The sequence below is a fragment of the Melozone crissalis genome, unplaced genomic scaffold (genome assembly GCF_028551555.1).
Source record: "Melozone crissalis strain CALT ecotype California unplaced genomic scaffold, PUWL_Pcris_2 ptg000280l_1, whole genome shotgun sequence".
NCBI lineage: Eukaryota > Metazoa > Chordata > Aves > Passeriformes > Passerellidae > Melozone > Melozone crissalis.
Window position 1 is genome coordinate 71,028 of NW_026536034.1, and position 144,179 is coordinate 215,206.

The following is a 144,179-nucleotide window of genomic DNA, read 5'->3' on the forward strand; positions in this document are numbered from 1 at the left end:
TCCTCATTTCACTTACGTAATGGCAAAATTCAGACAGAAAAAAATTAAAATTGCATTGCAAAGGGCTTCCTTAAGGCTACTTCCCAGTTAATATTTTGTTTCAGCTGTCCTCCTAAATTATTTTTTTTTATAACACAGACATTGCTAGGATTCCATCAAAATACATAGCTTCACATAGACAAAAATCACACAACATGATTAAAAATTTTTGCTTTCTAATTGCTCCATAAAAGCCAAAGTATGAACATTAATCAGAATGCATTTTAAATTCCTCAGAAGACTTCAAAAAAAATACCCTGCCTGCTTAATGTCAGTCATAAACATGTATTATAAACAATAGATAATATAATGTCACTCATAGACATGTATTATAACAATATTACAATCATTTCTGGGGAAAAATACTTTAACATTCCTTTCCTTATGTTTTTAGTTATTTTAGGCTAGCTCTCTATTTAGTCACTACTCTGTGGCACAAAACCCCCATGGAAGTGTGTGATGCATTGTACAAATATTGAAAGCTAGAAGCCCTTATTTCAGGATTCCTCGAGACAGATCCTGATTAGATTTCTACAAATAATATCATCTCTAAGACAAGATTTGGCTTTAGATGCCAGATGTATTTTTGAATTTTCATCTTCTAGCCCTTAAGAACTGCCCTCCTCTAAAAGCAGATTATTTTATACCTTACAAAAGTTTTAAGACAGCAGTTATGGAACAGTTTTTGTGGAGCCACCATCAAAATCACTCTGCTTATGTTATCCCTCTGCAAGACAAAAAATGTAGTTTGCTCATAAAAATTAAGTAGTGCACTGAAATGCACAGTGAGCTAGAAGATAATGTGCAAGACCCCAGGGATGATTTAACTCCTCTGTCAGACACTCAAACAACCCACAGGGCTGGGAGCAGCTGCTACAAAGAGTAAATGTACTCCATGTAACACAACCATCAACCTGCAGCAAGCCCCTCTTTGTTTCTCCATAAAAGGCAAACCAGAAAACCCCAAAATTTTGAATCCATGGCCAGCTGACGGCACAGCCTTTGCCCACAGGGACCACAGTAGCCCCAGCAGGCACTGACCAAACAACAAAATCTTTGGGCCTGTTTTGCTACTGAAGCAACGAGGTTTTTCCAGGACACTTGGAGCGCTTGTGCAGGTTTTACAAAGCTCTCCAGACCTACAACAAGATGTTCCAATCCAAATATCAGTGAGAAAAATTTCAGCACTATTTAGCACAGAGCTCAGGCAACTCTTCTGTAATGGCCCAAGCACGAGGCTTCACAGCAGCTGACTGATGTATTTGTGGTTTTGTCTAATTATCTTTAGCAAATAAGGGATTTATTTAATTTCACAAGAACATACTGTGAATGGTTGCTAAAACAAAAAGGATAGCAATCCAGTGCCATTTTTTCTTTCTCCTCATCAAATCCATGGCTTCAGCGTGAAAAACAATTTCAACGCAAAAATAACATGGTAGTGATAACAGCAATTTAGAGCCTGGGCAGGGCTAAAATGCTGAGGCACAATCTTGAAATACTATTTTCCTGGCAAGAAAATCTAGAATAATTTCATATTTTAATGTGACAGAATGCCAATGGGACTCAGATAAAGAAGTCTAGGTACCTATAGCACCCAGCAAAGAGCACCATCTCCACTGAGATTTTTACAGACAGTTTCAGAATTACTGTGCAATGGTTGGCATTCTCTACTGCATGCCTGGAGGTTATTTCAGAGACCCATAAGGAATTTATCACTATCTCTAAACTGCATATGTAGGGGTTCTTTAAGCTAATAATAAACATGTATATAGTGAGGGTTAGTGCAGCAGCCTGACACAAGAAAAATTACTTTTCTAGGAAAGATTATGTTCCATAAATTCAGAAGAAAGTTTCACACAGATCAGCTACATTATATTAATAGACAAACACTAATTTATGCACATATCCAGCCACCCAATGAGTATTGTCCCCTTCTACTGGTACATGACAAGAAGAAATCAAGGCATTATGTTCTCATGAGTCTGAGCTTATCTGTGATGCATTGTCAACTCTTCTAACATATACTGAATACATTCCAAGAAAAAGGAAGCAATTAATGACAGCATATTATATAATAGAAATAAAAAACTAATGCACCAAAACACTACTTACATTATCTACTTTTCTTGGAAAAAATAGTTCCAATTAGCTAATGTATTGTATAGGTGAATTTCTGGCTCCACTGAAGTCAATGAGTATTAGAACAAGAATCTCTTTCTGATGTTTTCCTACAAACTCCAAAGCCTGATCTTGCAAATACACAAGATGGATTTAATTTTAGGCAAATGATAGATCAGTTCCATGGATCACCCAAATAGAATTTGCAGAATCAGGCTCTTAAATTCTATTATAGTTACAGATTTATACCCAGTAATGAATATTAATGGATTAAAAAGAACTAATTAAAAGTCACGGTGTATAGAGATTTCTTTGACTTCCATAGGAGTAAGCAAACGTCTACTTCTTTATCCATGGCAATTACAATTTCCTACAGATGCTCAAATTCCCAGGGTAGTTTCATTAGGCTACATTTCTCATACTTCTGCTCTAGATATAAAAAGAAGGCATTGCATAAAGGTCAGTAACCAGTGAATACTTGGGAATTTTAAATTGTATTCCTCTCTGGGAGGCAGAAGAAGGTAAATAGAAGTAAATAGAGACAATTAGAAAACACAAATGTTCTTTGCAAGACAAATTTCAGGATTAACACCAGCTGGCAGAACATTAACATTCATTTTTAAAGCTGATAGCTCTTCATCCTAGAGTGTCTACCTGCAGCATTACAAATTTGATATAAATCAGCTGCTGTGGCTAACTAGTCCTAGTACAGCAGTTTACTCATAACATTTATTTTAGGCTTTCTAATAACATACAAGTTTTCAGAGTCTAAAGATACATTAACTCCTGTATATACAACTTATTTTCCCTAGCACTAAAGAAAATTTGCTTTTAAGGGTTTACACTAAAGAGGAGGTGAAATTCAAGTCACATGACTTGTGGAATTAATCGCCCTGATTTCAGTGTGATCTATGTGAAAGTGAAATAAGTGGTATTTGGCTGAGGTGCAGAAAACCAAGAGTGATACATCCAAATGAACCGCAGGGAATCAAAATGGAATTACTGAAATTACAGTCTGCAATTACTAAAAACACATTATGAAGTTACCACGCTTATGTAAAGAAGCTAATTGTAATTACCAAAATTATATTTAGCCCAGGTATTATCATTAGCATCTTTCATAAACATTTCTGTGAAGGGTTTAATCCTTAGTGATCAAGACCTCAGTGCTCTGCTGGTTACAGAAAACACCTTTTCCAGCAGTAAGATACCCCTTAAATCAAATCTCAGGGTTTGGTTTGGAGTCAGAATGCCACCTTCCAGATTACTAATCTCTGTTCCTACAGCAAATGCCATTTCCCTTTTTAATCTTCAATCAAATGACCCCAGAAACTAATTCCAGCTGGCTTATGAGTCATACTAAGCTTCAATTTCACAAAGATAAGTTGAGTATATTTGATTTTCAGAATATCCAGTCCATTGCTTTTTCATGGTTTTATTTCATAATGACTAATCAGATTCATTTCAGTGTAAAGTGATAAAACCTGCTAAAAATAACACCTCCACTGGTCATACATTCCCAATTCATATGTCATAAACAGCAGTTGTTATATTCACTAATTAGCATGATACATGCTCCTGATTACACTTTTGTTAAACTTAGGTGTCAGCTTTTCCATATGTCCCCTCTGGAGGTCTGTAGTACTTTGGGAAAGCCATCAGCTGCATCATGTTGAATGCATACTTTCTGCATTTGACATTCTTCAGAACATTCTCTATGCGGCATCCTTCTCTAGTGAAAGGGGGAAAAAGTACAACTTCAGGAAACATAGAATAAATAAATATGCTTTATTTGTTCATTGCAGAGTTTCAGCAACAGTTGAAGTAAAAATAACAAGGATTCAACTCTACATTTTTGTTTTCCATGAGTGATGATACATCTTACAGAATTAAATCCAAGGCCAGGCCCAGTACACTTATTGCCCTCAGAAATAGGTGATAAGATTTTCCATCCCCCTAATATATCTGCCCTTGAGGTTTAAAGTTCAGTAAAAAAATTTAATACCTTTAATGATACATTTTGTTCTAATTCCAGAAATATATTTGCCTTTTAAACCTTTTCATACCTTTCTTTTTCAAGTGATTTGCTATATATGTGTGAGTATACATTGCCCTAAAATGCGCATTCTAGGAATAAGGAATTTTATTAAGTCTGGCCCTAGAGATTCGTGAAGGAAAGTTTCATCTCTGCTTCATTTGCTGTATGTTCAGCTTTGCAATGAAAAAAAGAGAGAATGGCTTTTCAAACAGCCCAATCCACCTCTCTGCTTTATAAAGGAAGGATGTTCGTTCACATACAGTACAAAAGTCACAAGTGCCAAAGTGGTGCATCAAGACATAAACAGGACTTTGTTAAAAAGAATATAAAAGTGTACTGAAAGCAAAAGCAACTAAAGCAACAATTACAAACAGGCTAATTTCATTACAAAACAGAACTTAGTATATTCTATTTACTCTACAGAAAAGGGTTAGTTGTAGCAAAGTAATAATAATTTATTAAACGAAAACAATCCCGTCAGCTAGTTACAATGAAAAAACACAACGGAAGGTAAGTCTCACAAACCATTGCCCTGCCATATTTGTCTAGGGGTTAGTTTGTGTTGTGCAAATTTTTATTTTATTTTTTTTTTTTTTGGTCAGACTAATTACTCTGGAAAGAGGGATTCAAGCATTCAGGATTCCACAACTTCTATACAGTGACAGCATTGTAAGTGGGCTTTCTTTGCGCTAATTACAGTGGGAAAGTTTTACCATGAACAGAAAGAGCAAATCAATTCACTCAATGCATAGTATACTTCTCGGAGTTCAGAAAAAAAGAATGAAAACACAGTACATTTCAGACATGGGAATCTTAAAGATGAATCCTTGGGGTCTGAGACTGTAGAAATATTACAACATGATTCTTTTTTCTAGAGTTAGTTCGTTGCTGTTTGTAGAAAAGAAAGGAACACAAGTAAAGTTTATTGATATTTGGCTAATAGCAAAGCAAGACTTAAAATAAGCCACACAACCAGCAGGTGTGAGCTGACAAGCAGCAAGGCGACAGGATAGAAGTGTCGAGCAGTTGGCTTGTTATCAGTTAGACAGCCTGTTTCGGGATCATCCGAGTCAGTCAGTGCTCCCTGGGTCTGTCTGCTGTTAAACAGGGAAGTTAGGAACAGATAGAACAGCATTTCAGCAGCAAAGAAAGCCAACACGCAGGCATTTTGACAAAATGAAAGTACAGAGCCATTTTGAGGAAATAGATTTATCTAAGTACTTCCAGTATAACTTTTGTGTTCTACAGCTGACACAGGAAGCACCATCACTGGGCGGCTACTAGCATACTAATGCTACTAGGTGCCTTGGAGTAGTATTCACAAGTGAACATTAAATCACTTCCACAATGAACTACACCATCACTAAAATCAACACACACACTGAACAGAAATGAAATAAGGAGGTTGAAAAAAAAAGTTAAGGAAGCAAAGAAAAAAAGATCATGAGTACGTCATAATGCAACACTGAACAAATGATGTCTCCATGGTGCTCACAGGCTTTTCAGTCCTGCTTCAGTATCTATTAGGAAGTTTATTGGCAGAAATGAAAAGGCCACACACTAACAGCTATTCTAAAATAGTATTAAATGATGGTAAACTGACTTCAAAAATTCATCACTGCTGGTGACTCAAAGTCCATAGCAGTTCTTTTTATTCAAAGGCTCGCACCTGCATTCCTGTAAGTAAATCACCTTGTATCTTTATCAGTCAACACAGGGAGGAGCTAATCTACTTAGAAGGAAGTTCTACTGAATCACGCTGGATTGTGTGGTCCTTGTCCTACCAGAGCAACAGGGACACTTCCACTGCCAGGCTTGCCTTTTGTATTCTTGACAGATTCTCTGTAAGTACAATTACTCACACTGCAACCACACTTCTTCAATTCCTCTGAAGCTTACTTGCATACACTCAGGAGTCCTGTTTATAGACTTCCTTTGGGCAGCAAGGACTGGCAAGATTTTTTTTTTTTTCTATTTACTATGAATATCCTGTGATGAAAAGATAACTTGCCATTTTTTAATGTGGACTTGAGAATATCCAAATATATCAGATGACAATGCAGTGCCCTTTCAGAAGGACAGGTCACAAGTATGCTCTTGCTTTCAAGAGAGAAAAAGCTGGCAGACATTATCTTTACTGTCCCACAGCTGCAAGTAAGATGAAGAGGATACTCTGAAAACAGCAGCAGCCACATCACCTTACAGAAAGCCTGCCTTCTGACTCGTGTGTTAAAGGGCAGTGCTACATTTCCTAAGCTTGGATAGCAAGAGAGGTGCAAGAGCTGCGTTTGCAGGTGGAACCCTAGGCAAGGGGGGGTTGATCAAAACCTTTCCTTGCCCAATTTCTCTTTTGAACAAGCCTTCCATAATAAGTTCTTAGTCTTAGTCTTTGCTTTGAACTTCAGTCTGTATGTTACACTAATAAAGGGATCAATACATACTATTTTGAATAGCAAAATAAGAGATAAAAAAATAAAACCCCTGCTATTTTCATCTAGGTCAAAGTAATTGCTGGTGGCAGGGTGTTTGCTGCTTTTGTTCTACAGATCTCAAGTGTCCATGGATGGAACTTGGGCAGAACTGAGACTTTGCTGTAGACATTATCTCAGAAACTATCAAGAAATTAAGCTGATTGCATGGTTTATTGGCCTTGTCAGCACTGAAATAAGTAATTCTGTGTTTCTCTATCAGACTGCTCCAGCTATGCCTCTGTCCTAGGGCCCACCTACAGAACTGCCTTCCTCTTCTGCTCACAGTGACATTACTATTTGTGATCAGCTGGGAGGACTAACTTTATTGTTCCCAGTTAAGGTTGTCCTCCATTATGTATTTCTATATACTTTTTTAAGAACCTGCTGCTTGCTGGTTTTCCTTTTCTTTTTTTAATCTCCACAGCATCCCACAGGTTTGTCCCTTTGACCCTGTCCCCTTACTCCCTTCCAACTCCTCAAGGTGAGCCTGCAGGTTTCAGCTTACTCCCCTTATGCCCACAACTCATGAGAAGTCCAGCTCAACCCTCCCAGTCCCATCTCTTCCTTCCCAGTCACAGAGTCCGGGTGATTTTTGTTTGCCCTGCATCCCTTCCATCACAGACATCACGTGTGCTCCTATGCACACACCAAACTTTTTTCTTCTGGAGAAATCCATCTGGGCAGCAGTGAAGTTGAGCATTCAGTAGGGTGCACAGCCACTGCATTAATCAGATTGATTGTTTACACCAATCTGGAGAGCCCTGGCTTTGCACACCAATGGTTCATTCCAAGCAGGCTGAGTCACACACTTGCAGGTTGTTCCTACAGGGATGAACCCTCCTGCTTCTGTGGTGTGCCTTGCTCTGTTGGACTCCACATCTCAACAGTGTCTGGCTTTCATCTGCACTGCTACAAGTCACATTAGCTTCAGTGAGATTTATGCGGGAGTAATGATGGAAATACAGATAAAAGCCATTTGTTCTCTTTTTTTTTTTTTTTTTTCAACAGAAAAGCCTACAGTACATTTGTTCTTTGATATGCTGAAAAGAATGATCGGTGTCTTTTAACATAAAAAGTTTATCTTCCCCCCAGGAAAGCAACCGTGAACAGCTGATGCACAGGCACTCTCTTCCACAAATTAGTCACATCATTCAATGCATGATTCAATAAGATGTCCCCAAAATAGAGCAAGAGGATCCAAGTCCATTATTAGCTTCCTAAGAACAAGCTGAGCAGAATAGCTACGCATGCTTTTAATTGAGGAGGAATATTTGATCAGGGTCAGATGCCTTGCTATAGCGTGTGCCAACATTTCTCAGTGCAGTGCAGTGACAGTGCCTTCCAACACACCCCAAAGTGTCCTCTGCAGTGACTATTGAACAAAGCAAAGACCTACACCCAGCTGTCAGCACCATAACATTGCTTCCCCTGGCTCACCCCACCCTGGAGGAGTTTCACTGCAAACAGCAGAAATCCCACTAGTGCCCTGTCAGCTGGATTCATGTGGCTTCTGACTGACAGCACAACCAGAACAGAGCGCTAAGGGTGCTACATGCTCAGGTGTGAAGGTACAGCCATAGTTTCAGACGTTATCTCCATCACAAATTGAACTTTAAATGCAAAAGGAAGGAAGAAAACTTGAAAAATAACCAGCAAGTTTCTATTTTACAAATAATTTAAACAGAAGTAGTGAAACCACCTAAGTTCGCAACATCTGGAGTCATGAACACCCCACTAACCTATCATACAATTTTTATTCATTTACTCTCAAATTGTTCATTTGAGACCTCCGGCACAGCACAAACACATTGTAGCAGCCAAGGGTTCTGTAAGTTAATGACAATATAACCATTTCAGCCTGCCTTCTATCTCATTTGATGTTTTATCATCCTAAACTCCTGTTAGGAGTTGCTACATGCTTATCAAATGAGGCAAAGGCAAAACAGCAGGTATTTTTTGTTCTTTTCAAATTCAGCTGATAAATTATTTGGACCTCAAAGTAGTGAAGCAGAGATGATGAAAATGGTGTGAGGAAAAAGCCTCTCAAGTCCTTAAGAGAGTCAAGCACACACATGAGGGCACATTCTGGCTTTCGATTCTCAGTCACACTGATGTCCCTGAGCAACGTTTTTGGAGGAGATGATTTTCACATTTTGGGATGTATGCTTCTTTTTTGGAACTTTTCCAGCTACAGTTATTAGAAACGTTGAACTCTTCTACACGATTTCTTCAGGTGGAATAAACAGGCAGCTTTCTATTAACAGGTGTCCCACGTGCTAGTGGTGACTACCGTTTGAATTCATGTCCTACTGCACTTGTACTTTATGGGAATTTCCCTTTTTTTTTTTGTAGACAGATTCAAGCAAGGTTTTTCTGGTCCTGATGTGTTTTTCTTCTTAAACTTCGGTGCTGACACAGAAAATAGCAAAAGTAAGTTGCTTCTCTAGAGTGCCATCTGGTAATAGTAGAGACATTTCTTCAAATAGAAAGGATGGCTAACAGTTCTCAGTCTTACACAATTTTGATAACTTACCTATTCCTTTTATTTCAAGACAGTCAAGTTCATAAGCAGCTTTCAAGAAGCAGCTTCTCTTAAGAAGTTTTTGGAACGAAAGCATCCTAATTTCTACATGATACATGTTACTGGGATTGACTGAAACACTTCAGAGAATAATCACCTGTATCAATGTACAGCACTACAGTTCAAGAAGGCAGCCTTAACTTTTTCAAAGAGAAAATGTGGGATCCTTGTGAACATCTCCTAGCCATTACCAAGCTGCTGCACTAGCACATCTAGAAGAATAAAACATCATGCAGAAGGAAATAAACAGGTATCAGCCTAGTCCTGAAGGATTTCAGTATCAGAGCAGAACTCAGATAAAACATATAAAGGAATATCGGGAAACAAAATTTTATTTTGAAATATGAAGTTGATGCAATAAACCTCCAACAATTTTTAAGAACAAAAAATGGTTCTGCACTGTTTCAAAATGGAAGCTAAGGGAGGGGAATCAGCAGAGACATCTTTTGTATCAATGATCTTTAAAATTATTCTTTTTCTGATACGCATTTAATAACTTAAATTTTTTCCCTCAAATCCACATGGCACTAAATAAAGTAGAAGATGCTAGAAATCAATTTTTGCTGCTTACATGATCCTATAATCTCAGCTCAAAACAACGAGAATTGCTGAAACTGATAAGCAGTCTTAGATCCAAGAATACTGAGAAATTCAGTCAGTGATTTAGGAAGCTGCTATTTAAACATACACAAAAACCCCAGACTGTTTATCAAATCTGTTTTATCAAATTGTCACACTAAACTCCCTCCTCCTGTTTTAACCTTTTGTAATGCAAGTTTTTCCCTACTCTTGTTGCTAGAATAGAAATCCTCTATTTCCCCACTCCTTTCTTCTCTCCTTGCTTGGTTATAACACACAACTTTTCTAATGCAATATTTAGGAAATAGAAAGGAAAGTAGATCATACAATATGAGGCTTGACCACTGAGTTGGACCATGCAGCAGATTCATGGTGCAGTCATGATGATAGGACACCTAGATCTTGAAAATCAGCTATTGTGAAGTAACTGTGGGGTTTGGGCTCAAAACCATTACGGAGTTTCAGTCTGTACAGAGCTAAAAATTCAATTTTGAGGAGGTGGTCAGAGACAGCAAGCTACTGGAGGCTCAGTGCTGGACAGGGTACAGGTTTTCAGCACTATTATGAACAGGCCTTAACAGTTCAGTACAGAGCAAGAGATTAATAAAGAAACCCTCTTGCAGCAATATTTAATAACAGGCAAGGAGACACTTGGTCCCACAGCCACACAACCACATCCGGGAAAACCCTGTTGTCTTATGTGCTGACATGGACAGGGATCCTTTGGAAGGAATGCTGAAGTCAAAACTCAATTTACACAGTTGCTCTTTTGCTCTGCTGTGTATGTGTTCTCCTTGAAGTCAAAATAATTATAAATGTGCAAATTTATGACCTATTTTATCAGCTTAGCTGTGTTTGGATTTCCCAGAGCAAGTGAAAGAGGCACACACCCTGCACTGCAGGCAACAAAACAGCACAACTCACTCCAGCTTTGGGCCATGGAAACATCTCCCGAATTGCTGGTTCACACAGAGCAACACCCCTATATTTGTCTATGTTTACTTTTTAACATACAATTAACTCCAAAGAATAGACGGGAAAAGGGCAGTTTCAAGCTTGATATCTAATATGCATAAAACATGCTACTGGGTAATATACATCTCTACCAGTGTTCATCTTAGCACTTTAGAAATCTCTGCTGATTGCAGAAGAATTAATATTTTCCTTTTTGACTGATACAGAATGCCTTCAAGAATGGTTTTCCCTCAATGTTAAAGAGTATCTATGTGGTAAAAAAGTAACATTGACAAACTTATTATAGTGAAAATACAAGAAACATTAAGAAAAAATTCCAGTTAGAATCACAATTTTTGTCACTGGTGCATTTAGGACACCTCCATTAGCAGGCTAAATTCACCCTCAGCATCTGAACAGCAAAGCCAAGTTGACTTTCTGTGCCTGTGTCCCTTAATCTGCCAAAATGGACAGCAGATGCTGCCCCATGGGCACAGTATCCTGGTCATGCCAACTCCCAAAGTGCCCTGGAATCACTTGAGAGCACACTTAATCTGCCAAAACTGCATCCGGAAACATTTAATAATTTCACTGTATAAAATGACTGAGATCATGTTCTAGCATCTGTCCCCAGAGGTTTTCAATTTACAGCTGTGGCCAGAAGCTTCAAGTCCTGCAAAGTCATTGTGGTGACTGTGTGAGAGATTAGCTTCAGAACTGGAAAGTGATGGGTTTGCAGAGGAGATTCTTCTTTACCTGTCGAGACAGCAGAGCAGTTTCTGAAACATGATTTTCACCTCTACTGTACTCCAAGGAAAGGATTTGCTATTTCATTCTGCTTTTTACTGATAGTCCTCTGTAGTATTACACATCAATTTTACAAAGGTTTCTCTGTCTATCAAAAAGTATGGTTCTAATAATCTTCCTAGACACTCTTCTATAAAGTATTAGGATTACATGTGTATGGGAATTTCTCAGGTCAAAGTTGCGAAATCTTTCCTGACAAATTTCTCTTACAAGGTGTCAAATTCAGTCTAATGTACGACCAACACTAAAGCCAATGTGGTCTGCATCTCTGTGCAGGAAAACAACCAAGCAAAACCCCACGGGTTTGACATTCACTTGAGCTCTGAACAGATCCAACATTTCCCTTCCGTAAGGGTAGGGCACTGGCATAATTGGTTAGCAAGTCACACTTGTTTCCAGACTGTTTCTGTCACAGCAAGAGAGTTTTACTGAAGATGTAGTTATACATTTAGCTCACATAGCACAGTGAAACATAAATCCATGATAAATTCTTTCATATGTCTAATCAGGTTTAAATACTTTCTGTTGGCCATGAAAATAAATCTTTGTGAGTCATCCCTTTTCTTTTGGCAAAAATTTTTTAGTCTTTTTCCCCATGCTGAGGACAAAGTAGCAAAGCTGATTTAAGAGGCAGAAAGGGCTTCCTACACTAGTTAACAGACACGTGTGAAAGATGAAGCTTAAAATCTGTTATTCATTTCGAGATGTCCAAATCTATGGGTAGGATGACAGAATTAAGGTCAGAGAACTGCTGGTGTAAACAGAACATCATTTAATCTATGTTGCATCCCTAATTTAGGTATTTTAAGGGAGGAGGGTGCTGAACAGAAGGAATTCTAAATTTGAATGTTGTGACTTGCTGGGTTTTCACTTTGAGATATATGAAAGGAGGAATGCAACTGCTTTTCATTAATGACACCAAGAGACATAGTCTCTTCATGGGATTAACCAAAGTGTGAGTCATAAACTGCAGACAACTGCTAGTCTCTAAATAATTCAGCTAAATAATGTCAGTTCATTAAAAAAACTTTCACCTAACACACTGATACATTTTTTAAAAACCACAAAGCCAGTTTGAGATTTTATCTGTTCTGATCCCAGCTGTTCTTTCAGCAGCACACAGTCTGGGGGTATATTTATACAAGGTGAATTTGTGCACATATAGATTCCCCAGCCACAAAGAAAAATGCATCTAAATCTGATTTTAGCTGCCACCAGGAAAAAAAATGCAGCCCTGTTTTGGTTAGGTAGGGAGCTAACCAAAACAACCTATCCAAAAAATGCATAGGCTGGGATGCACACTGCAGCAACCTGAAAATTGTGTCCCAACATTACTACCAATAAACCATCTTCTCCTCTCTTCAGCAGGTAGATTGTTAGAGAACTTTGGAAAATGCAAGGAAAACTCCATTTGAATCAGAAACACACAATTTTTCCATGTACTTCCTTCAGGGCAAATGACAAGGCTGGATAAAATTCTAATTTAAATGCCTTGAATGCATTTGTCATCTTTTCTGTTAATAGGTACAATGTGGAGACTTAGAGAAATAAACCTTTCTATGAGAAATTAGGAGTGAATGTAATTCTTTCATCTTACTTGTTTTGTTTCAGTATCTTTTTAGAAGATGGCTGAAATTTTGGAGTCTGTTCTTCACTCAAGTACCAAGGAGGAGAACTGAAACTGAAATCTTTTAAACAATATTGAATACAAGCATTTTCTCTTTGGTTGTTAAGCTGCATTTGTAAGGAAATCTTTATTTGAATGCTACTGCAGATTTGTTAAGAAGTTCATTGTATCTCACAAAGACAATATTAGCACAGATTCACTTTTAAGCAAAAATAACACTGCACTGAAAGGGAGAATAAAGAGATGAAAGCCCATACTATTTTTCCCCCAGTATCAAGAAAAAAAAAAAGACTTTCAGAAGATTTGAGATCACTAAAGACTAAAAATTCAATAAGCCATTTATTTACCTTCTGCATTCCTAAATCTTTGCTGGCAGAAAGGAGTAAATAATTTATAACACAGGTGCAAATACCTTCCTCTCTGCAATAACACTACATTTTTCTCACTGTTACAAAGAGCTGAAGGACGTGGTTTTGCTCAGTGCAGTAACAGTAATTGTCAGTTTGCCAAAGATCAAAGACGCAGTTCTCAGGATAAGCTCTATGAACTATGCTCAAGACTCCCTGAGCTCAAGAGGAGTTCACTGCACTGTCAGCAGCACTTAACCATGAGCTAAGTCTCTGACAGATGAAAAAAATGGCCATTTATTTCCTGACCTGGACTGAACTATCAGATACATATGAAGTTTCTTATAAAGTCAGTCTTTCCTGCGTTGCAGACTGTGTTCCCTCAAGCGCATGACCAGTGGTGCTGAAACATTATCACCAGAGTTTAAACTACAATGCCTTGGGACCTTCTACAGAACCTGCCAATTCCTGAAACTTTGGAGTCTCTGGGTTTGAGATATTTTAAGTATGAATGTTCCCAAGCACATGTTTAGCAAGCCACATATGCAACTGCCAAGCAGAACAGCAATGGGGCTTTCCACATTTGGTGGCAATTGCAATCACGGGGAAAAGAGGGTGTTTTCCTGTGAGAAATCCAAAACATTAAAAAAAAAAAAAAAGGAACCATCCAAGATTTTGTGGGAAACATTCATCCATTATTATTTTCTTCTGAAGAAGCAGCATGCCAATAGCAATGTTGGAGTATTCCTTCCTTCCTTCCTTCCCCAGGATGGGACACAGAAGGTAGCAAGTGGGTACAAATGTCTCACTGGGATGGTGGAGAGTGACCTTTGTCTGCAGTGCATTTTCCTACTCTATTATATGCACTGCTTATTATGTGCACTGGAAGGAAAACAGCTCAAGGTACATTTCAGAGTTTCATCATCTCACGGTGCTCCGACTTTAGCTAAACACTGCTCCAATTTTCCAGAAAAACCCTGTATTTTGAAATAACTACAAAATATTAGACTACACAGATTGAGGTTGTGCTGGAGGCAATGCCAGTGCCTCTGATTTTACACTCTCTTTATAAGAATACAGTTCTCAACTATATTCTTATACGTATATAAGATTACATTCTTATTACATTTGTATTACATTCATATATTCTGGTATGCTTATGTTTCTGGCCATGCCTTCTTCAGTCACTAGGAAAACCAATAACACTTATTCATATGCTTCAGGTGTTTGGATCAAATAAATATGAGCCAGAGGCCAGGTGTTCATACAGAAAAACCTACAGTGCAGCCAAAAAGCACACAGGTTGTTAATGAGAAACATTTCATCCTCTCCAAATGCCTGTAATGTCAGGCCTTAAGGAATTCCGCTTTCTTTTCAATTTCTAATAAATGCTAATGTCCTTCAATTATATTGCAACTCACTCCACATTAACCTCATTAGGAATAATGCTGCCTTTCCAGGTGAGTGAGGGATGTCAGCACTCACAGTCCTCTCTAGCACTTGCTCGTGGCCAGGGGACTACGAAAAAGGGCAGCCACCCTCCAAAAACATCTGAGCAGGCTGATTCTGTCCCTGGTTTTTAGATAATCCTGAGCTTCTATGTCTGTTGGACAGCACTTACAGGCTTCTGGTAACTAAACAATTTCGGTTTGGTTATTTTTTAAAGATCTCAACAATTCTTATAGCTTTATTCTCAATTACCCTTTATTAAAAACTTATTATCAGTTAACATCATCTTGTCAGAGCCTGGTTTACACATGGAAATTAGTCCACTTGTCCCTTTTTATTAATATTCAATTCTGTGTTAAATGCACTATTAATGTACAGCTACTGATAGCTTAAATAAAATCTATAAAACACAAAAGCTGCAATTAAACAGCAAAAGCAATTTTAAAAAAATTATCTTTGCAGAGCTACAGGCATCTCTTGTTATCTCATTAATGTACACATGGGACAGGGCTTGTGCTCTCTTTGTTGTTCATAATATCCTTGCTACTCTCTTAGAACACTGGAGTTGGTTAAAGCAAGCACTCTGGATTCCTTGAACTATTTCCTTTGCTTTTCCTGCTTGCATGAATAGCTAATGATGGCAGATATGAGATTCAAATAAAGCTAAAGATATGTGAGTGCAGGCCAGCAGCTGCACTTGTCAGACAAGAAGGCTCATCAATGCAGACAGAGTATTTTGATGTATGAAATAATAAATGACATTTTCCCATGTATGGTGCACAGTAATGAAGCACATGCAGAACACTACAGAATATGAGAAATATTATAATCCTCCCCAAGATGGAATTGCTCACAGATAATGGAAATTTCAATGGAAAAGTAATGGGTTTAGATTTGACCAATAATGTTCTCTCGAGTGCAGAGGAATTCAACAACCGAAGAAGCAACAGACAACCTGAGGGCAAGGAAAGAGCTCTCTACCAAACACTTGCTTCCATAAACAGGACATACTTTATTTAGAAAGCTTCCTCACCCTCCCATTCATTCAAATTATTAGCTGCATATTTTTATTAAGGAACACTGATTATAAGTTCTTTTTCAAAAATAAACACATCAAATCACAATGGTAGAAAAACTAGAGCAACATCTAACGAAATACTGAAAAAGTGTTCTTCAGTATAGAAGTATAACTTCTGCACATGTATCTACTCAAAATGGCTAAATATCTGCAGAATTTGTAATGTTGCTGAAGTTATGCAAGCTAAAGTAACTTTGTCTGGAAGAGTTATCAAATAAAGTTTTTCTATGAAAATAAACAAGAATTTAGCATAAGGGCACTATAACTACATCACTTGATGGCTACTGCTCTCTATGTAAACAAGGAAAGTACCAAAGTGGACTTCTACCCTTATTGCAAAGCATGCAGTAGTTATCATATGAATTGAGCAAACAAGCAGCCTCTATCTTGTAGCAGCTAAAGTTTAAAGAGTAACTTAACAGTACACATTTCGTTTCTTACCCATTTCTTCTTTCTAATAACTCCTGGCTTCCTTGACCTCATGATAATAAATAAATTAGTGTCTAGTGACAAGCATATGTTTAAAAGCCCATCAGGTTCTGATGTCAGCAAAATTTTCCTCAAGCTAAGTTTTGCCCTCATACCTTTATTTCACCTTCAGGTATTTACCATGACAACTACAGAATACACTTCTGAGACCTGATCCAACTCCTTTAAAAGGCAACATTCCCTAACCATGAGTGGCAAGTCTTTGGGTGCCAAATTTAACAGCCCAGGCTTCCTCTAGTTCTACAGAGCATCCCCAGGATGATTCAGGGCCCCTAAATCAGGCTACTAACCATCCTCCCCAGGACAGTATTGGGAACCTGAGTCCTTAGCTGGGATACAATAGCTATCTAAAGTTTTATGATAGAAATAGCTTGATTATAAGTGTTGCACTGAATTCAGTGGTCTTTGGAAATAACTTCTCCAATGCCAATCGCCCAAATGTTTTTTCCCTCTTATCTTCAAAGAGCTTCATAATCTCCAGTCCATACTTGCACTGCCACTGTATCCCCTAAAATATGAAGCTCACAAGCCTAGATTTTATCTCCAGCACCATAAACATAGTCAAACATGATGGATAACAACATAAACTTTCAAGCTCACTTGACGACAGAGTACTTTTGAAGGACAGACTTGATTTTTGTCTGTAGTGTAAATAAAAGAAAAACCAAGAGATTTATGAGCCAGGAATTGTCAGGTTTGGGCTACATTATGATGTGGTACAGAACATTAGGCTTTGCAACAAGATGAAATGTATTATTTCTCTTTTGGCATTCCATACCCAATGGAGTATGGATAGCGAGCTTCAAGTTTTTATTTTTGCCATATAAGATCATTTGACTTTTTCCACTCCATTGTAGTATATTTTTAATTTAATAAAACTTATAATTAAAAAACCCCTTCTAGTTTATTCAAGGATTACAATTCAGAGGGGGTTCATTTAATTCCAATAGTTTTAACATCTGTGGTTTAAGTTGCAGAAAGCTTCAAAAGTAGCTATTGAAGTAATGTATTGCTTCATTTACAAAGGAAATTGGATGCCTAATGCATTTTGTGGTGCAATAATAACGAAGCTGCAGTATTTGCATAAAGCAGCCCACAGTAGTACCAGGTGTAGGTCCTGTCTGAAGAAAGGCTTTTAGACTTTTCCTAGCCCAGTGTGGACACATTATTCCATCGGGTTACACATTAGCATAGAGTTTTGCTTTCCAAATGGCTTTGATTGGTCTGATCAGAGGATCAGCCTCTTCATCTCAACAACCTATTATTTGCTACAAGGATCTCATCCTGATAATCATGAGCCATACTTCTTCTGGGTATGAATTTATGTAGACCTAATTCAAACCTAGGAGGTGAACTCCAAACGGTGTTACCGTATTCGCTGCAACAACAAGCAAAGCAGAAAATGTCAGGGTTTAATCTGCTCAAGAGAGAAACACTCTCAGAAGAGAACTATGTCTCAAAAATATCTGTCTTGTGTTTGAACATCTGTGTAAGCATGCAGGAGGTAATCTGTACTAAGTTCAAGTTCATTACCACCTCATTGCAAGTTTTTCAGATTGGAATTAAGTTAAGACTGAAATGAGGTTTTTTTAATCCCTATTGTGCTGCACCAAAGAAGATGCTTTGTGATAGCAGGAAGAACGATTGCCTTTAGGATAGAAAATATAAAATTTGAGATACATCTGTCACAAAAAGATTTTTAAATAGTCTGCTAAGCCTACAAATACTTTTCTACACTACTGTACCCAGCATTGTCTTGCCAGTGAATACCCTTGGTGTAAAAGTAAGAAAATGTGTCTGATTTGAAAAATGTTACTGCACTCAAGTTTCTCTGAAAACCAAGAACAAGAGCTTGATCACATTGTATGAAATGCCTACATTTTCCTAGAGCTTCTATCCCACCAAAATTTTCATTTACAAACAAAGATCATCACATGAAGACAATAAATCTGGCAGCACATCTTGGGCTCCTTGCACGGCACAGGAGAGAAAATAAACAGCATCATAGTCGTCTGATATGTGCCAAATTACTTGAAAAATAAATTCAAAAAGCGTCTTCACATGGCAAATGAACGTCAAACTAACTTTAATGTGGTTATCTACAAATTTGCTGATAATATCACTGTGATAGCAAATTTTTACAGAGAAAGGTGACATAGGGAGCAGCCTTCTCCCTGAGGCTACCACACAGCAGGAAAGCCAGAGAGGATTTTATTCAGGATGATATTGAGGGAAGATTATCCATCAGCACTCAAAAGCTTAAACACCAGTTCAGCAGTGTCCAGAAGGCAGAGAGCCTTGAATTGTGCAGCCAGCATTGCTGCATTTGCTATGTCAGCATGAACCCAAGTAGCAAGGAGGAGTGTGAAAACAGAATTAGTACTATGCAGAAAAGTGAATGTCAGTAAGGTAATGAACATTATTTACAAGCTTTGCTATTGCACACTCAAGTACAGCAACAGGACTCTTATTTAAAGCAAAACAGTCTATGAGAAGAGGCCCTTTTAAAGAAAAAGTAGATTCAAATGAAATTTCAAACAAAGGAAGGACTATGATGTCATAAAGGACTTGGCACCTCTGTACTAGTTTTCTCCCACTTTAAAATTGAAAGAGATCCAAGAGCATTTCTTTCTCTTGCCCTTTGGTTGTCAATTATAAGCTTTTTAAATCAAAAAACATTTGACTTTAAAAAGTGCAAGTGGAATAAATACTCAAACCAGTTATAGCCAATATTATCAAAGCAGTCTCTTGTGGATTTTAAGAATAATTTAATGGATCTTTGAGAATGAGATATTGTTGTAGCTGCTTGCCTCTGCCTGATGCTACTTTGATCACTTCAAAACCAGCCAATAATGCCTCTGCCACAGTGCCAGTTTACCCATTTTCATTTGCTTTCCTGAGGCTTTCAATGTAACAACCATTTAGGAGAAATAAACTTAGAACAGAGACCATGCCAGTCTTGGTTAAACACCATGAGCTAAAACCCTAAAGAAACCAAACCAAAACCATATGAAAAACACTCCACAACAAACTACTCTGGACCCTCACATATTTTACTTACTACACACCACAAGGCAGTTTGTTGGAAGCTGCAAACCTTTCTGAGCTGATTACTTTGTATTCTGTAGATGCTCTGCTATCAACAGTTATGAAAGAATTATAAAGGAATTTAAATTAAAAAACCACCAACTTTGGAACGATGGTTGCAAATCAAATATAAAAGCCAACACTATTTTGACAGGAATTATGTATTTTCATCAGATTTTCAGTTCACCCAGGACACAAACTATTAACCAGATGATCCTACAACGGGGTTTTATAAAATACATGACTGTGTGATCAGATTGCACCTCAGTCTTTTCAATGTTTCAGTAATCTAAACAAGTTCCTCAAATCGGAAAAATGCTGAGTGGAGAGGGGCTGAAGAGTAAATATATATATTTTTTAAAGTCAGGTGTATCTCAGTGATCTATTGCAGATAATATGATGCCTTTTTAGCCTGTCTTTCTCTAGAAGCAAAGGGCACATGCTAGCTCTCGGTGTGAGGGGAAGGAACAGCAATGTGTACATATCCTCTTTGGGCACAAGGACTGAGTTCAGCTAAACTGAAATGTGGGATAAGAAGGCTCACACATTACAGTGTTCCCACAAGGGTAAGGAGACGTGCAGCCAAGGGGAGGCTGTAGCATGAAATTAAAGCTGATGATACATCAGAAAACCCATAGGATGAATGAGAGGGACAGAAAGGAAGGTTTCTTATCTATGTACTACACAACAATTTCACGGAGCAGTAAGTGAAGTTCCTGAGCAGCACACACAGAGGCATTGTCTCCCTCAGCAAGAGGCAACCTAACAAAAGAGGCTGGTTCACATACCAAAGGATGTCATCCCTTAACAGAAGAGAGAGGGAGCAGTGATTCCCTTCCCACGCGCTGATCTCCGTGGTCTAAGGGACTGTAGATCTTGGCTAAGCCTTGTCTGGAATCACAAGACTCTGCAGAGGCAGAAACGCGCTCTGGCACCTTCCTGGGGCATTAGGAGCATCTCCAACAGAGCAGAAAAGCCAAGGGCTTTTCCCACTGCTGGAAGACAACACACACATGGCAACTTGCAGGCTGGGGAGAGGAGACAGGCTGGCAGGGAAGTAAACCCAGACCAGGGCACGGGAACAGCACTGCAGATGCACAGCCAAACCAGTGCCCAGGGATTGTGGCATTAGGGGTTTGGTTAGACCCACAGGACAACTGCAGCACCACTAAGTCCCAGGGCTGCAGAAACTACTTTAACTGTTCTATCATTAGGAGTCAGCTGTGGAGCGGGCTGTGCACTTTGGCAGGACTCCAACATTTCCTTTGCATTAACTTCCTTACAAACATGTGCTTTCTATTCATACAAATTATAGCAGAGACCTCCACTACTAAGAATGCAAATTCCCCAAACTATCTCCCAGCTTTATCTCTGGATGATCTAGAGAATAGGATAGCAATATAATACTGCTGTCTCCATTCCTGGGTTTAGTTCCAGCTGACTGCAGACAACATCATGAAAGTAGGAAATACATAATAGGTACATAATGATCCAAATGGAAACTCCTCTGGTCACTGCACTGCAAACAGCTACCAGGACTTGTATTGCAGGTTAATACTGAGAAACAACTTGTTGCTGCCAGGGATTCCAGTGAAAGGTCACCAGTGGCTGCTGTAATGGTAAGGACACGCTTACAAAATGTCACTCACCAAACCAGAGCTGCCACAGAAAGCAACAAGTAGAAACTACTGCTAAAACTAAGCTGAGAAAAGCCACTGTCAGAAGAGTTTCTATAAAAATACCACACACTAAGATGTTACTGCAAGAGAGTAAGAAACAGGGAAATGCTCATTGGAAAAAGAAAAAGCAGCAGGCTGAAGGGAGAAAACCCCCATACATCAAAGACAGTTCCTCAAATTATGGTTATAAAATACGGGGGCTGATGATGACACACAATTACATCTCTCCTTTTATTTTGGTATCCAATATGATTTTAGCTTCCTTCCCTAAAGAACCTGAGATAGAAAAATTCAGATCCAGTGTCTGAAGCTGAATAGGACCCTAATTATTTGAAAGCACAATTGTATAACAGAATGTGCCTGGTCACCTTATGAATGCATCATAATAAAAAATGGAAAAAGATAATGTGGAGATTGAATGCTGAATTCTCTCATGTCATGTACATCTTAAGCACTAAGCTAGCCCCCAGAGATGGTGGCTGGCCCTGAGCCAGTGTTCCATCCCAAAGGATGGGACTCAGGGAAAAAAAACCTGAAACCAGGCTGCTGGACAAGAAAAGATGATTATCTGAGCCAGAGAGCATTCCTACAATAGGAAACTAAGTTTATGAAGGGATCAAGGGAGTCTAAAATGAGAGGAAAGATAAACCTAGAAATGTATTTAGCTGCTTCCTTTACAAGGCAGCCAGAGCTATAGCCTGACACTCCGTCACCTTTCTCCTGAAGGAATGCAGGATCTGCTATCACAAAACCACCTTGTCTGGAAGAGCAGCTGGTTGCTTCATCCTTGTGTGCCCCCTCCCACCTTTGGACAGTCTGTAGGTTGCTGGGACTGCAGACAGGAAGTTATGAGCCCTCCCTGTCCAAGTTATATCACTCTGAGAAGAACACTGGTTTAGAGGCCAGTAACTTCTAGAAGAAATTTCATGTTTGATAGCTTTAACTCGCTGTTGTATGCTACTACTGCCCTCTTACTCTCATTTCCTGCTTCTTTCTTATCTACATTTTAGACTTGGCAGTGTTGTTCTTCCTGAGATTTAGCTGAACATGGCCAAAGCCATGGTAATTCAGCTGTAGGAACTGGATTTTCAATAGATAATGAACATGCATACAGGACTTTTCCCACACACTCTTCCAGGAAATCTTAATCAAAGTGAAATATAACAGGAAGAAACCTGGTATTACTCAGTCTGGTGATTATAAACATCTGGTTGTTGATTTCTGCTAAGACCGAGTTTTTCATGGAAGCTCTTAATAAGCAATAAAGCACTAGATGAATGAGAAAATTAATGAAGTTTTCCATAAGCAACTAGAAAAACCTCAAAAGTGAACACCAAACAATATTTTACAATAATCTAACTACTTGCATGCTAGCTTTGTCTAATCACAACAGGTGAATTAACTTTTAGAAAACAAGATGGATGGCAGTTCAAAGCACCAAAACTGGACCTTACTGTTACTTAATGCCCAGGCTCCTATCAGCACATCAGGTGATGCAAATCATCTACAGCTTCCACCTCCAAATAGAGATGTTAAGTTTCTAAAGAGCCATAGAATGATGTAAAAATCTATACTGGAAGTCAGGCTTGCCTTTCGAAAGTTTTGTTTGCACTGTGCTTATACTTCTAAAAGAAAAAAGAAAAGGTGGTGGAGGTCAGATATTCCTCCTCCTCAACTCACTCATTTTTAATGTCCTCAAACAGCTCTTTAAAAAAGGAGATATTTTCTTTATAATTGGCTCATCAAAAGCCCAATACTTGTTGTCCAGATCATTCATTCTTTGAACTCGTGCTTCAGGGAGATTTTTGATAGGCACTTTATCTAAGACACCCTGAAATATCCTTAACCGTTTCAAGTGGAAACAGTGTGTGCCACACTGAGTCAAATTTTGTATTCAATGTCAGAAACACGTGACAGGTGTTGTGCCCAGCTCAGAACGATGATAAGGCTGACAGCATGGAGGATTCACCATAGACAGTGGATTTGTCATGGCCTTTGTTACTGCTTTGAGGCTTTATTGGAAACATGCCCAATGACAGGAGATCCTGAGGTTATTCATGACCCACAGCCTCCAAAAGGGATCCTGTCACTGAAACAATAAAGCTAAATAGAGTCAGAAAAGAAATAAATTTTAAAAAGGGAAAAAAATCTATTTTTTTTTACAGAGCTACTTCATTATGCATTGCCCACCAGTCCATCCTCCCTTAACAGCAGTCAGCTCTAAAGACCAAAAAAATAGAACCATGTGACAGATACTGCAATGAACTCAGGTAAACCAGTTTTGTGCCTCTCTGTCTCTTGGAATAGACTTAACACTGAATGATAGGAAACATTCAGGTATGGGTGAAGGGAAAAATAAGAATATTGATGCCTGCAAAAAGAGACTTGGAAGTGGCAGAGACATTATAAACAGGGTTTTAATACGATGTGAATTACAAGCACTTGATACAGAGGGGATGATATATTGATTTTCCTCATTCTGAACTATGCCTGTCACTAAGATCAATGGAAGTCACAAACCTATATCAAGGAAATTATAATATGTGGAATTATTTATAGAATGGCTGCTCCAGGTACACATCAATTGCAGCATCATAATGGCCCGACTTATGACTGAGGACAAAGCCATCTATTACATATTGTAAATGAGAAAGTGTGCATTGCCATCATTGCTTCATTTTCCACATTTTTCATAAGTGAAAGGAAGAACTAATAGAAGCATTCTTGTACAGCCTTTTTTTATAAAGAAGCAACAAACATTGTAGAGTTTATCACTAAACGACAACAATTCCACTTACAAACTAAGTCATTAAAAGAACAGCTACAGGCAGTATTTTCCAAAACAGAGTTATGCAATGTACACCAAGGCAAATACGCTGAAACTTTGGGAATCACTTCTGGATTGCTCAAAATTCTGGGCACCCTGAAGAAGCTGAAAAGCAGCAGCACACAGGAGGGCAGCATCTCCAAGCTGCTGGTGGCAAGGAAGCATGAACCTGTAAACGCATGCTTCCTTTTTCCACTGCAAAAGCTCTGTCACCACTGGCAGACAAAGAAAAAGTCTAATGGCTACACAGGCACCTTTATAATTTTCATATCTCAAAATTATGGCATTTCCAATAAAGTCTGCTTTTGAATCACCATTTACTTCTACAGTTCACTTAGTTTCACAGCAGTCTCTACCTCCCACTGTTAACTCTTAAAAGAAGCCTTTCAAAGGTCAACCCAAACTGTTAGGATTCTAGATGGTAAAACTGAATTTTTCATGTCTACTTGTTCTTCTGAAAGGCATAAAAGCAATTTGTGGCAATCAGCACAAAGGGATTTGATTGACAAACTTTAACAAAGTGATCTAGAGAAGATTCATTGGGAAAAAAACTGCTAAAATTGCAAATTAAATGGCAAATAGTTTTTCTCTGTCTGCCCTTGAAGGAAAATAGGTTCTCTTCTTAGACGTGAAAATTTTGAATTCGGGAGGGAAAAAGAGGAATTTGGCTGGGTTTTTTTTGTATTTTATTTTTAAACCTCTAGTATTGTGTTAGACTGATAGCAACCAGCATAGTTAGAAGATTTATTTCTTTACTATCCTGATGGTGCAAATTATTTTGTATGCTACTGCCACTACTGCAAAGCCTTTGCTTTAGTCCTCAGACAATCCTATTACCCAAGTCAAAGTAACTCATTTTTCACCTACTTTAATTCAGTTCTGAAATTCATATACAGGGCAAGAGCAGGATAAAGCTTTTGTCTGTTTGAAAGTACAGCATAACTGATAGATTTTACATTTTTGTAATGGTGCTTCAACCTCATATACCCATTTGCTTGTTTAATTTTTAAGTATTATTCTGATTTTTTTGCCTTTACAACATTCTTCTGTGACTTCAAATTACTGTTGCCTGCAAATATAACTAATGTGTTAATCTTCTCAACTTTCAAATCACTCACATGACATAAACCCACTCAAAACCATTTATATTTTGATCTACAAAAACCTACTACATTTTTTTACTAACAAGTTCAGGTTTTTTAAAATTATATTTATGTCTGTGAAAATTTTCCAATCTCCTACTCTACTCAAAGCTATTCTAACATTATGGCGATTTTATGTAATTAAATTATTTTCCTGTCTGGTAACTTACTGTAGTTTACATACTTTTGTATTTATTGGAGACATACCAGAAAAAAAAAAAAAAGCATTTGAAATGCCAAAAAACAAAATTTAACACAGAAAACTCAGAATTCATTAATGATAAAATATGTAGTTATGAAAGACTGCACAAAACTCATTCACTCACTGAATCACTACAGAGACTGAGGGATTTATGCAAGGTGCAATACATCCAAAACAATACAGCTCAGTTCAACACACCACATCTCACTGCATTAGTAGCACTTGTCAACTAAACCTACAGCTAAGCCATCTCAGCTCATTTACTCTTTATAAAATTACCTTTTCTCTTCAGAGCAGCTATCTTTGCCAAAGGACAAAGGGTTTATGTGGGCAAACCTACAGTATTAGTCTACACATTAAGCACCTATTCTGGCAATAATAAATATGAAGGTCCAGAATTACCCATTACAGACCGTAAACATGCTTGTTTACTTATTAGGATCTTTATAAAGCCACCATACAAACAATTTGTGTTTAAGAAAAGTCCAAGATATGATTCAGTTACTTCTTTGCAGGCTGACCAAAATATTTTCTATTAGTTTTGCAGTGACCTTTGTTATATGTTATTCTAGTGTCGGGGATACACATTTTAAAACTCCTCTTGACAATGTGATTAGAACTGTTACTATATGATTAAAACTATATGATTAAGCTCATTAAAACCAATGATGAAAGTTTCTTTAGATAATCTAGCATGTGGATTAATTTTATGATTGACATTTGTTTGCTCAAGAAGGTTTTTTTATTCATCAAAGACTCAGGTAATGAAAAATCTTTACATCTTTTAATTACACATTCCTGATAATATCAGCCTCAATTTCTGCATAGTTGCAATTTAGAATAAAACATGTTTTAATTCACTTCTTCTAAAGCGCAGTAAAGATTTCATCAGGTATTAGTGGCAAACACCACCAGTCCAAACCTACTTGGATGTTTCTTTTCAATAACGTGACTAGTAAGAATTGCCATGCGTAACAAATTTTTCTTTTGCTTTCTCTGTGTTTGTGTAGATGTCGAACAAAAAATTTAATGACTGCGCAAATGGTTTTTAAAATACCCTCAAAATTGAAAGATAACTTTTTTTAAAAGCAACTGCTGCTCAGACTACTGCTCATATTCTACACTCGGTGAGCTGACCCTTGCAAGATTTCACATATCTGTCTCACAAACTGTTAATGACAGATAAAACACACCGCTGCAAAGAGCCTGCCCTGAGGTGACCCAGCAGCAGTCAGGCTGCTGCTCAGGCAGGCCTGGGCTCTGCTGGGCACTCAGAACCAGCCTCAGACCCTGTGCAGGCAGGCCTGGGCTCTGCTGGGCACTCAGAACCAGCCTCAGACCCTGTGCAGGCAGGCCTGGGCTCTGCTGGGCACTCAGAACCAGCCTGGGCTCTGCTGGGCACTCAGAACCAGCCTCAGACCCTGTGCAGGCAGGCCTGGGCTCTGCTGGGCCCTCAGAACCAGTCTCAGACCCTGTGTGCCCGTGGCCCTGGGCTCTGCTGGGCACTCAGCACCAGTCTGGGCTCTGCTGGGCACTCAGAACCAGCCTCAGACCCTGTGTGCCCGTGGCCCTGGGCACTCAGAACCAGCCTGGGCTCTGCTGGGCACTCAGCACCAGCCTGGGCTCTGCTGGGCACTCAGAACCAGCCTCAGACCCTGTGTGCCCGTGGCCCTGGGCTCTGCTGGGCACTCAGCACCAGTCTGGGCTCTGCTGGGCACTCAGAACCAGCCTCAGACCCTGTGTGCCCGTGGCCCTGGGCACTCAGAACCAGCCTGGGCTCTGCTGGGCACTCAGCACCAGCCTGGGCTCTGCTGGGCCCTCAGAACCAGCCTCAGACCCTGTGTGCCCGTGGCCCTGGGCTCTGCTGGGCACTCGGCACCAGTCTGGGCTCTGCTGGGCACTCAGAACCAGCCTCAGACCCTGTGTGCCCGTGGCCCTGGGCACTCAGAACCAGCCTGGGCTCTGCTGGGCACTCAGCACCAGCCTGGGCTCTGCTGGGCACTCAGAACCAGCCTCAGACCCTGTGTGCCCGTGGCCCTGGGCTCTGCTGGGCACTCAGCACCAGTCTGGGCTCTGCTGGGCACTCAGAACCAGCCTCAGACCCTGTGTGCCCATGGCCCTGGGCACTCAGAACCAGCCTGGGCTCTGCTGGGCACTCAGCACCAGCCTGGGCTCTGCTGGGCACTCAGAACCAGCCTCAGACCCTGTGTGCCCGTGGCCCTGGGCTCTGCTGGGCACTCAGCACCAGCCTGGGCTCTGCTAGGCACTCAGAACCAGCCTCAGACCCTGTGCAGGCAGGCCTGGGCTCTACTGGGCCCTCAGAACCAGCCTCAGACCCTGTGTGCCCGTGGCCCTGGGCTCTGCTGGGCACTCAGCACCAGCCTGGGCTCTGCTGGGCACTCAAAACCAGCCTGGGCTCTGCTGGGCACTCAGAACCACCCTCAGACCCTGTGTGCCCGTGGCCCTGGGCTCTGCTGGGCACTCAGAACCAGCCTCAGGCTCTGCTGGGCACTCAGAACCACCCTCAGACCCTGTGTGCCCGTGGCCCTGGGCTCTGCTGGGCACTCAGAACCTGCCTCAGGCTCTGCTGGGCCCTCAGAACCAGCCTCAGGCCCTGTTCGCTGGCAGCCCTGGCCTGGCTCAGAGTTCCATGGAGCCCCACGTACCTCCTCATGCAATCCAGCGCCCGGATGAAGAAGTCTTTGTGCAGCTGGTGCTCGTCCCTCAGGATGGAGCACTGCTCCAGCGTCACTGACATGGATGTCCTGTCTTTGGCACTCTTGCAGCAGGTGAAGCGCACTCCGTTCAGCTTGCGGCAAATCTGAAACACGGGCAGGCCCCACAGGTCAGCCCTTCCTTCCTACCAGGCTGCGCAGCCCTACAGCTCTGCAAGCCCAGCGAGGGCTTCCAGACAGCTACAGCACTTCTCAAGAAGAAAACATCTTCTGGAAGTTAGTACCAGTACACTGAATTCCTGAATTTGACATGGGACTTTCATAACTATAAAAGAAACAGTTCCTTCACCGTTTCCTCACTGAATGCAGCAGCTGCCCTGTTCAATGAAAGCTAAATTGTCTGAATATCTGATGAATGAAGATATGGTGAGTCTTAACTCACAAACATGAATGTAGCAGACTAACTTCTTGTGAAGGTATGGAGTCAGACACATCTAACTTACATAGTTTTTATTTTCAACAGGTGAACTGTTCAATGTATGGCTCACAATTAATAAAGTTTAACAAATTGCTGCCATGGATTGTCTACTTTCACTTATACTTTGAAAAAGTTATAACACATAAAGGAAACATGACATTTTGGAGGATGATTCCTCCTCTTAGGAATCAATCTGTGGTTGTATCATTCCATTAGTTTATACTATGGTTTCAAATGATATTTTACTAGAAAAAGAAAAATTGAAGGAGAGCTTCTGTGCCCAAATCTACCATTTCCCAGATATAACCTGTCCTGAGAAAAGGTAATACTTTGCTTACACCTATCCCTGGGGAATCACAGGTGTAATGGTACAAAACCTCAAAATGTTTGTGAGAATGCAGCAAGGCAATAAACTACAGCAGGAATCACAAAAAGAAACTTCCCGCATTGGCTATCATGGGAGAGCTCGCAGGATGAACTGGAACATGAACTGAAACATGACCAGTGTCAGTCCAGCAAATAAGTGTTTCTTCATCTAATGCTAATTGCATTCTTAGAAATTCTATTAAACAATAAATACTATTAAATTCTATAAAAATCAGAAAATACTTAGAGCCTTTAAGTTCTTTGTGATACCATGGTGAGGACAATCTCAAAAGTTTAATTTAGGGAACCAATTAAGGGAATCTTACTTAGAATCCAAAGAGGTACAGGATAGTGAAGGAGAACCTATGAGTGTTTCTTCCATCATATAATTGAAAATTTTAAAAGTTAAATCTGTTTAAAAATTTGAACAGTTGCACTGGGATTTAAAACAAGTACTATATGATAATCTGCTTAAATAATTATGTGAAAGAACTGTTTCATTGAAGAGATTAATTCTCTTTGCACTAGTATCTTTGGAAGCCCCCGATTCATTGGGGCTATTCGATGTGAATGAGTCCTAAAAAAATTTTAAAATATTAAAAAATCATTTATAAAATAAAGTAAAAAAATCCCAGGTAATTATTCTGGATGAGTGATGGGCTCATATGTGGAATCTTGTACTTCCACTGCAATAAAAAAGTGATATTGCACAGCTACTGCACTGACAAAGTTTTCTTCTTACATCTTTTTCAATAAATAAATGGAATATAGAATAACAGTGTGTAGATCACTAGGACCAGAAATACACATTTCAGAAAGTTAAAGTAAGGGAACCAAGCAATCATGTCCCACATCATACCTCAAGGACACTAAAAAATTATTTTGAGTAATTTTATATTATCAAAGAATGGATATCAAACAAATCACTCAAATTCTAGCAGGTTCTACCAGTTTAAAAAGTGAGAAAAAGAAATTGTCTGCAAAAAACTATTACAGCACATCTGCCTCCTTTAACCAGTGAGTTTTCCAGTCATTTCCTTAAAATCCATTGCAGTTACAAAGTCAGCAAGCTTATGAAAATGAGTTTATGGTTAGTTCATCAATTTCTTTGAAACAAGAGAGCTCACCGTTGCAGCCAGCCACATGATTTCTACATTCTTTCTCTTTTTGGCCTGGATATTTTGATGAAGACTTTCTAGCAATCCCTTTAAATCATTTTGTTCTTGAAAATGTGGTAAACCTGGGAAAAAAGGACGAAAAAAGTTGCTCATTTTGATAAGGTTGGTGATATGATTGTCCCGACTAAAGAATGCTCATGGTAAAGAACAGGTCTATTATTTACAGCCTTGTTTTGGAACACAGGATAGAAATTACCAGCTAAATATTTAAGGAATAAGCAAACCTTATGTCTTTTGAGTATTGCCTTGTCCTCCCTAAGATCTTCACGTGGAAATTTGAAGTATCTTCAACCTTTATCTTATAAATGGATGGTGAAAAACAAAACCAAATCTCTGCTGTAGTTCTGTTCATCAGCTATTACAGACATTCAAAAGAAATCAGAAAAATAAAAAAAAAACTGAGTGTATTACAACCTGCTTTGATGGGATGATTATTTTTTAAAATTAAAGTAAAAAATTAGGGTTTTGTTTTCAAATTGAAACATCTAGTTTTTGTTTTAAAATATGCCTTAGATTTTTCTATAATGTAAGATAAGGGTTAAACAGCACTTAGTATCCCCTCTAAAAAGTAACAAAGTATCTTTCTCCTGAAATTAAGTGGGGCTTTATTTTGAAGTAGAAAATAATTTCAAGTTTGCTTAAAATCCAAAAATTTACCTGCTTGTTCTGGGTATGGAATTTAAGTTGAAGTTTAATTTATCCTACATCTCCAGCAAAAATTCAAGAGTAGGCAATTTAATTTCCCCCTCTGTTTCATATGTATATAGAGGAGGGATTTTTCTAATGTTGCATTTATCCTTGCTAGTTCTGAAAATCAATAAAAACATGCAGAATCTGTTTTTTGAAATTATTTCTTCTCATGGTGGCAAAGTAAAAAGAATTTAAATCATAGTTATCACCAAATAAAGGGGCCAGAATCAAGTGGAACAAAGTGAAACTAAATTGATCAATGGATTTCTTCAAGCAGAGAAAGTAAATTATCCATCCAGTGAGGGGAAAAAACCCCACAACCCAAGCCCCAAACCCAAGCCCAAAAACTTATACTCAATTGGAAGAAAAAAAATGAGGGAAGTATTAATGAAGGTCAATATCCATTCTCCTAACGTGATCCAAGTTGGAATGATCCCTCTCATCAACAGGCTTTTACCTTTTACATCTAATAAATTCTGTAGTTTCCCTTATCCATGATTCATAGGAAGAAGTACTTTAAATCTATTCAAAAAGAACTAAGTTGCTCCAGTCATACTGTGCTGTCTAAAAAAACTCACAAACAAACAAGAAAAAAAGAAAAAGGGAGGAAAACGTACATCCAGAATCTGTTTTGCAATAATTTTAATGTGGATTGTTTTACCTCTGTATCACAAGCTCTGATTGTACATTAGATAATGTAGAGCACATAAAACCACATCACACTCTGCTAGACTATTACACTTATGGGTGCATCTGTTTCTTTAAAACAGAGAGCACAAAATGGCAAAGATGCTTTGAGATGATGCAAATGTATCACTAAACATTCTATTGCTCCCAGTAGCTTTCCTTTGGGTCACAGCAGAAAACGTGACATCTCAGAGGGATGACTTCAGCACAGGTACAGCAAGAGTCTCCTAATTCACAGTACTGCCAAAGGGGTTGCACCTTGACTGGAAATGATCAATGGCCTAAACTCCTTGGGTCCCCCACAGTACCAAACCACCAAATCAGGCTGATAAGGGGGAGAAGCCTGGAAATACCAAACAGCCTTTTTGTTTTCAGGTACTTACGTACTACTAAACAACTATCTTACGTTTTTGGACCCTTACTGTCTTAGTATTTCTATAAAAGCAGTACCATTTTGAGCTATATTTGGTCAGCATTTTTGGTAGGAACCTTGCTGGAAACATGCTCTTATTTTCAGTTTCTGCTAAAAGAATTTAAGAAGTTAACAAATGGGTAAATGACGAAGTGTATGTTCATCCTAAAGACAGAAAGTCAGTGGATGCTTAGTTACAAGCAAGACTATTATTGCCAAGGAGAAATACAGACACAAGAGGAAAACTAACAGCGAAGGTGGCAATACCTTTCAGGGAGTGGGAAATTGAATTCTTTGAAAGGGAATATATGAATGAGGCAGCAGGCCAGGGAGGCTACCAAGGGTGGATCCAACAGCCTGGCAAATAGGGCTGCAAATGCTCAAATTCTGTTGGGCTTTTTGAGCACTGTTTGGAACTGACAGCTTTGGGAACACAGTCCTGCATTGATTTTGTAGCACAGATTTGGCATTATAGGAAATTATCTGGATAGGTGGGACAAAACCATCAAAAAGCCATCAATATTGAATGCCTCTCACGTGGCCCCAGCACCAGGGTTGCTGCCAGCCTTGTATGGAGGTTTGTCTTCCAGACGAGGGGGAACAGGAGTGGGATTAAGTCCTGCCACAAATGAACAAGTTTGAGAGCTTCCCTTTTTTCCCAGGGGGCTGGTTTAAAAGGCACATTTCTCCAAGGCAAAAGACTGACTCTGTATACTGGCAGGGAGCTACTGGGAAGGGCAGTGGAACCAAAAGATGCTTTATGTTCCACAAAAAATTGTATAAAGAAGAGACTGAGTTCTTAAAGGTAAAGAAAAAAAGCAAGAAAGTTATAATAACCAGAAAATACACGATGAACTAGACACAATTAGTTCTCAAAAGCCTTCACAGTCTGAAAGAAGTCCAGGAACTGTGTGGCTCACTAATAATCCTTCAGGAAGGCAGTACAAGTTTAAATTGTGTTAATGAAAAGTAGCCAATACTGTCTGCATGCAGTATTTTATAAAATAAAATCCATTTATGAGGTAGCAGATCTACCTTAGTCCTAACCTGCATGAGGTTAGTTTTTCGAGGATGTTTTCTTAGCAACATTCCCCTCAATTAATCACCCAACTTATTGTATGAGTTTCTCTGTAGACATCCTGGAAATAAATACTAGGTCTGTGGGGGGATGGATGGGCATCCTGCCCATCATTTAGGAAGGGCTTTTGTTTCTGTCAAAATGATTAACAAATTAAAATCATCCTGATATAAGAGATAAACATGTATACATACGCATGTGATGTATTAAAGTTTTACATAGCATTTAAACATCAGGCAGTTAAATCTCCCACATTTGGGACTATAGTTTGGGCATTAAAACTAACAGGATTCGATTGATGCAGATGTTTTCTTCAGTCCTTGCTTCTGGCAATCAGAGTAACAGCATAGTAATGCTTATGTTTATAATACAGAAGTTCTACAGAAGTGGAATACAGGGCCTATTCCAATGAAACCTTGTCGTTCATATAATGATGATGTGGCTCATTGCTTGTATTTGATCTGCAGATTTCTCCATGGTTCACCAAACCTCAACATATTTTCAGAATAAGAACAGAGGGTATGACTGAAGCTGATGAAATTGCCCACCAAGTATTTATGTAAAAATACAGTAGGTACAGACTGTCCTCTACATGAAATATTAACAAACTTATTATTTTAATAACTTAAAATAGCTGTTCAGTTCATCATTCCTCTGTTTCATTTTCTCTGTAGTTTCTGCTGTGGCACAAGGCCTGAAATCACTCCTGAGACCAGCAGGGTCATGTACAGGTACAAAATGTTTAAATTTATGGAACAAGTTATGGGATTCTGCTAATATTACTGTCTTATAACCTTCTACCTACTCAAAGCTTTTCAAACCGATTTGGACATTGCATTATTTTGTACTCACAATCAGGAGGCATTTTTTCTGTAAATAACTTGTAATATTCTTTGAGAAGCTCTAAGTTTTCCTGGTTAATGTTTTCCTGCAAAGTGGTATCTCCAAACCTATGAAAATACACAATAAATTATGAAAAAAAACCCAAAACCCACAAACAACAACAAAAGATAAATTATCCTTCATAGTTATTTCTTTGCATAAAGAAATAACTTTGGTGCTAAATGCATTAGATTTTGTCAAACATGCAGTAGTTAAGTTCTTGTATGCTTTGGAATTAATTTTTGGAAACGAGATCATCGCTGATGCATACTTCTTCCAAAAGTTTATTAACAAAGCAATCTATTTACAAACATGCAATAAGGCACTTATTCTTTTCCCCTCACAAATCGTGAATAAATGGAAAGGCACTTTGGGGGAATTCCAATTCCAAAAATTGGGTACCACAGGCAGAGAACACCAACTCTCCATCTCTTAGTGCTGCTACTGCTTAAGCATACCAATTTCTGTAAGAGCTGGATAATATGGAAGTGACACAAGATGGAAGAGAAGCTTATCTACAAAATAACTGTAGCTATAAAAACAAATATCTTTCTCTCTGAGACCAAGATTTCTACAACAGCCACATTTCACATGCCAAGAAACTAAATCTCACGGTACTACAAGAGATATGATTGTAAAGACACGAATGTCCCCATGACAATTAGGGCCAAAGTTTTGAAATTCATCTTCAGAATAGATTTGAAACGGGAATGGAGGAGTACAGGAAGAGAGGCATGGGCAGATAAGTGAGAAACTCAGAGAGAAGGGGACACAGATCAGAAGATACCAAATATGCTGCTAAATTGGGAACAAGGGAAGCAAATATTTCAACAGGCCACAGGGAGAAGATGTAACTACTTCCTTAGTAGCCATTGCTGCACTGTCACATGAGAACATTTCTTTTAAATCGGAAACATTCTCAAGTGTATTCTATCAAAAAACAAATTAAAAGATTTTTTTTCTAATACAGTAACATTTCCTAGAAATTTGCCACGAAAGTGTTTTTATATTCTCAGGTTCTTTATCCCACAAACCCCTCCATGTTTTTAGCCATAAATTGTGTGTGGTGTTTTCAGTCTCAAAAACAAATGTACAACTTTAGGAGTTAAGCAGCATTTTGAATTAAGACAAAAGCAGACTGTAACTGCATGCATTAAAGCTGCTTCTGCATTGAACTTATTTTCTTGGCAGATATTAGTACATATCCATATTTATAAATATGCAGTTATTTTGTTTTCTCCTATGGCTTTCTTTGCACACAATGTAAAATGACCACTGGGAACAACACTTCCTGCCACTTCACTTGCAAGCCAGGCATCTTTTCATACCAACTCCTCTACAAGCCCCCAGGTAATCAGGCTATTTCTAAATGTTGTCAAATTTTTCCTCAGACTATTCATAACTCAGTCCTTCCTGCCTATCTCACTCGTGTAAGCTCCCACCAGCCTGCTTCTTGCTTACCACATCATGTCTTACCTCTTATTTTTTGAGTGTCCCACTCAGAACTGTCATGACTGATTTTGTTGGTTTTGCACATTATGAGTTTGGCCACGTCACTCCTCTCAGCACTTTTCTCTTTATGTCATCAGAATAACCTATTTTCATTTTCAAGAAGTTTCCAAGTTCTCTAACCAGCTATCCAGCTCTTTCACAGTAAAATGCCAGATTTTACTGTCTTTAGATTCAGTCTATGTCTCCCATTTCAACTTTCTGCCTAAATTTTCTCACATACCACCACTCAACTTGGAGAAGTGTCCCATAAACATTCACAAAGCTACCTGATGACATTCTTTAGTAGACTTCTTTAAAAGACTGGGTTTACTTGGCTGTCTACAGTGAACAGGAGATAAAATCCTGTGGTGTTTAACTTCTTGCCTATTACCCAGGTTAAGGATTTTCACTGTCTCCCTCCATTACTCCAGCTACAGCTTTGCTATAAGCTTTTGGCTTAGAGCAAATGCAACCTCAAGATAAGCATTAGGTATTTTGGACGCTCTGTTAATAAAAGCAGCTAAAAGAAAAGAAGTTTTAACAAAGTAGCTGTCTGTATTGACATCTTGACTTCTACTTTGCAGTTTTAGCCCTGCACAAATGTGGTAATTTAACATGACTGACAGATACCCTTCTCTTGGAAGAGAAAATTAATACGTTGGTGAATCCATGACTATTTTTATACTAATTAATTAGTTTCCAGCAATCTGTTGCAGAGGAGTACTAATTTCTCTAGCTTATCACTTGTTTGGTCTCTTCAAACCCATCTTCAAGATGTAAGAATTTTGAATTTTCAAACTTGTGTGAGAATTTCAGAGTACTGCATACAACCAAAATTCTGCATCTGAAATAGAAATCCATTTTGCACCTGTATCCAAGAGAAACATGGCACCAACTCTGTGAAACGGAGCCCTGCTTATGATCTTATCTTCATCTGGACTTTTTCACTGTTCTACATTGCTTCATAGCTTGTGTTTATTTCCTTTAATACCTTTGAAAATACACACTGAGTCAATGTGAGATTGTCTAAGAGCAAATAACAAAGAAGATTTGTTTCTAATCCTGAGAGATAGCCTGTACCAGCATGGAGTACTTGGACAGAAAATGCAACGTGACTTTTCCTTACCTCTCTGCCAGTGTTTGCTGCTCATTGATTCCAACATTAAAGAGCACTGGATACATGCGAAGCAGCTTTCCCTCGTTAATCTCTTGTGGCAGCAGCTCAAACATCTTTGCTGGGAGCTGGACCTCTATAATGTAATGTTCACTAGCAACAATGAAAACAAGAGTGAGGATGGGGTTCTTGAATGTCAGGAAAAGTTTCTTCAGCCAGAGAATGGTTGAGCAGGTTGAACTGGCTCCCCTGGGAAGTGTCACAGCACCAAGCCTCACAGAGTTCAAGAAGCATCTGAACTCTCAGGCACGGGGTGTGATTCTTGGGAAGCCCTGTGCAAGGCCAGGAGTTGCACTTGATGATGCATATGGGTCCCTTCTAACTCAAAATATTCTGTGATTCTGTAAAGAATGTTCCAAAAGCGCCTCTAATAAAAGAATGGCCTCTAATAAAAGCATGTGAGCTCCTGAACAGAATTTCACCTCCCCTGGGTGGCTGGTATCTACCACCCACACCAGATGATCAGTGCACTGCTAGACAGTGCCACACACTTTGGATTGATTTGTTTGTGCACACAGAATGTCAGGTTTAAGCACTTTCCTAGAAAAAACAATTACAAGTAAATATGCTGACTCTTCAAGATAAGAATTTGTAGTTTGATTTTTCTGTCTTGCATTTCTACAGTCTTTCACTCTCATTTATTGAGCCATACCATATAACAACCAAAATAAAAATGGAGGGTTTCTAAAAAAATTATTAGAAAATAACTAGATTTTCACCTTTTCATCTTTTCTTTTTACGGTTCACTTCCAATGCTGTTTGATAGGAGCAGTCTTATCACAGCTCTAAGAGGAATGGCACTCCTCCACATAAACCTTGTAGATTTTATTTTTAAAATTTTTTTAATTTTAATTATTCCCATTGTATTGCCTATCATATTCCAGCCTTCCTGTTATTTATTCAATCCCTTCTCAGAAAGCCCATATGATGAGAGTGAATCATCCAGATTAATTAAGTAAATCAGTGGTGAAAGCCCCCTTCAGAGGAAACATATATTTTCTAAAAGTTCCTGCTTTTAGCTGAATTTAATTTACAGTCATCTTAAGAGCAATGATACTATTAAGGAAGTGATTTTTGCAAAATAAAACTATTTGGAGCTTCAGACTAGAATAATAATAAAGATGAAAAATCCATTCCAATCTTGTTAACCCTCAAATAGCCAAAATAAACGGACTATTGCAGTATATGTCCTGACATTCAGCAGTACTCACGTGAGATTCATAAAGGATAAGTGATTTTGTGCAAGGATTTCTGAGACTGCCTATGTCCTGTGTGATTTTCAGCAGCTAAAAAAGGCTTCCATTTTTAAAAGTGACTACTAAGTTTTTAATACTAAGTGGCATCGGAGTTTTTTGGTTTCCATCTTAAAAACAATCAAGGCCTAACTCTTGGAACTGCAGTTTCATTTCTCATGCTGAAATACAAATTCAGGACATTCAAAAGCAAAGTTTCTCAGTTAGAGACCACATTTGTAAACAATGGCCTTGTCACTTGTCCAGGGTTCAGTATCCATGTGTGAATAATGCACCAGCAGCTCTGCACAACACAGACGCTGCTCAGATTAATCTGTATTAGTAACTGGAACTTCAGCTTTTTATCAGGAGAGTAACCCAGAGCCTACTGGCTTTTAGAATCCCTACTAACTCACCTTCTAAAAAGTAAAACAATGCACTTTCAATAAAACAGAACTCAGCAACAAGAAAACCATTAGACGGGTTTCATGGGCTACAGATTAAAACTGCAGCTCAGTTTCCTGGGCTCCAAGAAACAAAGTTCTTACCGCCTTCCACTTATAATAGGCAAAAAATCTTCTGACTTGGCTTCAATTACTCTAAACATTACTTTCTGCAAATCTGAAATGCCCACAGCCATGTCTTCGAGCATCCCTGCTTCTTCACCTACATGAAAAGATTAAAGAGACTATTAACAGAGTTGGCAGATCAGTCACTGTATAGGTCAGGGCAAAGCAATATATTTTCCAGTCTGTGCATCTAAAAATCACAGTTCTAAATCCACATTACAGTAACCTACATAAAACCAGACTCATTTCTTGAACTGCTGACAATTCTGTGCCCTAAATGGTAACCATGAGTATTAAGCAATTCTGAAAATCAGCCTGCTCTATATAGACATAAAATAACCTCAGAAAAGCCATTTTTGTCTATTCTGAAAGTTTTCAAAAGGCTTTCCTGCTGATGGAGGACAAAGGTTTTGAGAATAAAAACAAGCATCATGTAAAATGAAGAAGACAGCTATCTCCAAATGAGCAACTGCATAATAAAGCTGCACAAATGCTAAATTCCTCTACTTTAGTCAAAATCTCTGATTCAGGGAATGATTCCAATAGATCTAGTTCAAAGTTTGAAACATAAGGCAATTTCTCCCTCCAAATTTCCTTTTTAATACATATCAAATAATGGCATGTGTAACAAACTATGAAACTGTTTTCAGGCTATCTTCACATTATCAGCACTGGGGATCAGGGCCGAGGCTGATAAAAGCAGTAAGTGTTTAAATCTTCCGTTTGCATTAGTTTTATAAACCTGCTATTTTGGGTCAGGTCTGCATGGAACAATAAGCAGGCCGTGTTCTCTGAGGAACTCAGAATGAAACAGATTAATAACTTTTGCTGCAGAATTAACAACACAGTGTCAATGACTTCAGCTGTGCTATTATGTGCAAGTCTACTGTCTTGTAAGGACAAGATTTGATTCAGCAAGCCAAATAAGAGGCTTGCTAAGGTTAAAATAAGAACTTCCTGGGTAACTTCTGGGCAGGGAACATAAGGAACTTTGTCCAAGAGCAATACTTACTGTATGTGCTAAGGAGTCCTTCATACTGCACCAGCAATCCAACAGTGTGAAGCTGTTGTAAAAATCCTTGATCATGTAAACCTGTGTGCAATTTGATTGCAAAACCACAGACCAATCCAGCGAGTTGTAAAGATAATTAAAACATGTGCAAGAGTGTTACAAGACAAACAGATACAAGACATTTCAACTGTTACAAGACAAACAGTTAAAATGAGGCTTGCCATCATTATACACAACAGAGGTAGCACCTACATATTTGAGAAATCAGCATAGGTATTTCTGTTTAGTGACTAAGTACATGATTTCATAATAATGTATTTTGATGGGTTTTTTGGGGGTGTATAAAGTAGTGAAATATTCTGTTAAGGTATATTAGATAAGCTTAATTTGTTTTGTATCATTGTGTGTTATTTACACTGACATAAATAAGACCAGAACCTCACTTGTCAGGCTTCAAACATGCAAGACTGTGAATTAAACATGTGAATTCTGATGGATTTGAAAGTGGTTCAACATCTAATGTAACTGAATCTCCTAGGCAGCTGCCAACTTAAGAGAGAAATTAAGTGAAATGTTTAGAAAAAAATCTATCTGAAAAAAACATGATATACAGGAGAAGACATAAAGAGCTTCAGTTATTTGCCAAGAAAAGACAGTTCTAAGGAAAGACATGCTAATAGTATTTAAACACTTAAAACACTGCCACAAACTGAAAACAAATTGTCTTCTCCCTATTTCCAAGGTGACCAGGAGAAAAAAATCTCCCTGGCTTGGATGCTGCCTAGCCAGTACCATGGATTTCTACTTCCTATTTAATTTCTTACCACATTATAAATTATTTAGGTGAATATAATGGAAAATAAATGAAAAAGCTGTATCAAATTGTAAGGGAAAAAAAAAAAACCAATGAGAAAGAAACCCACAAACACTGGCATGAAGAGTATGCTTATAATTAGAGCAAGAGAAGGAAGTGAGCGACACAAGACAACCTACTGCTTGGCTGAAGACGATGTCTCTCCTCAGGGTCAGCATCAGGCACTGGGGCAAGCCACAGGCAAGTTCCTGGAGCAGGACAAAGGCCATGGACTGCTTGGCCCTGGTCACCACCTCTGCCATGCAGTCCTTCAGCGTGACTACCAGCGGGTACAGCTGCTCGTACCAGTCACCTACAACACGACAGGTCATCTGCTCCAGACTGGAAAACTCGCAGTGAAAAACCCTTCTTCACTAGGAAGGATGGCAGGAGCAGCTGTGCACATCACCCTTCCCTTTAAAACAACCCCTGCAGCTCTCCCCAGACCACTGTGGGACCACAAATGCCACTGGAGAACATACTTATAAGCAGGATTCCATCTTACCACTGGGAATGGGGTTAAATCCCTGGCCTGAATCCAACTGCACTCTGAAACAATGGCCTTTTCCAACAGTCCCAGCATCCCTGTAAAACTGGTATTCAAGTGTCACAAACAGAGTACACAGGGAAACACATAAAACCTCATTTAGCACACAGAGATTAATACAGTGGCGATGGAGTCTCCTTTCAGGACTCAGAACTGGCTATGTAAGAAATGAAATAGCATCAAAAATGCAAAACCAGAGAGAATAACCAAATATTTAAGAAAAGGTGGGTGCTGGAGGGTAAAACACAATAACAAATAGGTATCTGGAAGGGTATCACCTACTTAATCTACAGGCTGGAAATATAAAAAGCTTCAGACCATATTCCTTTTTTTTTAGATTCTATGTTGTTCTCTTTAAACATTTAGACATTTTGAACTCATTTTAGCTATTTCTATCAGAGAGATGCAGAGTATTTTGAAACATGTTTTTCTCTATGAAAATACACGCTAGGCATATTAAAAAAAACACTCATGAAATGATTGAAAAATGTGATTCCTTAATACATTACAAATGAAACAGTGATAACTAGGAATGGAGGAGAATTGGAACACCTTACACAAACTTGCCCAATAATCCCAGCTACTCCTGAATTTTATATGATTTAATAAAATCAGACCTGCCTGGTAGTTGCATATGGCTTTGCCTACCCCTAAGTTGAGCAAATAATAAAAACAAATAAATAAATCCCCCTCCTTCAGAATCTACATCTCAGTTTGATTGTACAGTTTGAAATGAGGGAAATCAACACTCTAGAAGAATCTATATAAAAGTTGGGAATGCAACTGACAATGCAACAGTCTATAATTGGCTCATATTTTCTGTAGGTCAGTGTAATTAAGAATCAATGATAATTAAAATCTGTTGTAATTAGGTGCAAGACAGCAGCGTGTTGTTTCAGGTAACATTCTGAGTCAGGCCAGTAAAACCTCATTAGAACTGAGGAAGTTCTTGAGGCAGAAGACAGCTGCCTGTTGCCAGTCAATTTGGCTGAGCTCCAGAAAAACACACAAATTAATAAAACTGCAGCCAAGAAGACTGCAGAGAGCTTTGAAAGCTGGGAGAAATTAGAGAAAGCAAGGAGCAGGAAAGGGGAACAAGGACAGAGCATGCACAGAGAATCGGATGAGCTCTTTGTTAACTTTGTGGTCAGACAACATGAGTTTTACCACAGTCATACATATTTAACCATGAGTAAGTAACACAGACTGAGGAAGCATTCCCTGGAAAAAAGCAGTTCTGAAGCGAGTGTCATCCTGACAAAACAGACCATGAGCCACCCCCAGGCACAAGCTCCAGGTGATTTTATACATGTCATTGGCTAACAGAGTGATGACACGCTGTGTGCCAAACGCTGGTGTACACGTTTTAGAGAGGCTGCTGGAAAAATGGAGAGCTTGCAGCGCAGAGCTACCAAGATTTAATCTCCTTAAGCTGATGAAAAAGACTGAGCAGCAACTTGATTTCCCCTCTTCCTGAGGAGAAAATAACAAGAACTAACTGTGGTGTTTATTCCAGGGAATAAAAGCAAAAGAACAACCAGAGGCTGCTGCAAAACACAGACGAGTTTAGAAATAAGGTAGACAAAAAAGTGTAATGTACTGGAAGCCAGTGTAGACAGATCAGGCAATCTAAAGTCTCAGTCAAATTACAATCCTTTATTAATTTAAGCAATATACATATGCCAATAAAAGCATCAGCAGCAAAGTAAGCTCAAAGTCTAAAGTCTAAGAGTTCTCTTAGAGTGACTCAGTAAATCATATTGTATACATTTTAGAATAAGATATTTTTCAGAATACCTTTGTAGAATCACTTCAGGAAAGGAATAATACAAATTATTGCTTTTAACACATTCATGGACTCACACACATTGAGCCTTCGGATCTCAACTTTCTTTTAAATTAAAATCACAGCAGAAAATTGTTTGAAGAAGGGGTGAAGAATTAACTGAATGAGTGACCATCTAAAAAAAGGAGATTAGAAGCAAGAACAGAAGCGACAAGGAGACTCCGGGATGACTGGCAGGTTGCTAAAATGACATGGGCAGCCTGTCAGTTTGGAACACTTAGCATCCAGAAGAACTGTCAGAGTCTCCGGATAAAGCAAAGAAACTCAGCACAAAAATAGAGCTAGTCAGCCACGGGAAACTAAAACAAGGCATGAAAACCAAACATATTAAATTAAAAAATTAAAGGATGAAACTAAAAGGACAGTACCACCGCTATGCAGTTAGAATGAGATTAAAACAAAAGTGCATGTTCCACAAAGCACTGAGTAAATATTCCATGTTCATTGCCAAGAGAGTGATGGCAGCTCAGTCTGTGACAGGATTTGCCCTTTGGTTACTGGAAAACGCCCTTCAGCCCCATGTTCCTGTAATCAACAGGCTGTGCAGGCAAATGACCTGCTTAGCACCCAGCTAGTCAGTTCTGCGTGCTCATATCCAAGTTGCAATATGTCAAACCACATGTTAAATTTTATAAACTTTGGCAGAAAAGCAAGCTTCTGGTCTTTTCAAAGTCAGGCCCACTGAAATGCTCATTAAAATATGCTGGTAACCAAAAAGGATGCTTCAGCATAGTACTCCTATCTCCTTTAGCCCTAGCAACAGATTAAAAAAGCCAATTTTGTCACTGCTATTTGTGCCACCTAAAATCCATAAATTGCTTTAAGTCACTTCAAAACTTGAATGGTATGAAGTTAAAAAACCAAACCTTAAAGAAAAAGCAGAAGAATGCATAATGTTGTGCCCTTAAAGCAAAGGGGGGCACTACAGCCACACAAATGTAAGAAATACAAATATAAATGTGACGTATAAATGTAACAGCAGATACCCACGAGGTAACGTTTCACTTAAATTAATCACTCGCTACCTGATCATAAAAATATTCCATGACAGAATTGAAATAATTAGAGGTAAAAAAACATAAATGAGTTGTCTTTATATCACAAAGTGATCATTAGACAAACTCTGTTTTAATGAAAAAGGCAGGCAAATCAAACCAACCAACCAACACAGCAGCAGTAAATCCCTAAAATCAGCATGAAATAATTAACCCAGAATTTGATTTTACTGACTTAGGAAAGGAACAGTCTTTGAATTAATGTTTTTTTTTTTTTTAAAGGGAGGTTTAAAAAGACAGAAGATTGCACATATTCAACTTTGCACCATAAAAAGGTCAGTGCCTTATTTCTTTATTTTGCCACGCAGCTCTTGGAGCTCAGCTGAACTGTAGCTGAGGGCTAAGCTCTTTGAAAAAGGAGGAGGCTTTGTACTCATAATGCTGCAGCAGTTCTTGCAGGAACAATAAAAACCTGAATAAGATTTCCTGGTGTTCCTGCACTTGAAGGTAGCAGTTTGCTTTGCACAGTTTGGGTGTCCAGAAATTTGGAATTCTTGGGATTTATTATTCCACTGCAACCATCCAAGATTTTCTCCACTGTCACATGGATTAATAGCTAAACCCAAAACCATCCAATAATACCTACATGAGCATCTCAGCATGCTTAGTCAGAGTGAAAACAGAAAGAGAGGACAAAGGTAATAAAAGACAAAGCTAAGAAAATCTAATACACTTTAAGCATAGGAAGGTTCTGTGAATGCTGTGCAACTAAATATTCTTATATCTTGTTTTAGTTTGTTGATTCAGTTAAACAGTCTTTCCCTTACATATTTTTCAGCTTCTGTTTTTAGCCAAAGTACTTAGAGAAAGTACTGCTGAAGGGGATTGTCTTGTATTCCTGGGCTACATTCAGCCCAGATAAGGATCCTATCAAAAAGAAAAGGATGACACAGAAGAGAGGGGAAAAGGGGAAAAAAAAGCATAAGTAAAACTTTTGTAAATACAAGCTTCAAAGAAAAGGAAGGAAAAATGTGAGGAAGAGGAAGGAAAGAGAAAGCTTTTCACATGTGACTGCTCTAAATAAATTATGTCTGCTGCTCAAGGACACAGACCACAGAAAAATTTTTCATCTTCATGACTAAACAATATTTTATAATAAAAGCTTTTCTGAAGATTCCAATAAAACTAGAGCACGGCTTTATTTCCCACAGAACATAGCTTTATTTCCCACTTCTACCAGCCTGCATTGGAAGGGATGCAACGAAAGATGTAGTCCCCATCCCCAGGGCAATGAAAGTCCGAAATTTTGAATCTAAACTTATATAGTCCCCAACAGGTATGAGATAATACAAGAAAAATAAACCCACATGTGTCTGTAGCAATGTGAGTATGAACAGAGGTCTCCTGTAATTCCAGCTAGGAAATGTGGCAATGTTCCCCAGGTGCTCTTTGCAAACCTATGCTGAAGGTTATCAAGGGCCAGTTCACGGAGCTCATGATTCCATAATTCACTTAAAGGCAAAATCCAGGTGCAATCACACTGGCAACTCAAATTGTTTGTGATGCTAGGTGGATCCTGTGTGTATCAAATGGGGGAGTCCTCACGCAGAGGCAGCGAGGGAACGGCTGGGTGGGAGCTCTGACAGGAGGCACGAGCAGCAGACAGAAACAGCAGCCACATGCAGCAGCCAAGCACAGACATCTGTCGGGGCTGTGCCAGCACCAGAGCCAACGCTGTGTTCTACTGGCACCTCTAATGCTGCAGGACAGGCTTTCACATCACAACTCTCACGGAAAACGAAAAGGCAAAAGTGAAAAGAATTTAATGTTGTCACATATTTCTCCAAGGCAAACCAGACTAGAGTCAGAAGAACAACAAAAAAGCCCTCTCCTTAAAAATCCTTCTACTCTTCCTGATTTATCCTGCAGAGGATTCATAATCCTGCGACTGATGAAACCATAGCATGTTACCTTGGTAACTGTAACTCAAATTCAGTCTTTAGAATACACTCAAAGGTCAGACTGCATGAAAAGTTAAGGCTAAGGAAGGTATAATTCACATTGAAAGGCAGAGTACAGCAAAAAAAAGTGCTCCAGTATCTCCAATTACAAAGATTCCAAACAACAAATATAAACATGTTTGAAAAAAGAGAGTAAGATCACACAATGCCATAGTCACTGAGACTGCAAATATCAACCTACTTTAGGAAACTCTGAATATATGTTACAACAATATCTAAATTTATATGAAAATGCTATTGCATCAAAATATTGTCATAATATTTTCTATCATCTAAAATGAACAGATGTGCATTTTTTGAAAGGTCTTTCATTGCTATATGCTACAAAAAACCAGTCAGGTTCACTAAATAAGCAAAAATTTAATCTCATACTTCAAGGCTTATTTGTTATTATTTTGTTCAAAACTCTGCATTCTTTTTCTTACAAAAGCAGCCCAATTTCTCTGAGTATCAACTAAAGCAGTTTCAGACTTAAAGATCAACCTGTGCCATATATTTGCAGTATTAATGAAATACATTATGCTCAAATATGCTCAAATTATGTATAATATATAAGCAAGATGTGGCAAGCTTTTCATTTATGTCACGTTTGTGAATTTTAAGTAGTGCAAAAGTCTGTTATTTTAGAAATGTATCTATGGGCGTACACAGTGTGATTTTGCATCTAGGAAAATGCTGTGAACTCATAATCAGGCTTCAAGTTTAAAATGAAGCAGAATTAAAGCCAAATTTGTAACTGTAAACTTGGAATCTCAACCTCTGTGTAGTTGCTTCACAGTGCAGCCTTAGGGTTTCACGTTAAATTTCAGAGAGGGAGATGCAGAGAAAAACAAACATCTACACCCACACTCTCATAGAGAAGTCAAGCATGAAAAATTCTGGCCCCAAAGTTTTGAAAATCATTAGGGAACCAACTTTGGCACACACCTGGAAAGCTCTTCGGAAAGCTCCATCTTTCAAGTTAGTCCTATAAAAGAAAGCAATTTTAAAACGTCTCCATCTCTATGTGACCTTGAAAGTCCTATAAACTGTCCAAGGCATTCCTAAAACGATGTCTTACTCAAAAAGGACATGAAAACACAGCAGTTTGCCCCACAGATCTCTGCAGCTCTCATGTGAGGGAGTGTTAGAGAACTTTCAGGACAGCTCAACAAAAGCACTGCTCTCACTGAAGGACACCTGTACTTATTCAAGAGAAATAGGGATGGCTCTGAAATGAAGAAAAAAGCAAGGATTTATTCCAGCATCATAGCAGTTGGATATTTTTTGTGTCTTTGGCCCACCAGCTCCAGAAGACAACCTCTCAGCTGGATGAAGCTCATCTAAAATTTTCTAACCATCACTATTATCATTATTGCTAAGCAAGAGCTACCTTTCATTCTACTTGATGACTTGATGGCTGCCTTATTACAGTACTTTAAATGATGCAACTTTGCTTTTTCCTTTTTTGTTTTTGGCTTGTGACCTAAAAGTTGTAACCAATATTTCATTTGCCTGTGCTGGTTAAATCCATAACACGGCGTATAGCAGAGGAGATACTCAGGGGGTTGAAGAGAGTGAAGGAAATTAGGGAAAAGTCTGTAAAAGTCTGTAAAAGGCCCACCATCTAAGGATTCTCCCAAGTTCAAAACTACACCTACCTAGCTGTTGAATATTTGTACTTTCTCTGAGGAAGGCGGGAAAGGTGTAGAAAGCTGTGTTGATATTTTTCACCTGCAAGCCTTCACTAGAGAGCAGAGATTATATCACCCTCCTGTCTAACATTACATGCCTGGTAGACAGAAACTTAGAGAACCAAACAGATAAGGAATAAGCTGCTCTCTGAACAAATCACACAAAATCAAGTCCAACACATCTTGCACTGAAAACAAGGATGCCAGGACTCCAGCATAAACCTCTCACACTGGTAAAATGCAGATGTTACAGCTGCATTAAAAATCAATACTACAACCAGAATTCACAGATCTCACCAGTACTACACAAATGACATAAAACTTTAAAAGTGATTTTAATTCTTGTTGTGTAAGAAATAAATTACAAGTGAGTACTGATAACTTTAAAAGTCTTTATATAAAATGATGTCATTAAATTCCGTGGAGAACATGTAAGGGAAGACACAGGATAAAATGCACAATGAAAAAAAAGAAAATTGAAACTATACAAAACTGTACAAAATAAAGCAGTTGTGTTGGTTTGTTGTTTTGTATGGGGAGTTGATTTATTTAGCCAAAGAGTGGCACAAAGGTTGGCTCTGATGTCCTTCCATTAGGACTACTACCACCATCACTAAGGATCTGTTTCATTTATTGCAACACACTTTCAGACTAGAAAATCCCATTAGACTTATTAAGCAGATATAATCTATGCATCAAGAATGCAAACATGAATCATAGGAGAAGATCAGAAGAAGATCAGAAGATGAGAAGGAGAAGATCAGAAGGTGACAAGGACCCTTGTCACAAAATTTTCTTTACATCATCCCACTGAATTATTCCATTTGACCTTTTGACACAGGCTGACAGGTATATCCAGGTAAACATGAATTTTATCAAATCAGAAAATAAAAATCAGTATATCACCTCAGAAAAGCAGAAGCATTTGCAGGAGAATGACACTGATTCAGAATGTTCACCTTTCCTTACAAATTTTCTATGGGGTAAGACACAGTCCAATTTTTTTTTTCCTCAAAATACTACACGCAAGTAAAATCTAGAGTAAATTAAATTACATCAGCCTACAAAAAGAAAAGACTCTAGTTTCAAAAGGTTTACACTCTAGCACAAACAACTGCACATGGCAAGCAGTCTGAGCACACATTAAAGCTGTACTTTGATAAATAACCTCCCACAAATGTGTAAACCTTGCCATTAGCACTCTCATCAAAGATACTATGGAGTCTTCTCTAGATGACTTTTCTGTAGCTGTGCAAATTTTTCTTTACTCTTGTCAATGACTAAAAAAAAAAAAATTAGGGGAGGTTGCTTACCGCCTGTATGCAACACCTTGCAATCTTCTGCTGAAGGCTCATTTTCACCCTCTTTGATGTTGCTGATGTTGTCCTTTTCAAGCAGCCTGTCCACCATGGCAATAAGGCAGTTCAAACTCTTTGCCACGTTGGCCCAGACCCTGTCCTGAAAAGACCAGAATTATCACTGCATGTTACTGCAGAAAAAAAACCAAAAAGGGACAATAGTAAGTTATTCATGATGTTAGCATACGACTGCTCCTCTCATCCTTCAGCCTATTACCAACCTGAGCCTTTTTCATGGAGATTCTCTTGCAGCGTAAATGAACCCAAACTTTTATGGTTTTAGACACTGTGCACAAGCGCTTCAAACTCGACATAATGCAGACAAAGTTTCAGGTCTAATAGCAAGGAACTGAGCAGCTTGTCTATTTAAATGATACCTTAAGAGTACAGACACACTCAAAGCTTGACAAATGAAACCTTGTGTGGGCCAGTTTTGTCACAGTGTTTAATAACCTCTTTTTGATAATTTAACATATCCTGTATTTTATCACATCAGTTACTCTGCTGAAGAAAATGTTAATTCAAGGACTAAAATGAGAAACTTGCTGTCATGGCATATTTATTAGCTAACACAATTTCAGTTTTGTTCCTCACCTCTCACACAAACTGCAACCGTCACACTTAACTGAGTTTACAATAGGAGAATTAGGGAAGTAATAGAGAGGTACAAAAAGTTCTGTACAAGCAGAGAGGAAAAGAAATCATGTGGAGCATAAGAAAGAGCTGTTATGGATAATCAAAGCTTTTGCACCCACTTTTGCAGCACTGAATAAGAAGGAAGAAACCAAGCCATACAAGTAATGAGGCTGTTCACAAGACAAGCAATCAGACTAAAACCAAACCATAACAAACCCACAGAAACCACCCTTCCCTCTCCAAGTATATGTTTCAATGCTGAGTCATTCTGAAAGTATTGCAGAGCAACCAGAGTTTGCTTGAGGGTTAAAAATGGGAATTTAACATCACTGCTTTGTTTTGTATTTTACAGAGCCAGAAGCATTATGTATTTGTCAGGTCTTCAGGCAGAAAAATGAAGTTGCAAAAATACCAAGAGAGAAGGTTAAAGAAAACTGAGAACTCAGAGAAATAGCATAGTTCCGTTTAAATGGCAACCCTTGGATTTTGAGTGGAGGCAAATCTAGAGCCACTGCTAAGGCAAACATTTAAATCTAATGTCACTTTTCAACTATATGCCTCGCTTCAGCCTGACTAGAGGGATCTTATCTTATGCCCTGCTCCCTCCTCCTGAGGACACAAAAGACTGAGGGCAGGTATAGATTCCTTCAAAAGTTTCCTCCTCTATGCACTTCAAGCAATCCTGAAAAAACATTTACAATATGTGTGAAACTACTGATTTTTACCGCCCACAAGCATAATTCTGGGGAGAAGGATTCTATGAAGAATCCTCCAGAGTATAAGAGAGCTTTCAGTCACTGAAGTTGCTGAGGAATATGCAAGTGAGGTTGCTCAGAGAAGTTGGAGCAATCTAATTTCCCTTTTCTTTTGTGTGATGGGGGAACTTAATTCCTGCACAAAAAAAGCATTAAGCTCTTAAAGAGCATCTGGAGTTATTGCACAAGCAACACAAATATGAGCCCTTGTTTCACATCGGAAAGAGCACTTTTTTCAAACCAACTATTAACCCAGCATTGAGATGATTTCTATACAATATTCCCACAAACGTTCCCTGAGGGTTTAGAAGCGAAATTCATAAACATCTGTTGACAGAAAGCTCACTCTTATTATCATGTATCTGGCTTTTTTATATACAAGCAACTGAGAGGGAGCAAGGGCCTGTTTCACAGCCCCTTTTCTCCACACAGGAGGCTCCTGGGATTGTGGGCAGATAGAAAATGTAGAGGCATCTATTTATCATTCATTGAGATGTTATTCTGTCTGCACCAAAGGCAGTCACGTTTATCTAAGAAGGCTGTTGAAATTCTGCAGTTTGGCAGGAACAATTTTCAAGTAAAACTGCAGTTTCCCATCACTGAAAATCAAGTGGCTTCTATGATTCTCCATGAGAAGAAATTAATCCGTTTCTTTGTTGGAGAATTTTGCTCAGACATGGCTTGAAGGAAAAAAGGCCATGAAAATATACAGCTGATTGAAAAGTAAAAGGCAGCTGTAAACAGCAAAGTTCTCAGGCTTGTTTTTAATAACAAGTAAATACCTTGTCCTTGGGTAGTGATGGGAAAGCAGTGACAAACATGGAGGCCTTGAGAACAGTTAATAACAGGATGAGAAACACAAGTTTTGGTCTCAATAACAAACCACAGGTATTGAAAACAAGAGGAGGGGTTGCTCTGTAATCTGTAGCCAATGATGAGCTCGGGTTTTGCAATATGTATGAACTTAATTAACACGGTTATAAAAATGTGCATGTTGGATCAATAAATTGGAGTTCGATGCTGATCAATTAAGATGGGCCGTCTCCCTTCACTTCGTCACTTCTTATTGTCATCTTTTACTACTTCCAGAATATTTTCCTGTAGCCTAGCACTGACCTTTCATCTTCTTAAGCAGATGAAAAGATGGAAAGGCAGGCCTTGGCATCAGTGAAAGCTGGGCACCTCTCCTAGGACAATTAAAAATGAGCCTGTAAAATAATTCTCTTTCATTCATCCAACTGAAAAAATTGTAATTAAGTTCCATCTGATCAGAAAGTATCATTAAAAACTAAGACACCTTCCTCATTTCAGAGAGCAGGAATGGACACTCCTTTCTGTCACTGCACCTGACTGGATGTCTTCCTTCTAAACACTGCCAGCCAGTGGAGTCCCAGAGGCTGTTTCTGTTTTTAAAGGATTCTCAGCCTTTCCGAATTCACCACAGAGCTCCTCAGTCACTTCTTGTCCCTCCATACACACCACTTCAGCTGTGTGCTTTGCTTGTGCCATGTATGGCACAGCATCTGCACGTCCAAGCACTCTGAAGATGCTGTGTCGCCTTCATTTCAGTGGATATTCAGATAATTCCTTAAGGCCTTTTTGAGCTCTGCTCAGAGATTAACACCCTCGTGGGCTGCTTCAAGGGTCAGCTTAAAGAGTTGTTTAAGGATGTAGATTTCAGGCAAAACTAAAGTTCCAACTGCAAAATGTAACACTAGTACTTATAATAGTACTTATAACACTTAGTACTGATAATAGTGAGGAAAAAACCTACAACAGCAAAGGAGGATAGAGCATTGTGCATACAAAGCAACATATATTAAAGTTTTTCCCTTTATAGTTGTGTTTCACAGTGGATTAAGTGTTTTTTCAAATTTTACATGCCTTTATTCTTTCTCTTTCCATCGTGCTAATCACAATTTGATTATTAAAACTCATATCACCTCTACTGACAGAAATAACTGAAAAGTTTAACCATTCAAATCCAGAAAAAATCACAAAATTTCTCCAAAATTTATACTGTCTCAAGTTTGACAATGACTCTGACTCAGCTCAATTCAGAAAACAGTGAAAGATACATTTAATTTGAATCAAGATTACTAATTCAGCAGAAAAAAATGAATGCTGTTTAAAATGACCCACTTATGCAGTTTAATAGGTGAGGACCAAGCACCTGGCAGCTTTTAGTTATGAATTACAGCAAAGCTATCTTCTCTTCAGAGATGCTGAACTGCAGTACTAAATTAAAATGCAGCTTTCACAAATGCCACTTTTTCCAGTGCAAAATTTATCTCTTTTACAAAAACTATTGTGTTATTTATATCTCTAAATGTTTCAACAGCTAAAAACAAACATTTTGGCTTTAGTTCAAGCAAAGAGCACCATTCCAGCCCCTCAGGTTGTTGAGAAAACAAGAAAAAGTGAATTAAAGGCTCTAAAACTGGAGGACAAATGAAATAATGAGTTATTTATTGTTTAAATCTCACGAATACTTAATGCATGGGGCTGGAAATAATTGCCTTTCTTCTAGAAGAAATATATTCTTCTTCCTTTATTTTTGGTGTGGAAAAAATTACAGGTTAGGTGGAATACCATAGCTCACACAAGTTATTAATTATTTACAATAGAGATGAATATGCTGACATCCTTTACGTCTATGAGAATACAGTGATGAACTCAAAGCATGAGCCTGGACTGAATAAAAATAGCTTGAGTACGTATGAAATAAAGTAACAGACCTATTAAAGAAGACATCCACCAAAATAATTGATTTATAACATTTCAGCCATATAAATAATACATATCTTTGAAAGATATGCTAAGAATGTTAAAATCCAAACACTGTATTTAATTCTTTTACAGAACCTCAGACAGTTTCTAAGAACAGAGTCTAGGGGCAATGGGCTGAGGGTTAATTCAGTGTATTTAAAATGATTACAGCCTGAGGGCTGGAGAGGGGTGTTGCAGGGGGTGGGGAAGAAAAAAACCATTTCCCTGTGAACAGCATATACTGTTCCAGTCCTTAAATCTGCCCAACTAGCAAAACCAACCCAAGTAAGAACAAAGACTATTCTTGTGTCTGGGCAAGAATACACTCAACACCTTCACTGTTCTATGCACAACTAGGCAGTCTCAGAGCAGCACACTGTACTTAGGCAAAGCCTTGCAATTTAGCTTCAAAATCTGCATATCTGCGATGCATCTGAGAAGCACAATTTTACAGTTTTGCACCCCTTTGCCCCCTGCAACGGCATGTGACAAGGACACTGAGGGCTTGAGGTGGCTTATGCTAATTTGTAGGGTTTCACTGGCCAAGGGTTTCTGTCCACTTACCCACTCCTCCTCATCATACTCAGAATGATGGGGTATGGAGTCCTGCCTTTTGACGTGAGCAGGATGGTCCTGGTGCTGTGCATCAGCCCCTTCCTCTGCACTGCTCCTGGGCACAGCTGGTTTCTTGAGCACACAGCCAGGCCGGGCCGTGTACAGCGCTAGAAGGGCACTTCTCACCAGCTGGTCCTTGAACGTGTGCACAAATAACTCCGTCTAGGGAAAAAACCAAACCAATGGAAAGGTTAGAGCAAAGAATGTGGTATGGCAGCAAAGCTGTGTAACACTGAATTATCCTTAGGCAGAGCGGCTATTTGTTTCAGGCCTGCCTGGGAGGCAGAAAACAAAGTAGGCCAACAAATAATGAGGAAAATTTCAAGAGTTTTAGAGATCACATTCTACAATCCCAGTGTTCTAAGCACTAACACAGGAGCACATTATCTGTCAGAGATCACAATCTTTTCACATTTTATTTGAATTCCAAATTTCACCTCAGAGGCAAGCCTCAACAAGAACCACTTCCAAGAGTAACCAACCACAGCACGATGATTTCTGAATAAGTGTAAGATAAAACACAATTAACCAGTTCAATAATCTCTCTAAATAAAACCCACCACTCTACAATGCTGAAATAGCAGTATCTGCAAAAGCAGTATTTCCACAGATAAATTTTACTACTGGTAGGTGTCAACCCAGATATCATGGTAGGTGACACCTGATTTCAAGCTTGATTTTTTTGTATATTTTAAAGAAAGGAAACTCTGAAGTTGTCTTCTCGGGTCTTCTGAAGATGCTATTCAATCTCTGCATCATTTTTCTATGTTGACTGTTACAGCTGGCATTTTACCGTATTTTTTAAATCCTTCAACCTCCCTGCATTATTCATCTCCCTTCCACCTCAACAAGGAAAGTATGCCTTTGTGCAGACAATCTTAATTAAACAGGGATGTGGGAAGGTATGTAGATAAGAGTCAGAGGATCCAGCCTCAACCAGCAGGAAATGCCAAAAATGAGGGCTGCCCAGCCAAGCTCTCTTCAGCCCTTATGTGCTGCTTATGCAAAAACTGGAGGGAAAAGTAGCCAAAAAAACCCCAAAACAAACAAGTGCCAAGTGCCAGCACCTCCCTGGAACTCCTGAGAATATTCCTGGAAGTCTTTTCTCCCAGTTTCTGCATTTCTTATCCTATCCCTTTCTTCATACTACCTGGTCATCTTTTGCACCCACTCCTACTCAACTTCTTTTTCTTGCCTTCCTGTCTCAAGACCCTCTCAAAAGTTTACAGATATTTAAGACAGAAAGGCTCTAAAAAATTAATGGTTTTCTTAAGGCTCCAGCTGCTAGGTGAGGTACTTAAATGAGAAGTTTCTGCCTTTCCCATTTTCATTATGTTTACCAAAAAAATGCTTTCTGAATTGTTTCACATGGACGGGCTGAAAATTTTACTCCAAATAAATCTCTACAGTTCTAAAAATAAGAACTGCAGGCACATCTAAGAAAAATTATTGATTTTTTAAAACCAAAATCAGACCTGACTTGGGATTCTTTAGACTTGGCAACGCTACTCATCTCCCTGGCGATATTACCAGACCCATTCCTTCTCCTCATTACCAACTTGGTGCCTGAGGGAAAGGCCATTTTTTAACAGTTTTCTCAGGACTGTCTCCTCGTTGTCCTGAATTGCTCTGCAGGACAATTGCAGTTTTCTACATTTCCAACCCAGATGGTGCATGCCTGGAGAATGACTTAGTCTCTGGGGAATAGTGCTATCACACCCCACCATTCTTTGCCTTACCATGGCACAATGAGATTTGAGGGGTTGTGTGGTAACAGCAAAGCTCCTCTTCAACACTTCTACAGTTCCATAGCAAGAGAGTTGAAACTCCATTACTTGTCTACCCTTAAAAACAGCAATATCATGGTTTTGCTGAGGTTTAATATCTACCTTCCCCACAATGTCTGTTTGAGAAAATTTCACGTTTCTGGTTCAGAATAACTCTCAAAAAAACTTTACATTTCAAAAAATTAGGAGAATTGGATAGCTTGATGTAAATAATGCCCACTAGGACTGCAAAGTTTAAGTAATATAATTGAATAGAAATATTTTATAGGGAAATTTAGTTTTTAAAAGAAAATCAGTACAGAAGTGCGACTCCATTTTTCATGCAGCAACTCAAATAATTCTGTAATTAAATTCCATTCAGAGATCCCATTGGTTTTACAGCAGTCTATGTTTTAACTTCACTTTCTAACAGCTCAGTACAGCTAAATTTGCAGAACATCACTATTTATGAAACTGCACTGAAATCACAAAACCAGTCTATACAAAGAAATAAAAACTCTGCAAATTCTTTCAGATACTCTACTAAAGAGTATTCCTGCAAACAAAGATAGGCATAGCTGGAAAATTAATTTATCAAGCCTGCTGCAAGCTGCAAATGCTGATACACTTGTCGATAGCTAAAGGCTTCCTTAATCAACTAACAAAAAGGAATGATAAAAGGTTAGTCTCAGGAAAACACTACAGGAAACTGTAAATTATATATGGAGATGCTTAACAGGAGAAAATAAGCTCCTTTTAAGAAGCAGCAGTGGAATTATTTGATTTCATTTTCCACTTTCAATCCATGCAGCCAGTCCTTCCATTTCCAACATGAACACTTTAATGTAATTCACATTATTGATAATTCAGATTTACTCACTGCTACCTAATAATTATAGAAAGAATTCTTATATATACCAAGTGATATGTTTTTTAATAAACTTGCAGAATTTAATCACCAGGCAAATAATTTTTATGGCTTCAAACAGATGTTTACTTTCTAAATATCTATCCAGTTAAAACATCAGAGCATTTATTTTTTACATACAAAAAGTGCAGGAAAGATGGAATAGCAAAGCACTACATATGCCTCAGGAGCACAAGCAGATATCATGTCATTATACTCAGCAGAGCATGTGCTACTCTGTGTTAAATGCAAGCAGGAACACTCTGGTAGTCTTGGTTCTCCAGTACTGTACCAGACTATACAGACAGAATATTTCAAGACAGCAATATAAGGCTTTGAATTAACCATGAGGGATCTAATTTCAGTATTGTGTGGGTTCACTGAGTTTAGGGCTTTGAAATTGTATTTCTCTTTCCTGAAGCTGTTTCTTGGTCTCTCTTCCCCATCTCTCCTCCCCTCTTTACAAGCAGCTGTCCCAGCACACTTGCTTCCTCAGCAATCCACCCTATTTCTCTATTGTCCACCTTTTCCTAGGAGTGCATTTGGTAATAGACAGGGAAGCAGGTATTGAACCACTCCTGCTGCAGTTGTTCAGACAACTGGATTTGTCTCTTCCAAGCAAAAGGTGGAGGCTAGACAGACATCCAAGGAGTACATGGGGTGAGACTCCTTCTTCTGGGAACCTGAGCTCATGCACTAACAGCAATTTAATCCTGGTCCTGAAAAGCTGATATGAACACACTCAACTAAGCCACCAGCTATAAATGTAAAATACCTAAGGCTTTAGCAAACTGAATGAATTGTCTTTTTTGTCCCCTTTTTATAGCCAGAGTCTCTAGCGAGCCATGGTTCAAGCAGTACTTTAGTACCATGGCTCCTGCCTCTGAAATCATCCCCTCCTCCTGTCCAGAGGCCAATGGCAGAGAAAATGCACATTGCTCAGCAACCACCCCTTGGATCTTCAGAACAAACCCTTCTTTGCCTGATTGGCTTTGCCTGTGCATACAGATTTCTTTGAACTAACCTCTAACAGAGCAGCTTCACTCTTCTATGCACAGCTAAAAATGCCCTCCTGCATCCAGAGGTACACCATAATCACTACAGTCCCCCTCCTTAAATTCCTCTGTTTCATTTCCAGGCTGAATTCTGCCTTCTTCCATCACCCCTGACGCTCAGAGCGACTCCACATTCTCAGAGCGAGTGTGGATTCACACATCTGCCGCTGAGAGCGATGTTCCTCTCCCTAGTGCTCTTCTGGAATGCCTTCCCAGCAAGTGGCCAAGCTCAATATCAATATTTGAAACCCTCCTATGGCACGAGGAGCTGCTGGGGTAATGGTGCTCAACAGACCAACAGGGCTGTCACTTCCCAATAGCTGAAGATGCATGGAAATGGTTACTGATCGTGTTATTGAGCCATACTGGGATCATACTGCTGAAGGGATGGCCCGTGGAGAAATGGGAAACTCTTCACAAGCTCTCGGGTCACAGGGTTCATATTGTTATTCATATAAGGGCTCATATTTTTATAGGGTAACATATGCTGGGAAGCACTACAGGCTTCAGCTAATCTCCATTATCAGTCTGTGAGACCAGCGGCGAACATTATCTTCTCTAATTTAGAACTAAAGGAACTAAAATGAGGAAGAGGTTACAGCTACAGACAGATATAATAGGAAAAAGAGAAATAAACTTTGAGATCTCCTAGAGCAAATTTCCCAGCTTCTCCTTCCAGGCTGCATCACCATTTCTGATCATGCTGTTATTCTAAACCTTATACACCAACCTGGCTTGAACTACCTCCCATAACCAGCAGCTTGAAATATCATAGAAAGAGAATGAAAAAAAAAGACTTCTCATACTACAAAATTATTTATAATTGTTGATATTTTCATAAACTCCAGTATGTAGCCACTAGAGGATGAAGAAGCTACATGAAATTAAATTAATTACACTTTTTAATAAAGCAATCTTTATAGATTTCATTAATTTTCTATACGGAAGGCCTACAGAAATGCTAAATAACATTATTTTTCTAATAACAACATTTTGATGCTTATTTTAGCTGAGTTTATTTAACATTTCCTGATGCTGTGAAAGTCAAATGATGCAGAAACCCCCCCCCCCCCCCCCTTCCTCCCCAGCAGTTAGAGAGACTTGGTTACTCCATTTTCCATTGCAGTGAGGATTTGAATCTTACTTTTTCTGAAAGCATCTTTAAAGAGTTCTTCAAGCTGTCTGGAGAACGCTGGCTTGCAGAACTGAGCAGCAGGTCTGCATGGCTTGATATGAGAGGCTGCAGATGACTGATGTTGCTGCAAACTTCTTTTGCCTTGGCTGTGTTTTCAGGTGAATAGTAAATACACTGGTATCCAGTGCTGTGATAACAGAGAGTCACATCATGTCAAATTCATTTCTGCCATTAACGGCAATGCTTATGGTGCTAAAAATCTTACCACTACTTTTGCAAAAAAAAAAAAAGCCAGATGCCTGAACTTCACAGACACCACTGATCCTGCATTTAAGGGTAAAAACAAACCTTTCCTTGAACAGTAAAAGCATAAACGGCATGAAACAGCCCACCACCACATGCTCCAAGTAATACAGTGCAAAATTCCTTTGAGTGGGTGATCTGAACATAAACCCCCATGTTTTTATGTGTTTCTTTTAAACACTGTAATTCTAGAGACAGAAAATATTTGACAAAGTCAGGTAATAATATCAAAGAGTAAGGCTCCTTATTCTTCCAACTGAGCTCCCCAAAAGAGAATTGACTGCCTCACCGAGTCTTTCCAAGTGGGCCATTAATGTTGAATTGATCAGTGGCCCACACTGTGTTTTGATTGGCCTCAGTGATGTCCAGGAAGAGACGATAAACAGAGTTATCTCCAATAAAGAACAGGCATCTGATTTGCAAGAAGAGACCCAGCAATGGGTGCGGAAGTGAATTACTTCAAAACCACACAAATGCACACTGCAAACTTCCTACTGTCCACTGTTCAAACTACTGCAATTATTTTGCAGGACTTCTCCTATCCCTCTTTCTTCTTTTCCTCCCTACAAATTATGCAATATCCTCTTACACCACTGTTCTCAAACACCACTTCAGACAGCATGCACACACCCACTGGCTCTTGCCTGCAGCCCACAGCTCCTCACCTGAACCTCTGGTACGTAACCCTTCCTTTTATAAAGCCCTGGTTTAGTCTTTCAGAGAAACTAACCAAAATCTTCTGCAGCTTCAGATTAAAACAGGAAAAAAAGAACCCAAGCCCCTCCTGGCACATCACCAATGCCAGAGGAATGTACATGCTACTCCCAGCTGGTACTGTTTGTATCTCCCTTCTCTCCTTTTTGTCTGAAGTATTTCAGTCCCTTCAGCCATTTCACCACTTTCTTTCTTTCTTAATTTGGCATACCAAGACCAAATACTGACACTTGTTCAATCCTCTGAACTTTATGCATTCGCTTTCATTTCAGTCTTTGTCCAGATCTCTTCCCTACCCCCAGTTCCCCTTTGTGCCTTTTATTGAGTGAATTCTAGTTCCTTCTCTTTAGTTTTCTACAAATTAGAAACTAAATCTTGATCAGTCCCTTCCAATTCAGCATTTTCTATGATTCTGGCAAATAAGGATAGCTTCAAGCAGTTTTAAAATGAAGGCTCTTGCTTACATATTTTGCTGAAGTATACTCTCAATACCCAATTCTAATTTTCTATTCCCCAATATCCATTCTATTTTTCTGTCTTTCACCAGTGTCTTCATTCCTAGATACAATTCTTTGTAGAAGCAATCAGGATTAATGGCATATAGCTGCCATTACTACCAGCCACATCTAAATTACGACGCATCTCCAACTTACATGAGCTACTCATGTCTACTAGACCCATGTCTAGTAGAAGTCATAATTCTGAGTATTTCAGCAAAGTGAATAATATAAACTGTCCCTCCTAATGAATTAGGAAAAACAAGCAAACCTCTGTCCCTCTGAGTAATCAAGAAACTGCCACAGTTCTGCCTTTGAGGTGGAGAGCCTGTTAGTGAGATGACTTCCAGAGTCAGATCTGGCACTACATCCACTGGAACCCTCAAGCAGCAGGCTCAGTGGATAGGGCAGGGACAAAGAGCAACAGTCTATGTTAATTGCAGTGAAGACATAGTCTTAAAAGTCTTGACACTTCTCTAATTCCCCATCAGGCTTTTCCCTCCCTTTATCAAAAAGTCCTTTTTGCAGGCTGAATCTGGCTAATGCTGTTATCAAGTTCACTCCTTTCTGGGATTTCCCTCAGTCTTTAAATCCTAGATAGTTTTCACTGATCTCCCACAGCTCTAGGCTTCACTGAATATTGCAGCAGAAAAGCTACAGACACCACTTGTAAGAAAGAGGGCAGTGACACCAAAGGTGTGGGCAGTTCTCATTGCAATTAAGTAAATCATAGCTTTTAAGTAAAGGAATTAGTGAAGAGAGAATGACTCTTCAGAATGAAGTGCACTACCAGACTGGTAATTATTTGGACAATTTAAACATTTTCAGAACCCTAGAAAGCACGACACAACTTCAAATATTTAGTTCCTCTCATAATTTGAGAGCAACTTTCTCAATCCCCCTAGAAGAATGTGTAATTATTTTTCAGAAACAACACGTTTGAAGTTTCTAACTGTTGTGTTCACACTGCTGCATGTATGACTAGCTGAGGTTTTCTGTGGCCTTAGCCTTCACAAACAGATATTCCCACTCACAAGTAAGCGACATTCCCTCCTCTGCAGCTACTTTTAAAGCTTACTGCTGCATGCAGCTCTGGTATGTAAGCACTGTTAGGCAGAAGAGAAACTTTTCACAGGTGTCCTAAGGCACAAACTGCACGAAACTTCTGCATTAGGGTAAAGGCCGCATGGGTAGGTCCAGTGCAGAATAGCAGCAGCATAATGAAAACATACCTCTCATATGTAAATTATGACTCGGGTACCTTTTGAAAACTGTATTATAATGCTTTCTGGGAAAAGTTTGAAAGCTTTCACTAAGCATATAAAACCACACTTGACCATTTCCATATATTGTCGCCATCATTAACCATAACCACATGACTGTCAGCGGTCATTTCAGTCCTAAACTTGCTTTATGGACATTCTTCAGATCACATAGCAGAAACTTTTCACTTAAAAGAAAAGCCTTTCTTGCTCTCATTTCAGGTCCTATTTTTTTTTTATAATGTGCCTTTTATAAAAATTGGATATGACATTCCTGATGGTAATAAATGAGAGAAGAATTGCAAAGCCACTGCATTTTTGTAAATATTATTATACAGGACTTTCCCTTTGTGTCTGCACAAAGATTGATATTCTGTGTAATAGAAAAGACGCCAGAACTATCTTCGCATACACATTTTCCACATTCTTCTGCTTGATAAACTTTCACAAAACATATGTCTCAGTCTTGTTTTTGTTTTGCAACTGCAAATGCTACCAGATAACTGTTTCTCTTTGTCTGCAAATTCCACAAGTCTAAGACTGCGCAAGAAATATATTGCAATATGCTGACACTGTTGAATATTTTGATAAACTGCTCTAATAATCAGACTGAAGGTCAAAAACACGCAAGGCAATTCTGTCACATCTAGACAGCTGCTAGGATTGGCTGAGAACTAGTCTCTTCCCACGTCCTGCATTAGGTCTTCAGCTCAGTTAGCCTAGAGAAAACGGCTGCTGAATCTGCATTTTTCCTGTTCGTTCTGTATTCTGACTGATATCGCAAGGTGTCACTTCTTCCTTCAACAAAATCTTCAGAAAATCTAGCCCCATCATAAAACAGGAAATTCAAATTGCAGAAGGTGCCCCGGGGGACACAAGGTGTCCTCAAAACACCTTTATCCAGCAAAATAAACAGGTGCATGCAAAGTAGCACTGTTGTCGCCAGAGTGAAATAAATTTGTCCATTATAAGATTGAGAATGTAGTAAGAAATGGTTCATTTTCTGAAAGGTGAGCACTGTGAGAACTGTAATGCTACTTTATATCATATAACTTTAAAGGATTATGTCTATTATATTATTTATATCTAGCGGCTTCAGTTATAAATTTTTATGATAAAAACCCACAAATCACTATTGCAACTGCATTAATCAGATAGTAAAGGAGAAAATACTTTAAGAAGTGTCTTCAGACATTTTCTTCAACAGAAAACATGTACTTTCTAGGCCCTCATATGATGGGGATGAGGCTGCCCATACCAGTTTGCTGACAGCAGAATATTAACACCGAGTTTCTCGATGCGTCTTATGTGATCAACATGATGTATGTCGGGGGATGGGTAGATATAAGTCCAATTGTGTCAGGAACCCACGTCTTAAAAAAGGAACCCACTAGGCCGCGGCAAAATATCCAAATATGGATAACATTGTAAACAGACCAGTGAAGAGATTTTTTGATTTTATTTCCAGCACATCAGTCTCATAATACAAGAAGGAGACATGACAGCTCACTGATCCACCCCAAAAAAATCTCCCCCAAGAGGGCTCATACAGCAATACATAAAATCATCTCAATCTAGAATTCAGCCAATCACACACAGAAAACACATATTGACAAGCATTCTATCCAATCCCACAAAGTATACGTAATCGTAGCTAAAACAAAGACTGGTTCATAAGAGACAATGAACAGAGCTCTATTCATGCTAACCTTCTAAAGATATACATTAAATAACCTTGTTGCCATCCTAAAACCAATTCTACAGAGATCTATTGTTATTTGTCACGTCTACTGCTTGGGAAACTTTTCTGCTTGTATGGGAAACTTTTCTGCTTACATTTGCAATGCTAACAAAACTTCAGTCTGAGGCCTATACCTTTTTTAACCATTTCCTAAAAACCCTCTAACCTTATGGATTCCAACATTTCCCCCTCTCTGTTAAACACAGAAACTTTCATTTTCTTGTCGCTTACTACTTGCGTTTCATAGCTCTATTGCAAAATTTCTGCTTATTATCTGTTGAAGACCTATTTTGACTAAACTGAAGTATTGCTATATTACGGCACAGCAACTTAATGCTGTGAAAACCTAATTCTTGAAAGAGGTATGATTCACGTTCGGCAACAGTCACAAGTTATCGTTCAAAAAACTCTGGTCAATTCCAAGGCCTTAATTCAAAACCTTCGTTCATGTCAATACCTTCATCTACTGCTTTCGTAAGATTTCGTACACTCTCCGTGCTTCTACTTCCTAATTCTCCTGCTTGAATGACAAAAACTTCTCGGACTGTTTTGTTCATCATTCGCCGAACACAACAGAGTAAACAAGGCACCACTATCAATATCAGTATTAAAACACCTAATACGTAAAGACCTATCTTGCAAAGTTGCCTTAGCCAAGGTGCAAAATTCCAATTTTGAAACAAATCATCCAACCAAGAACCTCCATCTTCTTTAATTTGGGCTGTCAGATCCTTTAATTTTTGAATGCTTTTGTGAATGGATTCAGAATGATCAGACAAATTCATACAACACAATCCTTCAAATTCCTCACAACCATGTCCTTGCGCCAGTAAAAGAAAATCAATGGCTGCTCTGTTTTGAAGAGTAGCATGTCTAATACTATCAACATCGGTCAACATATCACTGATTGCGGAGGATGTGGCATTAGCTTGTTTGCTCAGCCAACATCCAACTCGATCTAATTGTCTCAATGCCACTGCTGAAGCCAATTGTGGTAAAAATATACCTGCTGAAACCCTTCTGGCGGCATTCCAAGGCATAAAATCACTCTGACAGTTCTCATCATAATGAGGAACAGCTCTCGTTCTCCTTTGTTTCTTTTTCATCACTGCTTTGGCAGTGGGAGCAATTATGGTGAGCATACCAATGCTACAAGGGCCACCTTCAAGGTGAGCTGGAATGCCTTGCCAAGCTCTGTCTCCACAGATGAACCAATACCCTTTCGGCAATTGCCGTGGATATTGATCCGTCTCCGGAAACACATCCCAACTGTTTGAAACATTACACCAAAAACTCAAATTTTTATATGCAAAATAATGAGGGGTAACACTGAACTTTGGGGGATCACCTTTTCGCCAGGCACGAGTCATGAAAGTAAAACAAAAATCCATGGTCAAAGAACCAAGGATTTCCAATTCTTGAGATTCAGATGCTGCCCTAAGGAGTTTTTTGGACCAAATGTTCCAATTGAAGGAAGGACTGTTTCCATTGTCAATTCCACCTGGTTTACCATTAGATTGTTTTTTGATCAAAGGCAACTCTTTCACTGGCACACCAACCAGACAGGTTGAAAAAGGCTTTTCTGGTTCCGAATTAGACAGACATATAGTATCCGATCTAGCAGCCTTGGCTAAGGTCACCCAAACATTCGTTTTCGGTTGATCCACAGGCAGATCTGCACGACAAAAAACAATTAAAATCAAGCAAAACAAGTATACCATTTGATTTTTCCCCATCTCTTTCAAGAACTAAGTTTTGGCAAAATTCTTTCTATGCAAAAACAACAACCTAAGTTTTCAGCCAAATATTAATTTTGTAAAGCAAACATTCAGCATTCAATTAGTATACTCATGAATAACATTGGCACAAAATCAGAGTTCATGGGTTCCACCGATGCACAAAGAACGTCAGGCACAAGAGGCGTCAGGCGAGACCCAGGATCCTTCGATTCGGTTCACGTCTGCGTACTTGCTTCCTCGGTTCTGGATTCGACAACAGGTTCTGAAGTGCGATATGGTTTGACGTTTTTGGCAGGAACCCACTTAATTCCAGCACCTGTGGAGATAGAAGCATACCCTTTCCCCAAATTATTAATCAAAATGGACCTTCACTTGAAAAACGTACAGAGCCTTACTCAGTCTCATCTGTGGGGTGCTCTCCGTTCCCCCTCTCTGTTGATCTAATATGTGTTTTAGGGTTTGATGTGTTCTTTCAATGATTGCTTGGCTTGTGGGAGAGTGGGGAATACCAGAAATGTGTCGAACACACCACTCATTTAAAAATGTGGCCAATTTTTGAGATATGTATGCAGGACCGTTGTCAGTTTTTACTTCTTGGGGTACGCCCAATGAAGCAAAAGCTTGCAGGAAATGATGACAGGCATGGCTGCCAGTTTCACCTGTGTGAAGGGAAGCGAAAACTGCACCAGAGAATGTGTCTATGGAAACATGAATACCCTAATGTGAGAAACAAAATATGGATTAGTTCAGGGAATTTTGCAAAGTTGTAAAAAGACATGAAAGCCAACGATGTAAAGTTTCATTACTAACATCTTTTAAAATTGAACATTAACATTAGCAACATAAGCAAAATCTGTGACCAAATTAAGAGGTTGAGGGAAAAGCTGAAAACTCAAACCACAGTCAAAGTCCAGTGATGAGGCTATCTTCTTTGAAGAGTTGATGGTCTTTTTTTGAAGAATTGATGTCTCAGTCTTGAATCTTTGTTGTATCCTTGGAGTTTAGTTGTAGAAATGTCAAGTCCAGCCTTTTGAATTTCAGCAACAACACAGTCTCGAGTTTCTTCCAACTCTTCCTGTGTAGAAGCTGTGATGAGAAGGTCATCCATATAGTGTAGAATCATGGATCTTGGAAACTTCTGACGAGCAGGATGCAAAGCTTGGGCAACGAAATGTTGACAAATCACAGGCGAATTTTTCATTCCTTGTGGAAGCGATTTCCAGTGGTATCTTCGAACGGGTTCACTTCGGTTGATGACGGGGACTGAAAAAGCAAATCTTGGAGCGTCATCAGGGTGAAGTGGAATGTGGAAAAAACAGTCCTTTAAATCAATTACAACGAGAGGCCAATGCCTTGGGATCATGGGCAAAGAAGGAAGTCCAGGTTGAAGAGGGCCCATGTCTTCAATTACTTCATTGATTTTCCTCAGGTCATGTAGCAACCTCCAGGAATTAGATGTCTTCTTGTGGATGATGAAAACTGGAGAGTTCCAGGGACTGTTCGTGGGAGTGATGTGATCTTGCTGTAATTGTTCTTTTACCAGTTTGTTAAGAATGTTCAACTTTGTTTCCGTCAAAGGCCATTGATCGACCCACACAGGATGATCAGTTTTCCAGGTGAGCTTCAGAGTAGCAGGTTTCGATGAAGCTTTCATTACAGGCCCACTTCCAATCTTGCTCCCCATTGGGACAGGACGTCTCTCCCCCAAACGGTGAGAGGCTTCTGAACAACAAAAGGACGCACCGTAGCAGTCTTTCCTTCAGGACCTGTAATGTCAATCATGGATGCACTTTGCATACACACAGTAGCACCTCCAATCCCTGAAAGAGAACCTGAAGGAGCTACTAATCCCCAGTCATTGGGCCAAAACATGTGAGAAATCACAGTGACATCTGCACCAGTATCAGGCATTCCTGTAACATGAATTGTTCTACCACAGTGAGTCAGACTACAAGTTAATTGTGGACGGTCACGATTCAAACATTGCACCCAGAAAACCTCTGGATCTGAGATGTTGGGAGACCCATTTTCAGATGTCAGAAATGCAATAGCAATAGGTGTTTTTGGTGGAATTAACACAGGAACATCAAATGCAAGAGCTAAAATCATCAGCTCCTCATTATGATTTACTGAAACAATAGTAGGAAAGATTGACAGTCCCAGTAATTTGTTATTTGCTTTGCCCAAAATTAAAAAATCTTGTCCTTGTTGACAAGAATTGATCAGCCCAGTGGGAATATTCACCCAGCAAAAATTATTTAAAAGATGAATTAGTTTTGAGGAACACAATTCCACCCTTGTGTTTGGAATTGCTGAGCTGGGATCATTCGAGGTTGTGCTGGTTGAGAGACAAATGGCTGACGTGTCATCATCACTTGGTCTGAGATCTGATTGCCAGTGGGTGCCACCATTTGTGTCTGAGCGCGGTGGAACGCGCTGTTTCTGAAGTTTAAAGACAGGGGGTTGCCATTGATATCAAATAGTGAGTGACAGAATTTAGCAAGATGCCTTCCTTTTCGGCATCGAGGGCAAATAGAAATTTGATTTGATGTCCCACGACAATCCTTTTTAAGGTGTCCTAATTTACCACAACCAAAGCAGACAGGCTTTTTATTAGAATCTACTTTTACAGCATTAACAGAATTTTCCCAATGTTTTTCTAAAAGCTTTTCAATTTTATCCATTCGTTGTGTCAAATTGTGTTCCAGTGTTTTTTCCAAAGCATTGACCTGTGAATTTACAGCATTTTGTGAACCCACAAGTCTACTGCAAGCTGTTAGCATCTGTGTAATTGTTGGAGGCTGATCAGGCAAAGCTAAAATAATTTTTCTACATTCATTATTAGCATTTACAGAAGCAAGATTTTGAATGATATAAGAGCGGGCTTGTTCATCTGGACATTGCCTTTCAACTGCTTGAGTTAATCTATCCAAAAAGGAACCATAAGATTCAGTTTCACCTTGTCTGATCAGTGGATAAGAATTCAAGTGTGAGCCAGCAGGCTCAAGTGAAAGCAAGGCCTTTCTAGCAGCATCCTTAATGTCTGTTAACACAGGCCGAGGCAGTTCAGCTGCTTGATTTTCAGGCCTATTGTAAGGTGAATCACCAGCTAATTGAGCAACATCTAGATTAGCATAATCAGTATTTGCATATCCTTCAACCAACTTGTTAAGTAGTTTTTTCCATTGTATTTCCCATAGTAGGTACTGTGAATTGGTTAAGATCAGAGAAGCCACATTCCTGCAATCAGCAGGAACTAAATCATAAGAGTTAAAAGTATTTTTCAACACACTGTTAAAATAGGAAGAAGAGAATCCACTCTCTTTCAAAGCCTGTCGCAACTCCTTTATATCATGATGATCAAGTCTTTCATATTTTGGATTTCTATCATTTCTTCCATATTTTACTGGTAAAGCAAGATATTGTTCCCTTAAATCCGAATCTTTTTCTAGTTTCCGATTAATGTATGACCAATCAGGTAAATTCAATGGAAAATCAAAATTGTCACTTCGATCAATGACAGATTGACCTTTACTTCTAACCAATACATTTTCTGATTCTGAAAAATCACTAAATCCAAACCTTTCAGGCACTCTGGTCACTTCCAAATTCCTGACAGGGACACTGTACTCTTGTCCAGGAATTCTGTCAACTCCGGGAACTCGGCCAGTTCTGGGAACTCGGCCAGTTCTGGGAACTCGGCCATAAAAGGCAGGGGTGGACTCCCGCAAACAACACGCCTCCTCCGAAGCCCGGCCCAAAGGGGCCGGGAGGGTGGACTCCCACAAACAACACGCCTCCTCTGAAGCCCGACCCAAAGGGGCCAGGACAGAGGCGTGTTCCTTTCTTCTGGGAACAGTGCCATTTAACCTTGAGTTCGATACTTTACTACAAGTTTCACATTGTCTCCCTGCCAAGAAAAACTCAGCTTGGGAGTCCCCAAATCCAGGTTTTAAACTTACATGGTTTTGTTTTAAAGTACAAGAATTAGGATCATGGCATCTTAAAAACTCAACCCGTGTTTTTTCAGGTTTTTGAGAGTTATCCATCCTTTCAAAGGACTCCACCCTTTGAATTAAAACCAGTTTCTCTTTCTCTGTATCTTTAGATTGACAACCACCAGAACAACCATATTTTTGCTTAACTGAAAAAGAGTTCCCCGGAACCGCAATTTCCCGAGTGGAAGCAGTCACTTCAGCCTCCACCCCAGGCCCAACAGAATCCCATTCAGGTTTCAGTGTCCCTGTGCAAACAATTTTAGGAAGTACAATCACTTTTTCATTCTCATCTTTTACACACTTTGTCCCATTCCCCTTACAAGAGTCACATATTTTTACATTAACAGAACAACGCGAAGAAAAGTCCGAAAGAGTCTCATTTTTTCCCAGCGAAAGAGAAGAAAGATTTTGTTCAACAGAGTTCAAAGCATTAGTGTCAACATTTGAAACAACACTTGTTACATTCTCCGATACACACGCAATCTCCGGTTTACTGGAATTTAAAGAGGCAGAGCCAGAAGCTTTGTTTTCTGAGTCCAAGTTGATCTTATTATTATCAGTTTGTTTAAAACACTCCAACAGAGCTCTACAAATTGGCAAAAGTTCTCTTAAGCTTTCATCTTTTTTGAGAGAAACTAGATTATAGATTCTCCAGTTTATCTGATCCCAAAAATGAAAAGTAAAAGCAGACTGCAAATTCAAATCTTGCGTATTCGCCTTAACCCAGATAAGTAAGTTTTTAAGCTCAGTTTTTGAAATTTCAGAGTGACCGTTTTCTTGTAACATTGTCTCTAATTGATGAAAAACATCCCATTCAACTTTTGATAAATTCGTTCCCATTTTTGTGTTCTTTTAATAATTTTTCTTTTTCTCTATATTTGCTCCCAACGTCACCCAAGCGCTCTCCCGAAATAGTTACTTACAATTTTCTTGGCTTCGGTGGGAGAGATGATACAGTGTCCTCCTTGTTAACACTTGGGTCTCCGCGGCTGGTACATCCACGATTTTTCTTTTTTCTTCTATTCTACGTCCTCGGACGGGGCACCATTTGTCGGGGGATGGGTAGATATAAGTCCAATTGTGTCAGGAACCCACGTCTTAAAAAAGGAACCCACTAGGCCGCGGCAAAATATCCAAATATGGATAACATTGTAAACAGACCAGTGAAGAGATTTTTTGATTTTATTTCCAGCACATCAGTCTCATAATACAAGAAGGAGACATGACAGCTCACTGATCCACCCCAAAAAAAATCTCCCCCAAGAGGGCTCATACAGCAATACATAAAATCATCTCAATCTAGAATTCAGCCAATCACACACAGAAAACACATATTGACAAGCATTCTATCCAATCCCACAAAGTATACGTAATCGTAGCTAAAACAAAGACTGGTTCATAAGAGACAATGAACAGAGCTCTATTCATGCTAACCTTCTAAAGATATACATTAAATAACCTTGTTGCCATCCTAAAACCAATTCTACAGAGATCTATTGTTATTTGTCACGTCTACTGCTTGGGAAACTTTTCTGCTTGTATGGGAAACTTTTCTGCTTACATTTGCAATGCTAACAAAACTTCAGTCTGAGGCCTATACCTTTTTTAACCATTTCCTAAAAACCCTCTAACCTTATGGATTCCAACAGATGTACGTGTTTCATTGGCAGGTTTCAGCATCAGAGGTGGTCAGGGAAATGAAAGCTTTTTGAAGATTTAACAGGGTTTTTATACTGTGTAGGGCAAGCAAGACCCCCTCAATAATACAGCTTTCAAAGCAACTAGATCTGCTGGGTTTTGTTTGATGTTAATATTAATGCCAGCTCCTATTCAACCTAGAAGTCAACAGAAGAATTGAATAATTTCCCTTTTATTCTCTATGATATTTTATCCATGAAACTTTTTTGAGCATTGACTATAATGGAATTAATTTGCTGTGGACTGTCATGGTAATTTAGATCAGAGCACTCCCTCCCTGCTTTCCCTTTGGAATGCTGTAACACTGCAGTTGGCACCATCAGCTGGAGCACTGAGCAGTCACAACTACTGAAAAAATCTGAACAGCCACAGCAACAAACACAAATACATCCAATTCTTAGGAAAAGATGTGACTAACACTTTGGCGCATGTTCAACAGTGAACAAAGCATTTGAGCTCCACAATAAACTGAAACCTTTATTTTTGATTAGTCTTATTTTGGCTTTCTGAAGAATAAGAGTAGTTTGTTTTTTCACAGCGTACTAAAAATACTTCTACCTTAGCATACACCCAGGCCTGTCAGAAATAAAGCTGCTACCTTAAGTTACAATTTCTGTATTTAAAAATTGTCTACAGATACATTCCTCTTAGCACAAGAATTGCCAAAGAGATCGCTCATTCTGAACAGCAGGTTTTCAAGTACTGATATACCTCCAGCTTCCTAAAATACAAGGAAAAAAAATCATAATTTTGAACCATTAAGGTTGCAGAGGACCTCCAAGATCATCGAGTCCAACCTTTGACAGAACAACCCCCATATCAACTAAACCGCAGCACCGAGTGCCGAGTCCTGCCTTTTCTTGAGCACTTCCAGGGATGATGACTCCACCACAAGTCCCAATGCACAAAAACCCTTTACATGAAGAAATCCTCCCAACCTGAACACCCTGCAGCACAGCTTGAGGTAATTTCCTGTGTTTACTCAAAATTGGTCTTAACACAAGAACTAGAGCGTGTTTCAATTTTCATCAAAGCAGGGGAAAAAAGGGGAATATTTTATGAATGCAGTGTTCAATCCTACCAGATTTTAATCTTCCATTCATTCAGCAGGATAAACTGTTTTGTTATTCAGTGAGCTTATAGCATTTTAATGCAACCTTAATGGTATTTTCCCAGCTGCTGGAAAGAATACTTACTTTCGTCTTTCAGCCTCAAATTTACTCAGCAGTTTCCGGAGACCACCATTCTTAAATCCTTGGAAATGTGCTGCTGGGGCTCCCACAGTGATAACATCATACAGAGCATCTGGAATGGGAACAGAGGAACACAGACATCTGAATGCTTCTATCCCTAAATCATGGAAACACTATGACATCTATTCCACAAAAAGTAAGGACAAGTCTATATAATTTCCAGGGAATAATTGATAATCCATGTCCCAAGAAGGCCCAAGAGCTAATCAATCTTTCTATACAGCCACTGCACACTTTAAAAAGTTCATTTGATTTATGGCTATATGTAAATTATGTGCCACTGAGTAGAAGAATATTCCAGCTCTGCAGTTTACAAAGCTGACAAGTAAATTGGCCCATTGCGTATTCCACTCTATTGCCCCTTTCATTATTTAACTTGTAGTCATGTTCAAGCATTTTAGAGTCAAAAGAGACCATTTTGATGGAATAGTCTGACTGAATAATAGAGACTACTGAATCACAGCTAATAATTCCTGCATCAAGCTTGTCTCTTGGTTGAGTGAAGGCATCTCTTTGTTTAGGCATCTAATCTTGATTAAAAGATTTCAAATGACAACAAACTCACTGCATTCCCAGAGAAGTCAATTAGGCTAGTAAAAATCCCTATTCCTTTTCTAGCTTGAATTTGTTCGGATGTAATGCTACTGTACTTTCAGATATAATGGTGTTTAATGCTGAATTGGTGAGCCCTGCTCTAGGATATACACTTCTTATATATGTTTATAAACACAAAGTCAGTTGAGAAGCTACCAGAATAGGAAATAAATCATACTAATGAAATGCTTGCTGAGAAAACAATCTGTTGTCTCTTTCTGTATATACCTGGTGCCTTATGACATAGGGGATGAATTCTTTTTGTGGATATATGCTTACAGAACTGGAGGTGAAACATCATTTTTCAAAGAGCTCGTGATTGATTCTCAGGGTGGAGATGAAGATTTAATTACATCCCACACCACATAACTATTTTTTTCTAAGTTTAAAAATTTACATTTACAGTAAGTACCTGTTTTGTACCTGAACTTACTGGAGGTACAAAAGTGCAGTTCCGAATGCCTCATCTTTAAAATGCATTTCTAAAGGAAACGTTACAGGATGTTTTTTGAGAACTGTTTTATTCCTCAAAGAAGTTTCCCATGTAAATTAAAATCTAGACCTCTCCTAAAATAGAACTTGCATTGTGATGATAAATATGCCCAGAAGCATGAGCACTGTACAAATGATTCACAGTTAATGAACTATGCCTTACTTCCTGAGCTGAATCTCAGAACACATTTGCTCAAATTGATTTGAGCTCTAATGAGTTGGTGACTCTTCAATATCCACTTAAAAGGAGAAGTGACATAATTTCATTTGCCTAAGGTGAGCCTCAAGGTTCTTAAATAGCCCATTCTTTTAGGTCTTTATACAGATTATCACTAATACATATTCTTCAGCTATTAGGACTCCACTGATACTTGACAATAAGGAGGAGGAGGAGGCAGTCAGTGTCTTAAACTGGCCAGATGCAAAACAAAAACCACTTCAGTTCACCAAATCTATTTAAAACAAGCACATATTGCAAACAGAAACAAAAGCAAAGCTATGTCAATATACAGATTTAAGTTCTCTAGTATGATGAACAGAGCACAATGTGGGGTTTATCAAATGGATAAGGATACCATTGACCCATAGGAAAACAGTATTTTTCCTCAAAGCTACTCCTACTGAAAGCTTAAGCACACTTTCTCTTCCATTTCAGTACTCAATGACAACCCAAACAAAAGTTCAGGAAAAGCAAACCTATTATTATACATGTCAAACACAAAAAAACCCACATACCAATGTGTATATACAATAGATGGGATAAAAACCTATCTTGCATTCCCAAAATTAAGATATCTGATAGTGTAAGGGCTAATGACACCTCCATGGATCATTAGCTTGTTTAAATGCCACCTCCATGAATTTTTATTCTTCCCCTTCCAGTATCATTCTCCTGGTTATATTCCAGGTGTCCTTTGATATATGCCAAGCAAAGCATGAGCTGAGAAAGACCAACTTCATATCGAAGTGCTGCCTATTCCAGATCAATTAGCAATTGCTGCAAACTGCTTAGCCTGCATATATCTAATACAAGACACAGGGAAGAACATCAGTTAACTAACAGAGGCAGAGTTTTATAATTTGAAGATCCAAATTTGGAAGACAACTAGAACAATTCTAACATTTATCTCTTCCTGTACTCTTTTTGATTATCAATTAATGATGTGTGCAAAGCAAAATGGTTTTGGAGAAGAAGGGAGAAAATTCATTAAAAAGCAAAACAAAACTCCAGTACTGTAAAAGTTGTGGGTGCTTAAGTAAGTCACAGATTTCACTCAAATTCTCTTTTTATTTAGCAAATAGAACAGTGTCCTGTTCACAAAGAGGTTTTGTTGAAAAGACAACGGTAAGCTTCTGGCCCCCATTACAAACCTAAAAATCCTTTTCAGTTAATTAATTAACTTGAAAACATTAAATTAAAATCTGTGTTATCACATTATGTCACTATAAATCCCCATCTTGTTGAAATATTTGGAGGCACAGTTTTTTAGTAAAACAAATAACAAAATATTGAACCAACAAGTATCTAACAGATAATTGGAAGCCCCTGTGTCCCAATTTAGAAGTGGATGTATACTCACACAGTACAAAACAGGAAATTTACCACTGTTTTTATTTCCTGTTTTACAATCTTAGATGCAGAGTGTATTAATAAGGCAAAAACCGTATCAGAATGTAATTTCTGTGTTTGTAGTTACAGCAAATTTATCAGATCTCAATTGATCAACAAATTATTCACTGTGCCATTTGGTCATATATATGTATCAATATGATCTTTGATCTGTAAAGGAAGCTGCTAAAATCATATGCAAGTGGCAACAACAGAATTCTGTGTTAAAAAGAACCACAGACCATGTTAGAGAAAGTTATCCCCCTTTCCAGGAGATGTTGGAAGCTTGCAGTATTTTCACTCAACACTGAGCCAAAATAGCACATATTCTCCATTTACTTATTTGCTTGAAGTGTCATAGGAACAACATGAGCACATTCTTGGAATCTGTTTTTAGAAAAGAACTTGGAAGAAATTTAGTTAACCAGCCCCTAGTTTTCCAAGATGTGCAGTAATTGTCCACAACTTGTGGCATCAGAAGACGAGGCAGGGAAATTCCTTGCAGAGCTTTGACTTTGGATGTGATTTCTAGATTTCAGTGAAACTGTGTTTCAAAGCACACTTAGTCATACTTGGGGAATTTCTTTACCTTTCAATCGAGGACTATGCACATGCATTCTTTGCAGATGAAGATTTATTGGGATGAATTCTAGTGTTTTTTCTCCTTTGCTACAGCTTGATTTAAAGGAAGAACCTGAAAAACAAAAGTTTAAAGAATCATTGTCTTAACCACCCAGATGTTTTTGTATTCCTTTTAAAGGGAGACAATACTTGTATGTGAGGAGTTGTCTTTAATTTACCTTCAATGGATAATTATATATTAGGAGATGAAATGTTCACTGAGTCTCAGCATGTATCCATACTGGAAGCAGCAAAGCAGCATTTAATTCACAGAGCAATCTAACTGTTTTATTCTGGGAGACAGATACTCTTCCCTGCTGTCTGAAATCAGTCTGTAGTCTGCTGGAGACAACGCAGCAGTTAATGTGCATTGTGTATATTCTGTGCTAAAACTGCGAGGTTACAGAGCTATGATGGCACTGCATTTTTCCAAGTAAGATTATTTTCTTTGAAGAAAAGTATTGTATTGAATAGGCTATGCGTTCTTCCTAGAAAGGTCAAATAAAGAAACACAAACTATCTTAAGAAAAGCTATATATTTGTTCAGAGGAGGCATGATGCCTTGGAAAAACAAAACAAAACAAATTAATATGGCTGTATATTTCCAAAACATTAGAATTTGAGTCGTTTTTTGGTAGCGTAAAGAAAAATAATTAAAGTCCGACAGCATGAAAATATAATTTACCTGAACACATTTAATACAGAATCTGTATAAAATAAAAGGGTGTAGATTAGGAAAGAGAGGTGGCCTTGTCTTCTAACTCAGGCAGCCCAACGTTCACCTAGGCCACTTTTCCAACATTCTATCATTTCGCCAACTATTAATTACTAGAACTAAAATTCCTCTCACTCAGATGGAATTTTTAAATAAGTTTTGCCAAGGTTCAGCCTTTTTTTGAAGCAAACACATAAAAAGATAAAGAAAATATTTTAAATTGTTTTTTGCTTGCCCAATCAAGACTTGCTAGTGTTTATCTGTTGAAACTGCCACAGGACTGAGCACTGAGCCTCCCAATATAAACCACTCTGCCAGAGGGCACCAACGATGCTCCAGACCAGCCAAGCATGCTCAGGCTGCTCCCTAAGTTAGGAACTTAAAATTATAATTTAATACAGATGAAGAGCACAGCCAGGAGTCAAAATTTTAGATTAGACAGGAAATCCCATGATGCAGATTGAAACAAACAAATAATTTTCAAAGTTCCACTCCCTCCCAATATCACCAAATCTGTGCTTTAGAGTTACCTGAAATTACTGGGCTTTTTGTTTCCTAACACTTATATCTTCCTGGTATATTTCCTTACAATAAAATGCTTTACATTCTCTCAAATTCTCCCATAACTGAGGATAAAAGTGTTTGCCAAAACAACTCAAATCTGAAATAGTTTTAACTTTCTTAAACATCCATTTTCAATAAATATGCTGGTAAACCAAAATTGCTGTCTAACACTAATGTGGCTTCCTCATACTTCCACAGCAATCTCTCAACTTCAAAAAGAAATTAGGTGGTCTACTAACAGCCTTCTCCACTAAATTCCCAAATAGTTTGGTTGAGTTCAAGTGGGTATCACTCAAAAAGCCCAACGTGAGATTATTGTGCTGGGGAAGCATGAGCATATTTTGGAGAAATTTTATTTGCAGGTGCCATCTGCCCTTCTGAACAATTCAACACAAACTCAGGCGATGTTTTAGGATGAAGAAAGACACCTGCACTGGCTACACTGAACAGCAAAATGGTTTTTGGCATGCCTTGAAATATGTTGACCTGAAAAGTCTGAATTAAAATTGTACTCACATCCCTAATCTTAGCAATTTCTACTTCAGAAGTACTTGAATTTCAACGTGCTCCCAACGTAACTATTTGTTCAACTACAGTATTAAATCAAATCTATGTCTGGCTCGCTTTTCTGATCTTGTATACAATCTTGTATTAGACTGCTTTGTTTTCTGATTAATGTCCCTTTCTCTTTTACATGTGCTGATTTGCTCCTCCCGGATGACCTCAGTTTCCCAGGACCACATTATTTCTCTCAAGACCCAATTAAGATGGGTCCTTTAACATTATAAACCCTTTAGAAAGCCACTTTGCACAACACAGGTCTTGCAGGGTTTATGTTTAAGAGATTATATTGTCTGTTTTTTAAAATCTCAAAATGTCCCCTCAATATCTTCCTGAATGTTATAATTATTACATTGGATCTGTCATTATCTGTATTTATTGGCTTGTTTATGACACTTTATGGAGCGCTTTCAAGATTAATTAGGCAAAGATTGAAAATACATATAGATACTATTTAAAACAGAATCAGGAAGTGCCATACTGGGCTAGACAGTAGATGCCAAAATTGGAACTGGGATATTCTGATGATGACAAACAATCATAAATACAAGAAACCTCACTTCTGCCAACAAAATGGAAATAATTATACAACATTTAGTGCAACACAAGAGCTTTTTCCCCCACCAAATATTTAAGCAGCTGACCGACTGCTTTCAAAAAGGTGACTTTCAGTTAGAGACTGGTTTTTTTTAATACACTCAAATCGGATTTCTCCTTTTCTGTGACCAAGATCTCTGCATCCAGCTCTGGGCTCCCAGCGCAGGAGGGACACAGACCTGCTGGAGTGAGTCCAGAGGAGGCCACAGAGATGCTGATTGGAACAGTTCAGCTTGGGAAAGAGATTTCAGGCTGATGCAATTGCAACCTTACTGCCTCAGTACCTGGAGGGAGCTTACAATAAAAGCTGGAGCGGGACTTTCTACAAGATCATGTGATGACAGGACAAGGAGATTCAAACTTAAATGAGGAGATCTGGATTAGACATAAGGAAGAAATTCTTTAATGTGGAGGGAGGTGAGACACTGGAACAGGCTGCCCAGAGGAGCTGGGGATGCCCCATTGCTGGAAGTATTCAAGGCCAGGCTGGATGGGAGTTTGAGTAACCTGGTCCAGGTGGGCTAGAACTTGATAATCTTTAAGGTCCCTTCCAATCCAAACCATCCTTTGATTCTAAGATTTTTATGTATTTTATTCCCACTGAATATGCCAGTATTTTATAGCTAACAATCTAGTAAGCTCTGAAAGGTTCCAGATAAAATCACAGATTCCCACCTGTATGCTTCCCAAGCTCTGCCAGAGTGTCCTGGTACATGCTCAGCAACTGATCACAGTGAGCAATTACACTTTTGCGCATGTTGTCCCAGTGAGGAGCAAGCTCTCCCAGGTCTTTAAGCTCCTGATTCCTGTACCAAAAAGCAAAAAGGGAAGGCGCTAATTAACTCATTAATCTATCAAGGTTCATCCAAATTAATCTAAAACAAGTTTGCTACAAAACATCAGAAAGATTTCTAATTGCAATAAAATCCGTTTTCGGACTGCTTGTGAGATCTGCTTTTCATCTCTCTTTTACAAGTAAACAATAAATTATGTCAGTAGATAATGCAGTAACTTTTGTGCTCAAAACTCATCTGGTATAAATGCAGTAACCTTCAAAATGAAATACCACTTCTTTCATGAAGGAAAGAAGGCTTCCAGGCTCCAGAGAGTTGTGCTCAGAGCAAGTAACTTTATCTCAAGAGATATTAAACAACATTGGAAAGAATATAAAGTTTCTTTTTCCTGCAAAACTTTCAGTATGGTTGTTTTGATGCACTACTCTTTGTATACTTTCATAAACATTTCATAAACACATATTTCTAGCAGTGTTTCTACAAATTCAGTTTAATCAACACATCAGCTCTCACCACATTTCTTCAGGATTCAAAACAAAATATACACAAAAAATCCCAACACCTGCTCCCTAAAATGTCATGTCCAGTGTTCATCAGGTCAAAAAAGTACTGCTGTGGTAACCAAACAGGTCACTGGAAATCCAAAAGGAAATCCTTTAGTAAATTATCAGTTTTCCTGTACACTCCTGAGAGCTGACCTGAGTGAAATAGAGATCATCTGAATTTCCTGCACAAACAAGCTTAGTATTTTGGGCTTTCTGTTTGGTTTTTCCTCTTGCAGAGGAAGTTTCTCCTGTATCTCTCCCAAAGCCATTTTGTGGGACCTGCTTTTAAGGAAAATAAAAGATCTTCAGTCAGTCTTCAAACATCTGGAATTTGGCAGGAGAAAATGTTTGCAACACAACCAGCTTTCATTATTTTCCTTGGAGCATCAAGAAGAGTGTTCCACTGTAATTCTTGGAAGTCTCCAAAAAGTCTTCCAGAAGACAGTTCTTGCATACAGAAAAATTATGTAAGAAAAAGCAAAAATGGGGTAGATGAGGTGGAAAGAGGGAGGAAAGGACCAGTGAGCTTGCAGCGCAGGAACACAGAGCTCACTTATGTGAGCAGCAGATCTGACCATTAGTCAAAAAAGCCTTAAAATGACTTCTTAAATGGAACAGCAACACACTGGTGGTGCTTTCCCCATCATTATTAGCTTTGCATTAGTGTGAGCAGTGCAGTCAGAACAAGCTCCATAGGCAGACCTCTGCTCCTGGTGTAGGTGACAATCAAAACCAGAGAGACTGCACTGGAAGCGGAATTAAACCATTGCATTTGTACATGTTCTTGAAAATATCAACATGGAAACAAAGACACAACACGTGGACTTGCTGACAGTCTATGTTAACGATATTATTACTTTCTGCCATTTAATTGCTCCTGAAGCTGAACCAATTAAACTTTCCTCCAGCAATACAAACTGGTAATGCTGTAGCATAAGAACAATCTGTCACGAAGGGATTTGAGAGGATAAACCAAACATTCTCAGGGACCATTTTCTTTGCCAGTTTTTAGCAGCATAACATGAGGTTCCCTTTCAATTAAAATCTTAGGGCTTCCTTCTCAGCAAAGTGTGTAAAATTTGTCAGGGTATGCAATTTTGTTTATGTGCAGCGATAATGTTTTCGCCCTTAATATTTATGGTGTCTGATTTAATAGTTTTAGCAACAATGTTTGGACCTGGCTGGCTTCCAAAACTTTACTACTCCTTCTGTATAGGAATAGAGTATTCTATCCAAGAACTACATCTCTGCCTCCATCTAAGCTCATGCCTGGAGCTGCTGGTCTCAAACTGAAGTTTTGAGAGTTAACTCCACTGACATCAATAGCAATGGGAATATTAATTTTAATAGGTCTTCAAGAAATATCAAATCCTGCCCCCATTACTGGTGACAAAGTTGGTATTTGTTTCTCCTCAGAAACATGTACAAATCAATGAAGTAAAAATTCAGTCTTCAATATGTGGCAAAAAAAGACACATCAACAATGCTTAAAGTGAGAGTACAGCGCTATAGCAATCTAGAGCATACACAGCGTGGAAATTTTAAAGACTACGATTTCTGAATTTATTTGCATTTTAAACTCCAGCAAAATCAAAACCATTAGAAAACAGGATTATATGGCAGACACTTCCATAGAAAACAGTCTCATCACCTCACTTTATATCTATTTCTTTTTCTAATGAAATTATAGAAGACAGAGCATTTAAATTGGATTTATGTCTCGTGGTCTTTTTACAGTTTATCACTGCTGTTGTTGACTCCATAAAATTCTGAGTTATGAATGAAAAAAGAGTTGTCTTTTCTATATCTAAACTCCATCAACAATACTCCACAGTATCAAGCTTTATTATTATTACATGAAAGGCCTTTTCTAAAAGTAAACAGAGTGGAAAAACCATAGTATTTTCCATTTTTGAAAAAGTTTACAGTTCACACTAATACAATTGTTGAAATTTTTAATAATATTTTAATACTTTAATGTTAACTTATTTCATTGAATAACTTTAAAAATCCACTTCAACCAGTAACTGTGTCAAACAACAATTGTGCTATTAAAAAGCACATAAGCTGAAAATGCTGTATGAAGGCCAAGTAGCAATTTTTTATACATACAGCTTCAAAAATCTAATAATGTGTTTCCTACTAAAGCAAACATGACAAATTCAAAACCTAGAAAACTAAGTGATTTTGGCCTCCGCTAAGCAAAATGAGCTTCTGAAATCTACTTTTGCAAAACATCAGTGCGCGAGGGCGTACACGGCCCTAAGTCCGGCTAGCTGAAGGGGTAAAGCGGCCGACGCCCCTGCGCATCTGAGGCCAGCCCCCCTTGGCGTCCTGGCCTCGGGCTGGGCTGGATTGCGGACTTGGGTTCGCGCTGGACGAGACGAGAGAGGAGGCGACCACTTGCTGGGGGTAAAACGTCGGTTTATTGAAGAGCCCACATGCAGCACAGGGCAAACCAACAGGTGGAAAAACCCACAGCAAAAATGGCCCTGAACACGGCGGGAGACAGAGTTTTACAGGGAAGGGGTGGAGACGGGAGGGGAAGCCCAGCTAACCAATAGGGGAACATGTGGGGAGGTACATAAGAAAACTGACACAAGAACTTATCCAATAAGGAGGGGCCCTGGGACGCCAGCCAACTATGACCCCCAGAGAGAAGAATGTTCTCGAAAGCAGGGAGGAGTGGGGGGTGATTGACTGGGCCCAGGGAGGAGGAAAACTTTACTTATATGGTGGGATAAGGGAGGAGCAGTTATGTAACTTGAGAGATTGACAAATAAGGGGGACAGGGGTAACCGTGGTAACATAACTGCCAAAGACTCTGTGGCGGGAAAACTGGAGGGGGAAGAACCATCTTACAAAGAACAGGGAGAGAATAATACCTAAAATGGGGGAACAAAACAAGAAACTTAAAAACACACTACAACATCTCCCCGTTTCTTAACAAATAAAATAAAAAGAACGGGAAGTCCACAGAAACTTAAAATTCAGGATCTCGCGGCTGGTCCGGCCAGGCCTCGCTTTCTTCGAGCTGGAATCCGCCCGCCCCTGGGTGGTCGAAGGACGGTGCGGTCGCCCCTTCCTCATCTGTAGCTTCTTCGGCCTCCGAGGAGAGGTCTTCCAGCTCAATGGGCTTGTCCGACGGGACTGCGGCATGGTTGACAGATGCTGAGGTATCTCTGACCATTAGTCTCTGGACCAAACCGCGGATCAAAATAATGAAAACTAAAAGTACTAATTAACTCAGAACAACCTTGCAAACAGATTCTATTATGGAACTGGCCCACCCGCTGAGGCCCCAACCCTTGAAAATGTCCCCCAGCCAGTCAGAGGTTTCTTGCTTGACCTGATGGACAAGGTCTTGCAGCCTCTTGATGGAATGTCTGGCGTCCTCGGCTCGAGAGGATAGGTTCAGGCAGCAGAGGCCCTCAAACTCCTCACAGTGATGATGATGGAGCAGCAATAGAAAATCTATTGCTGCTCTGTTTTGGAGTGTCGCCTTCCTTGTTATTTCCTCGTCTGTGAGGAGGTCGTAGAGCGCGGCCGAAGTAAAATTTGCTTGTTTAGCCACCCAACACTCTAGACAGCCCAATTCACCTAGAGCCTTCACCACCGATACCCAAGGCAACAAAATGGTAAAGGCGATGGATTTTGAGTGTGACCAATGAGTAATTTCATCATCACAATCCTCAATGAGATCCTTGAGATCTCTTTTAGGTCTAGCCAATTTAGATGTGATGTTTGTCTTCTTCCAATTGATAATTTGAGTGACGTTGGGGGTAAACAGTGTCAGCCGGCCAAAAGTGCACGGCCCTTCCGACCAGGCCAGAGGGGATGCCTGCCCACGCCTGGTCGCCACAATTAAAAACACGCCTCGGGGAAGGGAGTAAGGGGTCTGTCTGGTAGTGGTGGGGCCGAGGATCTTTAGGACAGCCTTACACCACTGCTTAGCTTGGTATTCTAACTTGGACTGTAGCACTACCTCACTACCCCTCTCGACGGGGGTGATTGTATAATCAAACTGAAAGCAAATTGATGCATTGGTCGAACCGAGGAAATGGAACTCTGTGGGCTCGGAGGGTGCAGGATCTAGCCTGCTCACTCCGTCTCTCCAGGCGTTGGAGGAATCAAAACTGGGGAGGATAGTGAGGCTCTGGGCTAGGATAGCATTAAAGGCACTTTAGAAGGCAGGGAGAAACTCGCCTGGAGAGAAAGGGATCCCCACAAGGCGACATCGGGTCCTCTGCTGCGCCGGTGTCTAGGCATATACTGTCCTGTCCTAACGATTGAGCCAAGGCACGCCAGACGTTGACTTTCCGCTGGGGGATGACCCACAGCTCCGAAGGTGGCAAAAGGAGTTCGCAGGTCGTCATGATCGCCATTAGCAGGCTAGGGTTGGGAGTCAGCGATGTTGAAACGGGGGCCATGGGGGAGATGTAACTGAAATGAGATAAGATAGTAAAAGTATGACGAATTCACAAAAATGGTTCTTCTCCAAACAACCAGTTTAAGTAAAACATACAGGGGGTAAGAGCTGGAGCAGGGGGTGAATGGGAGGAAACATGACATAGGAGGTCAAGGGGTGGAGGAGAAGCTGGAGGAGAGGGCTCTTCTGTAACTGGGGGAAGATCCGGAAAGAAAGACAAAGATTGATGGTGTGGTTTCCTCCGCCAACGCCAACAAGCTTGCCGGACTTGTGGTACTGCCTCCTTCTTAGTCCTCTGTTTCGGGACGAAGGGCCTGACCCACTTAGATGGAATCCACCTGGGGCCTGAGGGAGTGGACACGCAGGCATATCCCCTCCCCCAGGTCACCAGGTCAAAGGGGCCCTCCGTCCGCCAGGTCTCCGGATCTTTTACAAGAACCGGTGGCCTGGCTTTAGGCTGCAGCTGCTGGTGACTGCCAAAGTGCCGGACCACTGGAGGATTTTGGCTGTCAAAAGAGCAATTTAGAAAGTTAAGCGTGTACAATGCCCTTGACAGCCGGACGTGGGGGGTCTCCACCTTCATCGCCGGTTGTTGCCGGGATAAGATCTTCTTAAAGCTCTGGTGGGCCCTCTCCACCATGGCTTGGCCTGTTGGGGAATAGGGGATGCCAGTCGTATGGACTACTCCCCATTGCTGCAGGAAGCTCCGCAGCTCCTTGGAGGTATACGCAGGGCCATTATCTGTTTTTAGGGCCCTAAGGATGCCCAAGACAGCGAATGCCTGAAGCAGATGCTTCTGCACATCCGCTGCCTTTTCACCTGTGTGGGCAGAAGCATAGATAGCCCCAGAGAAGGTATCAACTGAGACATGGACGTAACACAATCGACCAAAAGATGGGACATGCGTCACGTCCATCTGCCACACTTCGCAGCTCGCCAAACGTCGGGGATTGGCCCCTGAGGCCACAGTAGGCATCTGATCTTGTTGGCATTGGGGACATGTGGCCACTATCGCCTTGGCCTGATCCTGTGTCAGATTGAACTGCCGGACCAGGCCAGGCGCATTCTGATGGAAAAGTTGGTGACTGATCTTAGCCTGGCCGAACACGTCTGGGAGAGGGGCCTGCGTAACAGCAGCCGCGGCCAGAGAGTCGGCACAACGGTTGCCTTCCGCAATAAACCCGGGCAGATCAGTATGTGATCTCACATGCATAACATAAAAAGGGTGCTCGCGGTGGGAGACTAGCTCGACGAGCCTGTTAAGCAACTCAAATAATCTTTTGCTGGTGACCTCTTGAAGAACCGCAGACTCAGCTTGAGACGCTACACCTGCGACATATGCAGAATCTGTAACCAAATTAGAAGGCCCAGGGAACCTCTGGAATGCCCTGACGACTGCGTCCAACTCAGCAACTTGTGGAGAGCCCTCCACAACAACAACATCAGTCTCCCACTGCTGAGTCTGAGGATCTTTCCAAGTCATTACTGACTTGTGGGATGCTCCAGACGCGTCTGTGAAAACTGTCAAGGCATCCAGCAGCTTCCTGCTCTGAACCTTTTTCAGCGATAATTTAAACTCCGAATTGAATAATTTGTGGGCCGGCCGATCTACTGCGATGCGCCCGGTGTAGCTGTCGAGTGCAAACTGAAGATATTCATTAGTTTGCAGCAGTTCTTCAAAGGTCTTTAATTTGAGTTGTCCTGATTCTAATTTAATTGGGATATGTATGCATGCGAAATCACACCCCGCCAGCTCCCTGATCCTCGATCTTGCTTTGAGGATCAGTTCGGCTACCAACTCCTGTGGCCGTGTCATTCTTTTGGACCGATGGTGGCTGAGAAACACCCACTCTATAATTAAGAGGGGGTCACCCAGCCCCTGGTCCTTTACACTGGTGTCCCACTGGTGTATCACGCCATGGAGATGTGGCAATTTTCTCAGTATAATAAATTTGAAGGGCAGGCCCGGATGGTAACGGTGGGCCTGCCTGGCCAAAATAACTTTCTGTATCTTCTCCAAAGCCACCCCTGCCTCTGGGGTGAGAGCCCTAGGGGAACTCAGCCCCTCTCCCCCTTTCAACAAATTGAAAAGGGGGGCTAGGTCTTCAGTTGAAATGCCTAGCCAGGGTCTCACCCAATTTAAAGACCCACACAGCTGATGGACATCCGCTAGGGTCTGGACTTTTGTCCTAATAGCCAATTTCTGCGGAACAATGGTCCGCTTTGTGATTTCGAGGCCCAGGTATTTCCAAGGTGGCATCCGCTGAATTTTGTCCTGCTGGAGCTCGAACCCTGCAGCAACCAACGCATTGGTTGTCAGGTCAAGCGCATGGGCAAGCAGACTGTGGTCGGGTGCACACACGAGGATGTCGTCCATGTAATGGTGAATGATGACGGCATCCCCGAGGGCTGTACGTATGGGTGACAGCAGCAAAGCGACATACCATTGGCAGATCACAGGGCTGTTCTTTAGGCCTTGCGGAAGCATTCGCCAATGATAGCGCTTGGCTGGGGACTCACGATTGATAGATGGAACCGTGAACGCAAAGCGCGGGGCATCGTCTGGGTGCAGGGGAATCTGGAAAAAACCATCTTTTATATCTATAACTGCCAAATTCCAGTTTTGAGGGAGCATTGCTGGGGAAGGCATCCCTGGCTGAAGAGGACCCATGTCCATTATTTGTTCGTTAATTTGGCGGAGGTCGGTCAGGAGCCGCCACTTGTCCTTATTAGGCTTCTTAATGACAAACACTGGGGAGTTCCAAGGTGACATTGTCTCCACCAGGTGGCCTTTCAGTAACTGTTCCTAAATGAGCTCATTGAGCGCTTTTAATTTTTGCTTGTTGAGTGGCCACTGCAAGACCTGTACTGGTTTATCTGACAGCCAATTCAGCTTCCAGGTCTGGCGCTCCTCAGTGGCCACTGCCCGAAAAACCTGGGGAGCCTTTGGGATGTCAATTCTGGCTCCCCACTGGGCTAGTAGGTCCCTTCCCCAGAGAGGCTCGGTATAATCTAAAACGAACGGGCGTATAGAGGCCAATTGCCCATCGGGCCCCTTAATTTGCACAATGCTCTTAGATTGATTGGCCAATTGAAGGCCCCCAACACCTGAGATTGTGCCCGCAGCGCTTTGCAAGTCCCAATGTGACGGCCACTCCTGAGAGGGAATGATCGTCACATCCGCACCTGTGTCCAAAAGACCCCTCACGATCTTTCTGTCCCCTCCCAACGAGAGCTGACAAGTCAGGCGGGGCTTCTCCCTCCCCACCAGCTGTGCCCAGGCTACTGTCGGAGGCGATGTCCTCTCCACGGAGTTCTTCCAATTATCTTTATCTGGAACCGGAATAGCCTGGGCAATGATCTGTCCCTTAGGGAGGAAGAGTGGGGGTCGGACACAGTACAGCCCTACCGCGAAACGGTCCCGGTCGGTAGTTACTAGACCAGGGACGATGTGAATGTCTCGCGGTGTGTGCTTTGTGTCCCCGACGACTGTCCACCTGCAACGTCCAAGTTTCCTCCAGCGACCCGGGTGTTGCAGGTCGACAGACACCAGCTGGATGTCACTACTAGGGAGATAGAAGTCCCTAGTTAGCTGCAGCCTGTAGGGACAGAGGACATGGTGTCAAGCGCAGGTGTAGGCTGAATACCACAGGTATGTGTCAAGTCTGGTACTAAGTAAGACAAATCCGGCAGTGTGTACGGCAGCTCTCTGTCGTCTCCTCCCTCCCCGCTTGTTGTTAAGTGGCCTGCCGCATTTTTGTCTTCGCGCAGGGAGGGGCTGCGCTCCAGGCCTAGTTTTTTGTGCCCTTACTCTCCTCCTTTTCCCGCTTCCTTCTATACTCCAAATAATCTAATCGCATCTGGCATTGAGGCATCCAATGCCCTGTCTTGCCACAGAGGTGGCAGGGGTGGGTGGCTGTTGATCTTCTGCCGGACCCGGGTGTTGGGGGCCCGGCAACGGGGGCAGCTTCTATATCAAAGAAGTCCGGTTCGGGGTCCTCCGCAAAAGCCACTGAGGCTCTTTTAGGCCGCGATGGTAAGGATACCTGGCCTACCACGGTCTCTATCATGGCCTCCACCGTGGGCCGGGGACTTCGAGGGAGCCTCCTGATGGCCTTCCGACACTCTAGGTTGGCGTTGCTATACGCCATCCTCCAGAGCATCTTCTCCCTGTCGTCGTCCCCGGTCGCCTGCGCCTCCACGTATCTGTAGAGGCGCTCGATAAAAACCATGTAAGGCTCTTGCGGCCCCTGCCGGACTTCATCGTCCTCCCATTGGGAGGTCATCACCTCTAGCTTATAAAAGGCCCGCTCTGCTGCCTTAGCGGTCTCTACAAGCTGAGACGAGAACAAGGCCTTTGCTTGAGCTATCCCCTCTGCCCACTGTCCCTCGCCTAAAAGATATTCTTGGGAAATTGCCAAACCGTCCGCGTCATGAGACACTGAAGGATTCCCCCAAAGAATCGGGAGAACCTCCACTATCTCCCTCCTCCATTCCCCCACCCAGACCCTAAACTCCATGGGTCTTGTTAAACTAGAGAAAAGGGCCCTCAGGTCCGCCAGCACCAGATCTCCCTGTGCAAGGGCATTCCGGAGCATACCCCGGAAGTATTCAGACCCGCGGGAGTAGTCCTTCTGCGCCTTGCTCAGTTTCTTAATCCGGGCCTGTGCTAAAGGCACCCACTGGGCCTGAGAGCTCCCCTCCCCGCTGAGGTGGTACGTAACCGGAGCGGCTTCCAATAAAGGCGCCTGCCCCGGCTTCCAGTCATCCATCCCCCCCCACCCCGAACACAAGGCGTGAGAACCGGAAGGGGGAGCGTGGGAACCGGAGTTGGAGGAGGTTGAGGCGGAGTCTGGCAATGGGGCAGGGCGAGGGAGTGGGCGCGGCACACCGCCCCTCTCCGCCCCCTGGGTGGAGTTCGGAGGCGGAGCAGAGTATGAAGGTGGAGCAGGGGAGGAGTAAACAGGGGGCTGAACTGGGGGAGGAACCTGGGGAGGAGCCGACGGAGGATCGGAGGGCGGAGAAATGGAAGGAGCAGAGGAAAGAGATGGGGGAGGGACAACCGAAAAAGAGGTTCGATCCAGGGGAAGGAAAGGGTTAGCATTAGGGAGGAAAGGGTTAGGAGGAGAAGAAAGAGCCCTGGCGGGAGCGGCCGCGTGGCCGCCGCCATCTCGGGCACCAAGGGACCCCTTTTGAGGGTCGTCGCAAAACCGAACAACTTTGGGGTTTGGAACCGGGGACTTGGGGACCGGGGTAGAGGGTAAGGGAAGAGAAGGAGCCTGGCCAGGGCTCCTCGAAGGGGGAGGCCGAGCCGGTCGAGGGGGAGCAGGGGCAGGATGGACCCCCTGCCTCTGGTCGGCCCTCAAAATCCCCCTCGAGGGCTCATGCCTACGGGACGAGGGAAAGGTTTGGGGGACAAGGGCAACTGAACGAGGAGAACGAGGGGACAAACCAGAAACCGCGGGACATTTCTTAGGCTCCACAGGCACGCCGAGTGTCGCATGAACTCTGCGCGCGCAATACGCCACGGTGGCTAGTTTTGTCTCCCCGGAATTTATGGCCTCTTCTAATTTTGCCACAACGGCTGCCCAAAACCGCGGCTCTTTTACGCGTTCCGGGGAGACCTCGGGAAACCTAGAAAATACCCACTTAACTAAACATTTTAACTCCTGCTTGCGGGCTTTCTGACCACCCCCAAGCAACAAACCCTTCACAACATAATAAACCTCCTTCTGGGATTTTCCCAAGCCGGCACCCATTGCGCCTTTCTAGAGCAGAAACTGCTACCGCTAGAAAGGGGGAAAACCCTCTGATGACGCAACCGCACGCCCGGGAAACAACGAGAACTTAAACAATGAGCCGCCTGCCGCCGGCCCCTGCCCCCCCCCACTGCCCCAAAGTCTGGGTAAACAGCCGGAGGGAAAAAGAGATTGGGTGATGGGTGCGGCCCCACGTCTGGGGAAATCCGGCACCCAAAGGGAAGAGAAAACAAAAACGGCGCGGGGGCGAGGAAAAACCTCAAGGAGAGAAGGCGGGGGGGTAGGTCCCCAACGCAGGGCATATACCCCTAGGGAAAGTTAAAAAGGCAGAGGAGAAGCCGGAGAGTCCCCAGGACGGGGCCCGAACTCACCAATCCTGCTGCGGCGACAAAGAAAAAACCAGGCGAAGGTCACTTGTCTCGGGGAGTCGTCCTCTGAGGGTGCGAGGAGTCCCGACTCCCTTCCGCCGGGGAGCGCTGCTTCTAAAACGAAGCCTGCTACTACCCGGGGTAGTCTGGCGTCCAGAGGGTAAGTAAATCCCAACTCCGCAGGGTCCAGTCCGTGGTCAAAAGTCCACTTCGTCGGCCCCCACGTTGGACGGCAAACTGCGCGAGGGCGTACACGGCCCTAAGTCCGGCTAGCTGAAGGGGTAAAGCGGCCGACGCCCCTGCGCATCTGAGGCCAGCCCCCCTTGGCGTCCTGGCCTCGGGCTGGGCTGGATTGCGGACTTGGGTTCGCGCTGGACGAGACGAGAGAGGAGGCGACCACTTGCTGGGGGTAAAACGTCGGTTTATTGAAGAGCCCACATGCAGCACAGGGCAAACCAACAAGTGGAAAAACCCACAGCAAAATGGCCCCGAACACGGGGGGAGACAGAGTTTTACAGGGAAGGGGTGGAGACGGGAGGGGAAGCCCAGCTAACCAATAGGGGAACATGTGGGGAGGTACATAAGAAAACTGACACAAGAACTTATCCAATAAACATAGAACAAAGGAGGGGCCCTGGGACGCCAGCCAACTATGACCCCCAGAGAGAAGAATGTTCTCGAAAGCAGGGAGGAGTGGGGGGTGATTGACTGGGCCCAGGGAGGAGGAAAACTTTACTTATATGGTGGGATAAGGGAGGAGCAGTTATGTAACTTGGGAGATTGACAAATAAGGGGGGCAGGGGTAACCGTGGTAACATAACTGCCAAAGACTCTGTGGCGGGAAAACTGGAGGGGGAAGAACCATCTTACAAAGAACAGGGGGAGAATAATACCTAAAATGGGGGAACAAAACAAGAAACTTAAAAACACACTACAACACATCAGAAGCAAAGAGCTTAGCAGGATTCAAAACAAGAGGGGACATTTCTGCAGATTATATTTGCAAAACTTCTGTAATATTGTAACAGCTTAAAAATTCTGAATATTTATCAAACAGCAGCTTTGGAGTAAATATAAACTATAGCTTTGGGATATGACTCAATCATTCATACATAATGGAAGTTTAGAAGCTTCTAAGGAAAGGAGCACAGGAATTATTCTTCCTAACAAAGTTCACTTTAAAATGTATGGATAACCACTTCAATTTTTTTTTTTTTTTTAAAGAACAGAATCAGATAAAATTACTCTCATTTTTCTTTGCTACAAGATATGCTTCTGTGATATATAGGCAATAAACTCCAGACAAACAATATAACATTCCCTCCAGAAATAAAATACTCATAGCTTTTTCACTCTGTTGTTTCCAAACCAGGCAAATAATTATTACGGAGGAGTCAATAAGAAAAAAAAAGAAAAAAAAGAAAAAAAAAAAGGCATGTTTTTCTTTCTCTACTAATAATCTCATTTTAGACTCTCTTGAAAACAGTTGCAATTTTTGTCTCCTTACAGAATTTCCCAAAATTATTTCAAGTTTTGGTGAGCCTGACCCGACAGGCAACTAAAAACTTCAATGTGAGTTGTGCTTACCTTTGCATGCCCTGAACAGTTGTTTAGAAACAGAAAAAGAGAAAACAAAGCAGAAAAAAGAGACAAAAGAAACCCCACCAGAACCCCATGAGCAAACTACCCACCCCAAAAATGGCAACAAATACATTTAAAATTATTTTAAAGCCTCTTTTCCTATGCATGTGAGGAGAATAGACTGGGATTTGCAAAGCCATGATACGATTTTATATGGTTCCTAAGAGATGAAAACTTTAAGTTCCTTTTAAATTTCTATCCACTACACTTTTTATTATACAAAAGTGTAGACAATTATAAGCTAAATTTAACTTGTTTCTCCCTTCCTACTTTAAGATCATTTTGCTTCCATTCCTGCTTTAAATTCTTTCCCTTAAAGTTAAAATAAAGTCAAATACTGTTAGAAGTTACAAATTTCAAAGCATCATGTCAATAAATGAAAGGGTTTGGTTAACAATGAACACTGAAGTTTTATCAAGAGACAATCAATCTCAAGATGGCGAGAAAAGGGAATTTAAACTACAATTTTTAATGAATACTGAATAGCATTAACACTTACTGGCACATTTTTATAGGTAATTGCTTCAGGCCTGACTATATTGAAGCCACAATAAAAAAAATGAAACAGGCTGAGTATGATAAGTGGCTTCTGAGACAGAAATATTTATCCTTTTATACTAACAGAGGGGAAAAGACACAGAGAAGAATACTTGAGCCCACACCGAATATAGCAGCATCCTCCTCACACGTTCTACTAGACTACAAGTGTAAGGACTCCACAAGAACACACATCTCCACAATTGCTTTTCTTGAAAAAGAAAGGCCAGACAAAGCAGAAGCTCCAACCCACACTCTTATATGATGGTAGATGACACAGATGCTCCTGTTCCCACCATCTGCTGGTATTCTACATAGTGTTGCTCATTTTGGTTAGTCTTATCTCCTCCTCCAGACTGCATCAATCACTTGGTCTCTTTCTTTCACACCCACACTTTCAACTAGGCTTGAACAGCTCAACCACACCGGCAGTCAGGAAAATCAGAGGCACTTATCTCAATCTTTGTGCCACTGTTACTTCTGTTTCTTTTTCAAATCTTTATTTTGGTGAAGAGAAAACCCCACCATGGTGAATTCTTACTAGGAGTTTGTCCAGGGAGGTGAATTCTATAATATGATACAACAACAAGGGCTATTACTTGTATTATGCCTTTGGAGAGAATAATGCAGAAGTAGTAAAAGTGGTTCAAGTAATCCTCTAACATTTAAAAGGCACTTACCCATGAGGCAAATGAAAATATGGGAAGTGCATGAACTGTGAGACTCAGTATAATCTATTTTTATTGCTTACTGCAAAAACCTTGCCCATAAGTATTCTCAAACAAGATGAGGCCATAAATGCCTAAACACAGTACTAAATGAATAAAATAAACTATTATAACAATTCATAGGAATTTTATAACCCATCATCACCATGCATAAGGATGTATCAGTCCAGTGACTTTATTAAAATCAAGATTCCAGCCTCCCACATGCTGTTCTATTGGCATATAAACATCACAGGGAAGCAACAGATGGGGTAAATAAAAAAAGGAAAAGAAGCTTGATACTGCAGAACAAACAGCCACAACAGGTTGTTTTGGGATGTGACACAACAGGAAGGAATTGCCTCAAAGCGCACAGGATGGCTTTGGAATGCAGCACTGGGTCCCAGCATCACTCTTACACATGAGACCAGCTGCCCATCTATGTGTTAAGTAACTTGCATGAGGAAGGAGGCAATATCTTCTACATCATCCATTATCGCTGGAAGAAGAAGGAGGCACTGTCTTCAGGGTAGCCCTGGGTTACTTAAAAAGATGTTTCCCCAAATTTTATCAGCACAGCTTACAAGGGTTCAAGGACAGGCTCCATTTTAATCACTGCAATGGCAAATTGGACATTCAAAGGCTTTTGGGACACCTGTGTTCTCTATTCTCCTTTTTCTCCAGGCCATACACATTGTTATGATTCTCAGATATCTCTCTGGGTTATGAGGCCAAACGTTAGGGTTTCAAACAAACATTACTTTGGAATCCTTTTCTTATGCCAACTAATTTAGATTAGCTAAAGGAATGTCCATTTTATCCTCATTGCTCCTTTATTCACTATAAACTTGTCATTTTTCATGGCATAATGTTTGTCTATGTTATTAACTCTACCCAGACACATAGCCAAACACAGCACAATGTTGCTCAGCCCCCTGTCATTTTCTGATCCTTTATAAAATGCTAATGTTCCAGAATATTTAAATTGTTAATCAAACGGTGGTGCTAACAGGTTTAAAGCCATGACTGCACTTTAGCACAGTTCATTGCTCAGAACTTATGAGGTCACTGGAGTCCTATTGAGCAATCAATTCTGTTCAGTTACAGCTGTAAATTCTTAGCAGCTATAAAAGTGCCCATTTCATACTACAAATAAATATATTTTAGCTCCTCGTCTGCATGATTCAAAGTCAGAAAAATATAATTTATATTGCTGCCTCTTCCTTACCTTCTCATGTCCTCCTTTATGTGCAGATTTATTAGTTCTTTAGGAACGTGGAAGGAGAGGGTGGTCTCAGCCATCTGCTCCCGGATCCGCATCCACTTGTTGTCAGAAGTAGGGAATCTATACAACTTACAAACAGGGTTTCTCAACACTGCAAAGAGCAAAAATAATATCATTGCTTTCATGTGCTTATATGAGTCCAAACATTTATGACAATAACCTGCATAATTATTATATTATTTCCCCCTAGCTTACAAAATTAATTTTAGTATCATTAAAATTCCACTAAAAACATTTAATATCTATTTCATTTTTATACCAGCATGTGGAGGGCAAAGTATTACTAGTACATCAATAAATCGCATTTTACCAGCAGAGTAGCTAACTTTTGAATTTAGGTCTTCAAAGTAGTGAGAATGTCAATCAGACTCTCTTTTCTTGCATTTCAGCTGGAGTTAGGAAAACCAGAGAGCACAAATGAACAATGAACTCAGTACAGCCACCACCACAGCTTGCCAGCACCACTCACAATTCCAATAAATTGCACAGGACTCAGGGTTCAGCTGCATCTTCCCCTGGACATGCACACACAAATCATTAATGCAAATTGGAGGTGTGCTTCTGCATTAAAGGAAACTTGAACATATTAGAGTTACCTGGAACTTTGATGGGGTCAAGACACTGCCACTACATAGAAATAAATATAACAGCCCTGTCGATATGTTACACACACAGTTTTCAGATCACTATTGCAATGTGACATAAGAACATCACTTGACTTGGAATGAGTGACAGCTACTAACAGTGACAGCTACTAACAGACATTTCACAGACACCATTAATGTTTATGTAGTCTGATTTATAGAGAATTAAAAATAAAAGGTACCCAAACTGCCTTGTCTATCTAAGCAATCAGGATTTTTAACAAATATCCTTTAGGAAAGGCCTAAAAGAAGACCAGAGATTTAAATACACTGATAATAAACCCACTGCTTGCAACCCGAAGAAAGGAGCAATGTTTAAGTGGTCGCACTGCTCTATATTCCCATCACTCCACTGAGATGTCTTTCATCAGCAATCTTGGATGAAAAACTGTTGTTGGATTATGCCCTTTTCTGATCCAGAGATGGAGCAACCGAGTCTTAAAAAACTTTTATTCTATTTTCAATCTCTTGGGAAGGGTGAGACAATACAGATGTTATAATTTACGCCTTTACAATCAGAAGCCAACTATTTCTTAATTTTATTGTCATTTTATGAGCCTTTTTAGAGTAATTTTGCCTTTAGTTCTTAGTGATTTTACTTTCAAAAACTAAATTTTCACTCAGTATTGTGAAATAAGCGAAAGAGATGCTTAATTTCTCTGACATATTAAAAAGAGCAATTTTTCTTTACTATCAATACCCAAAATATCTCAATGTTCAAACCTCAGGAAACTAAGGGCTAATTCAAGGGCTAATTCAAGTCTGGCCTTAAACAGAAAACTGCCAAACCAGATGATAATTTTGAGTTGGTACTGTTTTTTCTGTTGTGCCCCCCGATCAGCATATTACCTGGACATTTTAAATGATGATGCCCCTGACACAAAAGATTCTTTATTTTACCTTTTTATATCTACTTCCTAAGGAGTTTATCAAGGGATTTTTTCCAAGAGCAGCCCTTAAATTCACACTCAGAATCGACTACACTGAAAAATGCACATTAATCTGTGAGAACCTAATGCAAATATGTATCTGAAAAATCTCTTTCCTCCCATCTCCCCAATGTTGCCACCATCACAAAGTAAAACAAAGCCCAGAAAACCCATCACAACTGCACCAAGGGACAAAGAACACTAAAAATATGGATTCAAAGTTGTGACTTTTATTGTGGCTAGAATTATTAAACTCCTCTCCAGGTACTGGCTTCATCTTCGGGTCTTTGATTCAGGTCTGAATTTTCAGATGGGGATAATCTCAAGTGTGTTGTAAGTTTTTTAAATGGTCAAATCCATGGGTTTAAGAAGAAAATTTCATTTACAAAGTCAAAAAAAGCCTGGGCATTTTTCCCAAATAATCCCAATATGCAGTATTGCTAAAGCTTAAGATTTAAGGCCAATAAAAGCTGCATAAGTACTTGATGTTTTTTCCTTATAAACAGAACTACTGAAGGCATGCAACTCCATAAAAATCTCAGAAGTATCTTCCCCTCCAACTGCAACAATAATTAATTTCTACCTGTAACAAGTTGTCTAGAACCAAATTCTAGAGGGCATGTACAATAAGAAGGGTGAGACTAGAATTGGTTTTCATAAAAAGTAGTGATTAAAATGAGTGGAAGTTTCATAAAGATAATCCTTGCTGTACTCAGACAGTGATCATGAGAGGCATTGAAGAAAACCCAAAATCCACATGAACTGCAGTGGTTAAAAAAGAGAAAACTCTGTTTTAAAAGCTTTTCTCCACAGCATCAAGCCTGAAAGCCAATGCCATATATTTACCCATGAATATTTTTGGACATTGTCATTTTTAATATGAAGAACCTCTGTGCTTTTTATTCCATGCAATATCCTTCACATTGCTTCCCCTGAAAGTACAATAAAAATAATAAAAGATTGAATACTCTGGTTTTATTTTCATTCCCTATTGAACACAGATCAAAGCATATCTTTGCCATATATTAATTTGCTAACAGTGTTCCTATTTATATCTTTCTTTGTAGCATAGGAATATGATGTGTATTACCTCAGGAATAATAATTAAAGCTTTCCTAATTTTGCTTAATTTCAATTACTTTTCTTATCTTTCTTTTTTAATTTAGAATGCAATTTGTTTACATGTAAACAACTGGCAAACTCTCCAGCATTATAAATAAGTAACTGAATTTTGAGACGTAAATTCAGTCTCTGGAGGTATAGAAGCAATAGTGATAAGGCTCTGAAACACACTGCTTATTCCCACTCGCTCAACAAGCATCTCATAACTCACTGGAGGGCTGAGAGTTCCCTATCCTAGGATTTAAATTTCACAAGAATGCCAGCATGCTTCTATGCCTACAAGCTTAAGGATTCACAGAGGCAGCTTTTTTTTTCAGTTTCATCATTTTGAAGGCCTGATAAACAACAAGAAAATACCAGAAAGCTTTACAGCAGCATACACGTCAACTAAATATGAATGTATATGGAAAACATACTGTTCTGGGGGCAGTTCTGTATGAGCACAGCATGTCAGCAGGAAAGTGGAGGTGATGCTGCACGAGAAGAGAAAGTCACAAATACAGGAAACAGACTGAAGACTAATTATTTATCTGAGAAAAACTTCCTGTGAGTGCAAACTCTTCCCAATAGCCTGCATGCTGTCATTTCTTGCATATGCACCTCTTTCCCCTCAATTCTTTAAAAAAAGCCTGACAACCCAAAAAATGACAAAAAAAAAAAAAAAAAAAAACTCTTCAAGGTGTGTTTGACTTTATAACTTTATAAACCCGAGTAGTGTTGGGTGGGCTTTGGTTTTATATTGTGTTTGTATATGACAATAACAAATGTGAAAACGCTGCCTAGATACACTGTAGAATCACATGGAAATATTCTTGACAAATTGATCGAGACTTCAATATTCCTAAAACTGACATCTACCTTGGAAGTTCCAACAAAACATATTCACAACCTACAGCATTTTCCTATACAAAAGAAGTCAACAAAAAACCCCAATCAGACCTATACAAGGGAGGCAACAAACAGAAAACAATCTGTTGTGAATCAGCATCGTTCTCTGGCAGAAATGTCATTTCTTCAAGTCTCACTAATCTGGATGACATACAGAATCACAACCAAAGAACTGCACTGGGCTAGATGAAATCCTTCACCTGGCCTCTGTATCTTGTGCCCAAGAAAAGCCATAAATACACACCTGGAGACACAGGATACCCTCCATGCCTCCAGCTATTTCCAGTTCAGGAATTTCTGGAGCCGGATGTAGCTCCGGCACATTCAGAAATTCTCAATTAACATCTTTCTCACTTTGAATTGATGAAAATAAATGGTATTTCTCTAGAACATATTTTTTCTGATTCTGATCTAATCTCAACAACTCACAGAAAAAAAATGCAATATTCACACACATATGGAAGAACTTAATTTTTGGCAGTTTTTAGGGCTTCCTTCAGACTGCAAAGCAGATTCAGAAAGTCTGCCCTATCAGAGAAATCAGATTAAAAAGTTTCAAGAAAGATTTTAAAAAGTTGTAAAAGTTTGGTAACATTCCTCCTCAACGGTATGTAGCAAACACAGAATTCTTGACAGTGCTGTGGTTTTAGATGACCCATATAACTTATTTGTGACATTGTTATTGCCGAGTAATGGAGATTCATAAACTCGGGCTAATAAAGGTTTTATGGCACAGCACATCAGCATGTAATACTCCTCAGATAATGAAAGAAAAACAGATCTAGTTTAACACCATGCACTCAAGCCCAAGCTGGCCTAGAATTGAGAATGCCTTGCCAACAGCTCCCTTCATTCTAGGACAGACAGTTTCCAGATCAATCTGAAACTGCCACTTCACCAGTTATGAATGAGAGAGATTGATTGTCCTGGGTATTCACTTACAAATAATGCAGAATTATTTTACAGAATGCCGTGCAATGACACAACAGAAACTAATGATGGTAATTCCATGCCCATGGAAGTCACTGACAGTGATTTTTAGTCACTGAAAATCACTGAACAGTAAAGATGCAGGAGATGGAGATTTCAGCACTGCTTCAGAAAGCGCAATTGACACACACTTATTCAAACTTCTCCGTGAAATGATAATGCCAAACATGTATAAAACACTAAAATATTGAACTTGAACATCTGTGCAGCATTTGAAGAGACATTGATGAGCTCTGCCACGAATCTGTGTGATTTCTACAGGACCAGAGGTGGAGTTGCAAGAGCTGTCTCTTACAGATATTGGAATTCTTACCTGCATTTAAGGAAGGCAGGTTGTCCTTCCCACTTATGCCCTCAGTGGCTGTACACTCACGAACCAATGCACACTGCAAAAAAATACAATACAGATGTGACACATTCAGGGGGTCTGAGATAAATCCATGGCATTTATAAAAGGTAGGCTGAAAACCATGAGTGATAATAATACAAACTTCCAAAGTCTTACTTAGAATTTACATTTTTCTTTATATTTCTGTTCCAAGATACTGAAACACAATCAGAATTATAGCCAAGAAAATGAAAAAAATATGATCAGTTGTTCCATAACAAAACAGAAATGTTTCCTACCAGTATTATGGCAGAAATGTTGAGAGATAGTAATAGTTTAGCTTAATACGTTTTACTATAAAAATAAGGCACTTTAGTTTAAAACCATTTTTGACAAGTTCCATACTTTCGAAGAGGTTTCTTTAGACAAAGCAGTTTTCACATGCACAGTGCAAGAAAACCCTTCATTAATTTTTAAACAAGGGAAAAGCAGGAAGCACAAAAAAGTCCTTAAAATGTGCTCAGATTTTGTGATTCACCAGTTCAAAACTTATTTATTTTTTATTAATTCAATGACTCACCATTCTCACAATTGCATCCTCACTATCAACATATAATCCAAGACTGTGTTGCCACTGATTTGTACAAACCAAGGACTCCTTTAAAGACCATACATTGGTCATGAGTCTGGTCTCTCTTTACAAGTATTAGAAACCCCTAGAAAGCTGCTATTAAAGCCTTCTGTGTCCCCCAGGCCCAACAGAGCTCAGTAACTACATCTCCAATAACTGCAAGGAGTCTCATTCCACATTCTGCAGTGGAAGAAAAGCCAAATAAAAGAGAAGGCTGAAAAAAACAGCTCATGTTGCCTATATTGTGCAAGTTTTACGGGTCAAAGTCAGGAAGATTTCACAGCATTTGTTGCTTTTTTGGAACTGGTCACACTCATCTAAGGCATTGAAGTTCTCTGAGATAAGCAGTGAAAAAAAAGTGTGAAATTTACCCTCAGACTGATTTTGCTATGCAGAAAAGATACTGAAAATAATGTCCTCTGCTCAAAAAATAGTTTTATATGTAACTTCCAAACAAAAAAATCCTGCATTCCCTGTAGCAATATTTCCTTTTATTCAGGAAGAACAGGATACACCACAGTGTTAAGCAGTGAACTGTTGTATTCTGGCTGCAAAAATTGTGTGCTCCCATTTAATGCAGATGAACCTGCCCCTTTGCAAGGGAATTTACCTCTTCTTTGCTTTGCCTGTCTGTCATTCTTCCAGCTTTTCAGTATTGTGGGCACAGATTGCACATAAAAATCAACATAAACAGGACTTCAAGGGCAGAAACCAGACCAGCTGTCCAAGGAAAAAAGAAGCTGTATTTATGGCATCTCTCTGGACAGTTTTTATCAGAAGTGATCAAATATATTCAGTTGAGATAAAAATAAGCTATTTTTTTCTTCAAGAAGGAGAGGGCCTAGGAAACTCAGGTTAGGATATTACTCTGTACATCTTCATGAATTTGGTTTTTTTGGATGAGGGAGATAAGTTTACACAGCACTTGCGCCACAAATTTTGTTTTAAGTTCTTAACCCAATTTGGTAATTAGTATTTTAGACATCTGGTACAACAGATCATTCTAATTAACTTTGTGCAATAAACTGAGTTTCTACCTTTTGATCCTGAGCATCTGCTGTGATGTGGTCTGTTTCCCCCTCATCCAGCTCTCCCATCTTCATAAGATTGACTTCAATGGTACCAACTGTCTTTCCACCATCAGATGTCCTGGGAAAAAAACCAACCCATGACACCGGGTCACTTGCAGCATCAAATCCTTTCAATTAGAATAACATCAGTAAATATTTAGTGCCCTCTCCATTCTGTAAAGTGCAGCCACCGCTACTGAGCTGGCTATTTACCATCACAAACCAAATGTTAACAACAATGAGGCAACTTCTTCAGGACAATGAAAGCTCTCATCACAACACTGAGGACAGGTAAGTGCTATGAATGGTGCATGAATCCATGAACACTGCCAGGTTCTCATTCTAGACCTTATCCTCTTTGTGGACCATTGGATAAAGGGCTGTAACACTGCACCAATATTCCACTTAGGATCTGCAATCCCAATGCAGAGTACATGGCTTTGTTTCCTAACAATCTGCAAAGAAAGGACAGAGTGTATTAACAGAATCCCTGCAAAACCAAAACAGTGAAGCTAATCTGAATATCACGTTTCCCTTTGTAATCCCTCCACAGAGAAATTATTCAGAATCCATCCCATTTCTTGAACTATATGGGAATGGTAGTATAGTTACAGGTGAATTCCTTCATTATCATCCCCATAAATAGTTTACTTTCAATTAATCAAAAACAAATAATTTAGATGTACATCACCGAGGGAAGAGCATTGCTGACTTCCTTTAGGAAGAAACAAGGATTTAAACTCCTGAAAGATACCAAATGCTTTTTCAGCTTTCACTGGCAGCACAGCACCAAGTTTATCTCCCTGACTTCTTCTGAACAGCTAGATTTTTTTTTTTAAAGGAAGGAAAGAAGAGTAACTGATAGTTTCATAATAATGAGGAAAGGGTAACAAAAGGCACCAAGCAAAAATAGGCAAAAAGGAAATGACGAGAATAAGTTCAGCACAATTACAAAAACACAGCGAGGAAGGAGAATCAAAACAAATACGTGTGGGGCAATACTGTGTCTTTTCTGAGCAGTGGAAATGAAGAGTGATGAATCAAGAAAAAAGAATACATAGAAAACTTCAATGTCATAAAATCATTAAACCACAGAATTATTGAATATGCTGAGTTGGAAGGGACCCATTAAACAAGTTCAGCTCGTACAGTAAAGTCTCAAAAAATAGTTACCCCCAAGCTTTCAAATTAAATAATTATCTTCCTTGAAAACCATTAGGCTTTACTATGCACTCAGTAGAATACACTCATCTTGCAACTACACAAATCTGGTCTTCTATAAAACCTTGCAAAATAAACATAATTCTTCATATTTTACATGTGTAAAACTTCATCTGCTCTAAGCCAAATTAATTACTGACAATAAAGAGACTATTAAAAATGAACCAGTTCCAGATATTTTTGCAATTGAAGAAGCCTGTATTAATTTAAGAAGTATCCAGAAGAAAAGCAGTAAGGGTTCAGTGTCCAAATTATGAGCAGAAATACATAATAATATTGAAAGGGCCTTCTGAATGAAGAACTTTCCCTGGAGTTGCTACAGCCGTGTGGCTTGACTGCTCCTTCTTGTGTCAAACCAGCACCCAAACTAGGCTCTGTCAACAAATGCACTGCAGCATCCCCAGCAGAAAGGGAATACAGCAGATGTCAGCAAATCACATATCTTTAGAAGCCAAAGTGTGTGGTTATGAGACTGACAATTTTTCAGGAGCTTAAGGTGTTCCGATCAAAGTGCCAAGCAAATGAACTGATCCAAACCAACAGGGCCTGTTGCTCCAGTAAAATGGAAATGCTAACTACACTTTCTCATCCTTGTCTCCTGTTCTTTAGAATCCTAAATATTTCCCTTGGTGCTATTATTAAAAGCTTGGCCTCAGTATGATAGCGAGCATTGCACTGTTTGCCTGCACAAGGAGCAATATGTATTTTGTATGGGTTTAAAAACAGTGATTGATATAATTCCACTTTTATATATTTTTTTATTATTATTTTCTTCTCAAAATCACTCCTGTTCTGGTCTAATACATATTTAATACTACAATCTGTTACAGGTGTTACCTGTAAGAGAAGGTAATGCAACACAATAAAACTAAACAGTGGGACTTGTTGCACTGTAGTTGCACTCCTTTCTCCAGTTCTTATCTTCCCACACAGAAATACGAAGACACATTTTAACGAAAAAGGCAACAACAACAAAATCAACAAATCCCAAACCCAAAGTTTCTTTTGAATGCTACAGGCATACAAATCAACAAAGAGCTCTGTAAATGCCCAGGGTAAAACTGTCAGACTGATTTTAAAACACCAGCAGTGCTTGAGAGTCTTCAGCTACTTGAAAACACGCATTTCAAACTTTCCAGCAATACCATGAGATTAAAATTTCATTTGAAAGAAAATTTAAAAAGAGAAACAGAAGTGACGGAGTGGGAAAAAAAAAAAAAGCTTAGTGATCATACCTTAGTAGGATAAAACCCTGCATAATTTTACTTTGCACTAACAGTATTGAGCACACACACACATTATGTATACACCTCATGTCCTTTGCTTGTAGAGATGTAAAAAGTCTCACACAGACACACTGTTCAACACAGCACCAGATAAGGAATCAATTGGTTTTAGGATACTTCACAATGCATTAGAATGAGATCAGCTTATTTGCTGTAGTTTAATAAAGCTGAGAAGGGCACTCTGCACTCACACGGTGCAGTGAAGACGGTCCCTGCACCAAATTGCTTTCAGTCATGAGTGAGGAGACACATCCCCACAAAACAAAGGACTGCACCTTGACAACCTGCTTAGGGCGAGTTGGGATGGGGAATCTGGCCAAGAGAATAAACTCAGCATCAACATAAGAAGCCCATACACGGGACAAAACCCACCTGGCTTATGGAGATGGAAAATTGCTGATATTTTTTGGCACCCTGGGACAAGGATCAGCACTCATCTGATACCTGTCAGCAGAGCACCTGCATTTGAAACAGATTTCTCTACTATCCCAGGTCCTTAAGGATCCCCAGGTCAGTATTAGTTCCCCCAAATGTGAGGGAAGGAGATAGCCAGTAACACCACGAGCAGCAGGAATCTGTGCCCACCTTACTCCTTCTGGCCATAAAATGCTGACCAAGGCATCCAGGGAGAAAAAAGGTAACAAGCTAGTGATGGAAAAGTAAGTGAACAAGATGGACTGAGAACAGCAGGCATTTGCCTCCAATCTTCTAAAAAAAAAAAAAAAAAAAATCAGCTTTTATTGCTAAATTAGCAACCAGTATACCTAGCTCTTATTTAGAAAGGAAAAAAAAAAGTGTGATTTTATTTTTTTCATCAGACACACTGTATCATACACTCAATATTAAGAAACATTCTCCTACTGAAAAACACTTCTGTTGCATTCAACAGCCCATTTTTTGCCATTCATCATCACAACTGTATGAGAAAGCTGGAAGCAAGTGACATTGCGTTATCACTGCAAAATGAAACATGCAAGTCTATAGAAAATCTCTCTCTTCTTATAAATTCCATATTGAAAACTGCAATCCCAAATCTCTAATAACTAAATTCCTCTCCCAACACCTGTTGTGTACACTGAAGTAATTCTGCAAATCAATCTTTTTGTGTTTTGATGATTACTGCATAGATCTACCAGAAACACTCAGCCACCAGTTTAGGACACCTTTATGGAGAAGAAAGGACAATCAAAATAAAAACTTCTTTTGCAGAGGTTTTGTAACTTGTGTCCCTAATCACTATTAGGGCACAATGGTAGGAAAACAGAGAAGTAGAGCACTGTGTGTCAGCAGTAAGAATTTGTAGACACAAGCCAGCTCTCCACAAAATAACAGAAAAACACAAGAATGCTCCTTTGAAAACACTTTTATATTGTTCCATTGTACCTCAGAAAGATAAAGGAAAAACATAACTAAAAAAAAGGAAAAGAAAAAGAAAACTCAGTTAAAAATTAAGCAGATTCTATAATTACACCAATCTTTACAGGGCACACCACAGAGCTATTTCTGGGTCCTTAAATCTCTACTTTAAATCTAACAAAGGAGTATCTCAATCACAGGCATGCCCTGATAAACTCCTATCCAAAGAATATCAACAAGAATTAAATAGAATTTATTGCTCTGACAAGTCCCTTGATATATCCTCTATCCTCCTGAGAGGTACTAATATTGCAGGGTAATTAGAGGAAAGCAAGCTTAAATAAGTAGACTGCTCTGGTTAAATTGCCATCAAAGAAATGTGGATCATTTCTACTGACATTCTGTTGCCCAATAGTCATAACCAGAAAACAAACCCACTTTTGAAAGGTTAGGATGTTTTTCTTTAAAAATATCCAACTGACTAAACCCTACCATTTAATGTGTCTGCAAATTAAATTTCATTGGTACATTTGTATTTTAGTGTTAGCTGAACAAAGAGGGCAACCAAGACTAAAAATATTAATGAAAAACAATTTTTTCATCTATTTCTTATGAGTTTTCCATCTTAACTTTTTGCTTACAAATTGGATGGCTGAGATACAAAATATTTACTCTGAAACCGAAGCTTTCCGTTCTGTCAATTACTGTGCCACCTGTTGGAGACAATCTTCCAGATCAAATTTTCAAGATGTCAGTTAGGGAAACCAAATTTATCCCAAAGAGCTGAAGACAACTTGAATTCCTGTAAGAACAGATTCTTACGATCACTAAGCTGGAGTTCATCTACCTAGGTCTGTACCCTGTCACTGATTAGAGTTCTGTATCACACCCCCTGCAGTCTCAGTGTAGCTGCATACAAAGAGTTCAGGAGACCACAAGCATTTTCATGTGGGAGACACCTTCAATAATTAGGACCACCTTCTTTAAACGTGCCTAAAAAAACCTGTACACTGCTAATTCTTTAAACCACACACACCAAACAAAACTGACAATTTTATGCTCCTTTCTAAAGGAAACTTTGAATGAATATTCCCTATGCCAAGTTCTCTACAATTCTTCCATAGGTTATCATGGTATAAAATGACCTTTTCTAATCTGGCACATGGGAAGCTCACTTGCTACCTCTTGGGAGAAGAGACCAACCTGCATTTCTCAACATGGCCTTTCAGTTAACTGTGGAGGGTGACAGGGTCTGGCTGAGCCTCCTTTTCTGCAGGATGAACATGCCAGCTCCCTCAGCCATTCCTTGTTCGACTCGTGCTGCAGACCCTTCCCTATCTCTGCTGCCATTCTTTGGATGAGAAATGCCAAAGGTTAGTACTTAGAAAAACCCTGATTTACAACACTTACCTGAGGGTGAGGGTCAACTGCTGCTCCTTTGACTTTACCAGATCACCCACTCTAAAAGTTGCACAGCCCAGGAAGCTTCGCTACAAATCAAAGCAGAAAGAAAAGATAACATATTCATTCATTTTTGTTATTTCTTTTGCTCACACACTTGAAAATCTTTCTTTGCTACAAAGAAAAATATTGCATTTCAATATAACAGTTTGATACTTAATCCTCTAGAATTTTTTTTGTGCAGCATGATTATCAGTAAACTGTTAAAAACTTTGGTTTTATGGGCAGGAACCTTTCTCATTTCCATTAAGAACAGTCTAACAACCTGACAAAATAACAGGTTGTAAGATGTACAGCCACAGGAAGATTTTCATTCAGTACCAGTATTTGCATTTTGCATCTGTTCCTTCCTATTTTTCTAATTTCTGGATTACAAGAAGTGCTAAGTTTTCAGTGTTATACCAAAGTTGTTCTTGTTATGGTTTTTCCTCAAGCCATTGGCACTACCATCCACGTATTCAAAATATGAATGTATGTGCTAGGAAGGCATTCTTAAATTGAGTTCAGCACAAGTTTATTAATAGAAATGTTTTATTTCTCTAGTTCTTGGCAATGTTTTAAGTAGTGTTTTCCTCTATTTCCATTGTAAGGTGAACTTATTTACTGCATTAAAATTGCAGAGAAATGTGGTAATGTAACTAGAATGCCTAAAGTTAAATTAGGCTACACCACTGTATCTTTTTCTTCTATAAAAATCACTCTTCACGCATAACAAAGTACAAAGAGGAAAAAGGGTTAAATCTTCTCTTGCACTTGGGCTATTTTTTAACCTCTGCTCATATCCTGCTGAGATCCCATTTTGTCAATTTGGCCAGCAGTAGTATTCTTGCCTTGGGAACAATGGGCAAGAAACTAACAGCCATCTTCTACCAATTTATCTTTCAAATGTACAACACAACATCACTTGCTCTAAATAAATTGTAAGAAGATCATGACATTATGTTTAATTTTTAGCAAAAAAAAATAAGAAGGGCACAAAGTTTGGTTTTTCTTACATAACACTAAGTTCACTGTTGGAATGGCAAATTAGAATTCCAGGCTAAATTATATACATTCTTGGCTATACAAATGAAAGAAGAATCAAGTTGCTCTGAGTCAACAGAGGCTGCCTACAGAGAGCAATGTTCTCTTCAAGGAAAACAGAAAAGAATTTGTCACTGCTGAGAAGAGTTACTTCTCTGGTAAAAAAAAAAAACAAACCTTCAGCCTGCTTTCTTTCAGGAAAGCCAGCAGGATGTTGTGTGCTTGAATGCAAACAATAAAGCTTTACACTAAGATAAGTTTTCTTCCATACACAACGTACAGTTCAAACACCAACTCTGAAATTGGGCAAGCACCCACAGTGCAGTTAGTAAACTGCAAACTGCATGTCTGCAGTTCAATAAACTGAGTCATGAGGTAAGGCTTGTTCCCATAAATGGCACAGCCTTAGATTTCCTAAGCAGCATGTAAGCAGCAATGGAACAAGGACACGAGTGTCTAGGGCAGGCTGGAAAAACATTGAATTTGGGAAGCGATGAACAGGAAGAAAGGAAGAAAAATAACACAGCCACACAAGCAAAGAGCACAGTTAGTTTTCAATGCCAAAATTAAAGGCACTTCTACAAAAAAAGACATCCAGGTGCAACACATGGTGATGCACAGCCTTGCTGGAGTGAACACACAGGTGGTTCTGTCTTCCTTTGGATGAGTCAGTGTGAGAGTGTTTCCACACTAAAACTCTGTGGTCACACACACTTAGCCCAGATTATTCATCTTCTTCCAAGAGCATATCCTTCTCCATGCTGCAAGAACGCATTCCACAGCACTGTCTCTCCACAGCAGCCTTTATTCTGGCATTTCATGACATTTGAGTGTTTGTATTTGAAACCTGACCGCTTGGAAAGGGGAAGAGGGCTATTTGGAATGAAACTGATATAAGGTTTGGTCACCTGGGGCTTCTTTCTGCAGCAAAATAGAACCATAATTATATTTAAGAATCCTAAGTCAGAATCCTCAAGTGACCAGGGCCAAGAGACAACTACACTGCTCTCTCATAAAGCCAAAGAGCTTTGGTCATTGTACCCACTAAACATGTCTGAGCATCAGATCTACTTCTTCTGTGTCATGAAATTAAAGGTGGATGATTTTATCGGCTTAAAATGTTCTACTTAGTTCTCTGTTTCATATTCATATGCTTATTTAGAAAAAAAGAAATTCTTTGCTTGACAGCACAGAGCTATGTGCAAAATCAAATAAAATTTCAAATGATCCCATGACCCAAATTAAGAGAGTTATGCTAATGTTCAAGGGGTCTAATATCAAACTGGAGAATACTTTTTCTATACTGATTCAGATACCAATAGTCCACCCTGGGGCCTGAACTGGCAGTCTACAAACCAATTTAACTTTGCCCACATGACTTGGAAAGGCTTGAAAAGTAGGCTTTAGAACAAAATTTGTGCTGTAATCCTAATCGCAGAGTAATGCTCCTTCGGAATTTTGCTAGTGTTCCAGACACAAATCTAAAGACACTCGCCTTGAGTAGTTTGATGAATAATCTCAACTAGCCAAAGAGAAAAGTCTCTATAATAGCTATATGGAAAGCTAAAACACACTGATTATTTCACTAAGATTGAACTTGCTGCCAAGCTACAGGTTTTTCAAACACTAGCTGAAGTCTTGAAAACCATGCCAAGGAAGCCCTTGTAAGGCAGAAAAGTCAAACCCTTAGGCTAAAAAATTGAAGCCTCCAGGCATTTTCCATATTTGCAGACAGATCTGACACCTGCACCAGGTGAGCTTTGTTCTTCTACTCAGCTCGAGCAGGACCAACCTTTCCCACTCCCACCAGGGGCCCATATTATCCATGAGGTTTTAGCCCTCTCAGAAAATGACTTCCCATCCAGACTGCTTGCTTGATATTAGCAAGGACTTTACAGGGTTATGCTGGTCTCAGGATAGCTTCAGTTGAAAGAGGTTTTCAAAAAGATGTGAATGGGATGACATCAATCCATGAGACTGCCACTCCTGCCTTGATTATTTTATTCATTCCACCAAAAACTTTCGCTATTAAAAAAGCTTTTCAGCTCCTGTTGAGCACTGAGTGTTAGTGCCTTCCAATGAGATGGAAAAAAAAAAATCAATTACTGAAAATGATTTCTTACCCCAACATCTGCTCTTGGTTCCTTGTGGTCAGGTAGGACACTGGTGTGGACCTGAGAGAAGGGAGGGGAAAAAAAGGCAAGAAATAATCAAACTCCTTCTGTAAATCTCTCTGCAAAAGACTCATTTTTTTTCCCATGCCCTCAAAAGTGACCCTCAATTCTTCTATTCTAGCTGCAACTTAGTGCACAAAAAGAAACACTCCTTTAATGTAAAGATAATTTAATTGTCTGTTTGTTATTCTAAATACATGTTGTTATAAAGCACCAATATAAAGGCTACCACAAAGACTTGACAAAGCAGAACCACAGCTTTTCTCAGCCAGCTCTTATCCCTTGATTTCCTACAGTGAGAACTTTGATTTTTCCACAAAAGCCTGGAGATAGTAAAAAAAATGCTATAATTAATTTATTAAGGGACAGCATACTTTAGAAATCTGTGGGAGTCCTCATATGGATGCAATTTTACATTTCGATTTTCCACACTAATACATTAGCAACTCCAAAGCATTTGGAAATCTACAGAAAGCTAGTATAAAATGTTCAATCATGATATTTTTATCTAAAATTAACCTTTAAATGCTTCACGCCCTGAATGAAAATGAAATTACTGGCATTTTCTTGTTGGTGATACCCATCTTTCCCTTTTGAAGCTGAGGAAATAACTTAGAGCAATCTGTTTCTTAAAAGAAAGATGGAGTATCAACACCAAACCAAAAATGCTGTGTCATTTTAAGATGCTAAAAAGCTGCTCTATGTGCCAGCCTCAAAGAAGTGACATCTGGCCCAACAACTGAGGTATTTATATTTTCTAATTATTATTATGGCTATTTATTCAAGAGAAATAAACTAATAATGTAAGAATTAACACTCCTTTTCATAATTTACTTACGTATTTGTAACCCAACAGCAGTTCATATTTTTAACAGTGTATGCGTTTTTATATGAGACTACGTTGTATTTCACAGCAAGAGAAAGCTAATGTTTCTTTTACACATACTGAAATCAAGGAAATTCAACATTAATTTAGAATCAAAGAATATTAATTCCTTCTTTTGCTGGATAAAATATCAATTCAGGAGAACATATTTCAGCTTTTCTGACCCAACACAGGAGCAGAAAGGGATGTCAACACCTGACTAACCTAGAGTCTTCCATATAATAAAAGCATATTCCTGAATTTCAAATGGACTTAAAATACAGAAAAAACTTCTGCTGCATTTTGCAATACTTTTTGGTTCAGCTATGTTTATTTGTTTTCATTGGGTTTTAACCCCTTTAAATTAGACTGTACATTAGACCGTACCTCTCTTCTTCCCAAAGTATATTTTGTTTGAAATTAAATCTAGTGCCTTGATCCAAGTGTGTGCAAATATCTGCAATTTCGGAAGCAGTTTTACTATTTGACATTTATCAAAAGAGAAGCCACATATGTGTATGTAAATACATACATGGGTGGTACAGGCTGAACACTATCAGGCTGTCTGTTGGTTGAGTTCCCGAACAAACTCTCTGAATGCTGCAATTACTGGGGTATCATTATGGGGTGTTCACACAGGCCTCATTATAAACATCAGGTCAGCTCATAAAAACTTATAAAACATAAGAAACGAGTCAGTTTTAGTCCCAGTCCACAAAATGGAAGAGAAAAAATGGGAGATAAATACAGAGGATTTGACAGGTCAAATATCCTCCCAGCGCATTTCTTGATTAAACAAACTGCCACACTTTTTAAAACCACGTCATAAATCAACTTTTCCCCTCTGGCCCCATCCAGAACAACTATAAAATCTAAAAGCAAACAGAAAGTCAGATTTTATTCCCAAACCTCCACTACTCTGTTAGAATTTCAGTTTTCCCATTACTCTCTCTAGGTTTTCCTGTGCAAAATGCAAACCTCTGAGTGGGGAGGTCATTCACAACCGGGGTAAGCCCATGCCTGCAGGGAATAGCACCACTACTGCTTTACCTTTGTGACACAAAGAGATCACAAAGGCACACAAGAAACACAGCTTGTGACCTGGACTAAATGCAGCAAAGGTTTTGGCATCTATCCATTCCTGTAATTTTGTGTGTAGAACAACACAGTTACCTTTTTACACCACAGTGGAGGCCTGTGAACCCACTGGGAAAAGGGCAGTGTGATGAAGGTTGGTGCAAGTGAAAGATGCACAAGAGTAGAGTTAGTTTTCAATGCCAAACACATCAGAGTCCAGGAGTTATGACTCCCTGGAATTTCCCAGTCAAACAAATTGCAGCTTCGTGTGTTTGTGCTGGGTGAGCCTAAAATGCCAAAACTGTTATGGGGTTCTGCCACAAAACCAATCAGTTTTTCCTACAGTCCATATAAAACAAAAGAGAAAATCTTTTCAAAATGGACATGCACGTGGTATTGCGGGATTCTACAGTTCCAATGGAAAACCTGATAGGCAGCGAAACTAATAAATGTTAAAACTTCATTAAAGATGAAAACTAATAAAGGGAATATAAGATTTATCAAATTACTGCAACATTGCATAATAACTGCATGATTTTTATTATATATTAATTAGTTTAAACTTACAAAATATTTATATATATATATATATATATATATATATATATATATATATATATGTGCCTGTGTGTGTATATATATATATATATATATATATTTCCTACTACAGATAGTAGGGAAAATATGTATGCCCCTATCACTTGCTGTATAGCAACTGATATGGCACGAGAGAAGAATCACGAGATCCCCCAAGCAAAGACTGAGTTTAACATAAATCTAAATAATTTTAATATGTTTTTAGTGTATGCAACGAAAAAAATGGAAGGAAGGAAGAGTTTATTTACCTTCTTAACACAGCACACAGCGTGAGACTGGATTCAATTTTTTTAACCAATTTGAAACAGCATTTTTTCTGCAGAGAAAGCTTTGTCACGTAAGGTTATGCCACAGATAAAAAGTGACAAAGAAAAACGTGTATAACTGTGACAGGGACACTCAGGCATCCCAGTGCCCCACAGTGATGAGTGCTGACTGGCACAGACCCACTGGGGTTTTTTTAAGCAGTTGAATTTTTGCAATCCATGACCACTGGTAGCAAGCTAATGAGCCACAGGCTTTTTCTGCCATTTTTCAGGCTTTTTTGAACAAAGCCCAATGATGCAAAGTAGCCTTCTAAAGTCTTAATAGGTACTGAATATTCTAAGCATTTGGTCAGTTATAATTTTAATGAAATAGAGCAGAAAATCACATTTAAGTCTGTAGCTGTTACAATCAGCCAGTTAGCCTTGCCTCCTCCCCATAATAATTCCCAGGAATGAACCTGTTGAAGTCTGTTTTATGCTGGGAACAATCTGCAAAATTTGAAGAGTAAAAATACCCTTCAAAGTGCTTGTGGTGCCTCCTCTTTCCAGCTTTCTTCCACTGTGAAATAAAATTCACAAAAAGCAAATTCTGGCTTCTGTCAGCAAGCTACAGCTGGAGCATTCCTAAGCTCTTCTGGCTCTTCATTTACATGGAGCAGGCAATGGGGACCTGTGTTCCCAGATCCAAACACCTCAGCCTAGTCACTGCAATGGCACTATTCAAAAATCCCCGAGACAGACTCCACAGTCCAAACAAGGCAGCAGCTAATGGCAGCCAAAGAAATCCAGATGTTCTGACAAATTATATCCCAAAAAATACTCACTCTAGTGCGATGAAGGAAATAGGAAACTTGAGAGGATGCAAGCCCAAGCTGGTAAAAAGCTCCTACAGTTGTCTGATGAACACTCAGGTCAGCTCCACCTCGCTTCAGTGTATGGCAGACAACATGAATTAAAGCAAGTATTACTGGAGTGATCAGATGAGCTCAATGGCATAACAAAATTTCCAGAACATGATCTTCTGCCTAAAAACTTCAGCAAAATTTAAAATTTGACTGTGAATATCTGACAAAATAAACTGAAATCCTATATTTTGATTTACTGAATAAACAGCCTTTTTTGAATATGCTAAAGTCCACGTTTCATAATTTGCATCTATTACCATAGAAGCTGCAGTAAGAAATCTTAGTATAAATTAAGCATGATGCCATTTCCACTGACGAACCAGTTACAAGAAACAAGATTGATTTTATTCATTTTTTAGAGGTATATCCAAGTGTTCCAGTTCCTTACCAGATTGCAACATCTACTCAAGTGACAAAAGATTATTCACATATTAAACACAGAAAAAAAGTCTTGCTGCCTTAAACAAGTCCAGACCCTTCAAGACTCCACACAAAATACCCCTGTCTTCTGACTCATGGCAGAAGCTGAAATGAAGAACTCAGAATTTAACTTGCTGGAGCAGTCCATGAACCTCCAAAGTTCCCTTGAGGAGCTTGTATTATCCCTCTGCCAAGAAGACCTAAGTGCATTTCCAGCTGGGGGCCTTGAGTTCAATATTTTGAAAGAGTTATTTTCATGTGAGGTACCAAACTAACCAAATATAGAAGCAAACAGTGGTTTTAAGATCACCCCCAAAAAACAGTGAAGATTTTATCCCCCACTCCATGTTTTATGGTAACTTTTTAACATAAATTTTTAGATTCTAAAGTGAACACTTTCTAACTACACATTGAAATTATTTTAATTTCCTATTTCCTCTGCCTCTCTTCTGACTGGAAGGTCATTCAAAACACAGGATTGCAATGATAGCTCAGAGTCCTTTCCTAATCTACAGCCCATCATTATTCATGGCAAGTTTATACTCCTTTGCTCTTCTGCCAACATGGTGTCTTAGATAAGTAATTCTTTTCTGTTCCTCATACTGGTCTCCTGATGAATCAATGAGAAAGGAATCATATGCCCTCTTGTACTTCATTTTGTTAGGATAATAAGCCAATCTTTTCCAGTACACTGTCATACCATAAGCTCTGCATTCCCCAAATCACATCATCTGCTCCAGTCCTATGTCACACTTTGAACAACTAATTTACCTTTTTTTTTCCTTCACACCATTTGTTTCTGATGTATTAAGTCTTTGTTCACCCAAAAAACTTCATGTTATTAGAAAAGCACAGAGGCATGTACTGAGAGTCTACTTTATTTCATCCTGTTTGCATTGTTCCAGCTGGCAAACGCTTTTTTTTTAGGAGAACTAAGGGAAATTTCTGCACACACCAAACTTTTCTCTAACACATAGAAGCTGAAGGACTCTCGCACAAACATCCACAAAAGCAAAGAAAATTATATTTGCCAAGAAGGATTTTTCTTTTCTTCTCCTGACAGTTTGTGATAATGTTTAAAAAACAGCTGAGGCTGAGGTCTGGTGCTAGCATTACCTAATGGATAGGATTTCACTTCTCCTTTACAGAATTAGGGGTAAAATTGCTCATCAGATTTACTGTGGCAGAAGGTGTATTTTAGACAGATGAGAGGGAGTAGGAAAATATTCGGGGCTTCCTACAAGCTCTGGTTTTTTTTGCCTTCATAGACAGGATCTATTTATTCACAAAAGTCTGTTCTAGCAAGATTATAGCTGCACTTCCATAGTGAATGTCCCTTCCAGCCTGTGGAACTGCAGCATGAGAATTCATGAGAATTACTGCTCTGTCCAGGGCTCCCACATGCTCCGTCCACATTTCTAACAATCCGCGCTCGAGGGGAGCAAGGAATTTTCTCTAAAGAGCCTCCAGAAGATCCTGGGAAAATAAATGTTGCCAGCTATCCAAATATAAACACTCCCAACTACCCAAATATAAACATTTCTAAAGCTATCTAAAAAGAAAAAATGTACAATTTTTTTTTTTCATTTGAGAAAGCATTTTTTCTTGGGTTAAAACAGTTAAACCTGCATAGCAAGAATTAAATTCTTAAGTACACAAACACTAAAACCCATAACCTCCTGATCAGCTATCTTTAAATAGTTTTTGCTAGTGCTCTGCCCTTTGCTCCCTGTCTTCTGAGATGAGAAACTGAAAGGAGTTTTATTTATTTATTTATCAAATAAATTCACTGCTGGCTTTGGAAGAAGTTTCCAGACAAATGTGTCATCTGTCCCACAATCTAAATTAGTTTCTGTTTTAAAGGAAGGAGGAGGTATCACTGGGAACAAGTATCTCTGTGGGACTATTTCACTATGCAGCAACCCAAAAGAAACTTTGTGCCTACAAGCGAAGGTAAAAAGCAGTTTTCACACAGCACCTTCTCTCTCCTGTACCAGACACAGGTTTGTGTGAAGAGAAGTTCATTTTCCCATCAGTGATACTGTATTCATGGCTACATCCCCATTAAACACACGTGATTTTGCTCTCCAAACCATTTCACAGGAAGAGCAGCTTTCCTCACCAGAGTGTGCGTCATTGTGCCTGACTGCCACACAAAGATAAACCCTTTCCCTCCTCTACAGCGTCAATTCTACTTTTTTTAAAGCACAACTGCAATCTGCAAGACATGGTAATCCTCTTCTGCAAGCATGATCAAGCTCTTGCAGAGATGTTACTTAAAACCAGGTAAGAAATGAGCTCCCTACTTTCAGACTGATAAGCAGGCTCAGGAAAGTTCATAGTCACAGCTGCCTGAGATAAGTAATTAAACTCTGATTCTTACGAAGCACAAGGTGTGAATAAAGACATTAGGTGTACGTTTTTAAGCAATCATTTTGCCTCTTTCAGAATTAATGCAGAAAGATGCTAAGGCTCAGAGAGCCAAATATATTTCAATATTTTCACTGCTTAGAAAAAACAAAATAAGAGTTTTTTCAGAACCTGAAAAGTGGCCTTTTTTTGGGGAACTGTTTCAGTGATGCTTTTTCTGCAAATAAAAGGATCTATTAGGAACAATATTGTTGGCAAAGCTGCTTAGGTCTGAAATTTGACCACCACACTTCTATTTCTAGAAATTACTTACAGATTCTTTCTTCCTTTTTATATTGCATCTTCTTATTTGGAAATTCAGCATGACATTGTTTTCTGGGAAAGATAGGATCTGTTATCAGACAAGCTGATGTAAGATGGAAACAGGCACTTTTTTCTTGGCCCAAGGTTCCTTCAGGAACTAAAGAAAGCTCGTGCTTCTGAAAATTTCTGTGTTTTCTCCATCATACCGCAAGAATAGGGGTTGAAAAAAGCACGTGCACATTTCCACAGCAAGGATTTTATGTAATCGAAATTAGATGACAGAGTTGATTTCTCTCTAAATAAAGTGAAAGGAACAGATACATTTTGCCGTAGACAAATCTAAATTTACATAACTTGAAATGGGTCACTACAGATAATGCAACATCTTGAGGAGGGACTTCTGAAAAACAGTGAGAGATTCTATCCGTTTAATAAACCACATAGTCTGTGCTTCCAAAAATGTGTTGGTGGCCTCATGTATCATAAGGCCACAGGCCACAAGTTGTAGGTATCATAATTCAGCCAAGTACAGAGCAGCTTCACTCCTTCCACATGGAGCAGAACCTCCTTCCCTGACAAAGGGAGTCATTATTTGTAAAAGAAAACCATTTTAACACATGATGGATGATATGAACAGTAACTTTACATGTGAAAATATGGTAACCTCCTCAGCCTGAGGACAGCTGGTGATATAGCATCCCCAATAGCACAGCATCCCATGTGCTGGCAGGATAATGGTAGTTCTGGAAAATTAATGTTTAAAGGCTTCCCCTTCCACAACTCAACTAAAAGGGAAAAAGATATATGCAACAAGGAAGAGCTTATATCTGAAATAATGTTGTATTCACAGAACATCGCACAACTCATGCCATAAATTCTCCGTAAATTATTGCAGACCCACATTGCATCCAATATTACTATTATGGTGGAATCATAGAATCATCAGTGTTGGAAAAGCCCTCCAAAAGGAGTCCTCCAACTCAACCATCTTACAGATGGGTCCTTCTGACAAAAATCAAAAGCAAGACAAAACTCCATTAGATAAAAATGCATTCATTTTTATCTAATTAATTCCAGGAAACATTTCAAGATATTAACTAAGCTAGCATGAATGCCAAGGGTCACGTGCCCAGTTTTCTAATAAAACCCATTCAATTTCCAATGTTAAAAAAGCCATATCCAGCAGCTGAATTGTCCAAGTTAATTCAGAATCAAACCCCAAAAATACAACCCCAAAAACACAACCCAAAACACCTCCTACACAAAGATTTATGACTTTTATTTGTCATACCACAAATAAAGAGTCCAAGTCCTCATCCACAACAGCAACAGCCACACTGAAAAATGACAAACAAAACATGAGGATGTAATGAGGTCAATGAACACTGGAGATGAGTAGAGAGTCTAACCTTAAAGGGAGACAGACAGTGTCTGTTTCACACACATCATTTGAAACACCCCATATAAAAGTTTATCACATCTTTCTGAAGACAGAAAAATCCCATTCTCACATATATGCCCCAACTTAGTCATTATTTTGTACAGTACCAGTATCATCAGAATTATTTTGAAATTAATCCTGAGTCTTCTCTCCATCTTTAAAACTTCCATAAAGTTGGCCAAAATTAATTTTGTCACTTCTAGCTTATTTCACAAAGGAAAGAATAAAAAGGCTCAAAATGCTTTTCAATATTTTGGCTAGCAAATCAAAAAAATATTTTTAAAATCTAAGAAGCTAATAATTTAACTTTAAAAAGAACCAAACACCAGCAAAATCACAATAAGTATTTCCATACACATCTCCTAGAATTCGCTACAATTTCCTCTATTTGCACATAAATATTAGCACCATTAAAAACCATCTTTATTCAGATGTACAAGAACGAAAATGGGCAGTTAAACCAAAGTATACCAATTGTTTATTTATGCACCTTCAATAGACATGGCCTAAACGAGAATAATTTCTTTTTGTTGCAGTCTGTGATTTCATTAAGTCACTCTGCTCAGCTTTAAGCACTAAAGATCTTGAAATAATACCTAATTTAATACTGCTGCAAGAACCTTAACTCCAAAGCTATCAGCACAGACCTCATCAGAGAGCCATTAATAAAATGCTCTTTATTGAAGTCTATCTTTTGGTTTTGAAAAGATCAGAGTGGAATAAAACCCACATTAATGATCTTCAGTAATCATTCCCTGCAAAAACTAAAACATGCTTGGACTTGAAAGCACACATTTAAAAATAATAGCTGAGCATTCTTTTAAAAGGAAGGCCCAGCACTGATCTAAATTTCATGTGAGGCTTCAGCTCAAGATTATGTTAGGATTAACAAAGTGTGCATGACAGGTGTGATTTAAAGACTGCAGCTTAAAATTCTCCTCCTTCCACACAAATCTCATGGCACAGAAAGGCAGTGATTTATGTACCACTCTCTACCACAAACCTTTGAGCAATCCACAATTGCAAATACCTTGAGAGGCACAGTTTCAGGGCATGTGAAGGTCCTCAAAAACGCCAAGAATTCTCAAGGTTGGTCTGAGTTAACAATACTTCCCTTTTCCCTTGTGCATGTAAGAATAAACCAAGAGCCCTTGAATGAAGCCCATGAAGAACGTTTTGCAAACACAAGAGTGACAGACTTGCAGACCTCTGCAGGAAGGTTGATTGTGTGAAATAGCAAGCTCAAAAGCTAGACATTTATGGAAGCCGTTTTCTGGTCAATATTCATCTCATAAAAGCCATCCATGTCTATGTAAAACTAAATGCCTTTGTCCTGCAGAATGGAGGACCTAAGATGCTGGAGCCAGGACATCAATTCTCTGCTCCACCTGTCCTCTCGTTTCTGTCATGGTAGTTTTTGTTTCCCCTACCCCAATTTAATTCAACTGTTAATTTATTTTCTACCTAGCATCTTTGTCCTTAGCACACAGCAATTCCTTCCATGCTGCCACAGTGAAACACGTCCTTCCTGAGGCAGCACTTCCCTTAATTCCTCACCATGACTCACAACAGGACAAAGAATGACATTTTCAGCCTCTGTCAGAGGGAAGTCAGACTGCACAGCACTCAGCACCCAGACCCTTCTTTTCTTCAAAAGCCATGTGCCAACCCAGGCGTATTTTCTCCTGAGATATTTCTCTCCTGGAAGAGAGAATTGCTTTTCCTGCCTAACAGTGAGCTGAACACAGTGATCTACAAAGCCCTGCTGAGGAAAGCTGGTATTTAACACCTCAACCTGGACAGCACCAGGATGGATCACATGTCATAAGCATCCTTCCAGGATTCCTGGACTCCCATGATCAGAAACTTCTATTTGCTGGTAGGCCAAACTTCTACTCCTTTCCATTCTTCACTACCAAGAATTTGATAATAAAGTTTGCTGCAGAAGTTTCCTTTTCATGTAAGTCATTATGACGTTTTACCACTGGCATATGAAACAAAAGTTAAGTTGGTTACTCTTTTTTATTTTATGGACATAAAAAGGAAACTCATGCAAATAAATGCCTTCATTTAAAAAAATTACCATTCCCTCTTTTTAAGTTTCATTTGTGAACATAGCTGGTAGAAGCCTTGGGAAAAGGCACACAGCTGCTGAAGGACTACTTTTTGGCACATGTCTCTTCCAAGTTCTTCCAAATGACAGAACCCATTTTACTCCTAACTTCAGTTTCTACTTAAAAATACCATACCAGTTATCCATAACATATAATCACAGAAACTTGGTTCTTCCAAAGACAACATTAAGAAGCAGCAGCTGGAAATGTCAGCATCATGAGAAGTATTATTAGTCTCACGGCCAAAAAATTCCTGTTGGTTCTTCTGGTTTGCCATGTATTGATGATCATTTTACAATCATGCACTTCACCTGCCTACACACAAGAGAGCTCCTGCCAGTACTATAGCTACCATAACCCCACAAATCCAAGTGAAGTCTGGAAGATATTTTTTTTTCCCTGCTAAAAAGTGATCTTCAAATGACAAAGAATTATTCAAGGTTTAACCTTTTTGTTCATCTACTGTGTTGTGGATGCTAAAGATCTCTCAAGGGCAGAGCTACTGTTCTTGTTCCATTTCACCAAAGACATAAGCACAGTGTCATCCCAGCAAACTACACTTTCCAGGAAAGAACGTCTGTAGGCTGGCTTCCATTTTGTCTTGCATATTTCTCTGTAAAGATAAGCACCAGTGCCTGGTGAACATCGTTTAAGAACACCAAACTTCCTGAGCAGATGCTCAGTTTGCTTCCAGCACTGCCTCCATATAGCAAAGCAACGACAAAAGCCACTTCTAGTTATGCAGCTCAATTGTATTAACAGCAGTATTTCTTCCTCTCCCTTTTTTTCTCCCCTAAATTTCCCACATCCTGTGCTGATAATAAACAGCTCCAATGCATTCTGTATAAATCCTGCTCTGTTGGCAACCCATGAATCATGTGGCAGTATAATTCCTCGTGCCTGCAGGGCACAGATAAAGGCTGCCCCGTGGCACGGGGCCAGTGCAGCACATTCACTGGTTCCAGACACCAGGAGTCAGCATGGTCACACTGAACCCAGAAAAGGGTTTTACTCTTTTCTCTGTATATCTTATTCTTTTGTTAGTAACCACAAATCAAACTAGGCTCTGTGCTTGACTCGGAGCAACCAGCTCACTGGCCACCAAGTTTGCATCACAAAGGAAAGTCATCTCTGCTTTTCTAAACTCCCACATTCACAGCCTTTTTATATTAAGGCCTTAACAAACTCCATCTGCAAAGTTTCAAATTCAAAATTATCAAAGTTCGCATACATGTCTTTTAACTTTCACTTACATGTCTTTTAACTTTCTTTTAATCCTTACCGTAACATTGGCAAATATATTCCTGGGTGTGATCTACTAGCATTTATAATAGGATTTCACAGAAATTTTTTCTTGTACAAATATTTTAATATACACCACTTTCCATGAGGAGACACACACACATTAGACTGCACTAAACAACTGTTCGGTTATCTACTCCTGACTTTCCTGCTCTTTATTTTCTGAGAATAAGATTTGCTCTCTCCATATATGAAAGAAAATTATTCATAAACGGTCTCATGCTCCTGCAAACTTCAGTAATTTCTGTACAACAGTAGATCAGTAGATCAGAAAAACCTGACACCCACATTTCAAATTTTAAAGAAACAAACAAAAAACCTCTCCACTTGTTTGCATATTAAAACAAGCAACACCACCATACTCAAAATAAGTGAAAACAAGCTGCAGTGAATAGTCAGGGTGAAGCCCCCAGAGGCTGACTGGCAGCCAAGCAGGACAACACAAAATATTTCAGCAAAGGTTACACACAGTAACATTTAAGTTAAAGGCAGCTCAGTCGGGTAACTAAACGAAATGCCAGCTCAAATCACATTCCTGACCATCACACACAGTAATATTCCATGGAACTCACTCCAGTGTATCTGCAGCTGCAAAAAAGGGTTAATAAACCAAGAAGCTATGGAAAAGCTTTGGATCCCTATTCATTTCAGGTAGACAGATGAACTCTAGCTACAAAAGCATTAAAAGAAAAAAATCTGTTTCTATTACCTTGATTGCTGTGTATTTATATACCTTTGTGAAAGAAAAAGAAGGAAAAAAGAAACACACTATAGGTTTTTTACTTGGTTTAGCTGTTCAGAAACTGTTTTAAATTATGGCACTCTTCCTCCATTCTGGTCAGAATTCACCACACAAAAGAGTTTGGGCTGAAATGAGTAACTTTGCCTTCTCCCACAGCCCAAGACCCCCAGAGATAAAATGAATTACTTATGAGGAATTTACCTGCAGAAAACTAAAACCATTCCTCTCCACGAGTGATACTTTCACAAGGGGCATGAATAATACTGCTTCAGAACTCCTCACTGGAGTCAGGAACTGCCTTTGGCAGTGGAATGCACGCTGGTTTGGGGAAGAGGTGAAAAAATTATGCGCAAACAAGTTGTTGCACCAGGATGGAAAATAAATTCTAAAGCCGCTGGTAGCCCCCTGGCATCCCAAGGAAGAAACTCAACTTTTCTACTTAGTTAGAATGCAGATGGCTAATATCAGTAGAGTCTAAAAGCTGGGGTAGTCTTTAACCAAAAGCAAAGAACTGAAGCTTTAGGAACATCCCAAACACTATGCCACAGCACGTGGGGACACCCAAACCAGACAGATAGCAGTGTATTAAAGACTCCAAGCAGGTCTAAGTTTCTCAGCATCCCTCTATTTAGAACTAGTGACAAGAAAAGTGGCAGACCCTTACAAGAAAAAGTGAACTTCCTTGCATCCAAATGCAAATAGATAAAAATAGATACAAGTCACTGTTTAAAGACTGAATAATACCAAAATAATTTAAACAAGAGATCCCCTTGTGACTCAGCATAATTATTTTTCTTTCAGAAAAGATTAGTTTTCAACCTAACTGAATCCTATCTTCCAAATGACCATATCTTCAAATGTAATTGAAAAATTGCAAATTCCTTTTGGGCTGTACTCCTCTTGAATTCTTTTGGGCACTCCATGACTGCTGCTATGCTTGCACTGCCCTGGGGACCATGACTGCTATTCTGGGCCACAGCAGACACACTCAGCTAAGAATCTGGCACAGTTTTAACCACCTGGCCTGGATTCAGTGGCACAGGCTCAAAGCACCCAAAATTCCTGTTTTGTCCTGAGGTGTGTAAAAGAGTAAGAGCATTGCCTTGCTTAAAATAGTGACAGTATTGTTGTCCTAATTACATACATCCAGCTGCTCCTTCTACAAAGACGATTCTGCCGCTCACAGTGCTCTGCGGTGTGTGTCTTCTGCTGAAAGAGGCCCGGGAGCGGTGCTTAGCTCTGCAGAGCACCGTACCTGCGTCTTTACCCTCTCTTCTCGTCTAGATCTTAGCAAAAAGCTTTTCCACTCTGTCTGGCAAGGGAAACTGTGCCAGCACAAAAAATATCTTCCATCGTGTTCTAGAAGCTCCACGGAGGTCTGCCGAGTGTTTTGCAAGAAGAGAAAGAAAGTTGTCCAAAACAGCTTGCAATCAAATGTTCATGTGAATAGAAAAGGCAGGAGAGTGGTCAGGTACTGTTTTCTCTCAGTTGGCAAGCTGCGCACACAATCGCAGTGTTGTACAGCTTGTTTCATCACCTTTGCGAAGCTGCCGCACTCTCCGGCTCCCGGAGACGAAGAAGCTGCTTCTTCGCGCAAAGACGATTCTGCCGCTCACAGTGCTCTGCGGTGTGCGTCTTCAGCCGAAAGAGGCCCGGCAGCGGTGCTTAGCTCTGCAGAGCACCGTACCTGCGTCTTTAGCCTCTCTTCTCGTCTACATCTTAGCAAAAAGCTTTTCCACTCTGTCTGGCAAGGAGAAACTGTGCCAGCACAGAAAACATCTCCCATCGTGTTCTAGAAGCTGCACGGAGGTCTGACAAGTGTTTTGCAAGAAGAGAAAGAAAGTTGTCCAAACCAGCATGCAATCGAATATTCATGTGATTACAAAAGGCAGGAGAGTGGTCAGGTACTGTTTTCTCTCAGTTGGCAAGCTGCGCACACAATCGCAGTGTTGTACAGCTTGTTTCATCACCTTTGCGAAGCTGCCGCACTCTCCGGCTCCCGGAGACGAAGAAGCTGCTTCTTCGCGCAAAGACGATTCTGCCGCTCACAGTGCTCTGCGGTGTGCGTCTTCAGCCGAAAGAGGCCCGGCAGCGGTGCTTAGCTCTGCAGAGCACCGTACCTGCGTCTTTAGCCTCTCTTCTCGTCTACATCTTAGCAAAAAGCTTTTCCACTCTGTCTGGCAAGGAGAAACTGTGCCAGCACAGAAAACATCTCCCATCGTGTTCTAGAAGCTGCACGGAGGTCTGCCAAGTGTTTTGCAAGAAGAGAAAGAAAGTTGTCCAAAACAGCTTGCAATCGAATGTTCATGTGATTACAAAAGGCAGGAGAGTGGTCAGGTACTGTTTTCTCTCAGTTGGCAAGCTGCGCACACAATCGCAGTGTTGTACAGCTTGTTTCATCACCTTTGCGAAGTTGCCGCTCTCTCCGGCTCCCGGAGACGAAGAAGCTGCTTCTTCGCGCAAAGACGATTCTGCCGCTCACAGTGCTCTGCGGTGTGTGTCTTCTGCCGAAAGAGGCCCGGGAGCGGTGCTCTGCTCTGCAGAGCACCGTACCTTCGTCTTTAGCCTCTCTTCTCGTCTACATCTTAGCAAAAAGCTTTTCCACTCTGTCTGGCAAGGAGAAACTCTTCCAGCACAGAAAACATCTCCCATCGTGTTCTAGAGGCTGCACGGAGGTCTGCCGAGTGTTTTGCAAGAAGAGAAAGAAAGTTGTCCAAAACAGCTTGCAATCGAATGTTCATGTGAATAGAAAAGGCAGGAGAGTGGTCAGGTACTGTTTTCTCTCAGTTGGCAAGCTGCGCGCACAATCGCAGTGTTGTACAGCTTGTTTCATCACCTTTGCGAAGTTGCCGCTCTCTCCGGCTCCCGGAGACGAAGAAGCTGCTTCTTCGCGCAAAGAAGATTCTGCCGCTCACAGTGCTCTGCGGTGTGCGCCTTCTGCCGAAAGAGGTCCGGGAGCCGTGCTCAGCTCTGCAGAGAACCGTACCTTCATCTTTAGCCTCTCTTCTAGTCTACATCTTAGCAAAAAGCTTTTCCACTCTGTCTGGCAAGGAGAAACTGTGCCAGCACAGAAAACATCTCCCATCGTGTTCTAGAAGCTGCACGGAGGTCTGCCGAGTGTTTTGCAAGAAGAGAAAGAAAGTTGTCCAAAACAGCTTGCAATCGAATGTTCATGTGAATAGAAAAGGCAGGAGAGTGGTCAGGTACTGTTTTCTCTCAGTTGGCAAGCTGCGCACACAATCGCAGTGTTGTACAGCTTGTTTCATCACCTTTGCGAAGTTGCCGCTCTCTCCGGCTCCCGGAGACGAAGAAGCTGCTTCTTCGCGCAAAGACGATTCTGCCGCTCACAGTGCTCTGCGGTGTGCGCCTTATGCCGAAAGAGGTCCGGGAGCGGTGCTCAGCTATGCAGAGCACCGTACCTTCGTCTTTAGCCTCTCTTCTCGTCTACATCTTAGCAAAAAGCTTTTCCACTCTGTCTGGCAAGGAGAAACTGTGCCAGCACTGAAAACATCTCCCATCGTCTTCTAGAAGCTGCACGGATGTCTGCCGAGTGTTTTGCAAGAAGAGAAAGAAAGTTGTCCAAAACAGCTTGCAATCGAATGTTAATGTGAATAGAAAAGGCAGGAGAGTGGTCAGGTACTGTTTCCTCTCAGTTGGCAAGCTGCGCACACAATCGCAGTGTTGTACAGCTTGTTTCATCACCTTTGCGAAGTTGCCACTCTCTCCGGCTCCCGGAGACGAAGAAGCTGCTTCTTCGCGCAAAGACGATTCTGCCGCTCACAGTGCTCTGCAGTGTGCGGCTTCTGCCGAAAGAGGTCCGGGAGCGGTGCTCAGCTCTGCAGAGCACCGTACCTTCGTCTTTAGCCTCTCTTCTCGTCTACGTCTTAAGAAAAAGCTCTTCCACTCTGTCTGGCAAGGAGAAACTGTGCCAGCACAGAAAACATCTCCCATCGTGTTCTAGAGGCTGCACGGAGGTCTGCCGAGTGTTTTGCAAGAAGAGAAAGAAAGTTGTCCAAAACAGCTTGCAATTGAATGTTCATGTGAATAGAAAAGGCAGGAGAGTGGTCAGGTACTGTTTTCTCTCAGTTAGCAAGCTGCGCACACAATCGCAGTGTTGTACAGCTTGTTTCATCACCTTTGTGAAGTTGCCGCTCTCTCCGGCTCCCGGAGACGAAGAAGCTGCTTCTTCGCGCAAAGACGATTCTGCCGCTCACAGTGCTCTGCGGTGTGTGTCTTCTGCCGAAAGAGGCCCGGGAGCGGTGCTCAGCTCTGCAGAGCACCGTACCTTCGTCGTTAGCCTCTCTTCTCGTCTATATCTTAGGAAAAATTTTTCCACTGTGTCTGGCAAGGAGAAACTCTGCCAGCACAAAAAACATATCCCATCGTGTTCTAGAGGCTGCACGGAGGTCTGCCGAGTGTTTTGCAAGAAGAGAAAGAAAGTTGTCCAAAACAGCTTGCAATCGAATGTTCATGTGATTACAAAAGGCAGGAGAGTGGTCAGGTACTGTTTTCTCTCAGTTGGCAAGCTGCGCACACAATCGCAGTGTTGTACAGCTTGTTTCATCACCTTTGCGAAGTTGCCGCTCTCTCCGGCTCCCGGAGACGAAGAAGCTGCTTCTTCGCGCAAAGACGATTCTGCCGCTCACAGTGCTCTGCGGTGTGCGCCTTCTGCCGAAAGACGCCCGGGAGCTGTGCTTAGCTCTGCAGAGCACCGTACCTTCGTCTTTAGCCTCTCTTCTCGTCTACATCTTAGCAAAAAGCTCTTCCACTCTGTCTGGCAAGGAGAAACTGTGCCAGCACAAAAAACATCTCCCATCGTGTCCTAGAGGCTGCACGCAGGTCTGCCGAGTGTTTTGCAAGAAGAGAAAGAAAGTTGTCCAAAACAGCTTCCAATCGAATGTTCATGTGTATAGAAAAGGCAGGAGAGTGGTCAGGTACTGTTTTCTCTCACTTGGCAAGCTGCGCACACAATCGCAGTGTTGTACAGCTTGTTTCATCACCTTTGCGAAGTTGCCGTTCTCTCCGGCTCCCGGAGACGAAGAAGCTGCTTCTTCGCGCAAAGACGATTCTGCCGCTCACAGTGCTCTGCAGTGTGCGGCTTCTGCCCAAAGAGGTCCGGGAGCGGTGCTTAGCTCTGCAGAGCACCGTACGTTCGTCTTTAGCCTCTCTTCTCGTCTACATTTAGCAAAAAGCTCTTCCACTCCGTCTGGCAAGGAGAAACTGTGCCAGCACAGAAAACATCTTCCATCGTGTTCTAGAGGCTGCACGCAGTCTGCCGAGTGTTTTGCAAGAAGAGAAAGAAAGTTGTCCAAAACAGCTTGCAATCGAATGTTCATGTGAATAGAAAAGGCAGGAGAGTGGTCAGGTACTGTTTTCTCTCACTTGGCAAGCTGCGCACACAATCGCAGTGTTGTACAGCTTGTTTCATCACCTTTGCGAAGTTGCCGCTCTCTCCGGCTCCCGGAGGCGAAGAAGCTGCTTCTTCGCGCAAAGACGATTCTGCCGCTCACAGTGCTCTGCAGTGTGTGTCTTCTGCCGAAAGAGGCCCGGGAGCTGGGCTTAGCTCTGCAGAGCACCATACCTTCGTCTTTCGCCTCTCTTCTCGTCTACAGCTTAGCAAAAAGCTTTTCCACTCTGTCTGGCAAGGAGAAACTGTGCCAGCACAAAAAACATCTCCAATCGTGTTCTAGAGGCTGCACGCAGGTCTGCCGAGTGTTTTGCAAGAAGAGCAAGAAAGTTGTCCAAAACAGCTTGCAATCGAATGTTCATGTGAATAGAAAAGGCAGGAGAGTGGTCAGGTACTGTTTTCTCTCAGTTGGCAAGCTGCGCACACAATCGCAGTGTTGTACAGCTTGTTTCATCACCTTTGCGAAGATGCCGCTCTCTCCGGCTCCCGGAGACGAAGAAGCTGCTTCTTCGCGCAAAGACGATTCTGGCGCTCACAGTGCTCTGCGGTGTGCGGCTTCTGCTGAAAGAGGCCCGGGAGCGGTGCTTAGCTCTGCAGAGCACCGTACCTTCGTCTTTAGCCTCTCTTCTCGTCTACAGCTTAGCAAAAAGCTTTTCCACTCTGTCTGGCAAGGAGAAACTGTGCCAGGACAAAAAACATCTCCCATCGTGTTCTAGAGGCTGCACGCAGGTCTGCCGAGTGTTTTGCAAGAAGAGAAAGAAAGTTGTCCAAAACAGCTTGCAATCGAATGTTCATGTGAATAGAAAAGGCAGGAGAGTGGTCAGGTACTGTTTTCTCTCAGTTGGCAAGCTGCCCACACAATCGCAGTGTTGTACAGCTTGTTTCATCACCTTTGCGAAGTTGCCGCTCTGTCCGGCTCCCGGAGGCGAAGAAGCGGCTTCTTCACGCAAAGAGGATTCTGCCGCTCACAGTGCTCTGCGGTGTTTGTCTTCTGCCGAAAGAGGCCCGGGAGCGGTGCTTAGCTCTGCAGAGCACCGTACATGCGTCTTTAGCCTTTCTTCTCGTCTACATCTTAGGAAAATGTTTTCCACTGTGTCTGGCAAGGAGAAACTGTGCCAGCACAAAAAACATCTCCCATCGTGTTCTAGAGGCTGCACGGAGGTCTGCCGAGTGTTTTGCAAGAAGAGAAAGAAAGTTGTCCAAAACAGCTTGCAATCGAATGTTCATGTGAATAGAAAAGGCAGGAGAGTGGTCAGGTACTGTTTTCTCTCAGTTGGCAAGCTGCGCACACAATCGCAGTGTTGTACAGCTTGTTTCATCACCTTTGCGAAGTTGCCGCTCTCTCCGGCTCCCGGAGGCGAAGAAGCTGCTTCTTCGCGCAAAGACGATTCTGCCGCTCACAGTGCTCTGCAGTGTGTGTCTTCTGCCGAAAGAGGCCCGGGAGCTGTGCTTAGCTCTGCAGAGCACCGTACCTTCGTCTTTAGCCTCTCTTCTCGTCTACATCTTAGCAAAAAGCTTTTCCACTCTGTCTGGCAAGGAGAAACTGTGCCAGCACAAAAAACATCTCCCATCGTGTTCTAGAGGCTGCACGGAGGTCTGCCGAGTGTTTTGCAAGAAGAGAAAGAAAGTTGTCCAAAACAGCTTGCAATCGAATGTTCATGTGATTAGAAAAGGCAGGAGAGTGGTCAGGTACTGTTTTCTCTCAGTTGGCAAGCTGCGCACACAATCGCAGTGTTGTACAGCTTGTTTCATCACCTTTGCGAAGTTGCCGCTCTCTCCGGCTCCCGGAGGCGAGGAAGCTGCTTCATCGCGCAAAGACGATTCTGCGGCTCACAGTGCTCTGCAGTGTGTATCTTCTGCCGAAAGAGGCCCGGGAGCGGTGCTTAGCTCTGCAGAGCACCGCACCTTCGTCTTTCGCCTCTCTTGTCGTCTGCATCTTAGAAAAAAGCTTTTCCACTCTGTCTGGAAAGGAGAAACTGTGCCAGCACAGAAAACATCTCCCATCGTGTTCTAGAGGCTGCACGGAGGTCTGCCGAGTTGAGAAGAGAAGAAAGTTGTCCAAAACAGCTTGCAATCGAATGTTCATGTGAATAGAAAAGGCAGGAGAGTGGTCAGGTACTGTTTTCTCTCAGTTGGCAAGCTGCGCACACAATCGCAGTGTCGTACAGCTTGTTTCATCACCTTTGCGAAGTTGCCGCTCTCTCCGGCTCCCGGAGACGAAGAAGCTGCTTCTTCGCGCAAAGACGATTCTGCCGCTCACAGTGCTCTGCAGTGTGCGGCTTCTGCCGAAAGAGGTCCGGGAGCGGTGCTTAGCTCTGCAGAGCACCGTACCTTCGTCTTTAGCCTCTCTTCTCGTCTACATCTTAGCAAAAAGCTCTTCCACTCTGTCTGGCAAGGAGAAACTCTTCCAGCACAGAAAACATCTCCCATCGTGTTCTAGAGGCTGCACGGAGGTCTGCCGAGTGTTTTGCAAGAAGAGAAAGAAAGTTGTCCAAAACAGCTTCCAATCGAATGTTCATGTGAATAGAAAAGGCAGGAGAGTGGTCAGGTACTGTTTTCTCTCAGTTGGCAAGCTGCGCACACAATCGCAGTGTTGTACAGCTTGTTTCATCACCTTTGCGAAGTTGCCGCTCTCTCCGGCTCCCGGAGGCGAAGAAGCTGCTTCTTCGCGCAAAGACGATTCTGCCGCTCACAGTGCTCTGCAGGGTGTGTCTTCTGCCGAAAGAGGCCCGGGAGCTGGGCTTAGCTCTGCAGAGCACCGTACCTTCGTCGTTAGCCTCTCTTCTCATCTACATCTTAGCAAAAAGCTTTTCCACTCTGTCTGGCAAGGAGAAACTGTGCCAGCAAAAAAAAACATCTCCCATCGTGTTCTAGAGGCTGCACGCAGGTCTGCCGAGTGTTTTGCAAGAAGAGAAAGAAAGATGTCCAAAACAGCTTCCAATCGAATGTTCATGTCTATAGAAAAGGCAGGAGAGTGGTCAGGTACTGTTTCCTCTCAGTTGGCAAGCTGCGCACACAATCGCAGTGTTGTACAGCTTGTTTCATCACCTTTGCGAAGTTGCCGCTCTCTCCGGCTCCCGGAGACGAAGAAGCTGCTTCTTCGCGCAAAGACGATTCTGCCGCTCACAGTGATCTGCAGTGTGCGGCTTCTGCCCAAAGAGGTCCGGGAGCGGTGCTTAGCTCTGCAGAGCACTGTACCTTCGTCTTTAGCCTCTCTTCTCGTCTACATCTTAGCAAAAAGCTCTTCCACTCTGTCTGGCAAGGAGAAACTGTGCCAGCACAGAAAACATCTCCCATCGTGTTCTAGAGGCTGCACGGAGGTCTGCCGAGTGTTTTGCAAGAAGAGAAAGAAAGTTGTCCAAAACAGCTTGCAATCGAATGTTCATGTGAATAGAAAAGGCAGGAGAGTGGTCAGGTACTGTTTTCTCTCAGTTGGCAAGCTGCGCACACAATCGCAGTGTTGTACAGCTTGTTTCATCACCTTTGCGAAGTTGCCGCTCTCTCCGGCTCCCGGAGGCGAAGAAGCTGCTTCTTCGCACAAAGACGATTCTGCCGCTCACAGTGCTCTGCAGGGTTTGTCTTCTGCCGAAAGAGGCCCGGGAGCTGGGCTTAGCTCTGCAGAGCACCGTACCTTCGTCGTTAGCCTCTCTTCTCGTCTACATCTTAGCAAAAAGCTTTTCCACTCTGTCTGGCAAGGAGAAACTGTGCCAGCACAAAAAACATCTCCCATCGTGTTCTAGAGGCTGCACGGAGGTCTGCCGAGTGTTTTGCAAGAAGAGAAAGAAAGATGTCCAAAACAGCTTCCAATCGAATGTTCATGTGAATAGAAAAGGCAGGAGAGTGGTCAGGTACTGTTTCCTCTCAGTTGGCAAGCTGCCCACACAATCGCAGTGTTGTACAGCTTGTTTCATCACCTTTGCGAAGTTGCCGCTCTCTCCGGCTCCCGGAGACGAAGAAGCTGCTTCTTCGCGCAAAGACGATTCTGCCCCTCACAGTGCTCTGCGGTGTGTGTCTTCTGCCGAAAGAGGCCCGGGAGCGGTGCTTAGCTCTGCAGAGCACCGTACCTTCGTCTTTAGCCTCTCTTCTCGTCTACATCTTAGCAAAAAGCTTTTCCACTCTGTCTGGCAAGGAGAAACTGTGCCAGCAGAAAAAACATCTCCCATCGTGTTCTAGAGGCTGCACGGAGGTGTGCCGAGTGTTTTGCAAGAAGAGCAAGAAAGTTGTCCAAAACAGCTTGCAATCGAATGTTCATGTGAATAGAAAAGGCAGGAGAGTGGTCAGGTACTGTTTTCTCTCAGTTGGCAAGCTGCGCACACAATCGCAGTGTTGTACAGCTTATTTCATCACCTTTGCGAAGATGCCGCTCTCTCCGGCTCCCGGAGACGAAGAAGCTGCTTCTTCGCGCAAAGACGATTCTGCCGCTCACAGTGCTCTGCGGTGTGCGGCTTCTGCCGAAAGAGGCCCGGGAGCGGTGCTTAGCTCTGCAGAGCACCGTACCTTCGTCTTTAGCCTCTCTTCTCGTCTACATCTTAGCAAAAAGCTTTTCCACTCTGTCTGGCAAGGAGAAACTGTGCCAGCACAAAAAACATCTCCCATCGTGTTCTAGAAGCTGCACGGAGGTCTGCCGAGTGTTTTGCAAGAAGAGAAAGAAAGTTGTCCAAAACAGCTTGCAATCGAATGTTCATGTGAATAGAAAAGGCAGGAGAGTGGTCAGGTACTGTTTTCTCTCACTTGGCAAGCTGCGCACACAATCGCAGTGTTGTACAGCTTGTTTCATCACCTTTGCGAAGTTGCCGCTCTCTCCGGCTCCCGGAGGCGAAGAAGCGGCTTCTTCACGCAAAGAGGATTCTGCCGCTCACAGTGCTCTGCGGTGTTTGTCTTCTGCCGAAAGAGGCCCGGGAGCGGTGCTTAGCTCTGCAGAGCACCGTACCTGCGTCTTTAGCCTTTCTTAACGTCTACATCTTAGGAAAATATTTTCCACTGTGTCTGGCAAGGAGAAACTGTGCCAGCACAAAAAACATCTCCCATCGTGTTCTAGAGGCTGCACGCAGCTCTGCCGAGTGTTTTGCAAGAAGAGAAAGAAAGTTGTCCAAAACAGCTTGCAATCGAATGTTCATGTGAATATAAAAGGCAGGAGAGTGGTCAGGTACTGTTTTCTCTCACTTGGCAAGCTGCGCACACAATCGCAGTGTTGTACAGCTTGTTTCATCACCTTTGCGAAGTTGCCGCTCTCTCCGGCTCCCGGAGGCGAAGAAGCTGTTCTTCGCGCAAAGACCATTCTGCCGCTCACAGTGCTCTGCAGTGTGTGTCTTCTGCCGAAAGAGGCCCGGGAGCTGTGCTTAGCTCTGCAGAGCACCGTACCTTCGTCTTTAGCCTCTCTTCTCGTCTACATCTTAGCAAAAAGCTTTTCCACTCTGTCTGGCAAGGAGAAACTGTGCCAGCACAAAAAACATCTCCAATCGTGTTCTAGAGGCTGCACGCAGGTCTGCCGAGTGTTTTGCAAGAAGAGAAAGAAAGTTGTCCAAAACAGCTTGCAATCGAATGTTCATGTGATTAGAAAAGGCAGGAGAGTGGTCAGGTACTGTTTTCTCTCAGTTGGCAAGCTGCGCACACAATCGCAGTGTTGTACAGCTTGTTTCATCACCTTTGCGAAGTTGCCGCTCTCTCCGGCTCCCGGAGACGAGGAAGCTGCTTCATCGCGCAAAGACGATTCTGCGGCTCACAGTGCTCTGCAGTGTGTATCTTCTGCCGAAAGAGGCCCGGGAGCTGTGCTTAGCTCTGCAGAGCACCGTACCTTCGTCTTTAGCCTCTCTTCTCGTCTACATCTTAGCAAAAAGCTTTTCCACTCTGTCTGGCAAGGAGAAACTGTGCCAGCACAAAAAACATCTCCCATCGTGTTCTAGAGGCTGCACGGAGGTCTGCCGAGTGTTTTGCAAGAAGAGAAAGAAAGTTGTCCAAAACAGCTTGCAATCGAATGTTCATGTGATTAAAAAAGGCAGGAGAGTGGTCAGGTACTGTTTTCTCTCAGTTGGCAAGCTGCGCACACAATCGCAGTGTTGTACAGCTTGTTTCATCACCTTTGCGAAGTTGCCGCTCTCTCCGGCTCCCGGAGACGAAGAAGCTGCTTCTTCGCGCAAAGACGATTCTGCCGCTCACAGTGATCTGCAGTGTGTGTCTTCTGCCGAAAGAGGCCCGGGAGCTGTGCTTAGCTCTGCAGAGCACCGTACCTTCGTCTTTAGCCTCTCTTCTCGTCTACATCTTAGCAAAAAGCTTTTCCACTCTGTCTGGCAAGGAGAAACTGTGCCAGCACAAAAAACATCTCCCATCGTGTTCTAGAGGCTGCACGCAGGTCTGCCGAGTGTTTTGCAAGAAGAGAAAGAAAGTTGTCCAAAACAGCTTGCAATCGAATATTCATGTCTACAGAAAAGGCAGGAGAGTGGTCAGGTACTGTTTTCTCTCAGTTGGCAAGCTGCGCACACAATCGCAGTGTTGTACAGCTTGTTTCATCACCTTTGCGATGTTGCCGTTCTCTCCGGCTCCCGGAGACGAAGAAGCTGCTTCTTCGCGCAAAGACGATTCTGCCGCTCACAGTGCTCTGCAGTGTTTGTCTTCTGCCGAAAGAGGCCCGGGAGCTGTGCTTAGCTCTGCAGAGCACCGTACCTTCGTCTTTAGCCTCTCTTCTCGTCTACATCTTAGCAAAAAGCTTTTCCACTCTGTCTGGCAAGGAGAAAATCTGCCAGCACAAAAAACATTACCCATCGTGTTCTAGAGGCTGCACGGAGGTCTGCCGAGTGTTTTGCAAGAAGAGAAAGAAAGTTGTCCAAAACAGCTTGCAATCGAATGTTCATGTGAATAGAAAAGGCAGGAGAGTGGTCAGGTACTGTTTTCTCTCAGTTGGCAAGCTGCGCACACAATCGCAGTGTTGTACAGCTTGTTTCATCACCTTTGCGAAGTTGCCGCTCTCTCCGGCTCCCGGAGACGAAGAAGCTGCTTCTTCGCGCAAAGACGATTCTGCCGCTCACAGTGCTCTGCAGTGTGTGTCTTCTGCCGAAAGAGGCCCTGGAGCTGTGCTTAGCTCTGCAGAGCACCGTACCTTCGTCTTTAGCCTCTCTTCTCGTCTACATCTTAGCAAAAAGCTTTTCCACTCTGTCTGGCAAGGAGAAACTGTGCCAGCACAGAAAACATCTCCCATCGTGTTCTAGAGGCTGCACGCAGGTCTGCCGAGTGTTTTGCAAGAAGAGAAAGAAAGTTGTCCAAAACAGCTTCCAATCGAATGTTCATGTGAATAGAAAAGGCAGGAGAGTGGTCAGGTACTGTTTCCTCTCAGTTGGCAAGCTGCGCACACAATCGCAGTGTCGTACAGCTTGTTTCATCACCTTTGCGAAGTTGCCGCTCTCTCCGGCTCCCGGAGACGAAGAAGCTGCTTCTTCGCGCAAAGACGATTCTGCCGCTCACAGTGCTCTGCAGTGTGTGTCTTCTGCCGAAAGAGGCCCGGGAGCTGTGCTTAGCTGTGCAGAGCACCGTACCTTCGTCTTTAGCCTCTCTTCTCGTCTACATCTTAGCAAAAAGCTTTTCCACTCTGTCTGGCAAGGAGAAACTGTGCCAGCACAAAAAACATCTCCCATCGTGTTCTAGAGGCTGCACGGAGGTCTGCCGAGTGTTTTGCAAGAAGAGAAAGAAAGTTGTCCAAAACAGCTTGCAATCGAATGTTCATGTGAATAGAAAAGGAAGGACAGCGGTCAGGTACTGTTTTCTCTCAGTTGGCAAGCTGCGCACACAATCGCAGTGTTGTACAGCTTGTTTCATCACCTTTGCGAAGTTGCCGCTCTCTCCGGCTCCCGGAGACGAAGAAGCTGCTTCTTCGCGCAAAGACGATTCTGCCGCTCATAGTGCTCTGAGGTGTGCGCCTTCTGCCGAAAGAGGTCCGGGAGCGGTGCTTAGCTCTGCAGAGCACCGTACCTTCGTCTTTAGCCTCTCTTCTCGTCTACATCTTAGCAAAAAGCTTTTCCACTCTGTCTGGCACTGAGAAACTGTACCAGCACAAAAAACATCTCCCATCGTGTTCTAGAGGCTGCACGGAGGTCTGCCGAGTGTTTTGCAAGAAGAGAAAGAAAGTTGTCCAAAACAGCTTGCAATCGAATGTTCATGTGAATAGAAAAGGCAGGAGAGTGGTCAGGTACTGTTTTCTCTCACTTGGCAAGCTGCGCACACAATCGCAGTGTTGTACAGCTTGTTTCATCACCTTTGCGAAGTTGCCGCTCTCTCCGGCTCCCGGGACGAAGAAGCTGCTTCTTCGCGCAAAGACGATTCTGCCCCTCACAGTACTCTGCGGTGTGCGCCTTCTGCCGAAAGAGGCCCGGGAGCGGTGCTTAGCTCTGCAGAGCACCGTACCTTCGTCTTTAGCCTCTCTTCTCGTCTACATCTTAGCAAAAAGCTTTTCCACTCTCTCTGGCAAGGAGAAACTGTGCCAGCACAGAGAACATCTCCCATCGTGTTCTAGAGGCTGCACGGAGGTCTGCCGAGTGTTTTGCAAGAAGAGAAAGAAAGTTGTCCAAAACAGCTTGCAATCGAATGTTCATGTGATTAGAAAAGGCAGGAGAGTGGTCAGGTACTGTTTTCTCTCAGTTGGAAAGCTGCGCACACAATCGCAGTGTTGTACAGCTTGTTTCATCACCTTTGCGAAGTTGCCGCTCTCTCCGGCTCCCGGAGAAGAAGAAGCTGCTTCTTCGCGCAAAGACGATTCTGCCGCTCACAGTGATCTGCAGTGTGTGTCTTCTGCCGAAAGAGGCCCGGGAGCTGTGCTTAGCTCTGCAGAGCACCGTACCTTCGTCTTTAGCCTCTCTTCTCGTCTACATCTTAGCAAAAAGCTTTTCCACTCTGTCTGGCAAGGAGAAACTGTGCCAGCACAGAAAACATCTCCCATCGTGCTCTAGAGGCTGCACGCAGGTCTGCCGAGTGTTTTGCAAGAAGAGAAAGAAAGTTGTCCAAAACAGCTTGCAATCGAATGTTCATGTCTACAGAAAAGGCAGGAGAGTGGTCAGGTACTGTTTTCTCTCAGTTGGCAAGCTGCGCACACAATCGCAGTGTTGTACAGCTTGTTTCATCACCTTTGCGATGTTGCCGCTCTCTCCGGCTCCCGGAGACGAAGAAGCTGCTTCTTCGCGCAAAGACGATTCTGCCGCTCACAGTGCTCTGCAGTGTTTGTCTTCTGCCGAAAGAGGCCCGGGAGCTGTGCTTAGCTCTGCAGAGCACCGTACCTTCGTCTTTAGCCTCTCTTCTCGTCTACATCTTAGCAAAAAGCTTTTCCACTCTGTCTGGCAAGGAGAAACTGTGCCAGCACAAAAAACATTACCCATCGTGTTCTAGAGGCTGCACGGAGGTCTGCCGAGTGTTTTGCAAGAAGAGAAAGAAAGTTGTCCAAAACAGCTTGCAATCGAATGTTCATGTGAATAGAAAAGTCAGGAGAGTGGTCAGGTACTGTTTTCTCTCAGTTGGCAAGCTGCGCACACAATCGCAGTGTTGTACAGCTTGTTTCATCACCTTTGCGAAGTTGCCGCTCTCTCCGGCTCCCGGAGACGAAGAAGCTGCTTCTTCGCGCAAAGACGATTCTGCCGCTCACAGTGCTCTGCAGTGTGTGTCTTCTGCCGAAAGAGGCCCTGGAGCTGTGCTTAGCTCTGCAGAGCACCGTACCTTCGTCTTTAGCCTCTCTTCTCGTCTACATCTTAGCAAAAAGCTTTTCCACTCTGTCTGGCAAGGAGAAACTGTGCCAGCACAGAAAACATCTCCCATCGTGTTCTAGAGGCTGCACGGAGGTCTGCCGAGTGTTTTGCAAGAAGAGAAAGAAAGTTGTCCAAAACAGCTTGCAATCGAATGTTCATGTGATTAGAAAAGCAGGAGAGTGGTCAGGTACTGTTTTCTCTCAGTTGGCAAGCTGCGCACACAATCGCAGTGTTGTACAGCTTGTTTCATCACCTTTGCGAAGTTGCCGCTCTCTCCGGCTCCCGGAGACGAAGAAGCTGCTTCTTCGCGCAAAGACGATTCTGCCACTCACAGTGATCTGCAGTGTGTGTCTTCTGCCGAAAGAGGCCCGGGAGCTGTGCTTAGCTCTGCAGAGCACCGTACCTTCGTCTTTAGCCTCTCTTCTCGTCTACATCTTAGCAAAAAGCTTTTCCACTCTGTCTGGCAAGGAGAAACTGTGCCAGCACAGAAAACATCTCCCATCGTGTTCTAGAGGCTGCACGCAGGTCTGCCGAGTGTTTTGCAAGAAGAGAAAGAAAGTTGTCCAAAACAGCTTGCAATCGAATATTCATGTGTTTACAAAAGTCAGGAGAGTGGTCAGGTACTGTTTTCTCTCAAGTGGCGAGCTGCGCACACAATCGCAGTGTTGTACAGCTTGTTTCATCACCTTTGCGAAGTTGCCGCTCTCTCCGGCTCCCGGAGACGAAGAAGCTGCTTCTTCGCGCAAAGACGATTCTGCCGCTCACAGTGATCTGCGGTGTGCGCCTTCTGCCGAAAGAGGCCCGGGAGCGGTGCTTAGCTCTGCAGAGCACCGTACCTTCGTCTTTAGCCTCTCTTCTCGTCTACATCTTAGCAAAAAGCTTTTCCAATCTGTCTGGCACTGAGAAACTGTACCAGCACAAAAACATCTCCCATCGTGTTCTAGAGGCTGCACGCAGGTCAGCCGAGTGTTTTGCAAGAAGAGAAAGAAAGTTGTCCAAAACAGCTTGCAATCGAATGTTCATGTGAATAGAAAAGGCAGGTGAGTGGTCAGGTACTGTTTTCTCTCAGTTGGCAAGCTGCGCACACAATCGCAGTGTTGTACAGCTTGTTTCATCACCTTTGCGAATTTGCCGCTCTCTCCGGCTCCCGGGACGAAGAAGCTGCTTCTTCGCGCAAAGACGATTCTGCCCCTCACAGTACTCTGCGGTGTGCGCCTTCTGCCGAAAGAGGCCCGGGAGCGGTGCTTAGCTCTGCAGAGCACCGTACCTTCGTCTTTAGCCTCTCTTCTCGTCTACATCTTAGCAAAAAGCTTTTCCACTCTGTCTGGCAAGGAGAAACTGTGCCAGCACAGAAAACATCTCCCATCGTGTTCTAGAGGCTGCACGGAGGTCTGCCGAGTGTTTTGCAAGAAGAGAAAGAAAGTTGTCCAAAACAGCTTGCAATCGAATGTTCATGTGATTAGAAAAGCAGGAGAGTGGTCAGGTACTGTTTTCTCTCAGTTGGCAAGCTGCGCACACAATCGCAGTGTTGTACAGCTTGTTTCATCACCTTTGCGAAGTTGCCGCTCTCTCCGGCTCCCAGAGACGAAGAAGCTGCTTCTTCGCGCAAAGACGATTCTGCCGCTCACAGTGCTCTGCAGTGTGTGTCTTCTGCCGAAAGAGGCCCGGGAGCTGTGCTTAGCTCTGCAGAGCACCGTACCTTCGTCTTTAGCCTCTCTTCTCGTCTACATCTTAGCAAAAAGCTTTTCCACTCTGTCTGGCAAGGAGAAACTGTGCCAGCACAGAAAACATCTCCCATCGTGTTCTAGAGGCTGCACGCAGGTCTGCCGAGTGTTTTGCAAGAAGAGAAAGAAAGTTGTCCAAAACAGCTTGCAATCGAATGTTCATGTGAATAGAAAAGGCAGGAGAGTGGTCAGGTACTGTTTCCTCTCAGTTGGCAAGCTGCGCACACAATCGCAGTGTTGTACAGCTTGTTTCATCACCTTTGCCAAGTTGCCGCTCTCTCCGGCTCCCGGGACGAAGAAGCTGCTTCTTCGCGCAAAGACGATTCTGCCCCTCACAGTACTCTGCGGTGTGCGCCTTCTGCCGAAAGAGGCCCGGGAGCGGTGCTTAGCTCTGCAGAGCACCGTACCTTCGTCTTTAGCCTCTCTTCTCGTCTACATCTTAGCAAAAAGCTTTTCCACTCTGTCTGGCAAGGAGAAACTGTGCCAGCACAGAAAACATCTCCCATCGTGTTCTAGAGGCTGCACGGAGGTCTGCCGAGTGTTTTGCAAGAAGAGAAAGAAAGTTGTCCAAATCAGCTTGCAATCGAATGTTCATGTGATTAGAAAAGGCAGGAGAGTGGTCAGGTACTGTTTTCTCTCAGTTGGCAAGCTGCGCACACAATCGCAGTGTTGTACAGCTTGTTTCATCACCTTTGCGAAGTTGCCGCTCTCTCCGGCTCCCGGAGACGAAGAAGCTGCTTCTTCGCGCAAAGACGATTCTGCCGCTCACAGTGATCTGAGGTGTGCGCCTTCTGCCGAAAGAGGCCCGGGAGCGGTGCTTAGCTCTGCAGAGCACCGTACCTTCGTCTTTAGCCTCTCTTCTCGTCTACATCTTAGCAAAAACTTTTCCACTCTGTCTGGCAAGGAGAAACTGTGCCAGCACAAAAAACATCTCCAATCGTGTTCTAGAGGCTGCACGGAGGTCTGCCGAGTGTTTTGCAAGAAGAGAAAGAAAGTTGTCCAAAACAGGTTCCAATCGAATGTTCATGTGAATAGAAAAGGCAGGAGAGTGGTCAGGTAATGTTTTCTCTCAAGTGGCGAGCTGCACACACAATCGCAGTGTTGTACAGCTTGTTTCATCACCTTTGCGAAGTTGCCGCTCTCTCCGGCTCCCGGAGACGAAGAAGCTGCTTCTTCGCGCAAAGACGATTCTGCCGCTCACAGTGCTCTGCGGTGTGCGCCTTCTGCCGAAAGAGGCCCGGGAGCGGTGCTTAGCTCTGCAGAGCACCGTACCTTCGTCTTTAGCCTCTCTTCTCGTCTACATCTTAGCAAAAAGCTTTTCCACTCTGTCTGGCACTGAGAAACTGTACCAGCACAAAAACATCTCCCATCGTGTTCTAGAGGCTGCACGCAGGTCAGCCGAGTGTTTTGCAAGAAGAGAAAGAAAGTTGTCCAAAACAGCTTGCAATCGAATGTTCATGTGATTACAAAAGGCAGGAGAGGCTGGTCAGGTACTGTTTTCTCTCAGTTGGCAAGCTGCGCACACAATCGCAGTGTTGTACAGCTTGTTTCATCACCTTTGCGAAGTTGCCGCTCTCTCCGGCTCCCGGAGACGAAGAAGCTGCTTCTTCGCGCAAAGACGATTCTGCCGCTCACAGTGCTCTGCAGTGTTTGTCTTCTGCCGAAAGAGGCCCGGGAGCGGTGCTTAGCTCTACAGAGCACCGTACCTTCGTCTTTAGCCTCTCTTCTCGTCTACATCTTAGCAAAAAGCTTTTCCACTCTGTCTGGCAAGGAGAAACTGTGCCAGCACAAAAAACATCTCCCATCGTGTTCTAGAGGCTGCACGGAGGTCTGCCGAGTGTTTTGCAAGAAGAGAAAGAAAGTTGTCCAAAACAGCTTGCAATCGAATATTCATGTGAATAGAAAAGGCAGGAGAGTGGTCAGGTACTGTTTTCTCTCAGTTGGCAAGCTGCGCACACAATCGCAGTGTTGTACAGCTTGTTTCATCACCTTTGCGAAGTTGCCGTTCTCTCTGGCTCCCGGAGACGAAGAAGCTGCTTCTTCGCGCAAAGACGATTCTGCCGCTCACAGTGCTCTGCAGTGTGTGTCTTCTGCCGAAAGAGGCCCGGGAGCCGTGCTTAGCTCTGCAGAGCACCGTACCTTCGTCTTTAGCCTCTCTTCTCGTCTACATCTTAGCAAAAAGCTTTTCCACTCTGTCTGGCAAGGAGAAACTGTGCCAGGACAAAAAACATCTCCCATCGTGTTCTAGAGGCTGCACGGAGGTCTGCCGAGTGTTTTGCAAGAAGAGAAAGAAAGTTGTCCAAAACAGCTTGCAATCGAATGTTCATGTGAATAGAAAAGGCAGGAGAGTGGTCAGGTACTGTTTTCTCTCACTTGGCAAGCTGCGCACACAATCGCAGTGTTGTACAGCTTGTTTCATCACCTTTGCGAAGTTGCCGCTCTCTCCGGCTCCCGGAGACGAAGAAGCTGCTTCTTCGCGCAAAGACGATTCTGCCGCTCACAGTGCTCTGCGGTGTGCGCCTTCTGCCGAAAGAGGCCCGGGAGCGGTGCTTAGCTCTGCAGAGCACCGTACCTTCGTCTTTAGCCTCTCTTCTTGTCTACATCTTAGGAAAAAGCTTTTCCACTCTGTCTGGCAAGGAGAAACTGTGCCAGCACAGAAAACATCTCCCATCGTGTTCTAGAGGCTGCACGGAGGTCTGCCGAGTGTTTTGCAAGAAGAGAAAGAAAGTTGTCCAAAACAGCTTGCAATCGAATGTTCATGAGATTAGAAAAGCAGGAGAGTGGTCAGGTACTGTTTTCTCTCACTTGGCAAGCTGTGCACACAATCGCAGTGTTGTACAGCTTGTTTCATCACCTTTGCGAAGTTGCCGCTCTCTCCGGCTCCCGGAGACGAAGAAGCTGCTTCTTCGCGCAAAGACGATTGTGCCGCTCACAGTGCTCTGCAGTGTTTGTCTTCTGCCGAAAGAGGCCCGGGAGCTGTGCTTAGCTCTGCAGAGCACCGTACCTTCGTCTTTAGCCTCTCTTCTCGTCTACATCTTAGCAAAAAGCTTTTCCACTCTGTCTGGCAAGGAGAAACTGTGCCAGCACAGAAAACATCTCCCATCGTGTTCTAGAGGCTGCACGGAGGTCTGCCGAGTGTTTTGCAAGAAGAGAAAGAAAGTTGTCCAAAACAGCTTGCAATCGAATGTTCATGTGTTTACAAAAGTCAGGAGAGTGGTCAGGTACTGTTTTCTCTCAAGTGGCGAGCTGCGCACACAATCGCAGTGTTGTACAGCTTGTTTCATCACCTTTGCGAAGTTGCCGCTCTCTCCGGCTCCCGGAGACGAAGAAGCTGCTTCTTCGCGCAAAGACGATTCTGCCGCTCACAGTGCTCAGCAGTGTGTGTCTTCTGCCGAAAGAGGCCCTGGAGCTGTGCTTAGCTCTGCAGAGCACCGTACCTTCGTCTTTAGCCTCTCTTCTCGTCTACATCTTAGCAAAAAGCTTTTCCACTCTGTCTGGCAAGGAGAAACTGTGCCAGCACAGAAAACATCTCCCATCGTGTTCTAGAGGCTGCACGCAGGTCTGCCGAGTGTTTTGCAAGAAGAGAAAGAAAGTTGTCCAAAACAGCTTGCAATCGAATGTTCATGTGATTAGAAAAGCAGGAGAGTGGTCAGGTACTGTTTTCTCTCAGTTGGCAAGCTGCGCACACAATCGCAGTGTTGTACAGCTTGTTTCATCACCTTTGCGAAGTTGCCGCTCTCTCCGGCTCCCAGAGACGAAGAAGCTGCTTCTTCGCGCAAAGACGATTCTGCCGCTCACAGTGCTCTGCAGTGTGTGTCTTCTGCCGAAAGAGGCCCGGGAGCTGTGCTTAGCTCTGCAGAGCACCGTACCTTCGTCTTTAGCCTCTCTTCTCGTCTACATCTTAGCAAAAAGCTTTTCCACTCTGTCTGGCAAGGAGAAACTGTGCCAGCACAGAAAACATCTCCCATCGTGTTCTAGAGGCTGCACGGAGGTCTGCCGAGTGTTTTGCAAGAAGAGAAAGAAAGTTGTCCAAATCAGCTTGCAATCGAATGTTCATGTGATTAGAAAAGGCAGGAGAGTGGTCAGGTACTGTTTTCTCTCAGTTGGCAAGCTGCGCACACAATCGCAGTGTTGTACAGCTTGTTTCATCACCTTTGCGAAGTTGCCGCTCTCTCCGGCTCCCGGAGACGAAGAAGCTGCTTCTTCGCGCAAAGACGATTCTGCCGCTCACAGTGATCTGCAGTGTGTGTCTTCTGCCTAAAGAGGCCCGGGAGCTGTGCTTAGCTCTGCAGAGCACCGTACCTTCGTCTTTAGCCTCTCTTCTCGTCTACATCTTAGCAAAAACTTTTCCTCTCTGTCTGGCAAGGAGAAACTGTGCCAGCACAGAAAACATCTCCCATCGTGTTCTAGAGGCTGCACGCAGGTCTGCCGAGTGTTTTGCAAGAAGAGAAAGAAAGTTGTCCAAAACAGGTTCCAATCGAATGTTCATGTGTTTACAAAAGCCAGGAGAGTGGTCAGGTACTGTTTTCTCTCAAGTGGCGAGCTGCGCACACAATCGCAGTGTTGTACAGCTTGTTTCATCACCTTTGCGAAGTTGCCGCTCTCTCCGGCTCCCGGAGACGAAGAAGCTGCTTCTTCGCGCAAAGACGATTCTGCCGCTCACATTGCTCTGCGGTGTGCGCCTTCTGCCGAAAGAGGCCCGGGAGCGGTGCTTAGCTCTGCAGAGCACCGTACCTTCGTCTTTAGCCTCTCTTCTCGTCTACATCTTAGCAAAAAGCTTTTCCACTCTGTCTGGCACTGAGAAACTGTACCAGCACAAAAACATCTCCCATCGTGTTCTAGAGGCTGCACGCAGGTCAGCCGAGTGTTTTGCAAGAAGAGAAAGAAAGTTGTCCAAAACAGCTTGCAATCGAATGTTCATGTGAATAGAAAAGGCAGGAGAGTGGTCAGGTACTGTTTTCTCTCAGTTGGCAAGCTGCGCACACAATCGCAGTGTTGTACAGCTTGTTTCATCACCTTTGCGAAGTTGCCGCTCTCTCCGGCTCCCGGAGACGAAGAAGCTGCTTCTTCGCGCAAAGACGATTCTGCCGCTCATAGTGCTCTGAGGTGTGCGCCTTCTGCCGAAAGAGGCCCGGGAGCGGTGCTTAGCTCTGCAGAGCACCGTACCTTCGTCTTTAGCCTCTCTTCTCGTCTACATCTTAGGAAAAAGCTTTTCCACTCTGTCTGGCAAGGAGAAACTGTGCCAGCACAGAAAACATCTCCCATCGTGTTCTAGAGGCTGCACGCAGGTCTGCCGAGTGTTTTGCAAGAAGAGAAAGAAAGTTGTCCAAAACAGCTTGCAATCGAATGTTCATGTGAATAGAAAAGGCAGGAGAGTGGTCAGGTACTGTTTTCTCTCAGTTGGCAAGCTGCGCACACAATCGCAGTGTTGTACAGCTTGTTTCATCACCTTTGCGAAGTTGCCGCTCTCTCCGGCTCCCGGGACGAAGAAGCTGCTTCTTCGCGCAAAGACGATTCTGCCCCTCACAGTGCTCTGCGGTGTGCGCCTTCTGCCGAAAGAGGCCCGGGAGCGGTGCTTAGCTCTGCAGAGCACCGTACCTTCGTCTTTAGCCTCTCTTCTCGTCTACATCTTAGCAAAAAGCTTTTCCACTCTGTCTGGCAACGAGAAACTGTGCCAGCACAGAAAACATCTCCCATCGTGTTCTAGAGGCTGCACGCAGGTCTGCCGAGTGTTTTGCAAGAAGAGAAAGAAAGTTGTCCAAAACAGCTTGCAATCGAATGTTCATGTGATTACAAAAGGCAGGAGAGTGGTCAGGTACTGTTTTCTCTCAGTTGGCAAGCTGCGCACACAATCGCAGTGTTGTACAGCTTGTTTCATCACCTTTGCGAAGTTGCCGCTCTCTCCGGCTCCCGGAGACGAAGAAGCTGCTTCTTCGCGCAAAGACGATTCTGCCGCTCACAGTGCTCTGCAGTGTTTGTCTTCTGCCGAAAGAGGCCCGGGAGCGGTGCTTAGCTCTACAGAGCACCGTACCTTCGTCTTTAGCCTCTCTTCTCGTCTACATCTTAGCAAAAAGCTTTTCCACTCTGTCTGGCAAGGAGAAACTGTGCCAGCACAAAAAACATCTCCCATCGGGTTCTAGAGGCTGCACGGAGGTCTGCCGAGTGTTTTGCAAGAAGAGAAAGAAAGTTGTCCAAAACAGCTTGCAATCGAATATTCATGTGAATAGAAAAGGCAGGAGAGTGGTCAGGTACTGTTTTCTCTCAGTTGGCAAGCTGCGCACACAATCGCAGTGTTGTACAGCTTGTTTCATCACCTTTGCAAAGTTGCCGTTCTCTCCGGCTCCCGGAGACGAAGAAGCTGCTTCTTCGCGCAAAGACGATTCTGCCGCTCACAGTGCTCTGCAGTGTGTGT

General features: G+C 41.3%; 1 protein-coding gene across 1 annotated transcript; it reads right to left on the reverse strand.

Annotated features, from left to right (window-relative positions):
- Positions 1–5,084: 5,084 nt before the first annotated feature.
- LOC128949760 (type II inositol 3,4-bisphosphate 4-phosphatase-like) lies at positions 5,085–93,400 on the reverse strand. The gene is made up of 15 exons (XM_054294619.1): positions 93,336–93,400; positions 78,003–78,133; positions 74,859–74,963; positions 71,518–71,626; positions 58,379–58,556; positions 53,456–53,668; positions 48,687–48,831; positions 40,433–40,604; positions 39,439–39,563; positions 38,406–38,523; positions 36,578–36,718; positions 33,931–34,028; positions 30,161–30,273; positions 28,181–28,335; positions 5,085–5,292 (listed from the first exon to the last, which is right to left on the reverse strand). The coding sequence occupies exons 1-15, from the start codon at positions 93,341–93,343 to the stop codon at positions 5,118–5,120; spliced, it is 1,986 nt and encodes a 661-aa protein (XP_054150594.1). The 5' UTR covers positions 93,344–93,400; the 3' UTR covers positions 5,085–5,117.
- Between the last annotated feature and the right edge of the window lie 50,779 nt (positions 93,401–144,179).

Coding starts and splice junctions, on each gene's coding strand:
- LOC128949760 (XM_054294619.1), bottom strand. Junction 53,669..58,378: donor TAAAGATGCTTTCAGAAAAA/GTAAGATTCAAA, acceptor TTTTTTCCCTAG/ACGGAGTTATTTGTGCACAC. Junction 30,274..33,930: donor AGAAAAAATGCCTCCTGATT/GTGAGTACAAAA, acceptor CTTTTTTCCCAG/GTTTACCACATTTTCAAGAA.